This window comes from Balaenoptera ricei, chromosome 13, assembly GCF_028023285.1.
Source record: "Balaenoptera ricei isolate mBalRic1 chromosome 13, mBalRic1.hap2, whole genome shotgun sequence".
Classification (NCBI taxonomy): Eukaryota; Metazoa; Chordata; class Mammalia; order Artiodactyla; family Balaenopteridae; genus Balaenoptera; species Balaenoptera ricei.
Window position 1 is genome coordinate 26,541,606 of NC_082651.1, and position 144,179 is coordinate 26,685,784.

The window sequence follows — 144,179 nt, forward strand, 5'->3', positions numbered from 1 at the left end:
GTGCTATGCGGTTGCTTCCCACTAGCTATCTATTTTACATTTGGTAGTGTATATATGTCCATGACAATCTCTCACCCTGTCACATCTCACCCCATCCCCTCCCCATATCCTCAAGTCCATTCTCTAGTAGGTCTGTGTCTTTATTCCTGTGTTGCCACTAGGTTCTTCATGGCCTTTTCTTTTTTTTTTCCTTAGATTCCGTATATATGTGTTAGCATACTGTATTTGTTTTTCCTTTCTGACTTACTTCACTCTGTATGACAGACTCTAACTCCATCCACCTCATTACAAATACCTCCATTTCATTTCTTTTTATGGCTGAGTAATATTCCATTGTATATATGTGCCACATCTTCTTTATCCATTCATCTGTCGATGGACATTTAGGTTGCTTCCATGTCCTGGCTATTGTAAATAGAGCTGCAATGAACATTTTAGTACATGACTCTTTTTGAACTATGGTTTTCTCAGGGTATATGCCCAGTAGTGGGATTGCTGGGTCGTATGGTAGTTCTATTGGTAGTTTTTTAAGGAACCTCCATACTGTTCTCCATAGTGGCTGTATCAATTTACATTCCCACCAACAGTGCAAGAGTGTTCCCTTTCCTCCACACCCTCTCCAGCATTTATTGTTTCTAGATTTTTTGATGATGGCCATTCTGACCGGTGTGAGATGATATCTCATTGTAGTTTTGATTTGCATTTCTCTAATGATTAATGATGTTGAGCATTCTTTCATGTGTCTGTTGGCAATCTGTATATCTTCTTTGGAGAAATGTCTATTTAGGTCTTCTGCCCATTTTTGGATTGGGTTGTTCGTTTTTTTGTTATTGAGCTGCATGAGCTGCTTGTAAATCTTGGAGATTAATCCTTTGTCAGTTGCTTCATTTGCAAATATTTTCTCCCATTCTGAGGGTTGTCTTTTGGTCTTGTTATGGTTTCCTTTGCTGTGCAAAAGCTTTTAAGTTTCATTAGGTCCCATTTGTTTATTTGTGTTCTTATTTCCATTTCTCTGGGAGCTGGGTCAAAAAGAATCTTGCTGTGATGTATGTCATAGAGTGTTCTACCTATGTTTTCCTCTAAGAGTTTGATAGTGTCTGGACTTACACTTAGGTCTTTAATCCATTTTGAGTTTATTTTTGTGCATGGTGTCAGGGAGTGTTCTAATTTCATACTCTTACATGTATCTGTCCAATTTTCCCAGCACCACTTATTGAAGAGGCTGTCTTTTCTCCACTGTATATGATTGCCTCTTTTATCAAAGATAAGGTGACCATATGTGTGTGGGTTTATCTCTGGGCTTTCTATCCTGTTCCATTGATCTATATTTCTGTTTTTGTGCCAGTACCAAACTCTCTTGATTACTGTAGCTTTGTAATATAGTCTGAAGTCAGGGAGCCTGATTCTTCCAGCTACATTTTTCGTTCTCCAGATTGATTTGACTATTCGGGGTCTTTTGTGTTTCCATACAAATTGTGAAATTTTTTGTTCTAGTTCTGTGAAAAATGCCAGTGGTAGTTTGATAGGGATTGCATTGAATCTGTAGATTGCTTTGGGTAGTAGAGTCATTTTCACAATGTTGATTCTTCCAATCCAGGAACATGGTATATCTCTCCATCTATTTGTATCATCTTTAATTTCTTTCATCAGTGTCTTATAATTTTCTGCATACAGGTCTTTTGTCTCCATAGGTAGGTTTATTCCTAGATATTTTATTCTTTTTGTTGCAATGGTAAACGGGAGTGTTTTCTTAAATTCACTTTCAGAATTTCATCATTAGTGTATAGAAATGCAAGAGATTTCTGTGCATTAATTTTGTATCCTGCTACTTTATCAAATTCATTGATTAGCTCTAGGAGTTTTCTGGTAGCATCTTTAGGATTCTCTATGTATAGTATCATGTCATCTGCAAACAGTGACAGCTTTACTTCTTCTTTTCCGATTTGGATTCCTTTTATTTCTTTGTCTTCTCTGATTGCTGTGGCTAACACTTCCAAAACTATGTTGAATAATAGTGGTGAGAGTGGGCAACCTTGTCTTGTTCCTGATCTTAGTGGAAATGGTTTCAGTTTTTCAGCATTGAGGACAATGTTGGCTGTGGGTTTGTCATATATGGCCTTTATTATGTTGAGGAAAGTTCCCTCTATGCCTACTTTCTGCAGGGCTTTTATCATAAATGGGTGTTGAATTTTGTCAAAAGCTTTCTCTGCATCTATTGAGATGATCATATGGTTTTTCTCCTTCAATTTGTTAATATGGTGTATCACATTGATTGATTTGCATATATTGAAGAATCCTTGCATTCCTGGGATAAACCCCACTTGATCATGGTGTATGATCCTTTTAATGTGCTGTTGGATTCTGTTTGCTAGTATTTTGTTGAGGATTTTTCATCTATGTTCATCAGGGATATTGGCCTGTAGTTTTCTTTCTTTGTGACATCTTTGTCTGGTTTTGGTATCAGGGTGATGGTGGCCTCGTAGAATGAGTTTGGGAGTGTTCCTCCCTCTGCAATATTTTGGAAGAGTTTGAGAAGGATAGGTGTTAGCTCTTCTCTAAATGTTTGATAGAATTCACCTGTGAAGCCATCTGGTCCTGGGCTTTTGTTTGTTGGAAGGTTTTTAATCACAGTTTCAATTTCAGTGCTTGTGATTGGTCTGTTCATATCTTCTATTTCTTCCTGGTTCAGTCTCAGCAGATTGTGCATGTCTAAGAATCTGTCCATTTCTTCCAGGTTGTCCATTTTATTGGCATAGCATTGCTTGTAGTAATCTCTCATGATCTTTTGTATTTCTGCAGTGTCACTGGTTACTTCTCCTTTTTCATTTCTAATTCTATTGATTTGACTCTTCTCCCTTTTTTTCTTGATGAGTCTGGCTAATGGTTTATCAATTTTGTTTATCTTCTCAAAGAACCAGCTTTTAGTTTCATTGATTTTTGCTATTGTTTCCTTCATTTCCTTTTCATTTATTTCTGACCTGATCTTTATGATTTCTTTCCTTCTGCTAGCTTTGGGGTTTTTTTGTTCTTCTTTCTCTAATTGCTTTAGGTGCAAGGTTAGGTTGTTTATTCGAGATGTTTCCTGTTTCTTGAGGTAGGCTTGTATTGTTATAAACTTCCCTCTTAGCACTGCTTTTGCTGCATCCCATAGGTTTTGGGTCGTCGTGTCTCCATTGTAATTTGTTTCTAGGTAGTTTTTGATTTCCCCTTTGATTTCTTCAGTGATCACTTCGTTATTAAGTTGTGTATTGTGTAGCCTCCATATGTTTGTATTTTTTACACATCTTTTCCTGTAATTGATATCTAGTCTCATAGCGTTGTGGTCGGAAAAGATACTTGATACGATCTCAATTTTCTTAAATTTACCAAGGCTTGATTTGTGACCCAAAATATGATCTATCCTGGAGAATGTTCCATGAGCACTTGAGAAAAATGTGTATTCTGTTGTTTTTGGGTGGAATGTCCTATAAATATCAATTAAGTCCATCTTGTTTAATGTATCATTTAAAGCTTGTGTTTCCTTATTTATTTTCATTTTGGATGATCTGTCCATTGGTGAAAGTGGGGTGTTAAAGTCCCCTACTATGATTGTGTTGCTGTCGATTTCCCCTTTTATGGCTGTTAGTATTTGCCTTATGTATTGAGGTGCTCCTATGTTGGGTGCATAAATATTTACAATTGTTATACCTTCCTCTTGGATCGATCCCTTGATCATTATATAGTGTCCTTCTTTGTCTCTTGTAATAGTCTTTATTTGAAAGTCTATTTTGTCTGATATGAGAATTGCTACTCCAGCTTTCTTTTGATTTCCATTTGCATGGAATATCTTTTTCCATCTCCTCACTTTCTGTCTGTATGTGTCTCTAGGTCTGAAGTGGGTCTCTTGTAGACAGCATATATATGGGTCTTGTTTTTGTATCCATTCAGCCAGCCTGTTTCTTTTGGTGGGAGCATTTAATCCATTTACATTCAATGTAATTATCGATATGTATGTTCCTATTCCCATTTTCTTAAATGTTTTGGGTTTGTTATTGTAGGTGTTTTCCTTCTCTTGTGTTTCTTGCCTAGAGAAGTTCCTTTAGCATTTGTTGTAAAGCTGGTTTTGTGGTGCTAAACTCTCTCACCTTTTGCTTGTCTGTAAAGGTTAATTTCTCCATCACATCTGAATGAGATCCTTGCTGGGTAGAGTAACCTTGGTTGTAGGTTTTTCTCCTTTATCACTTTAAGTATATCCTGCCACTCCCTTCTCGCTTGCAGAGTTTCTGCTGAAAGATCAGCTGTTAACCTTATGGGGATTCCCTTGTGTGTTATTTGTTGTTTTTCCCTTGCTGCTTTTAATATGTTTACTTTATATTTAATTTTTGACAGTTTGACTAATATGTGTCTTGGCGTGTTTCTCCTTGGATTTATCCTGTATGGGACTCTCTGTGCTTCCAGGATTTGACTAACTATTTCCTTTCCCATATTAGGGAATTTTTCAACTAGAATCTCTTCAAATATTTTCTCAGTCCCCTTCTTTTTCTCTTCTTCTTTTGGGACCCCTATAAGTCGAATGTTGGTGCGTTTAATGTTGTCCCAGAGGTCTCTGAGACTGTCCTCAGTTCTTTTCATTCTTTTTTCTTTATCTTGCTCTGCAGTAGTTATTTCCACCATTTTATCTTCCAGGTCACTTATCCTTTCTTCTGCCTCAGTTATTCTGCTATTGATCCCATCTAGAGTATTTTTAATTTCATTTATTGTGTTTTTCTTCGTTGCTTGGTTCCTCTTTAGTTCTTCTACGTCCTTGTTAAATGTTTCTTGCATTTTGTCTATTCTATTTCCCAGATTTTGGATCATCCTTACTATCATTATTCTGAATTCTTTTTCAGGTAGACTACCTCTTTCCTCTTCATTTGTTAGGTCTGGTGTGTTTTGACCCTGCTTCTTCATCTGCTGTGTGTCTTTCTGTCATCTCATTTTGCTTATCTTACTGTGTTTGGGGTCTCCTTTTCACAGGCTGCAGGTTCCTAGTTCCCGTTGTTTTTGGTATCTGTCCCCAGTGGCTGAGGTTCGTTCAGTGGGTTGTGTAGGCTTCCTGGTGGAGGGAACTAGTGCCTGAGTTCTGGTGGATGAGGCTGGATCTTGTGTTTCTGGTGGGCACGTCCACGTCTGGTGGTGTATTTTGGGGTGTCTGTGGCCTTATTATGATTTTAGGTAGCCTCTCTGCTAATGGATGGGACTCTGTTCCTGTCTTGCTAGTTGTTTGGCATAGGGTGTCCAGCACTGTAGCTTGCTGGTCGTTGAGTGAAGCTGGGTCTTGATGCTGAGATGGAGATCTCTGAGAGATTTTTGCCATTTGGTATTACATGGAGCAGGGAGGTCTCTTGTGGACCAGTGTCCTGAAGTTGGCTCTCCCACCTCAGAGGCACGGCCCTGATGCCTGGCTGGAGCACCAAGAGCCTTTCATCCACACAGCTCAGAGTAAAAAGGAGAAAAAATAGAAAGAAAGAAAGAAAGAGGCTATAATATAGTGAAGTAAAATAAAGCTATTATAAAGCAAAGCTATACAGACTAAATCTCACCCAGAAGCATGTACATATAGACTCACAAAAAAAAGGAAAAGGGGAAAAATTAATATATCCTCCTCCCAAAGTTTACCTCCTGATTTGGGATGATTTGTTGTCTATTCAAGTATTCAACAGATGCAGGCACATCAAGTTGTTTGTGGAGTTTTAATCCGCTGCTTCTGAGGCTGCTGGGAGAGATTTCCCCTTCTCTTCTCTGTTCGCACAGCTCCTGGGGTTCAGCTTTGGATTTGGACCCGCCTCTGTGTGTAGGTCGCCTGAGGGTGTCTGTTCCCCTCCCAGACAGAACGAGGTTAAAGGAGCAGTTGCTTCAGGGGCTCTGGCTCGCTCAGGCCGGAGGGAGGGAGGGGTAAAGTGGAGGCGGGGCAAGCCTGCAGCAGCAGAGGCCGGCATGACGTTGCAGCAGCCTGAGGCACACCGTGCGTTCTCCCGGGAAAGTTGTCCCCGGATCACGGGACCCTGGCAGTGGCGGGCTGCACAGGCTCCTGGGAGGGGCAGTGTGGAGAGTGACCTGTGCTCGCACACAGGCTTTTTGGTGGCGGCAGCAGCAGCCTTAGTGTCTCACGCCCGTCTCTGGGGCCCGCGCTGATCGCTGCGGCTTGCGCCAGTCTCTGGAGTTCATTTAGGTGGTGCTCTGAATCCCCTCTCCTTGCGCGCCACGAAACAAAGAGGCAAGAAAAAGTCTCTTGCCTCTTCGGCAGCTGCGGACTTTCTCCCGGTCTCCCTCCCAGCCAGCTGTGGTGCGCTAACCCCTTCAGGCTGTGTTCACGCTGCCAGCCCCAGTCCTCTCCCTGTGATCCGATTGAAGCCCGAGCCTCAGCTCCCAGCCCCCGCCCGCCCCGGCGGTTGAGCAGACAAGCCTCTCAGCCTGCTGAGTGCTGCTCAGCGCCGAGCCTCTGTGAGGGAGTCTCTCGGTTTTTTCCTCTGCGCCCCTGTTGCTGTGGGGTCCGCGCTGATAGCTGCGGCTTGTGCCCATCTCTGGAGCTCGTTTAGGCGGTGCTCTGAATCCCCTCTCCTCGCGCACCAGGAAACAAAGAGGGAAGAAAAAGTCTCTTGCCTCTTTGGCAGCTGCAGACTTTTCCCTGACTCCCTCCCAGCTAGCTGTGGTGCACTAACCCCTTCAGGCTGTGTTCACGTTGCCAACCCCAGTCCTCTCCCTGTCATCCGACCGATGCCCGACTGTAAATTACTTCTTTACAATCTTTTCTCACTTTCCTATTGTATTATCTTTTCTCATTGATTTATTGCAGTTCTTTATATATTCTGCATACTCTCCTTTGTCTGTCATATTCATTGCAATTATTTTCTCTGAGTATGTCTCTTTTAACTTTGTTTGTGGCTGTTTTTCTGCTTGCCCCATTACCTCTGTTTTCCATTAGTCAAGTTCTTCTATTCCTTGAGTTTGTCACCTCTTTTTAATGGTGTTAGCTTTCCTCAAATGTTTAATGATTTGTGATTGTGAGCGTTTCTTTGTATTTTTTTCCCTTTTAACTGCTATGCATACATTCTTGTTTGCAAGGCTGTATAGGACAGGTGAGAGGAAGGAGAGAGGGGCATTGAATGCTGCTGTGCTTGTAGTCTAGTGTGCATAAAGTGAGCTTAGGCAGAATCAAATTGCTGCCAGGTATGTTACTCTGATAGACTTTTAGGCAGGAGAGCTCCTCATACTTGCAAGGGGTTGTGAGTTGCCCAAGGCAAGTCTGTTTTTCTGTCCAAGCAGCATGCTCATTGTTCATCTCTAAGTGCAGACAGCTCTGTCATCTGCTGCCTGATCCAAGTAGATCAGTCCAAGTAAGACGAATGGGTGGGAAGACGGGAAGGTGGAAGGAGAGGAAGGATTCCACAAACTTGATGGCTCTTACTGTGAACCTTAGATACTAACCCAGTTAGTGATTCCTGTACCCCTCCTTCTCTACCTACCTCTCCTGGTAGGCTGTACCTTGTCTTTGCTTCACCTTTTGTAGCTGCCTGTGTGCATTTTGGTTGTGGTTTTCTTCTTCAATCCAATCCTATCTGTATCCCAGGTTTTAGTAATTTTTTCCTGATTTCTGGTCCACTGAGCAGGATTGCGGGCCTTGGCAAACAGCTCTTAATTTTTCCTTTCTGTCTCTCTCACTTTCAGGAACCCAGGCTCTCTATGAGAGCCAAGGGACCTGTAAGAATGGGAAAGGATCAGAAAGATTAATCATCTCAGTGAGTTTCAGTCAGTGTGTTATTTGATCCTGGTGTGACAACTACTGCATTTTGCTCTTTACCAATATACACAATACCTTGTGAAAATTTAGTTCTCATGGGCCATTACAATGAAAAGTAGAACTGGCATCTACATTTATGTTAACAGAGAAGGTGGTTGTCCCCAGCTTTCATTAATCTTCCATCAGGAAATTTTCTCCTATGAATGTTTGTATCAGTTTTCTTACATGATAAGAAAAAGTGAGCAAGGCTGAATTTTCTTTAAGACTAAACATTGAGAGATACTTAAATAAGTTGAAACAGAGAATAGAAGTTTGTGTTATTTAATATAGTCAGAGGAGTTTTACTGGACTTTGTTCTTGGATCCAGAATTTTGAAAAAAGAATATTACCCCTAAGAGACCCTATTTATCCATCTTTCAATGGCTGGGAGAATTTTTCATCCTTGGTGAAATGACATGACATTCAAACACATTAACCTTTAAACTGCAAGGGGAAAAAGTCAAGAGGACCTCTCATTTGTTGAAGGAAGTGAAGGTATTTAGATTCAAACTAGATATATTTTCTTTTATCAAACTGCCCTGAGTTCAGTAAGAATATGGATGCATGGAAATTAAAAATATTTGATGGAAATGAATTCACTGTGTTAGTCCCGGATTTTTTTTTTTTATGCATTCTCTCATTTCATCCTCACAGGAGTTTATTTTTTTATTTATTTATTTTTTTAATATTCTGTATTCTTTTTTAAAAATTTCTTTATTTTCTTTCTTTCTTCTTTCTTTCTTTCTTTCTTTTGGCTGCATCTGGTCTTAGTTGGGATCTTTGTTGAGGCATGCAGGATCTTTCATTGCAGATGTGTGCTTCTCTCTAGTTGTGGTGTGTGGGTTTTCTCTCTCTAGTTGTGGTGTGCAGGCTCCAGGGCACGTGGGCTCTGTAGTTTGTGGCACGCGGGCTCTCTCATTGAGGTGAGCAAGCTCAGAATTTGTGGCACGCTGGCTTAGTTGCCCTGTGGCATGTGGGATCTCAGTTCCCCAACCAGGGATCTAACCTGCGTACCCTGTATTGGAAGGCGGATTCTTTACCACTGGACCACCAGGGAAGTCCCAGCCCCAGATTTTTTTAGTGCATACAAGTCATTCTTTAAGTTTCTGTAGCTGTTCTTAGAATGGAGTATCAGGATCTTCAGAAATGATGAAGATTAGCTCTAACATTTTGACTGTTAAAAGTACATTGTATCCACTGGGAAGAAGTCATAATCCTGGAGTTGTGGAGAAAAGGATATGCATACTAGACTAAACTATGAATATATTCCAAAGGCTTGATAACAACTTAGGCTCTTGGTACCAGTTCTATAATTAACAGGGACAAAATTGAACTGAGACCAGTAACAGGCCTATAAATGTTTTATAGAAACAACATTTATCAAAATGTGTTTTGATTTGCTTTGGTATTAAAGCTAAAAAGCCCAAATTTTGGGCTAGCAACAGACAGCAAACAGACAATGAGTGAAATTTATAAACAGTTCACACATATAAGTGGCCCATCATTGGAAAAATGAAATGCCCAGCTGGACGGGGTGCCTTTGGAGGGTTACTGACTTATGACTAGTGTCTGCAACAGTTTCTGGATTCCTAAATACCCAAGGATAGTTGTGCTAGATGGTCACAGGCACTGGTATCATCTGACCAGACTACGTTTTTTCCCATGTAAAAGGGATGATGCTCTCTTTCACCTTTCTGCATGAGATTGTTTTCATCAGCATTCTGTGAGGGACCCTCATGGAGAGGGATTGACTGGCTCATCCAAGCAAAAGCTCTCCACGACACAATGCAATCCCTGTATACTTTGTGTTCAGAGTTTTGTCTGTGGCATTTCAGCTACCTAACTTGGATTTTCTGTGCTCTGTATTTGACGGTTGCATAAAGCATTTTTGATAATGAGACTTAAATCTTTGTTCTGGATAAATGTCATCTGTAAGTATATGCTTTTTAGCTTGGATTATTGTCTTATTTATTTTACGAACATTGTGTACACTAAGATATAATTTTTGGGTTTTTATTTTGTCCAGGGTCTGTGACAGATTCTAACTCCTCTCTCTCTAGCTTTGTTTTCTGTCTTTATATATGGAACACTCATCTCCAGTTGAGTTATCTTTGGCACACATTTCTATCTTGCTGGCCCTCCTGCCTCTAAGCCATTTGTGACTGCTTAGAAGCATGTAGACAATTTTTTTCCAGCTCTAATGGATTAAGCCATAGTTCATGTTCTTAAAAAAATCCTTATAACTTATTTTATGCTGGGCAATTTTCAGACTTTCATTCTCAGTCCTTTAACATTCTATAGTCAGGCAAAGCCTGGAGGAGAGAGAAGAGAATTTGACCTCTAAACTGTTATATATAATGGAACTAGTTCAAATCTTTTTATGAATTTTTTATTACAAAAGTATTATACATCTATTAGACAAAGCTAGAAAATAGAGAAAAAAACACAATATCCAGAGAAAATGTGCAATAGTTTTGAGAGTTCTTTTTTCCTAATTTTTTCTATTCACTTATATTGTGTAGTAGTTAAGGGTACAACTTAGATTTGTATCCACCTTTCAAATTTCATATTACAATATAAACATCTCCTCATGTTAATACAAACTTCATAAACATTTGTAATGGCTTCAAGATATTTAATCATAGAGATGTACCATAATTTAACAACTCCTATATTGTTGAACATTTTGTCTCCAAATGTACATGAGTGCACATAATGATGTAATGAACATCTTTGTGCACATGGATTTTTAAAATTAGTTTCTTAGGCTGGTAGTTTGCTGCCTAGAACTAGACTCAAAATTCCGGAAGTATCTCCAACATAAATTTCAAATGTTTAAAGGAGAAAAACAGGGAAATCTGAATAAATCTCTTACATAACCATGGTACATTTAACAAAACTAAGAAATTGACATAGGTGCCATACATTAACTAAAGTATAGACTTTTTCAGTATTTCCCCATTTTTCACTCATGTCTTTTTTTTCTGTTTTAGGACGCAATCCAGGATACCATATTGTTTTTAGGGTTCAAATTTTAGAAAATGGTGACAGTAGCTTATTCAGAAAGGGAGCTGAATTATGTGTTTTCTGGGTCCTTGCTTAGCCCACAATGTCTTCCTCTTACTGAATCATAAATGACAACCTTGTTGTGGGTGGGATTCTTGAGTCTTAGTTTTCCTCCTTCAAATATTTGAATATATTATCATGTTCCTTACACATTTTTTTTTTTCTTCAGTCTAGTCATTATGAGCCCCTTGAGTTTTCCTTCTATGATCTGGTTCCTCATATGATCTGGTTCCTTATATGATATTTGGCAAGGTTTCATAGCTCTGACTGCTCGTAGTTTGTCAGAACTTCACTGGTCATTTGCTGTCTAGAACTGGATCAACACTCAAGAAGTCTCACCAAGGGCTTCCCTGGTGGCACAATAGTTAAGAATCCGCCTGCCAGTGCAGAGGACATGAGTTCAAGCCCTGGTCTGGGAAGATCCCACATGCGGCGGAGCAACTAAGCCTGTGCACCACAACTACTGAGCCTGTGCTCTAGAGCCTGGGAGCCACAACTACTGAAGCTTGTGCGCCTAGAGCCCATGCTCCGCAACAAGAGAAGCCACCGCAATGAGAAGCCCGCGCAACCGCAATGTAAAAGTAGCCTCCCCCAGCACCCCCTCCCTCCAAGGGGCAAAGAAACAAAGACCCAATGCAGCCAAAAATAAATAATAAATTAATAAATTAAAAAAAAAAGTCTCACCAACACAAAGTACATTCCATCTTCAACACTTGGCTTTTTTTTTTTTTTAATTTTTTTTAAATTTTGTCCTTTAAGTGACTATTTTCTTTTTATTTATTTATTTATTTATGGCTGTGTTGGGTCTTCATTTCTGTGCGAGGGCTTTCTCTAGTTGCGGCAAGTGGGGACAACTCTTCAGCGCGGTGTGCGGGCCTCTCACCATCGCGGCCTCTCTTGTTGCGGAGCACAGGCTCCAGACGCGCAGGCTCAGTAATTGTGGCTCACGGGCCCAGTTGCTCCGTGGCATGTGGGATCTTCCCAGACCAGTGTTCGAACCCGTGTCCCCTGCATTGGCAGGCAGACTCTCAACCACCGCGCCACCAGGGAAGCCCAACACTTGGCTTTTGACATGACCCATGATTCTCATACATCCTTTGGCAACTGTATCTTTCTTGACTTAATGTCTATTCAAATAAATTGTTAATACCAAATAAAAAGTTGGTTTTAATATAAGGAAATGCTTATGACATAAATAATAGAATTTGAATATTCCCTATTCAAATGAAATAAAATGCATGGATTATTTACCTTAGTCTTAAGCCATGCATTCTCAATGGGAGTAAGCAGTGAAAAAAATCTCTATGTTACAATGGTTGTGGTTCTCCAAAGTTGAGCCTTACCTAATAAAATCTTATTCCTTGGTATTTAATTTCTCTCAGGGAGAGATTAAGTCAAAGTAAAATATTCTCCTTAGGAGGGATGATAATAAAAGTCATACAGTTGTTATCTTCAACAAAATACAGATTTCCCAATCTGTCAAGATGATCTCAATTCTTTGGAGGGTTAAACATATAAATGTCTTTATTATGAATTGATACAAAACATCAATAAACAAGGCAGCACTTTGATCATAAACACTCTGGCTACCCTCAAGACTGACCCAAATTTAGGGGCTTGGTATGATTGTTCACAGACAAAAGATTCCTCCTCATAGATAACATGATATTATTTTGAATACAAACATTATGATATAATGAAAGACTCTGCCAAACATTATGATATAATCAAAGACTCTGCTTAAGAAACTGAAGACAGATTAGGGTTAATGGTATTTCCTTGGTTTATCAGCTTAATAACCCAAATTAAATAGTACATGAAATTAGTCTGGAACAACTATTAATAAATATTTCACAGTCCCTAATGATCATTGCATTCTCCCTCAATGCTTAAAAATCACCACCATCACCATCATCATCATAATCATTATCATTATCATCATCACTACTTTTCACTGAGCAAGTGGTATGTGCAGGTTTGATGCTAAATGCCCTACTTTCATTGCCACTTTAGATACTGTTATTTTTTCAATCAATCTGGAATTTATTTTTTTAATGGTGTTAGGTGGATATTCAATGGTATTTTCCAGATTTGGAAATTTCCATATGGAAATCAAGTTGTCTCAGTTCCACTTATTAAATAGCCCATCTTTCCCCCAATGATTTATAATGCCCCCTCTACTTTATACCAAGGACTCATTTATACTTGGGTCTATTTCTGGGCTCTTAATTCTATTCCATTGGTCTATTTGTCCATTTATAGGCTGTTATTATCTTAGTGATTTGTTTGCTGTCTTACTTTTCAGTAATCCTATATAGCTTGTGGAGTAGGTTCTTTGTTTCAGAATTATCTTGGCTACATCTTGACCTCTTTGTGTGCTCTTGGTGAGTGAATTCTGGTCTTTCTTTCTCTTCTTGTAAGGACACTAATCTCATTATGAGGACTCCACCCTCATGGTCTTATCTAAACCTAATTACCTCACAAATGTTCTACCTCCTAATGCCATCACATTGGTGATTAGGGCTTCAACATATAAGTTTTGGGGGACATAAACATTCAGTCCATAACATGTCTAAAGGAGTAGAATTCTAACCCTCTTTGCCAGTTTCTGGATCCATAGATTCATGGCTTCAGCTCCTGTTCATTACTATCTTGTTCACAGAAATGTTTATCTTGTTTGTGAGCATGCTTTATGTTACTTAAAAATTTTTTTTAACTGTTTTTTACTATCTTTGGGGAATATGGGAGAATTTCAAGCCAAAATGCTTGAAACAGAACTATGCATGTTTCGTTGACTGAAAACTTCCCAAAGTCTCAGCTGGATTATCTGTGGTCAGCTCAGCAGTACTACCATCTGCGTCCCTGCATTAAGAAGGAGAAGCTAGAAATGACATTCCCCAGAATTCCCTTTTCTCTATGATTCCAGGGTAGCATCAGTCAATGCGAGGCATTTGCATAAGATTGGAAGGCAGAGGAGTAGGAGGGGCCATACTCTCTGGAAGCAGATGTGAGGCTCTCAGAAACTTCAGGGTATTCTTCTGAATGAACATCTTGGATACTGTAGGCAGTTGAGACAGCCAGCAGTAGCCTCTAGAGAATTTCTCACTGCATAGTTTCTGGCTAAGATGCATGGTAGGAATTTCCCAAAGTTTTCTGATATTTGAAGCAGTGTCCAAGTAAGCTCTTTAGAACCTCTTATGATGGTGATGCAGGCTGAGATTGTCACAAATAGCCTGCTTGACCTTTGCTCCCTAGTCCTGCAAACAGATACGAAACCCTCAAATATCCCATTTTAAAGCTTTAGTACTTGGAGTGGATCAAGGAGTGTGGTAGTCAGCCTCCAAGATGGCCCCCAAAGATTGCTTGTGAACCCCCTTCCCAGACTGAATCAGGAATGGCTCTGTGTAACCCATAGAATTAAGTGGAAGGGATGGTGTGTGACTTCTGAAGCTAGGTCAGAAAAGGTGTTGTGGCTTGCATCTTGGCCTTTGGAAAGTTTGCTCTGGGAGAAGCCAGTTTTCAATTCATAAGGAGACTCAAACAGCCCTGTGGAGAGGCCCACTTGATGAGGAACTGAGGTCTTCTACTAAAAACCAGCACCAACCTGTCAGCCACGCGAGTAAGTTGCTTTGAATGGACCCTCTAGTTCCAAGCAAGTCTTAAGATGACTTAAACCCCAGTCAGTCTCATGAGAGACAGCAAGCTAGTATTTCCCATTTGAGCCACGTACAAATTCCTGGCCCATAGATACAGATAATAATTGATTATTGTTATTATAAGCAACTAAGTTTTTTGGGGGAAGGTGATTATGCAGAAATAGATAACAACTAATACAAGTGGCTTCCATTTTCCTGAACAAAAGCTTATGAAAAAAACTTTTCATTTTAATTCTTCTCAATTTGTCTTATGTACCTATACAGTCCCTGTGCAGTGTGAGTCAGGTCCATTGTCATTTTCTTGTCTGGAATTATTTAAGTCAAGCCATCTTGTGTTTTTCAAACTGGTTGCCAATTCCCAGCTGAAAGAGTTGTTTGCATCTCCCAAGATTATTAGCATGTCCACTGCTTATTCTTCCTGCAGAAAGAAGATGGCAGGTTTGAGAGCTGTCAGAATGTAACTGGTTGAATCCCATCTCTACTATTTTCTGGCTGTATAATCTTGAGCAAATTTCTAAAGATTTCTAAATTTTAGTTTTCTGACTATTAAGTAAGAATAATAGTACCTACCACACAAGTTTATAAACAGGTTAAATTTTAAAAGTATATTAAAAATTTACAACGTATTGTCTGGCACATAGTGATCATTTACTAATGGTTTCTATGATGATGATGGTGATAATCATGAGGATAATGATAAAGTGTGAGCTTTGGTGTTTGTCATTCAATGCATCCCTCAAGTCCCTTCCTGTTTCAAATATCTATTATTGTATAACATACCACTTCCAAAATTTGTATCTAACAAGACCATTTTATTATCTCTTGCAATTCTGTGAGTTGACTGGGATCAATTGAGTAGACCTGTTCCATGTGGTATTGACTGCAGTCATCTGGGAGCATTTTTGGGTTGGAATATGCAAGATGGCTCATTCACTTGGCTGTTCTTAATATTGTCTGTTGGCTGGGAGCTCAGTTGGGGCTTTGATCAAAAAGCCTACAAATGGCTTTTCCATATGACTTGAACTTCTCACAGCATGGTGGCTGGATTCAAAGAGTCAGCGTCTCAAAAGCAAAAGTTCCAAGAAGCAGGAAGTGAAAACTACTTATTCTCTTAAAGGCTAGGCCCAGAATTGGTATGGCATTATTTCTGCTACATTCTGTTTGTTAATCAGTCACAGAACCAGCCCAGACTCAAAATTAGGAGTAGCAAAGTCTCCCTTAGATAGGGATAGAGACAGAATTTGCCCTCATATTTAAGCTACCACATTCCCCAATTTCCATTCCAAATACCTCCCAAAATCACTCAAGAAGATCCTATGAAGTAAGGTAAGTCTATGAGCTTTCCAAAATATGTCTGATTCTTTTTTACCTCTCTGTATAGAGCAAGCCTATCCCTCTTCATAAAGTTTTCCCTCAGATACCTCTACCCTCTGGGGGATCCTAGGACTGACTGTCAGGATTGGCCATTGATCAGTGTCTGCTGTGAAGTTTTATGACCATACAACCATCCATTGGTATCTGCAGGGGACTGGTTCCCCTCACAGTTAGCAAAATCTTTGGAGGCTCAAGTCCTTTATATAAAATGGCATAGTATTTACATATGACCATTACATAGTCTCCTGTGTAATCTCTAGATTACTTATAATACCTAATACAATGTAAATGCTATGTAGATAGTTGCTGGAGTGTGCAGCAAATTCAGGTTTTGCTTTTTGGAACATTGTGGATTTTTTTTTTTTTTTTTTTAGTATTTTCAATCTGCTGTTGGTTGAATCCACAGATATGGAACTTGTGGATGTGGAAGGCTGAGTGTACCTGTTACTTGACACTTTCCAGATCTGAATACTCATTTTGTATGTAGTTTCCCACTGAGTGGGATTTATATGTCTTGGCTTTCAGCGTTGATCAGTGCTTAGTAAGTATTTTCTGATTTGAATGCTATATTGTAGGGAGGAGTGATGGAAGGGAATTGGTATTTATTGAACACTTAGAGCCAAGCACAATGCTAAGTTTACATATATCATTTCATATATTTTTGATGACCATTCTATAAGTATTATTATTCCCATCTGACAAGGAAACCAAGTACTTAATTTGCTTTATTTTACAACCAGTAAGTAGAAAAACCAGAACTTAATGCAGATCTATTTGAGGCCAAGGCCCTTATCTTTCACTGGTATCATCCTGCCTACAACTCCCTTGAAATGAAGCTGTCTGGGAAAAAAGGGGAAAACTATGTTACTAGGGACTGTGGTTTCTAGAGTATTTGAATCATAAACTCCCATGGGGAGGGTATGCTCTAGTCAGCTTATCTGCCTGCAGACATTTACTACTGCCTAGGACTAAAGCTAAACATTAACCCAGTTGAGATCTGCTTTTTCTTTTTGTTTTTCAAACTCCCATGACTCTCAGTGGCCTTGGTCATAGACCCTTTCCATTATTATTCCCTTTTAAACAGCTTCTCGGTATCATGACAGCATGTTTGGAAACACAGTGGCATATTTGTGGTGATTAAACTTCACTAAAATGTCTGGATCCTAGACTTCCATAGACCTCTTGGCTCCAGCATTGCCTGGGACCCCCTATTTATGTCTCCATTTGAGGAATCTCAAGAGAGGGTTTGTGGCTCCTTCTCTCCAGCCTCAGAGGGGAGAAAAATTGCTGGCTCAGCAGTTCCAGAGGGCTTCAAGGGGATCAAAGAGAGAAAAGCAAACACTGAAGAAAAATGTGCTATTTATTCTTAGAACAAAGTTACATTGGCAGCTTTCTCCTCTCCAGTAATACTTGTTTTCCTGAAAGGATTATACACGTGTTTGCTTCCTTCCATAGGATTTAACCACCACTCAGCTTATGACCTGCAACTTCTGTCTCCCATACCCTCTCAACTATGCTTTCAGTTTTCTCACTGGCTGGGCAAAATTTAAAGAGATTAAAATCAACCATGAGAGAAAGTGGGTTAATACAGCTGTTACAAATGCCCATGTCAGCAATCCAAGTCAGCAGCTTAAATTAACTCAGCCATGTGAGTGGCGTCCCTGTGCCATAAATGGGGGGATCCAGAGATTTTAGGCCTCCATCCCCAGGGAAGGAATGAAGAGGCTTAGGCTAAGTGAGGAGGCCTGCTAAGTGGAGGTGTCTTTCTTTGGGAGAGCAATTTCACTCATGTTTTTTTCATGGATATTTCTGCTTTTAATTAATTGAACGAATTCATTGAGTGTTATGTGGCACGATAATTTACTGAGAAGTTTTTTCGTATCTTCTTCTCTTTGTTGTCAGTGCTCTTCTCTCCTCTGCCTCAAGAAGGTAGGAAGACCCTTGTCTTTGGGGGCTTTTTTGTTGCTGGTTGAAAACAGACTTTCTAGCAGAAGAAGTCCTTTTTCTTGGTTTTGTTTTGGTCACCTATGCTGATTGAGGGGAATTGCGCTGGGGCTGGAGTGGGAGCTTCGGGTTTCTGAGGGTACACATCCTGACTGGAGGCTAAGGAAGTCCCTGTAAAGGAAAGAAAGAACAAGATTACAGAGAGTGTTCATCAAGTATGAATGCCTGGACCCTGCTTTCCCACAGCACTCACAACGAGGGCTGCTGAAGGGCAGGAGGGGAGAGGGGTAGAGTAGAAACAACCAAACATTAGAGGCTGTGGCCTTGAGAACCCCTGTGAAAAAAATCTCAAGTCCCAGGCCTCAGAAGTACCTGTCTCCTGGTTCCATGCAGCCTTGGAAAATAAGCCTGGATGTGGTAATCAGTATAGACGGGAGAGGCCCCTCTTTGCATGTTCTGTATGGTACAAGTCACCAGGGACCTACCCCTGACACTGGGAAGTACCTAATAATGACAGATTAAATTTCCCTATGGAAGGAGTAAAAAGCTCAGGGAAAATTAAATTCAATTTAGAAAAATAAGAGTAGTGTGATAGTTCTTGCATCCTAATCATGTAGTTAGCACCTACTAGGTGCTAGGCACTGTGTAAACCCTGGAGACAAAGAGATGAACAAGCACCTGTTGCCCTCACGGGTGAGGAAACTCATTGCAGAGTTCACAATGAAGACATGTCACAGATGCCAGGGACTCAGGAGGGAGCACTGCCTCTATTTGGAGACAAGGAAGTCTTTCCAGAATTGCTCACCTTTATTCTGAGTCTTAAAAGATGAGCTGGAATTCCTCAGTGGAGGATGGTGGTGGAGTTGAGAACATTCTGTACAAAGGTACAGAAGTGTGAAATAGCATGACATGTTTGGGAGACGGTAAAGAGGTTGATACAGCTGAAGCATGATAGATTGTTATAGAATGGGTGGAGGCTGACCCTGAAGGGCTTTGAATCCCATGCTAAGAAGTCTAGACTTTATCCTGTAAGAGGTGGGCAACCCCCAAAAGATGCTAGTAACATGAATATGTGCATTTATTATGAATCAAAACTAGTTAAGGAAGGTCACAAAGGAGGAATGACCACAAAGGTAGGAAGGAATCTCGGAGATGGGAAAGTGCAGAAGTGAAGGGAGAAGAGTTTGTGAAGAAGAAAGTAGCCAACAGTGGACAATACTGCAGAGAGGTACCAACACAAGCTCAGGGACAGCCACTGGATTTTGAAATTCGGAGGCTATTTTTGACTCCAATGAGGGCAATTTCAGTGGTGTGTTGGGGGTCAGAAACCAGACTACAGTGAGTTGACAATTGAATGGAGGTTGAGAAAGTGATAATAAATACACCCATTTGTTTGAGAAATTTGGAAAAGAAATAAAGATACAGAAAATACCTATAAATGGGTAATTTATTTATGTATTTCAAATGATGAGGAGGGCTTAAGCATCTTCAAGATTTAGGGGAAGGAGGCAATGGGAAGATCAGAGATGAGGTAAGAGAAATTAGAGCAAGGAAGGAAGTCTGGCAAGCAGAGGCTTGAAGCACAGAGAAGAACCCCCTGACTGACCAAATCTCCCATGTGCCCAAGGGGTTGAGGTCATACTTCTGTGTGGAAGCTGTTACTCTGCACATCTCAGTACAACTAAACTCTATGTTTCTGAGAAGTATAGTAAACCATTTAAACATAAATCAAATGGGTCATATTTTAAATGCATTAATCAAACTTGCTAATTTAAAGGATTCCTAGTATGGACCTTCTGTTGAAACAAATGAATCAGCTTTTCATTTATTATCTCTTCTTCTGTTAGGACCATAATCTTAGACTCCTTGTTCACATCCAAAGTAGATCCCTCAACTCCATTAGCTGTGTCCAGACACAGGAGGCTGACTGGTTGCTGGATACCAGCATCAGTTTAAGAATGGAAATCACTCCAGTTTGGGCACTGGGGTAATGAACAGAGTGCCATCCATTTGGTTTGATTAGATCTAGCACACCTGTGCATAAGGACACCATGTTCCAGAACTTGCTACTATGAAATTTATGAATCAGAGAAGTGATTAAATGAATGTACTGTAGGGTTTTAAGAAGTTCAGGGTTACCTCAACCATCTGCTCTGGTTAGTGCACAATCTTCAAAGAAATGTATAGTTTGGTATGTTTTGTCATCTGTCCTGTGTTTGCCTATTTATCTTTCAGACCAAATCACTCTACTAATTTCTCAAGCTCACACTTTTCACAGAGTTACAGGAGACAAGTCTTTGAGGAATTTGGAAGAGTTGTAGGCAGTCTTGTAAAGGAGTACTGAAAAAGGCTCAGAATTTAGTTCAGTTATGCTGTTAGATTGAGTTACTGTAACACAAATTTTATACTTTATTTTGAGCTCTACTGTTTCTTATTCCTCTAAAAATGACTTTCAGTAGTTTGCTACATATGAAGTGTATTTTTTAATAGGTGGGACTAAAATTACTTATAGCAGAATGTCTTAATTTTATATTGAGTCAATGGTATTTTCAATATAAAAAAGACATTTATATTATAGACAACTGTTTAGGGTCATATACGTTGTGGATAGAGACATAACTTGCTTTTTCTTAAAGCACAACTATTAGCAACTTTACTAGGCATGTTTCATGATCCCATTGTCTCATTTCTTATAATTAAAATCTCTCAGTTTTACAGTGACTTCCTGTTGGTTAGAAAGAGAGTGCTTTTTATGAACGATTTAGTAAAGTTATATTCATGCTTATTTAACCTTGTTAACCAAGATGAAAAAAGTAAAGGAGGTCTCAGCAAAAGGATGAGAATCTCCCTATGGAAAATAGAGGAAATAAAAGAAGCAAAATTTACACTCAGCTATGTTTATGGTTTAACTGGTGAATATGTTTTGATTCAAAACCTATCATTATTTCTGCCTGGCAAACCGGTTCATCTGTACCATTTTTCTAGACTCCATGTATATGTATTAATATATGATATTTGTTTTTCTCTTTCTGACTTACTTCACTCTAGGATTGACATATATACACTAATATGTATAAAATAGATAACTAATGAGAACCTGCTGGATAGCACAGGGGACTCCACTTTGCTGTACAGTAGAAACCAACAAAACATCACAAAACAACTATACCTCAATTAAAAAAAAAACTATCACTAATCACAGGTAATGTTGTATTGGGCAGCAGAAACTGGTGAGAGAAATATTCTGATTTCTACTCTGTTGCCTCAAGCAAGATAAAGTGGTTGAGCCAAAAGGATTTAGATTTCTACTCTTCTGACTGGGCCCATGAGGAATTAATTCAATGAGAGATAAGCTTCCACTTCACAACAGAATAAAGACATGCTTAGTTGATGCTTGTTCCTCATTATTTCATCCCTTTTGGACACATAACATTTTAAGAAAGGTGGGGGAGGTGATTAGAACACAGGGAGGCCATTTGGAGGGGTGGTGCTCAGCTGTGTGGCTCAAGTTCCCTGTGCTTTCTGGTTTTATTAAAAAATTTTTTGACTAGTGTGTCCAGCACCCCCTTATATTCCTCTGTACAGGCAAAACTTCGCTTTTTGAAAAGGAAGAGAAGGCCTGGGAACATTAATTTCATTATCTACCTCTGGAAACTAAGGAGAGCATAACCGTCAATACTGATTTATTTGGTGATTAAAGGCATCCATTAGACCTTGTAAAAAGTTGGTGAAAGGTCTGGCTTTAAGTATATGGTGCTGCATTCTTCAACCTTTGGTGTCTAGGAGGTGTTAGTAGCTAATACTATCATATGACTAGCGTCATTTCAGCAGGTAGTTGTGAGGTGAATGAATTTAAATGCCACCTGGTTAATGAAAGGAAGGAAGAAACAAAGAAACAGAGAGATAAATTGTCCTGCTTCCCCCAATATTTTAAACAATATTTTCAGGCTCACTTTTGTTAAGATGAATAAATATGAAATGACTGTAAGATAGAACATTAAAAAAAAAAACTCAGCCTCCTGATTTTCCTAAAGTGACATCATTAATGGTGACACATTGATGTCTCTGTCTGCACATCCATTAACCTCTCATCAGGCCATGTGGCAATTTCCTTTGTCTTTCATTATTTGGTTTACATGACTGCCTTGCTCTGATGCTCCTAGAGATCATTTACTACTTCTGGAATTCATAAGTGCTTGATGTTTGAATGCTTCTTGTAAATAGCAGTGCTATAAGAGAAGGGACAAGAATTCTGGCTTCAATCATTTGTACTTTCTTGGGACAGAACCAGATTTCCTACTCTTGACCATGTGATGATGACATTACCCGCTCAAGGCTGAGATAAATCCAGGGATTTTTGTTAGTTTGGTATTATCTTAACATGCTTTGGTCAAGAGAGAGATTTTGATATTTCCCTTTTCCTGATGACTTTTGGCAATCATCCATTACTAAACGGAGCGCCTTACTTACTTTGCAAACTCCTTATCTATTAGGACCTAGGCTTTGTCTCTGCATTTCCTACAGAAGTGGTTCTTAATCCTGACTGTACATTTTAATCACCTGCAGAGGTTAAAAAAATGGGTTCCACACCTAGAGATTCTGATTCAATTGATCTGGTCTAGAGCCCAGCTTGTAATTTCAAAATATTCCCCAGGTTAGGATTGAGTGTAACATGCAGCAAGGTCACCTACAGTGTCTAGGACAATTCCTTGTGAAGGGCAGGTGGTCTCCAGGAAATGGCAGTTAAACTGAACTGCATTGATAAACAGGCTACACAGGGCCAGATGATTTTGGGTGAGGACATATCTGGACATATTCCACTGCAGTCGTTGTGTAGTACCTTAAGTGGCTCATAATTTTAGGGTAAAACCACAGGGACCTGAAGGTCTTACCTTAGTTGAGTTGGTAGATCAGTTTTGTTTTGTTGTCCTCCTTTTGGGTGCTGTGCCTTAGTTTCCTCATCTGTAAAATGGAAATAACCAAAGTTTGAGGTCATATTTTTGTTTGAGGCAAAAACCAGTACCAGTAAAAATTTGCTGCAATGAGCTTCATTTAAAATCATCAAATTGCTGTCATGCAAACACAAATGGGAGTTTAGGAAGTGGAAGCAGCAGAAATGTGTCTGGGGTACTTGTCAAAGTTGATCGATAGGGCTCAGCAATGATGTGGACTTAAGGATTCTCCTACCAAATCCCAGCATCATGACAGTGCTGTTGAAGAAATGCCACTGAGGGTTAAAACTACCACTTCTCTTTTGTGTTAAATGAAGGGGCTCTGGGGACTAGACCTCTTCCATGAGTCAGAGGTCCTGCTGCTGGCCAGGACACCAGTGTGCAGGATGGTGGAGCCCTGCTCTTACCAACAGCACCCTGGGAGCCCTGCACACTCTGCAGGGAGGCCCAAGCCTGCTGACACATCAGCAAGAATGCTTATACTGAGAGCTTAGTTCACAGCCCTGGGCCTGGACCCAGGCATGAAGTAGTTACTTCAGATCCTGGTTTCCTGGGATGAACACTCTTCCACTTCTAATTCCCCACCCCTGCCTATAACTGGAGCTGAGGCTGTTCCTGTGCACACGGACTCCCTCCTGCCTCTGTTCCTGCCTGGCTCATCCTGTGGATCTCAATCCCAGATTGTGTTCCTTTCCACTTCAGCCTTAAGGCCAGCCAGCTATCCCATAACCAGGGGAAACTTCACAAGATAGCCCCTGAGCATCTGCCACGGTCTAGCAGAGGGACTTAATGCTCCCTCCTCACATCTGATCTAAAGTCTGAAATGCTATGTAATACTATGCTTTAGTTATATCCCCCTAGAGATGGAAAATAGAGGATTCCCTCTTTTATGATAGTTGTGCTATTAGTGAAGTACTGGCCCCTCTCATTTTGGGATAAATCTCCCCCATACATTTGGTTTCTCATAACAGTCTATGGTTTATCTCTCGTCATCTCATCTCAGGCTATGGAGGATCAAGCCACACATAGTGTCTTAGTAAAAGGGCAATCAAGGACAACTTATTTTACAGGTGGGAAAATGGGTCACAGAGAGTTTTGATGATGTGTAACTGTAATAAGTGAATGGGACCTGAAATGAGGACTCTCCTTTCTATCAAAGGGCAGGGCGGCAAAATGGTTGTGGTAAATGCCGACAGTGGTGGTAGCAAAGTGTACCACTTGAGAAACTTGGATTGCAGGGACAAACAGATTTTCACTTCTTGACATCTCAGTTTTCTCATTTATAAAATATGAAAACAAGAGTACTTAACATGTCAGGATGCTGTGAGGGTTAAGAGAAATATATGTGAAAAGGACTGGTGCTGGGTTTGGCTCTTATAAGTAAGTAAGGTAGTAAGTGCACACACATGCCACCATGAAGTGGGTAGCTTTGAAGAGTTCCTGTCCAAGGCTTAACCATAGTCCACAGGTCTCCTGAGATAGCTTCTGGGAGCATCGGTTTCTATATGACCCTGGAGCCTTCACTCCAAAGCCCTTCCCTCAGGTTGATCTCTCTGGAGAATGACCCCAAAGACCCCCAAGAGGGCTTTCTGGCCACTTATGCCCAGTTGCAGAACCAGAGGCAGGGGCTGTCCTAGGTGGCAGCTCTCATCCTGTTATACCTATGATTCCTGAAACCAGTTGGACAGCAGAGGTTCAACAGTATCTTCTTCATTATAATGAAATGAGGTTATCCTAAGCAGAGCATTTAGCCCAATGCCTGGTGTGTACTAGGCATTCAACAAATGTTAGTAGTTATTAATAGTAGTAGTTTTAAATCCAAAGCTAGGTTCATGGGTCAGAGTGCTTCCAAATTCCAGAGTCCTTCCTCTAGATTAGGAAGCAAGTGAATATGTTCTGGGTTAGGGCCAATCCATGGAAAGTCTATGCCACTGACTGTTATTTATTCATTCATGTATTTATTTATATACTTAGTACACATTTATGGAGCATCACTTATGTGTGTTGCCCTTGCTCAGCACACAGTTCTCTGATCTCTGGTGTTTATGCATGGTAGTTACACCAGGGTGGTACGAATAGTGTTACACCAGGAAAACCCACTTCTCAATATCACTTTTCCATCTACCTTCTGATAAAGCTAGAGAGTTAGGAGGAGCTCTGATCATGGCACCTTGTGGGTGAAATCTGGAGTTAGTCATGTGTGTATTTTACAGATAAGAAATCTGAGGCCTGAGAGGGGAGTACTTGCCCCAAGTTCAGACAGTACTCTAGTGGCCATCTGAGGCTAGAATCTGGTTCTGATTAGTTTAGGAAAAAAGGGCCCTTTCCAGCAGACCACTTGCCTCTGTATGAGAGGGAGATAACTAGTCTTTACATTTTCACTTACACATAGGTGTCCTTTTTCTTTCTGAAGAGGTGCATTTCAAGGTTAAATGAAATAGCATTTGAATAAGCCTAGAACAGTGGTTCTAAACTCTGATTGCATTAGATCATCTGAACATCATTTTGAGAATACTGATTTTGGAGCCCTACCCCAGACCAATTAAATATGCATTTGTGGGACCAGGGGCCTCATATTGGTTGTCAAAGCTCTCCAGGTGTTTCTAAAGTATGGTCAGGGCACCACAGTCTAATATCCAGTCATTCTAATACACAGTCAGTGGTCTAGAGATCAGTGCTTCCAAAACTCTAATGCACATTTGAATTATCTGGGAATCTTGTTAAAATTCAGATTCTGATTCAGTAGGTCAAGTGGGGCTGGAAAGTTCCCACTTCTAACAAGCTCCCAGTTCATGTTAATACTGTCAGTCCCCAGACCACACTTGGAATAGCATCTCCAGAAGGTGCTCTGGATTCTGGTTATGCACTGGTCACTCACTAGGTACTCCAGCCAGAGGCCTGGAAATTACCTCTTTCCTTCATCCACTCATCTGCACCCTGTCAGCTCTTGGTCACTATTTCTTGTCAACTCCACCCCACTGTTCTCTGCAGCTCCTATCCTTTCTTGGTAGACTGGTCAACATTCTCTTCCATGTTCACCCACCATCACTCCCCATCCTGGCTGTGTTCTCTGCTAGACCACCTCCTGATTGGGCTTTCCCATTCCTCCTTGGCTCTGTGCATGCCGTTTTTACTCTGTGGAAAGCTCTTCCAGTTCTTGACCTATCTCTTAAGAGACCACAGAATCCCTGGACCTCTTCTCTGCCTGCACTAGTTACATATGACGATTGTCTAGGAACAACATGCCCTACTTGTTCTTTTCTAAGTTCCCAGAGCCCAGCTCAGCACCTATCAGGCTCTTAAATAAAGTAGGTGTTCAATTTAAGAAAGAAAACCCCAACTCTGAATGAGCAAGGCCAAATCAGCTGCTCTCCTTTGGATCAAAATGAACGTTCCTTCGAAATTATGTATTAGGTTTTAAACTCTCCAGTTGGAGAAAAAAAAATCGATCAGATTCAACAAAGTAAATATTATTTCCTGTAATTTAATATGTGCTCAGGGACTTCCCGGTGGTCCAGTGGTTAAGACTCCGTCCGAGCTTCCACTGCAGGGGGCACTGGTTTCCATCCCTCCTGGGAGGAACTAAGATACCGCATGCTCTGCAGCACGGCCAAAACAAAACAAAACAAAAACCAAAAAAACAAACAAACAAAAAACCAAACAACAAAAAAAGGGCTCAGAGCAGGTGATGGGACAGGAAGGAGAGGATGGATGCTGGAAGCAGCTTGGAGGTCTGCTTTCAAATCTGGTCTCGTCCCCGCAGGGGGAAAGGGAAGATCCCGGGGACAGCCGATGGAGAAACTTCCACAGAAGTGCGCGGGTCAGGCTGGAGTTCCGGAGCTAGAACTAACTTGACGCGGAGTGGGGCGCCGCTTGCGGCAGCCATTGAAGTTTCGTGTCTTTCCAGAGCCCACATGGGGAGGGGGGAGGGGGGAGGGAGGGCAGGTCCGGAGCGGAGTGGGTGGAGTGGAGGGGAAAGACCGAAGGAAATGAGACCTTTTCCTCCCACTGACTCGCGCTTCTCCAGCGTCTGCGGGGCTCACTACCGCTGCCCGTGAGCGCCCAGGCTGAGACCCAGCGCCCCGCGCCCCCCTCGGCGTGTCTCCCCTGGGATTTTTTCCGAGGCGCCAGTGCCGGCCCAAACCCTGGCCACAGCTTTGTTGCGTCCTCCCCTTAGTGATCGGCTCCTGGTCCCCGAGCAAGGACCCCGGAAGTGCGCGTCGGTGGCTCTGGCGAAGGTAAGCGGCGCCGGTGAGAGCGCTAAGGGCATAGGGGCGCCTGGCATCCCAAGCGGGCCCTGGTCTGCCCGGAATACCCCTTCTTCGGAAGCACCCAGAGCACTTCAGACCTGAAGTCTCTGCTTTGTTCCTGACCCCCTGCCAGGTGTTGTAGCCTGGGTCCCCCAGGGAACTTTGCTTCCCAGCGCTTGTTTTTACTCTTTCTCTTCCTCTTACTTTCCTGTTGCTTCCCCCGCCCCCTCCCCCCGCTTCTTTTTCTGGACCCAACAACTCTCTGCTCCTTGCTTATACAGCCTGGCTTCCGAGAGCGAGTCCTTCCCTAATCTCAGCGCCTCTCTCCTCCTCCGCCCCTGGGACCAGGGGCTGAGCGTGCGGGCCTGCGACAGTGACTGGCTTTGACCCTGGGCCTGCCGGAGGCGGATCTTCCGAAATTTCCAGGGCTCTCATTGATCTCATTTACCTTTGAGGCACTCAGCTGGCCGCGTGCTTTTGGCGACGCCCAGGACCCCGAAATCAAAGCGGATTGGGGAGTGACAAGGTCGTTGGCGCCCCTTAAATCCTCAGGGGGACGCTCTGCTTGTGGAGAGGGGCGCGGTCAGCTTCTTGCAGCTCTGACTGGGCTTCCCAAGGATTGAGGTGTGGGGGTGGGGAGGAGCAATGGATATGGGACTCGGGGCGTGGAGGTAATGAGGCTGGCTTGGAAGGATAGGCGAGGAAACCACTTCGTGCTAGCTTGCCATTTTGCTCTTATTAACTGCCTGAGTGCTCACATCAAGGCTCTGAGTAGGGACTCCTATCCCTATTTTACAAAGGGGCAAAATGAGACGCACAGAGGTTAAATAATGCTACCGGGGCCACATACCTGGGAAGGGGCCCAGCCAGGATTTGTGAATCAACTGGTTTGTACCGCACAACCCACACCCAGCCCTACAGAGAGTTCCTCTATGCAGTCTGAGCAGAATCCCAACACCTACCGCTGGGTCATACCATGAGGAACCAGGCCTTTTCCATTTTGAGCAAATACATCTTGGTTCTACTCAAATCCAAATGATTTATTTAGTACCTACTATCCTCACAATTCAGTGACAAGCACTGAAGTTTCACCTTGGAACCTTACTCTTTCATCCTCTACCCATCATTCAGTCTGTCAACAAATATGTAATTCTTCCCCAGAAGGCTGGCTTGAATCTCTCTCCCCAAAAGGCTATTAGGCTTGTTGGCTAACCCAGACCCTGGAGTGGGACCCCCAGCATTTGAATCCTGGATGAGGCCTTTCTGTAGTTTTCTGTGGCTGGATTTCCTCATCTGTAAAGTAGGGATGGGAGAAGTGGCTCTCAACTGGGGTTTTGATTTTGCCTCCCAAATGACATCTGGCAATGTCTGGAAACATTTTTGACTGTTAACATGTAAGTGTTGCCCCCACCCCTCAACAGAAGGAATGGGAATCTGCACATGTGCACATGTTTTACAAGCACCAGAGGTAGATCCTGTGCATATTAAAGTTTGAGAATCACTGCCTTACAAAATAAAATCTAACCACAGACATTGGCCTACATGCCTGTTCACACTGGCCTCAACTTACCTTCCCAGCCTCACCTTATGACACTTCCTGTATGCACTTTCCATTCCACCCAACTCACTATTCTTCTGGTATTCTAGGTGTTGACTTTTTGGAATGCCCTTCTTCCTCCCTGGCTGACAAATTGCTCATTATTCTTTGAGACTAGAGCTCAAGTCCCCTGCTGGGTGAAGCATTATTCAGTTCCTGCAGATGGTTCGGTTCTGTCCCTCCCTGATACCCTAGCCCCAGCCATCCTCCCCTATTTTTTCTTTCAGTGCATCTCTCTTACAGTGTTTACTGTTCTGTATAGGGATCTCTTGTTCATTCCCTGACTTGTTTCTTTGTACCTGGACCTAGCACAGTGCTGTCCTCATGCTGGTGGTTAAGCTTGCGGACTTTGGAGTCAGGCTGCCTGCATTCAAATCCTAGTTCTGCCACTTAACTCTGTGACCTTGAGCACATTGACTCAGTCTCTCAAAGCCTTATTAACAAAATAGGAAGAAATAGTCTGCCTTCTCTGCAGAGAAGTGTGATTAACTAATAGGATAATGATTGTTCATCTTAGTACTGAGTGGCTACTCTGTGCCAGGACATGGCTCAATTTTAGCATTTTATATTGTAGTCATTTAACTTTTATGAGGACCTTATTAAGTTAGTACTGGTATTACCCTATTTTCCAGGCAAAGAAATGGAGGCACAGAGAGGCTAAGCAGTTTGCCCAAAGTCACACAGCTAATGAGTGGTAAGCCAGTATTCACACAGACATCTGAACTGCAAAACACACACTCTTCACACTATGCAGGTAAAGGGCTTAAACCAGTGCCCCACATATAGTAAGTGCTCCATAAATATGAGCTGGAGTTTGCTGTGTACATTGATAAAAGCCAAAGTCCATTGGGTTTTTCAACTGCACCACACTTGTGATCTAAGACTGTGCCATTATTTTTACAATCCTGTTCCTTCCCTCTCCTTCTTGCCCCTAACCCAGTCTCAGAGGAACAGGACATTGGGATCAGTCTCCTGTCACAGTTCTAGGTCAGCACCAATGAACTTGATGCTAAATGGAGCTTTATGTGTGCCAGGTCAGAGTCAAAATGGCATTAACTCTTTGGGGATGGTCCTATGGAATCAACACACGTGCTTGAGGTTAGAGGTGCAGACGAGGGGTCAGGAGCTACCTGACTCCAGCTTTGTCCTTTCTAAGCATGTGCCCTTTGCAGTGTGCACCTAGCACAGAAATATTGGGTTAAATCAATCAACGAATGTGGGATGGATGGATGAATGGCACCAGGTGGGTCTCTTGCCTTATACTTGATGATACAGAGTATGTTTTCTCTCCAAGTGTTATATATCAGGGGTCCCCAGCCCCTGGGCCATAGAATGGTACTGGTCCATGGCCTGTTAGGAACAGGGCCACATAGCAGGAGGTGGACAGTGGGCGAGCAAGCTAAGCTTCATCTGTATTTACAGCCTCTCCCCATCACTTGTATTACCGCCTGAGCGCCGCCTCATGTCAGATCAGCAGTGGCATTAGATTCTCATATGAGTGCAAACCCTACTGTGAACTGCGCATGTGAGGGATCTAGGTTGCACGCTTCTTATAAGAATCTAATGCCTGATGATCTGAGGTGGAGCTGAGGTGGTGATGCTAGTGCTGGAGAGTGGCTGCAAATACAGATTATCATTAGCAGAGAGGTTTGACTGCACAGAGACCATAATAGATCAATTGCTTGCAGACTCATATCAAAGCCCTATCACTGAGTGGCAAGTGACAAGCTGCATCTGGTGGCAGGCTTTATAGGGGCAAGCGAGGTGATGTCCTTCAATAGTACAACTGCATCTGGTGGCAGGTTTTAAGTCAGAATCCAACACTTATTTTAGTCTGCGTGTGGCTTGCCCATTATTTTATTTACCACTTCCATCCACACCTCTTTCCCACACTGCACACTTGTCTCAGTCACAGTTTTGGTAAGCCCACAAGCTAACCCTAGCCAAACGTGGAGTTCAAGCACCATGCATTAAAAGACAAGCCTTTGGAGTCTTTCAAAAGAAACAAACGTGAACACAAAGAACAGAAGCGATTATTGAAAGCCACCACTTCATCAAATGTGTCGGCACTGAGAGCATCATTCTTAGTGACTAACTGCATTGCTAAAGCTAAGAAGCCCTTTACTATTGGTGAAAAGTTAATACTGCCTGCTGCTAAGGACATTTGTTGTGAACTTTTAGGAGAGGCTGCAGTTCAAAAGGTGGCATGTGTTCCTCTTTCGGCTAGCACCATAACTAGACAAATTGATGAAATAGCAGAGGATATTGAGGCACAACTGTTAGAGAGAATTAATGAGTCACCATGGTATGCAATCCAGGTTGGCGAGTCTACCGATGTTAACAACAAGGCAACAATTGCTTGTTTTTGTGCGATATATTTTTCAGGAGGATGTGCACGAGGATATGTTATGTGCACTTTTGTTGCCAACCAACACCACAGCTGCAGAACTATTCAAGTCTTTGAATGATTACATATCAGGAAAACTGAATTTGTCATTTTGTGTTGTTATATGCATAGACGGAGTGGCTGCCATGTCTGGAGAGCTTTCTTGTTTCACTACTCAGGTCAAAGAGGTTGCCTCTGAATGTGAATCTATGCACTGTGTCATCCATAGAGAAATGCTGGCTAGCCAAAAAATGTCACCTGAATTTAACAACGTTTTGCAGGATGTGATTAAAATGATCAACCACATTAAAGTACATGCCCCTTATGATCATCTCAATAGATGCAGAAAAAGCTTTTGACAAAATTCAACACCATTTATGATAAAAGCTCTCCAGAAAGTGGGCATTGCTGGAACCTACCTCAACATAATAAAGGCCATATATGACAAACCCACAGCAAACATCATTCTCAATGGTGAAAAACTGAAAGCATTTCCTCTAAGATCAGGAACAAGACAAGGATGTCCACTCTCGCCACTGTTATTCAACATAGTTTTGGAAGTCTTAGCCACGGCAATCAGAGAAGAAAAAGAAATAAAGGGAATACAAATTGGAAAAGAAGTAAAACTGTCACTGTTTGCAGATGACATGATACTATACATACAGAATCCTAAAGTTGTCACCAGAAAACTACTAGAGTTAATCAATGAATTTGGTAAAGTTGCAGGATACAAAATTAATGCACAGAATTCTCTTTCATTCCTATACAATAACAACAAAAGATCAGAAAGAGAAATTAAGGAAACAATCCCATTTACCATTGCAACAAAAAGAATAAAATACCTAGGAATAAACCTACATAAGGAGGTAAAAGACCAGAACTCAAAAAACTCTAAGACACTGATGAAAGAAATCAAAGATGTCACAAACAGATGGAGAGATGTACCATGTTCTTGGATTGGAAGAATCAATATTGTGAAAATGACTCTACTACCCAAAGCAATCTACAGATTCAGTGCAATCCCTATTAAATTACCACTGGCATTTTTTACAGAACTAGAACAAAAAATCTTAAAATTTGTATGGAGACACAAAAGACCTCGAATAGCCAAAGCAATCTTGAGGGAAAAAAATGGAGCTGGAAGAATCAGACTCCCTGACTTCAGATTATACTACAAAGCTACAGTAATCAAGACAATATGGTACTGGCACAAAAACAGAAATATAGATCAATGGAACAGGATAGAAAGCCCAGAGATAAACCCACGCACCTATGGCCAACTAATCTATGACAAAGGAGGCAAGGATATATAATGGAGAAATGACAGTTTCTTCAGTAAGTGGTGCTGGGAAAACTGGACAGCTACATGTAAAAGAATGAAATTAGAACACTCCCTGACAGCATACACAAAACTAAACTCAAAATGGATTAGAGACCTAAATGTAAGACCGAACACTGTAAAACTCTTAGAGGAAAACATAGGAAGAACACTCTTTGACATAAATCACAGCAAGATCTTTTTTGATCCACCTTCTAGAGTACTGGAAATAAAAACAAAAATAAACCAATGGGACCTAATGAAACTTCGAATCTTTTGCACAGCAAAGGAAACCATAAACAAGACGAAAAGACAACCCTCAGAATGGGAGAAAATATTTGCAAACGAATCAATGGACAAAGGATTAATCTCCAAAATATATAAACAGCTCATGCAACTCAATACTAAAATAAAAACAACCCAATCCAAAAATGGGCAGAAGACCTAAATAGACATTCCTCCAAAGAAGACATACAGATGGCCAAGAAGCACATGAAAAGCTGCTCAACATCACTAATTATTAGAGAAATGCAAATCAAAACTACAATGAGGTATCACCTCACACCAGTTAGAATGGGCATCATTGGAAAGTGTACAGACAACAAATGCTGTTGTTGAGAGGGTGTGGCAAAAAGGGAACTCTCTTGCACTGTTGGTGGGAATGTAAATTGATACAGCCACTCTGGAGAACAGTGTGGAAGTTCCTTAAAAAATTAAAAATGAATTACCTTATGATCCAGCAATCCCACTACTGGACATATACCCAGAGAAAACCATAATTCAAAAAGACACATGCACCCCAATGTTCATTGCAGCATTGTTTACAATAGCCAGGTCATGGAAGCAACCTAAATGCCCATCGAGAGACAAATGGATAAAGAAGATGTGGTACATACATATGATGCAATATTACTCAGCCATAAAAAGGAACGAAAATGGGTCATTTGTAGAGACGTGGATGGACCTAGAGACTGTCATACAGAGCGAGGTAAGTCAGAAAGAGAAAAACAAATATCGTATATTAATGCATATATGTGGAATCCAGAAAAATGGTACAGATGAACTGGTTTGCAAGGCAGAAACAGTGACACAGATATAGAGAACAAACGCATGGACACCACAGGGGGAAAGTGGGGTGGTGGGGGGTGGGATGAATTGGGAGACTGGGATTGACATATATACACTAATATGTATAAAATAGATAACTAATAAGAACCTGCTGTTTAAAAAAATAAAATAAAAAAATTTTTAAAAACTAAATAAAATAGACCTCATTCTCAAAAAAAATAAACAAATAAGTAAAGTACATGCCCTTAACTCATGTCTGTTCGCACAGCTTTGTGAGGAGATGGACGCAGAGCACACACGTCTTCTCTTATACACAGAAGTCAGATGGCTTTCTAAAGGTAGATCACTAGCCAGAGTTATTGAGTTATAAGAGCTGCTCCAGAGATTTCTTTTAGAAAAAGAGTCACCACTGACAGCACATTTCAGTGACACAGAATGGGTTGCAAAACTTGCTTACCTGTGTGACATATTCAACCTGCTCAGTGAACTCAATCTGTCATTTCAAGGGAGGACGACAACTGTGTTCAAGTCGGCAGATAAACCGGCTGCATTCAAAGCCAAACTGGAATTATGGGGGCAATGATTGAACGTTGGGATTTTTGACATGTTTCAAACATTAGCAGAGATTTTGAAAGAGACTGAGCCAAGACCTTCTTTCTCCCAGCTGGTACATGATCACCTATCTCATCTTTCAAAAGAGTTTGAGCATTACTTCCCAACCACAAAAGACCCCTGACCTGGGAAGGAATGGATCCGTGACCCACTTGTGAATAAACCAGGTGAATCGACTTTGTCCGTGCTAGAAGAGGAGCAACTTCTTGAGATCGCAAATGACGGTGACCTTAAAAGTATGTTTGAGACAACTTCAAATCTCCATACGTTCTGGATTAAAGTCAAGGCAGAATATCCTGAGATTGCCACAAAAGCACTGAAAAACCTGTTTTCATTTCCAACATCCTATCCTTGTGAAGCAGGCTTTTCTGTAGTGACAGAAACCAAAACGAGATTATGGAGTAGACTGGACATAAGCAACACACTTTGGATGTCACTGTCTCCCATCACCCCCAGATGGAACCATCTAGTTGCAGGAAAACAACTTCAGTGCTCCACTGATTCTGCATTATGGTGAGTTGTATAATTATTTCATTATATATTAAAATGTAATAATAATAGAAATAAAGTGCACAATAAATGTAATGTACTTGAATCATCCAGAAACTGGTCATCCCCCCTCCCTGGTCTGTGGAAGAATTGTCTTCCATGAAACCAGTCCCTGGTGCCAAAAATTTGGGGAACGCTGTTATATATTAAAGGTAAAACTTGTTAAGAGAATTTAATGACTCATATGGAGTTTTGGAGAACCAGGTTTGGAACCTGTCACTGACCCCCTATCTGAGTTATGCATGACACTGGATACTAGGTTACAGGTGATCACTTCACTAACTTGGAACCTTTTTCCCTGAATGCAGCCCTGCCTTTGAAAGCTGAACCCCTTCCTTGCTGGTCCATTGGCCACTTGCTGTATAGGCCAGACTACCTTGCACAAATATCTGCACATTTGTGTACTCTGGCTTCTTCCACAGCTGACTCACACAGTTGTAGTCCCCGTGAGTTTGCTTGTTTTGGCAGGTTGTCTCCCAAACTTTAGTGGAATGAGGTTAGCTGGGTGTGCAAGGCCTTGAGGTTTTGTTAGGGGGTCACAGAAATACTCTAGTAAGCCTGCTTTTGAGGATGGAGCAGAGTGAGAACTTCCCTGTCCATCAACACATCAGAGACCACTCAGATCCCCTGTAACACTGCCTTCCCCCTTCAGATACCAGACTCTTACTGCCTCTGGCATTATCCTCTCTCCTGGGTCACCAGATGGTTGATCTGAGAAACAGATTCCCCTGGGGTATTAATGACTGGAGTAAAAGTCTGACTCAAGATTTTTGGGGCATCACTTGCATTTTCACTGAGGTATTTAAAGCCTGATCTAGAAGATAAACTAGCCCAGGAGAGGAATGTCAGACCCGGCACTAAGTTTTCAGGCCTTTGATGTCATGGTTTGGCTGCCTTTTAACTGACCAGCAGGCAGATTCCTAATGAAGCTGGTTCTGCTTGTGTATCTGGTTCTAAGGAGAGACACCTCATCCTGTTCAGGTCTTGGGCTGTGTTCTGTGAAATGTACCTCGATTATTTGACTCTGTGAAATCCTGTTTGGTTCTGTAAGGGTCACTTAGTCTAGACTAGACTAGACTAGACTGGTGATGGTATCTTGAGGAATTAGGGTGAGTTTGGAATACACGTGGGGTAAGTAGCTCTGTGCTGGGTGCCAGAGAGACAAACATGAGGAAGATAATGCCCTGGCTGATGAACTGTACGGATGGCTCCTCCCGAGTCTGGGCTTTTGAACATTACCTTTAGAGCAGCCAAAAGTCTGTATGAATTGGTAAGTAATTGCTAAGTTTCTCTGGACTTAGAGAGGGAGGAAGAAAGCAGGGGCAGAGAGAGAGACAGAGACAGAGCCAGAGACAGTGAGAGTGTACTTGATCAACTGGGTCTGTTTTACATAAAATCCAGCATGTGACCTAGCAGATCAACTGTCATGACTGATACATTTCCTGGGAATCATGTTCACAGTTGCAGTCATTTTCTTTGATCCCAAAGCCTTTTGCCAAAGCTCACCACAGGTGACAGGTACATATGCTTGTTGATTGGACAGTTTATATAGGTGCTTCTATAAGTCATTCCCAGACTTCAGTAATTTATTTACCACTTAGTGACCCCTCCTGGCATGTAGGAAACACTTAGTAAGTGATAAATGAGTGAATGAATGCCCTAGCATGAAAGTCACATCTTGACCCTCAAGATGCTCATGGCCTGAATGGGGAGATAGACAAGAAAACCAGCACAACACAGAGGAGTAGTTCTGTGACAGAGAAGATACAGATGCAGAGGAAGACTCAGTCCAGTCAGGGGTCAGGGAATAGAGGCAGTGAGAAGGGAAGTCTCTTTTGAGGAACATCCTTCCTCCACAGAAAGTGGTCCCATAGGTGGTTCCCAGTGGTCAGTTACAATAGGAGCACCTGGGGTGGGTGCCAGAACCCATGGTAAGGGTTTTGTATGCCTTTATTGCATTGATCCTCACAACCATCCTCTGAGGTCAGTATCAGAGGAGGAATCAGGATCCCACCCTCAGCTAAAAGACAGAACTGGGATCAGATCCAGGCCACCGGACCCTAAGCCCTTCGCCATTGCTTCAGACAGTGTCGGGATGGTCATATTATCATCAGAGACACTTTTAGAGAATCTAGTTTTCAAAAAGGAAAGTACAGGTGTGTGGGTTGCTGTGGTTCAGGTGGGAGTGGCCTTTTCCTCCATGTTTTTCCTCCTTTCCCTCTCCTCTGCCTGATGTCTGAGGTCTTGCCTTGTTAGAACTTAGAAGCAGTTAGAAGCTGTCTGCTCTGAGGGTCAACAACTCTCTCTTCCTCCTCTTGCTCCCTCTTTGATCTCCTAGGCAGCTTGTACTTTGTCCTCCAAGGTGAGAGGAGGCAGAAATGTTGCTCAGCAGAGAAGTAACCATAAGCTTTTGAAGGAAAGAAGTCTTTTTTACAAAAAACCTGCTGTAATTTAAGCCTTTTCTCTTTGCCCTGTGCCCTCCTGCCTGTGTCACTCAGATGGTCAGTAGCGGGAAGGAACTGACTTCAGGGGGTCTTGTTTCTACACAGAGACCCCCTTCAGAAGGGCTGCCCAAACCTGCCTTACCCTAAGGACCTACACAAATATGGCTGACTTGTCCTTTTACTCACTTTTCTTGGCAAGACAGGCCACAGCAGCCCAAGAGAAGGAGCTGGAAGGGCCTCCTTATTGGAAGACACATACAATACTTTACTGAAGTGCCTATCCTGTGTTCCACTTGGCTGAACAACCTCTGACATTAGTTTCCTTCCTTGCTGGATTGAACTTTGAGGACCTCATGAAAATCAGAAAACAATGACTTGGACATATTAGAGTCTGGAAAAGATACACATGAAAGTGAAGATGGTGCTTGTAGATGGCATTGTATGCTCACAGAGATAGCTTGGTGGCCTTTGTTTGTCTCTTTAGCTCAAGCTGTTAGTGTTTACCGACTCCCTTGTGTGCCAGGCATAGTTCTAGGCCCTGGGGACACAGAGATGAACAAGTACTCTTCCTGCCCAAGAATCTCTGAAATCCAGTGTGCAGACAGGGGAATCAAAGATAGTAATGAAGCATTTTACTATCCATCTCTCTCATTAAAGTAAGTTCTCTGAAAGCAAGACATGTCTTATTGATTCCTAAATCACTAGAATCCACCATGAATTCTTGCATATTGTAGATGTTCAATCAATGACTGTTGCATCACTCTAAAATTCAGCACTAGAGGCAAGACAGAGTACCTTGGCTGTCCAGAGGAGGCACAGCTAAACTCAGCTTGGACAGCAGGTGGGTCCAAGAGCATCTAGGAGGCTGAGATGGAGGCATGTAGGCTGATGAGAAGAGACTCACAGGCAGAGGGACTGGAGAGAAATACAGCATGGCCAGGTGAGCAGGCATGGTGTGCTCCAGGAAGGGAAGAGACGTAGGTATGGTTGGAGAGGAGGGAAGCGGATCTCTAAATGGGCAAAGTGGCACACCAGGAAAAGCCTTGCTAAAGGGTTTAAATTTTACTCTGAAGGCACAGGGAAGCTACTACAGGATTTTACACAGAGGAGAGACTAAGTCAGAGTTTCATTGTAAAAATAGACCCCTCTGGCAGTAGATGTTGGAGAGGAATAAGACAGGTGCCAGGAAGACCATGTCAGGACACCACTGCAGTTTAGAGAGTAGAAAAGACCTGGGGTTTGGAGTCAGACCGACCTCAGTCTACATAGCAGCCCCATAACATCTTTGTGTAACTTAGGCTATTTATTAAGTGCCTCTGAGCTTCTGTCTTTCTCAATCTGAAAACAGGGATGGATGATCCCCCTCCCTCATGGAGAGATGACTGTCGAGACTATGGATGATGAAGTATGTGAAGTGTCTACTGCAGTAATTGATCTATAATTGGCATGTGAAAATAGTGGTGAATATTATTTTTAATATTATTGTTACTTATCATCTAGGTGAAAAAAAATGAGGCTTTATCTAAGACACTGGTAATAGGAGTGGAGAATTGGGCACAGACTCAAGAAATATTTTGGCAATAAAGTTGACACAATTTGGTGACTGATTGTTCAGTGGAGTTTGGGGGCAGGGGCAGGAGTCTAGGACTGACTGGGATTTTGGCCTGGGCAACCAAGAGTAAGGATAGTGGAGCTATTCATTAGGAGAGGTTATGGAGGACGAGAAGCATTTGCAGGAAAAGATGATGAGCTCAGTTTCAGACAAACTGCATTTGAAGAATTTTAGGGGCAGCCAGAGAGACATGTCTAGTGGGTAAATGGTTTAGCAGATTTGGCATCCAGGAGAGAAGTCTTAAAGAAGATTCAAAGGCAAACTTTTAACAAGAGGTAATGCATTCATGGTGTTCAAGGAGAGTATAGAGCGTGGGAAGAGGAATTATAATGGCCAGTGCTTATTGAGTGTGTACTATGTGTTTGTTCTAAATATTTTATGTGTATTAATGCTCTGAATAACCATTGCCAGAGAAGACTATTATACTTACTTTACAAATGAATAAACCGAGGCACAGGGGTAGTAAGTAACTTGCCCAAGGTCATACAACTATAGTAATGGACCTAGGATTTTAGGCAAGGCAGTCAGGATTCGGAGCCTGTGCTATTAATGTCTTTGCCAGACTGCCTCTGAGAGTGGCGGGACTAGGGCGCAACAGTGACCTCTGAGGAAGGGGAAGGAGAGGCTCTAGTGAAGGCAACAGGAGTAGGAGCTGGGCAGAAAAGTAGGAGGAAATGGGAGACTGGAATACAGGAGAGTTTTCAGGAAGGAGGGATCAGTAGCATCAAATTATCTGGAAATCCATTAAGAAAAGAAATGAAATATCCATGGATTTGGGAATAAGGAAGTTATTGATGACTTGGTGAGGGGAGTTTGAAAGATGAGGTGGGTTGAGGAACAAATGTGAGGTGAGTACATAGAGATACCAAACATAGGCAATTCTTTCCAGATGCTTGGCTGTGGAAGCAACAAGAGAGGGAAGATGATAACTAAAGGTATTAGGTAGAGGGAACATTTTAGAGATGGAAAAGACCTGTCAATATCTATGGGGAGGGACAGAACCAGAGGAGGCCTCACAGAGTGGCCATAAATGCACTATGCACACTGGGCAAAGTATCTCTATGTTCACTTTTCTTTTTCATACAGATTTTTAATATCTCTCCCCATGTTCTGGACAGCTTCCATGTAGATGGTTAGGACTCACTAAATAAGCCCCTGAAATGTGTTTCAGATCTTCAGCTTTTATTAGGTGGAGTAGAGAAAATTTCTTTCATAGTACCCAATGGTGAATCATTATCGCATGTTGTTAAATCCAGACCATATCAAATTTATGTACAGTACATCATCTACTGAATTTATCTTTGAAATATTCCAAGAGAGCACAATGTGCTAGAGCTCCCTGTCATGCATGTGGAATTGGGGTGTCTGCTCTATAGATACTAGAGTAGTAAGAATGATGGGTGGCAGAAAGCCTTGAGAGGAAGGAAAGTGACTCAGAGCACAGTGGGTGGAAGGGAGGGGACACTGATTTGTGTGTGTGTGTGTGTGAGTTAAGTTTTATTTGGGGCAAAATGAGGACTGCAGCCCGGGAGAGGGGGACACTGATTTTGAACTGGGCATGAGACATATGATCTTGTGAGCAGAGGGAAAGGTGATTGGAGATTAAGAGAAATCTATAGAAGGAAACAGAGATTTGCTTGGATTTTATAGGGAACGGAAGGCATATTTTGTAAGGAGGTGTGCTAGGGCGACAACCCTATGCTTAAAATGAATCTAGATAATTTGGCTGCTGCAATTTAAGTTCTTAATAATGGGAAAGACTGACATTTCCTTATGAATGGTTTGTTACCAGGCTTAAAGGACAAGTCCAACAAGCTCTGAGAAGTGTTTATCTAGATCCAAAGACAATTTTTGTGTTTTAATACATAAGATTCTTTTGTCGTTCAGACCAGAGGTAGATGCCACAGTGGGTTAAAAGTTTGACTTAAACATGAAATTCAGCTTTGTCTTCGTTCATGGAACTGACATCCCTGAGGCTGCAGGCTGGAAATAGGGTTTGGCTGCCAACTTCATAAATTTGCCTTGGTTGGAATGGTTGGAATCTTCTTGGAAACATCTCAGTGAAATGCACACACACCTCCACAGAAGGCCTTTATGGATGGGGCTCTCTCTCAAAGAGACACTGTCCAAAATCAGAAAGACCACACAGGAAATGGCCTTGGGATATTTTTTTCCACATGAAGCAGCAACTCAGCTGAATTATTTGCTTGATCTTGAGCTTCAGGTATTAGGAAAAATGAACAGTACTACTTTCAAGAGTCACATTTTGAGCTTGAAGATTCCCTCTGTATGAGTCAAGGAAGAATCATTCCAGCCCAACTCCCTCCTCAAACTTTCCCATGCAGGTCTTTCATCTGGATGTAGGCATGGTGTGGAGTGCCTTTGGCTGGGTATGGGTGTGATGCACAGACAGGACACTCTCCTTAGGGCCAGAGGGAAGAAATTGTAGTAGTCTTGCCCACCTTTTCCTAGTAGACAAGGAGTAGAGGATGTCCTTCTCCAGGAGGGCATGGTCAGGATACTGTATGCTTCTGTGAAAATGTGGACTTGGACTCAATGATATAAATGTACATGTGGCTTTATTCTAGTTTCATGGGGTCTGAATTTGATCTCATGGAAAGGGCTATGTAAATATTCCACACATATTCCAAGAATGAGTGAATAGGGTTGTATACATGCTCCAAACATCCATATCAAAGCTATTAATGGTGCTTATGCCCAACCTTCTGGACCATGGGAGTACCAAAAGCGTCTGAGGGGCAGTATCTGGTGTGCTCAGAAAGTAACAGCTTTGATTCCTTAGGTTATTTCATTGATATTTGATTCATTAGTAAAATCTCTCTCTCTGTCTTTTTCTTTTCATTCATCCAATCATTCGTTCATTCAACAGACTGAACAACTACTATGTGGCTGGCTCCAGGATATGTAATGGTAATGTGGTGGTGAATCCAACAGTCTTAGTTCCTGTCTTCTTGGAGCTCACTTTATTAGGGGACAGACATTAAAGAAATAATTACACAAAGAAATACATAATTACAAACTATGGTAAGTGCTATGTTGGAAAAGAGCAGGGTGCTCCAGGAGGGAAAGAGAGGAGACAGTTTAGCTTGGGGGTGTCTAGTGAGGAAGACAGATATGTAGACCCATATCTACTGTATATGACATGCCATTTATTGGTGGGATACTGTTTCCAAGGAAGGAGTGCCTGACCCTTGTATAGGTCTGAGGGAGCAGTTCTAGGAAGCTTCATAAAGGAAGGGATATTTAAGAAGAATCTTGAAGAATAGGTGGAAGTTTTTTGGTTTTTGTTTTTTTTAATGTGGAAAGGGAGTAGTGTTGTTCTACGTGAAGAAAACCTGGTGTGTTTATAGGACCCTCATTCAGCAAGGAGTTTGGGCTTCAAGTAGGGGAATAGTGAGAGATGAATCAGGAAAGATTGGTAAGGGCCAACTAACACAGATTAGACTTTATCTTGGAGGCAAGTCAATGGAGGGAGCGATGAGTTACCAAGGGGAGTGTTCTAGAACAAGTTACCAAGGGTGCAGCAAACTTTTTCGGTGAAGGATCAGATAGTAAATATTTTAAGCTTTGCAGGCCATACAGTTTCTGTTGCAACTACTCACCTCTGCCACTATAGTGTGAAAGCAGTTATAGATGATACATAAACAAATGAGCATGGCTCTGTTCCAATAAACTTTTATTGACACAAACAGGCAGTGGGCTTGATTTACCTGTGAGCTTACCAATCCCTGTTCTAGAATGATAATGCTAGGGGCTCACTGGAGATTGGACTGGAGCATGGGGAGAGAATGGAGGCAGGGAGGCCACTTAGGAGCCATTGCTTTAATTCAGGGGAACTAAGAAGGAGGGACCATGAGAGAAATGGCTTGTGACATGCTCCAAGGTAAAAATGACAGGACTACATAACCAATTTGATGGGAACATGTCTAGTTGTTTCTTTATTGCTCAGTGGAGTGATTCTTCCAGTGAAGAAAAAAATTGTAGACATTCTGTATTTGGGACTCAGAATCATGTGCACATCCTGGGAGGTCACCTGTTTGTCACAAGACACTATGCTGGGTGCATTATATGGATTATTAAGCATAATTCTTATGAATTCTTAAGAATATTAAATTTCATTTCCTATTTTTCAAACTGAGGTTTGGAAATGCTAAGTTGTTTGTCCAAAGTCATGTAGCTGGTAAATGGTGGAGCTGAGATTGAACCTGGATCTGGCATCAAAGCCTGTGCCATTCCTAAAATATAGAGTCTTCTCCCCACCTCTCAGGGTATGTCATGAAGCCCCACTCCATAAGCCTATGCAACTCCCTCCTCTCTCTTCTCTCAGTCCATGCTAAGACCCACCCAGCCCTTTAAGTTTCTCAATCAGCTTCTGGCATAGCAAGGACTAGAGCTGTGTTTTAGCGGAAAAAACCTGTTAGGTATGAGATTATTATTCTGTGTTTGACCAAGGGCATGCAGCAAAACTCAGATCCCATCTTGTGGTTCTAACCTGATGATTTTTGCATGTTACAATTTGGAGAAGACAATGTGGTATTAGGTTGTGGATTAGGGAATCCCTGAATTTAAGTGTCTAGATTAGAACATTGTCCTATTCCCTGCCTAATCACCCAGGAGATAACTGTCAAATTCAGGTAATAATATCTGATAAGGGAAAACTTGTTGATTTAAACCCTGGAGGTCAAGATTAGCTTCTGAAAGGGCAAACTTGACAATTATGGTCAAGGAAATCAATTCAGTTACCATTCTCCCTCAGGTTGTCTAGTAACACCACTGATCATTACTTTAGTGCCTTGTCCAGGTTCAGTAAGAGACAGTCTCTGCATCGAATATTTCAAACAGGACAGAGAAATATCCTAGAACAACTGAATTATATCATGGATACAGCAGTCCTTTTAGTGATACCTATTGGACAGCATTGGGTCACGTGGTACACGGAATGGCAAAGAGACCTCTGTGATTGAAGTGAATCAATTGCATGACCCATACCTTGGGCCAGGGAGGACGGACACACAAACATGGTGGGGCTCTTTCAGCAAGGGGTAAGGAGGAATGCATGTTGGAGTTAAACACCAGTGCCTGCCACAGTAGTTGATCTGTTTTGACCACCAGCCTGTATTAGTTTCATAGGGCTGCCATAACAAAGTATTACAAACTGGCTGTCTTATAACAACAGAAATTTATTGTCTCACAGTTGGGGTGGCTAGAAAAGATAGCAGGGTCATGCTCCCTCTGAAGGTACTAGGGAAGTGTCTGTGCCAGGTTTCTCCCCTGGCATCTGGTAGCCTTAGGCATTTTTGTTTTCTCCCTGTGTCTCTTCACATTGTCCTCCCTCTGTGTATGTCTGCATTTAAATTTCCCCTTTTTATAAGGACACTAGTCATCTGGAAGGGCCCACCGTAATGACCTCATTTTAACTTGGTTACATATGTAAAGATCCTACTTCCAAATAAGGTCACATTCTGAGACTTCACCATATCTTTTTTGAGGGACACAATTCAACCTTTAACACAGCCCTTTCTCAGGGAGAGTTCAGGACTCCTTCCTCTTTCCAAGGTGATTGAGTGCATCTACTCTAAGTTATCTTCATCTGTGGTCATTTTGCTGTTCACTTCCTCTATATGCTGCTTAGGACATAGGGATTCTGTTTCTGTTTATTCCTAGTTTATTATATTTCAGATGGTTTCTCAGCCTTTGCACTTGTCAGTGTTCTTTAGGCCACACTCACTGCATTTGTCCTTCCAGCCTCTCCTTTCCTTACTTTGAACTTTGTTCATTTAGCAGTAAGTGTTCATATAACAGTAAGTGTCAAGTTCCTGTTGCATTCCAGGTACTATGCTAAGCTCCAAGGATGTAAGGATGAAAAAGATGAAAAAGACAGTTTCTGCTCTCGGAGTTCTCATGGGAAGCTACACAAGCAAATAGTGTGAAACAGTTGAAGAGGGAAGTGTGTGTGCAGATTCTGAATACTGTGCTATCCCCAGCATAGCGTCTGCCTTGTCTCCTTAGTGCTGACAAGAGCACCCCAGGTCACTTCAACAGCTTCATCTGCTTGCCATTCCTTTCCTTTCACTTTGTCCTTCACCCATTTTGATCCACATGCTTTTCTCCAACTATATAATTTTCCATCTCAAATCTTGTCTTTCTACGTGAATGCTGTCTCTGTTTAATGTGTTCCCCTCCCCCATCCTCAGCCATTATTCAGTTGATTAACTCATGTTTCTTCTTTGAGACTCATCTCTGGGGCTTTCTCTTCCAGGGAGCCGACTATGCCCCCCTACCATCCTCTCTTCACTCCCTGTGCTTACCTTCGGAAACAGTACTCCTTTCCCCCAAAGAGACACTGATCAAGGTTTGTTTGTCTTCATATCCCCCAGTACTAGTATCATGCCTCTGTTAATAGGTGCTTTACTGATAAACAAGTGAATGAATGAATGATTCCTAGACTGGACTTTGCTTCTGCTTTCTAGGCTGTACTTTTCCTTTGGCAGCCTTCCCTCAAAATCACGTCTAGTCACCACTTTTTTTCTACCACATGTCCAGAGCAGTAGCTCATGGCATTCTTTCCAATATGCTGACACCTCAGCTATGCTGGCCTTTATGGTCAGTGGATACATTTGGCTACCCACTGACCACAATCTCTTTGGTCTGTCCTGCTTCACACAAAGAAAGTCCTACTTACTTGCCTGCAGGAAGATGGTTCTCATAGGAAAAGCAAAACTTCTTCCATGGTCTTCTCTGTTTCTTCATTTCCAAAGTTTCCCCCTCTCTCAATTCTAGAAGCAAGGGACATAGCATTTCTGCTACAATGATTATTTCAACAAGTATTTTTTTGAGCCCCAAGTTTATACCTGAGTTATGCTTGAAGCACATTAACTCTTATCTAGTTTCTGCCTTTCTGATAAAAAAGACCTGCTTCTTTTACTCCTTCCTGCTTAGTATATTGGGTTTCTCCTATGTATTGAATAACACAGTGATTTTCAATTTTGTTTTTAGCATTAATACTCTTCAAATGAAATCTTATATGGAATATCAGTGAGTAAAAGGAGAAGCCAAAATTTTATTGTATATATGTAATTATTTTATTTGATAATTCTAGTTTATAACATATAGTTATACATATTTTGTATTGGCTGTACAGCCTTGAGAAAATTATGGCAACCAGACATTCAAAGTGATAGCACTTTTAAACAGGATACCTTGCAGATTCGGGTTATTCTGATTAAAATGATCCAGAAACTGGAAAGAAGAATATAGGAAAATTTGGTTTTAATGTTGACTCATTAATACTATGTAACAGCTGTTGGCATTCTTTAATTATAAGGAATCTAATTGAAAGGAATAGATGAACAAGTTCTTCAACGAATTTTTGTCTTCCTTTGATAGAAAATTCTTCCGTGAAACATATAGTGTCATTATGAGATGTTAATTATGTTATTAAAACTATTGTGAGAAACTCCAGTGCCTGTTTCTCTTTAGTAATCACTTAAAGCCTTTAACACAGCAAAAAATATTTAATTTGGCATGTTGAGTCCAAACTTCAATTGTCATTTTCATCACTGACACTCTGGTCCTGCATTGCTGAGTTGGCCTTATTTGGATTTATGAAAACGTTCCAAGCACTCTAAGAATAAAACAAACAGTAATAATACCAATAATACCACAGAGCAACAGGTAATGTGGTCACTTATTATGGTACAGTTTACTATTATATCTTTATGTGAGCATGCACTCAATGGATATCCCTGAGTCTTGCCTGACATTTAATTGAACACGGCACGCTTGAGCCAGAGTTTTATAGCATAAGACTTGCATGGATCTGAATCATTTAATGACATCTTCAGAACTACAGCTTTCCTAATTAATGACATATCTAATGTGTTCAAACATATTCATGGTTTTGGCAAGAGAACCTTTATTCTATGATTGTTCATGTTTGGCATATCACACACTGAATATATCTGTTTATGGTTTAAAAAAATATTTTAAAAAACGTAATTTGAATCAAACATTTGTAGAACCCTTGAAACAAATAGATTGAACTCCAGTGTATTGGAGTATGGTGTAAGACAATGGTGGTTTCAAGGAAGCTACAGAACTGACTTGAGAGGGCCTCCCTGTTAGCATCAGATAAATGTCTGCCCAGCTCATGGCTTTTCATCTCCCAGGTGCTCAGCAGTTTATCTGCTTTGCATTGAATTGAATTGGCACAAAGCAGGTCCTGTGTGGCTATGGACTAGCTCCCCCTGGTGAGGAACCATCAGGAAGGTCTCAGGTGGAAGCTATCCACCTTCTTAAGAATCTACACAGCTCCTGCCAAGGAAGGCTGGCACACCCCTACCGAGAATTTCCATTTTCTCTGGCTCCCTGAGGGACATCCCTGGGTTTCCAGACTGCCTTGTTTTTGATCTACTCTTCTGATTTCCTCAGTGTCCCTGTGCTTATGCTCTGGTTTTAATAATTATAATGGACTTAGAAGTCAGCTTGGGACTGGGAGGCCAAAATGGAAAAGAATCAGATGACCAGGAATGCTTCTTGTTCCCATTTGCGTGTTCCTCGGTAGGGCATTATTTTTGTGAGTTCTCCACATTTGCAGATGCCTCAGATATACTGGTCATGGGAGGCCCCACTAGTGGCAGACTGAAGCATTTGCTTGAGGAATACTGGTTAAGAATAAAATGGCAAGTGGGTCACCTTTTTTAATGTCTTGGATTAAGGATCCACAAATTTGCCATCATGTCCTGCCCTACTTGCAATTCTAGAGAGAAAATCACACAGGATTTGTTCAGAATTATTCAAGCACATGTTGGTTGTTGACCATTAGGGCTGAAATTCTTTTCATGCCCAGTGTGGTATGAATGCTGTGATTCTGTTTGACTACTTCCTGCCAGTCTCCATGACAGTTTCTTCTTTCCCCGTCTGACACTGGCAGGTTAGGGTTCAGCCATGAGCTTTTTCCTCTACCTTCGGTATTCTTTGTCAGGGTTACCTCATCTATTTTCATACTTCAGCTGATGACTCTCAAATGCCTCTAATTATCACTCCAGGATCACAATATGACTCCAGACTTCCTTTAGAATGTTATTCCCCCAAACCTCTTTACATTTCTTACAAGCTGGCCAAATTCAATGTTCTTGGGTCTCCCTATACTTCCTTCATGAAGGAGAATCTGATGTAAAGCCCCTAATTTTGAAGAAATCATAGTGTAATGCAAAAATATAGAAAACACATACTTTTACCATATGCAAAAGATTGGCACACAGGGTTACAGGGCTGCAAAAGAGGGAGCAATTATATATGGAGGGGAGAATCATAGAACGTTCTTACAGGAGGTGATGTGACATGGATCTTGAAGGGTGGGTAAGACTCAGAAATGCATTAATATAGAGAAGTGCATTCAGCAGAGCAAAACACAGAGGTAGAACTGGGTGGGAAGTATATGAAGAAGAACATGATTCTATTTGCTTGGACTTTGGCTGTGTTGGAAAGGTAAGTTGGGAAGAACATATGAAGGGCCTTTATTTACAGGCTCACACTTGAATTTTAGTCTGTAGGTGATGATTTTAGAACAGAGGAGTGGCATTATTAGAACATTGTTTCTGAATGCTCAGTCTGGCACCAATATATGATCTTGGGGTAGGGGAAGAAGAAAAGGGAAGAACTCTTAAGTTAGGTGAGTGACAATGGGGACAAAATAGTTAGAAGGGATATGAGGTAGAATCTTCAGGGCAAGGGAGAGGAAGGGCCTAAGATGACTCCCAAGTTTAACTGTGAGTGATTGGGAGGCTTAGGATATTGTGAACACTGTAGAGAAAATTAGAAGTAGTTAGGTGGGGTAATGAACTTAGGACACATTGGGCTGGAGAGATCTCTGGGAAAACCAAGTGGAGACTCCCATCCCACCTCATCCATCCTCAGTACTCTAGACTCCTTTTCAGGTTAAAATGGTTTGGCTTCCTGCCCCACTCCTCCCAGCTAGGATCAGCCCTGCCTTGGTATGCCCAGACCTATCTGACTTGAGGCAGTAAATACTTAAGAGGGTCCTCTGACCCCCTGGGCATATATATTGGGGCATCAATCCTAATAGGCCAACCTAGGGCTGATCATGAGAACTTTGCAGCCCATCTTCAACCCATGTGCTCTGCTTCACAGGACCAGTTTTTGTTTGTCTCCTTTTCAAATTCTTGTCCCCTTTCTTATGTTCTCACTCATGCAGGCCCTCCTGGGACAGAAACTCCTGCTCCCAGGCTATTGCCAGAGTTCTGATATCCAGGGACAGAACCCAGAGGCTGAAAGCTAGTTTTTAAAGGTAACTTCCTGGATTTTGACCATTTTTAAGGCCCATAGGGTTGACTCAATTCTTCTGTCGGCAAGGTCAAATCTTCAGTGCCTGTATCATCCTTAGGGATGGGCCCTGGTTCTCTCCCCACTCTCACGTGCTACTTCGAATCCAGCACCACATCTCACCAGTGACTTCTAGGAAATGTGAGGTGTCCAACATGTGCATGGCACAGTCTGCATCTTGTACCTATCTGGGACATTTTATGCAAGCATCTTGCATCCTGCCTCCCAAGTTTTGAACATTCCTTTAGATTATCACTCCTCTCTCTCTTCTACCCTGGTTGTCCTCCCACACAACTGGACACCTGACCTTCATGGTACACTGGGTCTTTGGATTGCTGGTGCTGATATTTCCTATATTGATTGTTTTTGCTACTGGTTGCCCCTTGGTTCTGACAGTGTCATCATCCAATTCCATGAGCACTTCCTTTGTGTTTATGGTTTGGGGACTTCAGAAATGAACTGAAACTGGGGAGGGATATGGGAGTATCCAGAGCCTCTGTGACTGACTTAGTCAAACATCTTCAGTTACTTTCTTCTTATTCTGAAGACTTCACATAAGTAAAACCATTCCCGGCTAACACCAAATAAATTTTGCACATGCTGCTTGAATTACTATGTATTTACCCCAGTGTGACTTTCTCACAAATTAATATTTCACTGAAACTATTCCTCTGGATAGGCTGACACCAGCAGCTGTGGAAATTCAACATTTGCTTTGTACAGTGAAACTTTAGGACAGGATTTTTTTTTCACATTTCTCAGATATGTAGCTCATTTGGAAAAAAATAAGCATTCTTGGCAGAATCCATGTGGCATGAGCCAAATATCCCAGCTTGTGTTTCTGTATACTCAGATATAAAGCGATGAGAAAATGCAGTTCTAAATGCCCATTGTATAGCATTGGCATATAAAAGTTAGGATTACCATTTACTGAGTACCTACTATGTGCCAGACATCTTACTATGCTCTGCATCCTCAAAAACACCCAGTGAGTGTGCCAAACCCGGGCCTGTTGGTCTTCTGATCCATACTCTGCCCTGGGTAGGAGGGACTAAACTGGAGGCTGCCTTTCTCAGGCTTAAGGGTGCTCTGGCTTCCTGCTAGATTTGGCCAAATAGAGTCACCAGTGAGAGGTTGGAGGGTGAGGAAAGGAGGAAGGTGGATTATTTCCTTCCTCTCTCTTATCCTCAAGCATCTCCTCCAGTAGTGGCTGCATCTCCATGGTTCCAGATTCCACTATTTGAGTCCTCCATGGTTCCAGATTCTTTCTGGTGACCCTGGCTCCTCCCTTTGCCCCTTCAGTTGCCTTCTGCTTGTTGTTGCTAATCTCTGGTTTACCTCATGGTCCCATCTCATACAATCTTACTCCAACTAATTTCCTCTTTTTAAAGTTCATACCAATTTGAAAAGATCTTTAAATTCTTGACTTTGTCATCTATTGTAGCAGTCTTCAAATCTCAGCTTCTCTATCACTTTCAACCTGTATTTCTATCTTTATCACATGCAACCAGTTCCCTGCATTAAATTTCTTTAGTTGTAAATACTTGAAGCAGTTTCTATTTCTCTGGTTAGAAGCTGGTTGATGGATTGAGGCTGGAATCATTAGCCTCATTTTAAGGATGAGGAAACAGAGGATCAGAGAGGTAAACTAACTTGCTCAGTCTTAAAGACAGGAAATAGTAGAGCTTTGGTTTAAACTCAGGCCTGATCAGTCCTGAAGCTTGTGTCCTTCCCCCTACATACTCCTGTGTTCTGTTTCCTGCTGCCACATGAATGGAGTCTAATTTCTCCTGTATAATCCCTTCATATTCTGGAAAAAGAAAACTCTCATAACCACCTTCTCCAAGATTTTCCCAGATGAAATGTTCTATGTTTCTTCAACTGTTCCTCATGAAAAAGAATTTTGAATTTCCCTAACATTTTGGTTGAGTCCTCTGTATTAGTGCTTTTTAAACTTTAATGTGAAGATTATTATTCAGGACAACTCTGGAGATCATGCATTAAAATTTTTTTAAATTAGACTTCTTTTGGATATAATTTTATATTTAGATGCATTTGCAAGAAATAATGCAGCAATCGCATGTTCCATTTACCCAGTTTCTCCAATGATAAATTCTTGCAAAACTATAGTACAATATCACCACCAGGACGTTGACATGATACACTCAAAATACAGAACATTTCCATCATCAGAAGAATGCCACTGTTGCCCTTTTATTGCTATACTCACTTCCTTTCTGACTCTAATCCCTCCTTAATCCCTGAAACCATTTATTTAATTTATTCACCATTTCTATAATTTTGGCATTTTAAGAATGTTACATAAATAAAGTCATAAAATATGCAACATTTTTGGATTAAGTTTTTCACTCAGTATAATTTTCTGGAGATTTATACCGGTTGTTGTGTACATTAAAAGTCTGTTCTTTTTTTCTTTCTGAGTAGTGTTCTATGGCATGAAAATACCACAGTTGTTTGAACCTTCACCCCTTGAAGGAAATTTGGGTTGTTAACAGTTTTTAGATATTACAAATAAAACTGCTTTAAATATTTGTGTGAGTTTTTGTGTGAATATAAGTCTTCACTTATTTGGAAATAAGTGCGCAGGATTAGTGCAGTTGCTGGGTTTTGTGATAGTTGCAACATCCAGTTTTTTTGAGAAACTACCAAACTGTTTTCCAGAGTAGCTGCTTCATTTTACATTCCCATTAGCAGTTTATGAGTGATCCAGTTTCTCCATATCTTTGTCAACAATTGGTGTTGTCTCTATTTTTCAGTTTACCCATTCTGGTAGATGAGTAGTGGTATCTCATTGTTTTAAATTTGCATTTTCCTAGTGACTAATGATGTTGAATATCTTTTCATGTGCTTATTTGCTATTTCAGTATCTTCTTTGGTGAAATGTCTCTTCATGACTTTATCCCTGTTCTAAATGGATTCTTTGCTCTTTTTTACTGTTGAGTTTTGAGGATTCTTTATATATTCTAGATACTAGTCCCTTTGGCAGATATATGATTTGCACATTTTTTCCCCACTCTCTAGCTTGTCTTTTCATCCTCTTAACCCAGAAAAAATGTTTTTAATTTTGATGAAGTCCAGGTTATCAATTTTCCTTGTTATGCATTGTGATTTTGGTGTCAAGTCTAAGAATTCTTTGCCTAGTGCTAGATCCCAAAGATTTTCTTTTTTTTTTCTAAAAGTTTTGTAGTTTTATGTTTTACATTTGGTCTCTGATCTACTCTGAGTAAATTTTTATGTAAGATGTAAGGCTTAGGTCAAGGTTCACTTTCTTTCCTATGGCTGTCCAGTTTCTCCAGCACCATTTGTTGAAAAGGCATTTTCCTCCAATGAATTGCAAAGCACCTTTGTCAAAAATCAGTTGGGCATATTTGCATGGGTCTATTTCTGGGTTATCTATTCTGCTCCATAGATCTATGTTTCTATCTTTCAGAAGTAACATACAGTCTTGATTGATGTAGCTGTATACTAGTAAGTTTTGAAATTGGGAGGACTTATTCTTCCCACTTTATTCTTTTTTTTTTCTTTTCACACACACACACTGTATTTTATTTTTACAAGAGATAAATAGACTGACACCAAGCATTGTACATGGATGACCACAACAAAAGCAACAATGATTGCAATTACCTAACATGAAACACACTCATACTATATCATAATATTGACATTCAGTCCAGTAATCCTCCACTGTAACAGCTCCTTTACTTTGCAGTGAAAATTGATTTGTATATTCTTTGCCTCTGAGTCCTTGTGGGATTTTTTTTTTAATTCAAACAGAAAGTCACAAAAATTATACTCATCCTCATCAGTTCACTCAGTCCCATGTAATTAATTTTTTTTATCTTGATCTTTTGTTAGCACTTTTATGAGTTCATCAGTTTCTCATTAGAGTTCTGAAAATGCTTATTCATTCATTTCAGCAGTACAGTCAGTTACCAGAAACCTGTACTTGTCAGAGTCTTTTCCATTAATTTCTTGAAGATGAAACCCTTTTATAGGAACATATTTGCAAAAGCATCAGAGTACACCCAGAACTGTCTGTAAATGACAAAAGACTTAAAAATGATCACGGTTAAAGATTTGATGAAAGTTCATAATAATGCAGTTGACAAGAAAATTAGTTATTTCTGAGATATACATTTTAAAGTAATAACTAGGATTATGACTTATAACATTATACCAGAACATATAAGATTTTTAGAAATTTCATGTAATGTCTGAAACATTTATATTAACATATTTCCATACAAATAACCCAATGAAAGTTTAGTATTAGTTGTTTTGTTTGTTTGTGTTTTTATACTGCAGGTTCTTATTAGGCATCAATTTTATACACATCAGTGTATACATGTCAATCCCAATCGCCCAATTCAGCACACCACCATCCCCACCCCACCGCAGTTTTCCCCCCTTGGTGTCCATATGTCCATTCTCTACATCTGTGTCTCAACTTCTGCCCTGCAAACCGGCTCATCTGTACCATTTTTCTAGGTTCCACATATATGCGTCAATATACGATATTTGTTTTTCTCTTTCTGACTTACTTCACTCTGTATGACAGTCTCTAGATCCATCCACATCTCAACAAATGACTCAATTTCTTTCCTTTTTATGGCTGAGTAATATTCCATTGTATATATGTACCACAACTTCTTTATCCATTCATCTGTCGATGAACATTTAGGTATTTAGGTTGCTTCCATGACCTGGCTATTGTGAATAGTGCTGCAATGAACATTCGGGTGCATGTGTCTTTTTTTTTTTTTTTTCTTTTTAAACTTTGGGTTTATTTATTTATTTATGGCTGTGTTGGGTCTTCGTTTCTTTCCGTGTGAGCACTTTCTCTATTTGCGGCAAGTGGGGGCCACTCTTCATCGCGGTGCGTGGGCCTCTCATTATCGCGGATTCTTCTGTTGCGGAGCACAGGCTCAAGATGCACAGGCTCAGTAATTGTGGCTCATGGGCCTAGTTGCTCCGCAGCATGTGGGATCTTCCCAGACCAGGGCTCGAACCCATGTCCCCTGCATTGGCAGGCAGATTCTCAACCACTGTGCACCAGGGAAGCCCTGCATGTGTGTTTTTGAATTATGGTTTTCTCTGGGTATATGTCCAGAAGTGGGATTGCTGGGTCATATGGTAATTCTATTTTTAGTTTTTTAAGGAACCTCCGTATTGTTCTCCATAGTGGCTGTATCAATTTACATTCCCACCAACAGTGCAAGAGGGTTCCCTTTTCTCCACACCCTCTTCAGCATTTGTTTTTTGTAGATTTTCTGATGATGCCCATTGTAACTGGTGTGAGGTGATACCTCATTGTAGGTTTGATTTGCATTTCTCTAATAATTAGTGATGTTGAGCATCTTTTCATGTGCTTCGTGGCCGTCTGTATGTCTTCTTTGGAGAAATGTCTATTTAGATCTTCTCCCCATTTTTTAATTGGGTTGTTTGTTTTTGATATGGAGCTGTATTACCTGTTTGTATATTTTGGAGATTAATCCCATGTTGGTTGCTTCATTTGAAAATATTGTCTCCCATTCTGAGGGTTGTCTTCATTTTGCTTATGGATTCCTTTGCAGTGCAAAAGCTTTTAAGTTTAATTAGGTCCATTGGTTTATTTTTGTTTTTATTTTCATTACTCCAGGAGGTGGATCAAAAAGAATCTTGATGCAACTTATATCAGAGAGTGTTCTGCCTATGTTTTCCTCTAAGAGTTTCATAGTATCTGGCCTTACATTTAGGTCTTTAATCCATTTTGAGCTTATTTTTGTGTATGGTATTAGGGAATATTCTAATTTCATTCTTTTCCATGTAGCTGTCCTGTTTTCCCACCACCACTTATTGAAGAGACTGTCTTTTCTCCATTGTATATTCTTGCCTCCTTTGTCATAGATTAGGTAACCATAGGTGCGTGGGTTTATCTCTGGACTTTCTATCCTGTTCCGTTGATCTGTATTTCTGTTTTGTGCCAGACCATACAGTTTTGATGACTGTAGCTTTGTGGTATAGTCTGAAGTCAGGGAGTCTGATTCCTCCAGCTCCTTTTTTTCCCCTCAAGGCTGCTTTGGCTATTTGGGGTCTTTTGTGTCTCCATACAAATTTTAAGATGATTTGTTCTAGCTCCATAAAAAATGCCATTGGTAATTTGATAGGGATTGCATTGAATCTGTAGATTGCTTTGGGTAGTATAGTCATTTTCACAATGTTGATTCTTCCAATCCAAGAACATGGTATATCTCTCCATCTATTGGTATCATCTTTATTTTCTTTCATCAGTGTCTTATAGTTTTCTGCATACAGGTCTTTTGTCTCCCCAGGTAGGTTCATTCCTAGGTATTTTATTCTTTTTGTTGCAATGGTAAATGGGAGTGTTTCCATAATTTCTCTTTCAGATTTTTCATCATTAGTGTATAGGAATGCAAGAGATTTCTGTGCATTAATTCTGTATCCTGCAACTTTACCATATTCATTTATTAGCTCTAGCAGTTTTCTGGTGGCAATTTTAGGATTCTCTATGTATAGTATCATGTCATCTGCAAACAGTGACAGCTTTACTTCTTCTTTTCCAATTTGGATTCCTTTTATTTCTTTTTCTTCTCTGATTGCCGTGGCTAGGACTTCCAGAACTATGTTGAATAATAGTGGTGAGAGTGGACATCCTTGTCTTGTTCCTGATCTTAGAGGAAATGCTTTCAGTTTTTCACCATTGAGAATGATGTTTGCTGTGGGTTTGTCATATATGGCCTTTATTATGTTGAGGTAGGTTCCCTCTATGCCCACTTTTTGGAGAGCTTTTATCATAAATTGGTGTTGAATTTTGTCAAAAGCTTTTTCTGCATCTATTGAGATGATCATATGGTTTTTATTCTTCAATTTGTTAATATAGTGTATCACATTGATTGATTTGCATATATTGAAGAATCCTTGCATCCCTGGGATAAATCCCACTTGATCATGGTGTATGATCCTTTTAATGTGTTGTTGGATTCTGTTTGCTAGTATTTTGTTGAGGATTTTTGCATCTATATTCATCAGTGATATTGGTCTTTAATTTTCTTTTTTTGTAGTGTCTTTGTCTGGTTTTGGTATCAGGGTGATGGTGGCCTCATAGAATGAGTTTGGTAGTGTTCCTTCCTCTGCAATTTTTTGGAAGAGTTTGAGAAGGATAGGTGTTAGCTCTTCTCTAAATGTTTGATAGAATTCACCTGTGAAGCCATCTGGTCCTGGACTTTTGTTTGTTGGAAGATTTTTAATCACAGTTTCAATTTCATTACTTGTGATTGGTCTGTTCATATTTTCTGTTTCTTCCTGGTTCAGTCTTGGAAGGTTATACCTTTCTAAGAATGTGTCCATTTCTTCCCTGTTGTCCATTTTATTGGCATAGAGTTGCTTGTAGTAGTCTCTTAGGATGCTTTGTATTTCTGTGGTGTCTGTTGTAACTTCTCCTTTTTCATTTCTGATTTTATTGATTTGAGTCCTCTCCCTCTTTTTTTGATGAGTCTGGCTAATGGCTTATCAATTTTGTTTATCTTCTCAAAGAACCAGCTTTCAGTTTTATTGATCTTTGCTATTGTTTTCTTTGTTTCTATTTCATTTATTTCCACTCTGATCTTTATGATTTCTTTCCTTCTGCTAACTTTGGGTTTTGTTTGCTCTTCTTTCTCTAGTTCCTTTAGGTGTAAGGTTAGATTGTTTACTTGAGATTTTTCTTGTTTCTTGAGGTAGGCTTGTATAGCTATAAAATTCCCTCTTAGAACTACTTTTGCTGCATCCCATAGGTTTTGGGTCATCGTGTGTTCATTGTCATATGTCTCTAGGTATTTTTTGATTTCCTCTTTGATTTCTTTAGTGATCTCTTGGTTATTTAGTAAAGTATTGTTTAGCCTCCATGTGTTTGTGCTTTTTACGTTTTTATCCCTGTAATTCATTTCTAATCTCATAGTGTTGTGGTCAGAAAAGATGCTTGATATGATTTCAATTTTCTTAAATTTACTGAGGCTTGATTTGTGACCCAAGATGTGATCTATCCTGGAGAATGTTCCATGCGCACTTGAGAAGAAAGTGTAATCTGCTGTTTTTGGATGGAATGTCCGATAAATATCAATTAAATCTATCTGGTCTATTGTGTCATTTAAAGCTTCTGTTTTCTTATTCATTTTCATTTTGGATGATCTGTCCATTGGTGTAAGTGAGGTGTTAAAGGCCCCCACTATTATTGTGTTACTGTCAATTTCCTCTTTTATAGCTGTTAGCAGTTGCCTTATGTATTGAGGTGCTCCTATATTGGGTGCATATATATTTATAATTATTTATAATTATATATATAATATATATATATATAATTATATATAATTATATAATTATATAATTTATATTATATTATTATAAATTTATAATTTATATTATATTATATTATTATAATTATAATTTATAATCTTCTTCTTGGATTGATCCCTTGATCATTATGTAGTGTCCTTCCTTGTCTCTTGTAACATTCTTTATTTTAAAGTCTATTTTATCTGATATGAGTATAGCTACTCCAGCTTTATTTTGATTTCCATTTGCATGGAATATCTTTTTCCATCCCCTCACTTTCAGTCTGAATGTGTCCCTAGGTCTAAAGTGGGTCTCTTGTAGACAGCATATATATGGGTCTTGTTTTTGTATCCATTCAGCAAGCCTGTGTCTTTTGGTTGGAGCATTTAATCCGTTCACGTTTAAGGTAATTATCAAAATGTATGTTCCTATGACCATTTTCTTAATTGTTTTGGGTTTGCTTTTGTGGGTCCTTTTCTTCTCTTGTGTTTCCCACTTAGGGAAGTTCCTTTAGCATTTGTTGTAGAGCTGGTTTGGTGGTGCTGAATTCTCTTAGCTTTTGCTTGTCTGTAAAGCTTTTGATTTCTCCATCAAATCTAAATGAGATCCTTGCTGGGTGGAGTAATCTTAGTTGTAGGTTCTTCCCTTTCATCACTTTAAGTATCTCATGCCACTCCCTTCTGGCTTGTAGACTTTCTGCTGAGAAATCAGCTGTTAACCTTATGGGAGTTCCCTTGTATGTTATTTGTCGTTTTTCCCTTGCTGATTTCAATAATTTTTCTTTGTCTTTAATTTTTGCCACTTTGATTACTATGTGTCTCGGCATGTTTATCCTTGGGTTTATCCTGTATGGGACTCTCTGCACTTCCTGGACTTGGGTGGCTATTTCCTTTCCCATGTTAGGGAAGTTTTTGACTATAATCTCTTCAAATATTTTCCTGGGTCCTTTCTCTCTCTCTTCTCCTTCTGGGACCCCTATAATGCGAATGTTGTTGCATTTAATGTTGTCCCAGAGGTCTCTTAGGCTGTCTTCATTTCTTTTCATTCTTTTTTCTTTAGTCTGTTCCACAGCAGTGAATTCCACCATTCTGTCTTCCAGGTCACTTATCCGTTCTTCTGCCTCAGTTATTCTGCTATTGATTCCTTCTAGTGTAGTTTTCATTTCAGTTATTGTATTGATCATCTCTCTTTGTTTGTTCTTTAATTCTTCTAGGTCTTTGTTAATCATTTCTTGCATCTTCTCAATCTTTGCCTCCATTCTTATTCTGAGGTCCTGGATCATCTTCACTATCATTATTCTGAATTCTTTTTCTGGAAGGTTGCCTATCTCCACTTCATTTAGTTGTTTTTCTGGGGTTTTTTCTTGTTCCTTCATCTGGTATATAGCCCTCTGCCTTTTCATCTTGTCTATCTTTCTGTAAATGTGGTTTTTGTTCCAGAGGCTGCAGGATTGTAGTTTTTCTTGCTTCTGCTCTCTGCCCTCTGGTGGTTGAGGCTATCTAAGAGGCTTGATGGGAGGCTCTGGTGGTGGGTAGAGCTGACTGTTGCTGTGGTGGTCAGAGCTCTGTAAAACTTTAATCCACTTGACTGTTGATGGGTGGGGCTGGGTTCCCTCCCTGTTGGTTGTTTTGCCTGAGGCAACCCAACACTGGAGACTACCTGGGCTCTTTGGTGGGGCTAATGGCAGACTCTGGGAGGGCTCAGGCCAAGGAGTACTTCCCAGAACCTCTGCTGCCAGTGTCCTTGTCCCCACAGTGAAACAGAGCCAGCCCCCGCCTCTGCAGGAGACCCTCCAACACTAGCAGGTAGGTCTGGTTCAGTCTCCCCCAGGGTCACTGCTCCTTCCCCCGGGTCCCGATGCACACACTATTCCACGTGTGCCCTCCAAGAGTGGGGCCTCTGTTTCCCCCAGTCCTGTCGAAGTCCTGCAATCAGTTCCCACTAGGCTTCAAAGTCTGATTCTCTATGAATTCCTCCTCCCGTTGCCGGACCCCCAGGTTGGGAAGCCTGACGTGGGGCTCAGAACCTTCACTCCAGTGGGTGGACTTCTGTGGTATAAGTGTTCGCCAGTCTGTGAGTCACCCACCCAGCAGTTATGGGATTTGATTTTACTCTGTTTGCGCCCCTCCTACCGTCTCACTGTGGCTTCTCCTCTGTCCTTGGACGTGGGGTATCCTCCTTGGTGAAGTCCAGTGTCTTCCTCTCGATGGTTGTCTAGCAGCCAGTTGTGATTCTGGTGCTCTCGCAAGAGGGAGTGAGAGCACATCCTTCTGCTCCGCCATCTTGGTTAGTCCCTCCCACTTTATTCTTTTTAAACTTATTTTATCCATTCTAGTTCCATTGCATTTTTATATCAATTTTAGCATAATCTTATTTATATCTACAAGAAATCTTGCCGGTTTTTTCATTTTGTTTTGTTGGTTTTGGTTTTGTTTTGGCTGGGATTTCAATAAGAATTGCATTATACTTTATATCACTTTGGGGAAAATTAGTATCTTCACTATGTTGAGTCTTTCAATCCACAGCCATTGTCCCCTTTCATTTATTTAGATCTTTGATTTATCTCAATAGCATTATGTAGTTTTCAGCATTCAAGTTCTAATTATGTTATGTTACATTTATATCTAAGTGTTTCATTTTTTGAGCAATTGTAAATGGTATTGTATTTTTAATTTCAGTGTCCACATGTTCATTACTAACATATAGAAATAAACTTGATTTTTGTATATTTTCTCTGTTTATCTTGCCTGTGACCTTGCTGAACTCACTTATTAGTTTTAGGGGTTTGTTTCTGTTGTTTGCTTTTTTGTTTTTGTTTTGGGTTTTTAGATTCCTTGGTATGGTCTATGTAGACCATCATGTCATCTGCAAATAGGGACAGTTCTGTTTCTTCTTTCTGATCTGTATCTGATCTATACCTAAGGATCTATAGCTATAGCTCAGTCTGCTTTCAAGATTTCTTTCTTTGTTTTCAATTTTCAGAAGTTTAATTAAAATGCGTTTTGGCATGACTTTCTCTTTTTTTTTGATAACAGCTATTTTTATTTATTTGTTTATTGATGTCTAAATTTTTTTTAGAGTATAGTTGATTTACAATGTTGTGTTAGTTTCAGTTGTACAGCAATGTGAATCAGTTATATATATACATATATCCACTCTTTTTTAGATTCTTTTCCCATATAGACCATTCCACAGTATTGAGTAGAGTTCCCTGTAATATACAGTAGGTCCTTATTAGTTATCTGTTTTATATATAGTCGTGTGTATATGTCAATCCCAATCTCTCAATTTTCCCCTCCCATCCCTTTCCCCCTGGTAAGTTTGTTTTCTACATCTGTGACTCTATTTCTGTTTTGTAAATAAGGTCATTTGTACCTTTTTTTTTTTTTTAGATTCCACATATATGTGATATCAAATGATATCTGTCTTTCTCTGTCTGACTAACTTCACTCAGTATGACAATCTCTATGCCCATCCGTGTTGCTGCAAGTGACATTAGTTTGTTCTTTTTATGGCTGAGTAATATTCCATGCTATATATGTACACATCTTCCTTATCCATTCCTCTGTTGAAGGATATTTAGGTTGCTTCCATGTCCTGGCTATTGTAAATAGTGCCGCAGTGAGCATTGGGGTGCATGTATCTTTTTGAATTATGGTTTTCTCTGGATATATGCTCAGGAGTGGGATTGCTGGATCATATGGTAGCTCTGTTTTTCATTTTCTGAGGAACCTCCATACTGTTCTCCATAGTGACTGTACCAATTTACATTGCCACCAACAGTGTAGGAGGGTTCTCTTTTCTCCACACCCTCTCCAGCATTTATTGGTTGTAGATTTTTTGATGATAGGCATTCTGACCAGTGTGAGGTGTAGTTTTGATTTGCATTTCTCTAATAATTAGTGATGTTGAGCATCTTTTCACGTGCTTTTTGGCCATCTGTATGTCTTCTTCTGAGAAATGTCTATTTAGATCTTCTCCCCATTTTTTAATTGGGTTGTTTGTTTTTGATATGGAGCTGTATTACCTGTTTGTATATTTTGGAGATTAATCCCATGTTGGTTGCTTCATTTGAAAATATTGTCTCCCATTCTGAGGGTTGTCTTCATTTTGCTTATGGATTCCTTTGCAGTGCAAAAGCTTTTAAGTTTAATTAGGTCCATTGGTTTATTTTTGTTTTTATTTTCATTACTCCAGGAGGTGGATCAAAAAGAATCTTGATGCAACTTATATCAGAGAGTGTTCTGCCTATGTTTTCCTCTAAGAGTTTCATAGTATCTGGCCTTACATTTAGGTCTTTAATCCATTTTGAGCTTATTTTTGTGTATGGTATTAGGGAATATTCTAATTTCATTCTTTTCCATGTAGCTGTCCTGTTTTCCCACCACCACTTATTGAAGAGACTGTCTTTTCTCCATTGTATATTCTTGCCTCCTTTGTCATAGATTAGGTAACCATAGGTGCGTGGGTTTATCTCTGGACTTTCTATCCTGTTCCGTTGATCTGTATTTCTGTTTTGTGCCAGACCATACAGTTTTGATGACTGTAGCTTTGTGGTATAGTCTGAAGTCAGGGAGCCTGATTCCTCAGCTCCGTTTTTCTTTCTTAAGATTGCTTTGGCTACTTGGGATCTTTTGTGTTTCCATACAAATTGTAAAAATTTTTGTTCTAATTCTGCGAAAAATACCATTGGCAATTTGATAGGGATTGCATTGAATCTGTAGATTGCCTTGGGTAGGATAGTCATTTTGACAATGTTGATTCTTCCAATCTAAGAACATGGTATATCTCTCCATCTGTTTGCATTATCTTTGATTACTTTCATCAGTATCTTATTGTTTTCTAAGTATAGGTATTTTGCCTCCTCAGGTAGGTTTATTCCTAGGTATTTTATTCTTTTTGATGCAATGGTAAATGGGATTGTTTCCTTAATTTCTCTTTCTGATCTTTTGTCGTGGTGTATAGGAATGCAAGAGATTTCTGTGTATTAATTTTTTATCCTGCGACTTTACCGAATTCACTGACAAGCTCTGGTAGTTTTCTGGTAGCATCTTTAGGATTTTATGTATATAGTATCATGTCATCTGCAAACAGTGACAGTTTTACTTCTTCTTTTCCAATTTGTATTCCTTTTATTTCTTTTTCTTCGCTGATTGCCATGGATTGGACTTCCAAAACTATGTTGAAAAGAAGTGGCGAGAGTGGACATCCTTGTCTTATTCCTGATCTTAGAGGAAATGCTTTCAGTTTTTCACCATTGAGAATTATGTTGCTGTGGGTTTGTCATATATGCCCTTTATTATTTTGAGGTAAGTTCCCTCTATGTCCACTTTCTGGAGAGTTTTTTTTTATCATAAATGGATGTTGAATTTTGTCAAAAGCTTTTTCTGCATCTATTGAGATGATCATATGGTTTTTATTCTTCGGTTTGTTCATGTGAGGTATCACATTGATTGATTTGCATATATTGAAGAATCCTTGCATCCCTGGGATAAATCCCACTTGATCATGGTGTATTATCATTTTAATGTGTGGTTAGATTTGGTTTGCTAGTATTTTGTTAAGCATTTTTACATTTACGTTCATCAGTGATATTGGCATGTAATTTTCTTCTTTTGTGATATCTCTGTCTGGTTTTGGTAACAGGGTGATGGTGGCCTCATAAATTAGCTTGGGAGTGTTCCTTCCTCTGCAATTCTTTTGGAAGAGTTTCAGAAGGATGGGTGTTAGCTCTTCTCTAAATGTTTGATAGAATTCACCTGCGAAGCCATCTGGTCCTGGATTTTTGTTTGTTGGAAGTTGTTTTAATAACAGTTTCAGTTTCAGTACTTGTGATTGATCTGTTCATATCTTCTATCTCTTCCTGGTTCGGTGTTGGAAGGTTGTACTTTTCTAAGAATTTGTCCATTTCTTCTAGGTTGTCCATTTTATTGGCATATAGTTGCCTGTATATAGTAGTCTCTTATGGTCCTTTGTATTTCTGTGGTGTCAGTTGTAACTTTTCCTTTTTCATTTATAATTTTATTGATTTGAGTCCTCTTTTTTTCTTGATAAGTCTGGCTAAAGGTTAACAATTTTGTTTATCTTCTCAAAGAACCACCTTTTATTTTCATTGATCTTTTGTCTTGTTTTCTTTGTCTCTGTTTCATTTATTTCTGCTCTGATTTTTATGATTTAATTCCTTCTACCAACCTTGGGTTTTGTTCTTTTTCTCTGCTTTAGGTGCAAGGTTAGGTTGTTTATTTGAGATTTTTCTTGTTTCTTGAGGTAAAATTGTATTGCTGTAAACTTCCCTCTTAGAACTGCTTTTGCCATGGTGTCCCATAGGGTCTGTTTATTTTTAAAAATGAATTATTTAATTCATTTTTGGCTGTGTTGGGTCTTTGTTGCAGGCTTTCTCTGGTTGCAGTGAGCAGGGGCTATTCTTCATTGCAGTGTGTGAGCTTCTCATTGTGGTGGCTTCTCTTGTTGTGGAGCATGGGCTCTAGGCAAATGGGCTTCAGTAGTTGCAGCACGTGGGCTCAGTAGTTGTGGCTTGCAGACTCTAGTGTGCAGGCTCAGTAGTTGTGGCACATGGGTTTAGTTGCTCCATGGTATGTGGGATCTTCCCAGACCAGGGATCGAGCCCATGTCCCCTGCATTGGCAAGCAGATTCTTAACCACTGTGCCACCAGGGAAGTCCCATGTCCCATAGGTTTTTAATTATTGTTTTCATTGTCATTTTTCTCTAGGTAATTTTGGATTTTCTCTTTGATTTCTTCAGTGATTCATTGGTTGTTTAGTAACATACTGTTTAGGCTCCATGTGTTTCTGTCTTTTACAGTTTTTTCCTGTAATTGATTTCTAATCTCATAGCATTGTGGTCGGAAAAGATGCTTGATATGATTTCAATTTTCTTAAATTTACCAAGGCTTGATTTGTGACCCAAGATGTGATCTGTCCTGGAGAATGTTTCATGTGCACTTGAGAAAAAAGTGTATTCTGCTGCTTTTGGATGGAATGTCTTATAAATATCAATTAAGTCCATCTGGTCTAATGTGTCATTTAAGGGTTGTATTTCCTTCTTCATTTTCTGTCTGGATGATCTGTCCTTTGGTGTAAGAGGGGAGTTAAAGTCCCCCACTGTTACTGTGTTACTGTTGACTTACCCTTTTATGGCTGTTAGCAATTGTCTTATATATTCAGGTGATCCTATGTTGGGTGCATATATATTAGAATTGCTATGTCTTTTTCTTGCATTGAACCCTTGATCATTATGTCATGTCCTTCCTTGTCTCTTGTAACAGTCTTTATTTTAAAGTCTATTTTGTCTGAAATGAGTATTGGTACTCCAGCTTTCTTTTGATTTCCATTTGCATGGAATATCTTTTTCCATCCCCTCACTTTCAGTCTGTATGTGTCCCTAGGTCTGAAGTGGGTCTCTTGTAGACAGCATATATATGGTTCTTATTGTTGTATCCATTCAGCAAGTCTGTGTCTTTTGGTTGGAGAATTTAATCCATTTACATTTAAGATAATTATTGATATGCATATTACTATCACTATTTTCTTAATTGTTTTGGGTTTGTTTTTGCAGGTCTTTTTTCTTTCCTTCCTCTTTTGTTCTTTGCTCTCTTCTCTTTTGGTTTGATGACCATCTTTAGTGCTGTGTTTGGGTTGCTTTTTCTTTTTTGTGTGTGTATCTATTGTAGTTTTTTGGTTTGCATTTCCCAAGAGTTTTTTTTTTAATTAATTAATTAATTTATTTTTGGCTGTGTTGGGTCTTTGTTGCTGTGCACCGGCTTTCTCTAGTTGCGGTGAGCAGGGGCTACTCTTCATTGCAGTACATGAGCTTCTTATTGTGGTGGCTTCTCTTATTGCAGAGCATGGGCTCTAGGCACACAGGCTTCAGTAGTTGTGGCATGCAGGTTAAGTAGTTGTGGTTCATGGGCTGTAGAGCACAGGCTCAGTAGTTGTGGCACATAGGCTTAGTTGCTCTGTGGCATGTGGTATCTTCCTAGACCAGGACTCAAACCCATGTCTCCTCCATTGGCAGGCGGATTCTTAACCACTGTGCCACAAAGGAAGTCCCTTGCATGAGGTTTTAATATAACAGTCTTTATTTATACAAGGTTGTTTTAAGTTGCTGGTCTCTTAATTTCAAATGCAATTCCCATTTCCTGCATTTGTACTCTTGTCTTCTTACTGTTGCTGGTTTTGATATCATATTTGTGTATCGATGATTTCCTGCTGTTACTGTGTGTTTGCTTTTACCAGTAAGCTTTCCCATTTGTGATTTTCTTGTTTCTACTTGTGGCCTCTTTTTTTTTCTCTGCCTAGAGAAGTTACTGTTTCATTCGTCATAAAGCTGGTTTGGTGATCCTGAAGTCTCTTAGCTTTTACTTGTCTGTAAAGCTTTTGATTTCTCTGTTGAATCTGAATGAGAGCCTTGCTGGGTAGAGTATTCTTGGTTATATTTTTTCCCTTTCATCACTTTAAATAAATTATGGCACTCCCTTCTGGCCTGCAGAGTTTCTGCTGAAAAGTCAGCTGATAACCTTATGGGGATTCCCTTATATGTTATTTGTTGCTTTTCCCTTGTTGCTTTTAATGTTTTGTCTTTGTATTTAATTTTTGTTAGTTTGATTACTATGTGTCTCAGCATGTTTATCCTTGGGTTTATCCTGTATGGGACTCCCTACACTTCCTGGACTTGGGTGATTATTTCCTTTCCCATGTTAGGGAATTTTTTGGCTATAATCTCTTCAAATATTTTCTCAGGCCCTTCTTTTTCTCTTCTTCCTTGGGACCCCTATAATTCGAATGTTGATGTATTTAATGTTGTCCCAGAGGTCTCTGAGACAGCCTTCATTTCATTCTTTTTTCTTCATTCTGTTCTGTGGCAGTGATTTCCACCATTGTATCTTCCTGCTCACTTATCCATTCTTCTGCCTCAGTTATTCTGCTATTGATTCCTTCTAGTGTATTTTTCATTTTAGTTATTATATTGTTCCTCTCTGTTTGTTCTTTAGTTATTCTAGGTCTTTGTTAAACATTTCTTGTATCTTCTTGATCCATGCCTCCATTCTTTTTCTGAGATATTGGATCATCTTTACTATCATTACTCTGAATTCTTTTTCAGATAGATTGCCTATCTTCTCTTCATTTAGTTGTTCTTGTAGGTTTTTACCTAGCTCCTTCGTCTGCAACATATTCCTCTGTCATCTCATTTTCTCTAACTTATTGTGTTGTGTTCTCCTTTCCACAGGTGGTAGGATCATATTTCCTCTTGCTTCTGGTGTCTGCCTCCTGGTGGGTGAGTTTGGTCCAGGGACTTGTGCAGGCTTTCTGGTGGGAGGGCCAGGTTCCTGCCTCTGTTGGGTGGAGCTGGGTCTTGTCCCTCTGGTGGGCTGGGCCATGTCAAGCAGTGTGTGTTGGTGTGTCTGTGAGCTTATTATGACTTTAGGCAGCCTGTCTGCTGATGGGTGATGCTGTGTTCCTGTCTTGTTGGTTGTTTGCCCTGAGTTGTTCCAGCACTGGAGCCTGCAGGCTGTTGGGTGGAGCCAGGTGTTGGTGCCAAAATGGGGATTTCCAGGAGAGCACATGCCAATTAATATTCCCTGGGGCCTCTGCTACCAGTCCCCTTGCCATGCAGTGAGCTACTGCCAATGCCTGATTCCCCAGGAGGCCCTCCAAGACCCCTAGGTAGGTGTAACCCAGGTTCCTATGGAGGTACTGCTTTGTGTTGACACCTTGTGTGTGCCCTCCAAGAGTGGAATCTCTGTTTCCCCCAGCCCTGTGGAGCTCCTGCACTCAAGCCCTGCTGGCCTTCAAGGTTAAATGCTCTGGGGGTTCTCCCTCCTGATGCCAGACCCTCAAACTGTCTTGGAGAGCTATTTTTATATGGGAAGGTCCTTATGTAGCCTTCGTTGGTTTTATATATATATATATATATATATATATATAAATTTTTTTTGGTCCAAGGTCTGGTTTTAGTATGGATGACTGCCATCTCTTTCCTCAGTGTATGCTGGCTGTTATCCCCCTGAATAAGAGGTTTGACTGGTGTTGTCATGGCCAGATCCTGCCCTGGATATGGAGTGCAGCCTCCCTTTTGCTCTGTGATTGTCACTGCCCTGTCAGGGGTGTGGTCTGCTCCTTACTTTTTGGAGTAGAGGACCCCAGATCTGTTTCTTAGCTGTGATTCTGATCTTCGGTGTGAGGTAGGTGGGATTGGAGCACTCCCACTGGGAGAGAATCCACTGAATATTCCTCCTCTGTAGCTGTTTACCTGTGAGTGTGCTCTGTTGTGTCCCCTTTCATTCGTTGTGTAGGCACACAAGGTACATTGTTGTTGGCACTGCTCTCGGTCCTACCTTAACTGTGGGTATGCCGTCAATAGGCCCTGGTGATTCTCATGTGTTGTTTTCACCAGGCCACCATCACAGATCCACTGAGGTCAGGTCTCAGGACTGCAGTAACTGTGTACCTGGACCTGCTATGGAGGCAGCTCAGACTCTGGCCTTGCTCATCCCCTGTATGTGCCCATAAAGCCCACAGGTCCTAAAGCCAGACCCGTCTCAGCTGCAGGAGCACTTGTCCATTTGGATGTTCTGCAGACACTGAATTTAGGAAGCTGTCTGTGGAGGTCTAACTCCGCAATTTGCACAGCCACAAGGAGAGATTTCAGCTCTTCTTCCTTAGTCACAGAACCCCTGGGGCTCAGCTGCTGTTTCAGCCCCACCTCTGAGTGTGGGCCACCCACCAGCCTCTGCTCCCGAGGCTGCCAGAGCACACGATCCTGTCAGGTGGGAGGGACCCGAGGAAGCACTCCAGGTGAGTGGGCCACCCAGGCGATTGGGGTAAGCAAATTACCCAGGCGGGGTGGGGGCAGAGGAGGCAATGGCCGGAGATGTATGAGCCTGATCCGGCGTGAGCCCTCCCTAGTGCCTGTGGAGGCAAGGCCAGCACATGAGGAGAGAGGCTGCAATGGCGACCCTGCCCTTTGCACGTCACTCAACAATGGTGCTTTTCTTCTATCGTGGTCCAGGCTTCCTCCAGGAGCATTCCAGATTGCAGAGCTCCTCACTCCCATCCCCTCAGGCTGTCTCCTCACAGCCAACAGCAGTGCCCTCCCCGGGTCTGCTCCCCAAACCCCACGTTTTAGCACCCAGCCCCCATCCACACTGATGGACACATGTCTCAGGCTGGGGCATGCAGGGCTGTGGCATGGACCGTCTGGGTAGGTCTCAGTCTGTCCTTCCTGCCACAGACCGGTTGCTGTGCTCTCCTCCAAGCCCCCGAAGCTCCCCTTCTGTCCCAGGTGATCTCCTCACTGGTGAGGGGGCTTCCCCAGATGCAATAAGCTCTCCTCATCTTCAGCTCCCTGCTAGGGGTGCAGGTCCCATCCTGCTTCCTCTCCTCTTCCTTTTCCCTTCTTCTTTCTTTCATCTTACCTGGTTACACAGGGATTCTTTTTGCACTTTTTGGTGTCTGAGGCGGTCTGCTAGTGTTCAGCAGGTGTTCTGTGAGAACTGTTTCATTTGTAGATGTTTTCTTAATGCATTTGTGGGAGAGATGAACTCCACGTCCTTCTACTCCTCCGCCATCTTGATCCTTCGGATTGACATGGATTTCTTTGAGTCTATCCTTTTGAGATTTGGTCAGCTTCTCATATCTGTAGATTTTTATCTCTTCCTAAATAGGGGAATTTTACAGATATTATTTCTTAATTTTTTAAAACACTTTTTCATTTCTGCCTTTTTCCTCTCCTTCTTTGATTCTAATGACACGAATGTTAGATCTTTTGTTATAGTCTCACAGGTCCCTAAGGCTCTGTTCAATTTTTTTAAAATCTATTTTCTCCCTATTGCCCAACTGAGTAGGTTCTATTGTACTTCCTTCCAGTTCACTGATTCTTTCCTTTGTCCTTTCCACTCTACTGTTGATCTCATTTACTTAGTTTTTAATTTTGGTTATATTTTTCAATCCTAAAATTTTCATTTTTTTCTTTATATCTTCCATTTCTTTGCTAAGGCTTTCTATTTCTTTGCTGAGGCATTCCATTTTTTAAAATTCATTTCAAGCATATTCATTATTGCTGTTAGAAGTGTTTTTTATCATGACTGCTTTAGAATCCTTGTCAGATAGTTCTAACATCTCTGTCATCTTGGTGTTGGCATCTATTGACTGGCTTCTTATTACTGTTGGGTGAGAATGAGAGTTCCAGATCCCATGTGGTCTCCACTGACATGATGTTGGTGATGGTGGGGCTTCTAACCACTGAGGTTGGTGAAAGTCCTGACTCTTCACTAGGCCTCCTATTACACTACTCCAGCAGGGAGGGAGAAGAGCTGGGTGGGGTTGAAGTCCAGGCGTCCTGTGTGTTCTCCACTGATATTGCCAGGAAGAGTGGCTCATTACCAGCTGTCTGGGATGAAAGTTCCCGTCCCTACTTGGTCTTCTCTAATGCCACTCTGATGGGGACGTTGGGGTGTCTTCTTTTAGTCTCTTGAGGATGGAAGTCTAGGCTCCCCACTCAGCCTTTGCTGTTATGGGTGTAAGCTGGGGCCACAGTTTTTCCTATGGTGTTTGGCTGGGGTAGAGTAGTTATTGTCTAAGAGTTTTCTGTCTCACTAGACCGTCCCTTAACTGGTCTTTTGACTAGAGAACATGCATTTGGTGGTTTTTTCTTTGTTTTCTTTTGTTTTGGTCTACAACTGTTAGGTTTGGTTTCTGGGTTACTGACTTCTTCAGCAGCTTCATCCCCATTTTATTTCAGCCATCTTGGTTTCAGGTACTTTCATCCTTTACCTGGACTATTGAGTTAACCCCTAGTGAGTCTTTCAGACTGTAATCTATAATCTCTGACTTCTCCAACATAGCCTCCACTTCTGCCAGTGTTTTCTTCCTAGGGAGCAGAACTGACCATGTCACCCTTCTGTTAATTACATTGTTCATAAAATAAAATTCCATTTCCTTTGTAAGGCACTGCAGATCCTCCAAGGTCCAATTCCAACTTTGCCTTTCTATCTTTAATTTCTAGTAAATCCTTCTGCCTACTCTTTTGCTCTAGACATGCCATATACCTTACCTCACATTATTTCTTTTGTCTCTAGCACATTTCTTTACTCTGGGAAGTATGGTTTAGAAGTTAAAAGCACTAGAGATGGGCTGCCTGAGTTTAAATTCCATCTCCAATATTTTCTAGCTGAGTGATCTTGTATAGTACTACCTCTCTGTGCCTCAATTTTCCCATCTGAAAAATGAGAATAATAATGACACAGGATTGTTATAAATTAATATTCTTAAATTAAATATTCTTAAATATTCTACATAAAGCATTGCTTGGTTACAGAGGAGGGTCTCCATAAATATGAGTTATTAGTATAATTTGTATTAAATTAATACTCAGTAGTTCAATTTAAATCTTACCTCTCTATGAAGTTTTTATGAGTTCTGCCCACTGCTCTCCTATTATTGGAATTAATTACTCTTTCCCATCTGCACCCACGCCACTTAACTTACATTGCTTTTATACTTCATTCTGTTTGCTTAGCTAGGTTGCAGATCTCTCTCACTAACCATGTTTGTTCATTTTTAGATTCATTCAGTCAATGGAAGCATTCACTATGAGTCAAACATTAGATCACAGAGGTGTCTAAAACATTGACTCATATCCATGACAGAATTTATTTTAAAGAACTTATGTGCTCAGGCACTGTGCTAGGCAGCATAAATGGAGAAGGATGGGACATGAGATCCCTAAGGATTGAATGGTGGTAAAAAAAAAATGGAGAGAGGAAGTATAAGTTTAGCAGGGAGGCTGAATAAAGGGAAGGTAATTTAAGGGTGAGAGCAGGACTTCCCTGGTGGTGCAGTGGTTAAGAATCCACCTGCCACTGCAGGGGACACGGGTTTGATCCCTGGTCTAGGAAGATCCCACAACTAAGCCTGTGTGCCACAACTACTGAGCCTGTGCTCTAGAGCCCATGAGCCACAACTACTGAGCCCGCATGCTGCAACTACTGAAGCCTGCGTGCCTAGAGCCCATGCTCCACAACAAGAAAAGCCACTGCAATGAGAAGCCTGTGCACTGCAACAAAGAGTAGCCCCCACTCGCCACAACCAGAGAAAGCTTGCGCACAGCAACGAAGACACAACACAGCCAAAAAAAAAAATTTTTTTTAAAAGGGCGAGGGCAATTAAGCAAGTTTATTGTGGATAAGACCAGCAAATTGAAAGAGAGAGATTTTGACAGTGATTAGGAAAGAATGAGAAAATGTTTGAAAGAGAAAGACGTGTGTGTATACATACATGTATGTGCACATATATGCATGTTTTTGCATAAACACATCTCGTGTGTATATATGTAAATATATGACATATATACATACCTCACACACACACGGAGGTGGGAGAGAGAAGGGAAGGAGAAAGAGAGAAACTGCAAGTTTGAGAGAGAGAATTATACACATATATAATCTCTCTTTCTCTCCTTCTCTCTCTGTCTTTCTGTGTGAATAGTATATAGTAAAGTATATCTTTCTATCTGCCTACCTCTGTATAGATAGAGATGGAGATCAGTCAAACAAGAAAGGTAAAAGAAAGATGAATCACTGATGACAAGAAATCTTATAGGAAGAAGGAGGAAAAGATTTGATCAAAAGCACAGGTAAAAACTCCCTTAGAGAAATGTAGGAGGAAAGTCAGGATCAGATGGAAGAGAAGGGAGTTACAGTTCATGTAAGTTGGCTGCTGTTTCCTCTGGGAAGATGGGAAGCACAAGAAGGGTGAGGATGGAGAAGGGGGCTAAAAGAAAGGGGTAGTGGTTTGGTACATTTTTTCTTGGAAATGAGAAAGGACAATGCAAGGGACTTAGAAGTTTTCCTAGCAACATAAGGGCCTCACTGAGGGTGTAAACCAAACATTTACAATGGTGCTAATACGAATGATTTTTTTTTTTTTTCAGAAACACTTAGCCTTTGGACAAGAAAGCTGGCAGGTGAGGGTTCGAGCGGTCTTGGGGCTACGCCTGGGGATGGTGGGAGGGCGGCAGAAAGGTCCTGGTAAGAGCCAAGTGTAGTGTAGTTATAGTAGCCAGGCTGTGTAGAGAAAAGTGAATGGAGGATGAGACTTAACTGGGTGAGCTGGAGAGTATAAGAAGCTTGAGGAACCAGAGAGGTTGGAGAGCACATTTACTTTGATTCTAGGGGTGAGAGTAGTAGGAAGACAGAAAGATCTGGTTGAAGAGTGGGATTTCTGAGTGTGAGTCATTCATCCAACAGTCACTGAACATCGGCTTTCTCCATTTACTGTGGGAAGCTCTAGGAACAAAGAGAAGAATGGAGACCAGGTGGTCCCTGCCCTTAAGGAGCTCACAGCCCAGACTTCAGAGGTGGTGCCTTTCTAAGCGAAAACAAAGTCCAGGATATGTCCTTGGAAATGGTTTACTGCAGTGGGTTGGAGGGGAGGGTTGGTGGAGCAAAGGAAGCTACACAGCTGGTAGGCTAGCATGTTGGATGTGTCATCCATAGGTGTTTATCAGTCCTGTAGAGAAAGCCAGGGTTTCGCTCTGCTCAGTCATTTCTCCAGGGCCATGTGTATCCTCTTACCATCCTGTGAGGTGGGAGCTATTTTTCTTTTCTTTTTTTGGCCATGCTGCGTGGCTTGTGGGATCTTAGTTCCCTGACCAGGGATCGAACCCGTGCCCCCACAGTGGAAGCACGAAGTCCTAACCACTGGGGAAAGGAAGTCCCCAGGGAAGTCCCTGGGAGTTATTTTTCCATTCAAGCTTTTGCATCTCAGACTCCATGTGACCACACTGAGGTCAGTCCTTGCATGGTTTTCTTTAGTGTAGAGTGGAGAGAGAGTGGGACTGAAAGAACTGATTCCGTGCTTTGTTGCATGAGTCTCTAAAGAACTACTGATCTTGTGCTTTTTTGCCCTTACCAGTAAAATGGAGATAGGAGGATGCCACAAATACTTTGTGAGGCAGAGGCAGCTGGGATAAGTAAAGATGTAAATAAATAAGCAAAAGTCGGATGCTGCAGGAGCTGTCAGGAAGCAGTGATGACGAATGAGTGTGTATGCATGGAGCAAGGGGACTGCTTAGGGCTCTGGGACCTCTGTGACTGATTTCATTTTTTTCTACACAATTCTAAATGAAACTGGCAACCTAAAGGAGCTGTGTGTAATCTAGGTCTTTCAGAGACCCCTGGTGGCTTCTCTAGCTGGGTTGAACAGAGGCCTTGAGATTTCTTGATGGAAGATACAGGCTGTGGGAATCCACTTGGCAGCATGTCCAGGCTTTTTGTGCCCACAGAGCTGCATGAGACTTCATTTCATGGCCCATCTGGGCATTACTATCTGGAAACTAAAATTCCTCGCTTCCTGTTCCAGAGAGGCTGGCTTGCAAACTTCACTGATGAGGAGCCACACAGGAACCACTGTAGCTATTTTGTGGGTTTTGGCTGACAGGAGGGAAGAGGAAGCATACATCTTTTGATTTTTTACCCTTAGCTTCCCTTTTTGCTCTGACCTTGGGAGGTTGGTTTCTCTGGCTGTCTGGTTCAAATTCCAGATTAAACTCTGGCAGTGGACTTTATCTTTTCAGGGAATGCTATTTCATATCTTCAGGGGTCCAGGCAAAGACCACCAAGGTTTCTCTGCTAAGCAGTTCATAACAACACCAGGTCTAAGGCATGATGTGATCTCTCAGCCATGTGATGGCTCTCTGATATTTTTTAGGCCATTTTTCTTTTCTTTCAGAGCTTGAGAAGCCAACTGAGGCCAACCAAGTTTCAGAGCTTCTACTGTCTGATACTAGCATCTCCAAGGATGAACCATTCTAACCAGATACTCCTCTACTCTTAACAGTACACCTCTCCCCAGGTAGCTAAGGGGATAATAAGATTTTTTTTGTTTTGTTTTTCGTTTATGTTTTTTTGGATGTGCTGCCTGGTACGTGGGATCTTAGTTCCCCGACCATTGATTGAACCGGCGCCCCTTGCATTGGAAGCGCAGAGTATTAACCAATGGACTACCAGGGAAGTCCTGATAATAAGACTTTTTTACGAACCTTTGCACACCGTGTGATGAGATAGTCATCTGCATGATGGCTTATATACCAGGGATGCGCACTGCTGCTACTGAAATATAAGATGAAATGTACTATCACCAGGCATACTTCATTTTGTATATCCAGTGGTTACACTCAGTATAGGTGGGTAGACTCAAGGTTCCAGAGAACATGAATTTGCAGCACTGGGAAATAAGTTATCTGTAATATGGAAACCAGTGAAAATGGCATACAATGCATGCAATTAGTCATTCAGTTTAAGAGATGGTGCTTATAAGCCAGCTTGTCATCTTCATCAGGAGGCCAGCATGTGTACAGGAAGACAAAATTCTGAGAGGTAGGTGATGGAAAGAAGCTGTCTCTTCAATTGTGCCACAGGTTTTCAGTAATTAGGTGAAGGAGCTTTGGATCATAGATGAAAGAAAGCTGTCAAAGAGTGAGAAATATAAGAATTAGTAGGTGCTGTCCAAAGAAAGTGTGCTGCAATGCTGGTTTACTGGCCCTAGAGTGTTCTCTAGACATAATTTTCCCCTAGAATGGTGTGGGATTAATCTAATGGATAATCACAGGGAGAAAACCCTGGTTTTGAAAATATATGGCTGCTTAGTTGTAATTCTGCCCTAGCCAAGGTAATCCCCAGGGTCAACTTGTCTAGAAGAGAATCTGATCTAGATCTTATGCCAGGTGGCTCTCCAGTTATGAATTAATAAACTGGTATTGGTTGATGTTGTATCTTCTTTTTTCTTTCTTTTTTTAAAAATAAATTTATTTATTTTATTTTTGCATTGGGTCTTCATTGCTGCACTTGGGGTTTATCTAGTTGCAGCAAGAGGGGGCTACTCTTCATTGCAGTGCATGGGCTTCTCATTGCAGTGTCTTCTCTTGTTGCAGTGGCTTCTCTGTTGCAGTGGCTTCTCTGTTGCAGAGCACGGGCTCTTGACACGCGGACTTCAGTAGTTGTGGTGCATGGGCTTAGTTGCTCTGCGGCATGTGGGATCTTCCTGGACCAGGGCTTGAACCCATGTGCCCTGCATTGGCAGGCAGATTCTTAACCACTGCGCCACCAGGGAAGTCCCCTGATGTATTTTCTTGAGGGCTTGGTTGATGTGATTTGTTCTCCCCAAGTCTATTTACTTCTGGTCATGGAACATTGAATTGGTGGCCCAGAGCTTGGACCTGTGGTGTCCTGAGCAAGGCCGCTAGGAGCTGCCAAGCAGACCTCTCTCTGACACCTTTCTCGCTGTAATGGTGATGTGCATGAGGTTCACAAACACTGAGAGTTTCTTAAGTTGATCAATGAGGTAATGATGTTTGTTCTAGAACAGGGTTTCTCAACCTTGATGCATTAACATTTGGGGCCAGATAGTTCTTTGTTGTGGGGGTGCTGTTCTATACATTGTAGGATTTTAGCAGTATCCTTGCCTCCTACTAGATGCCAATATCAACCTCCACTGCAGTTGTGACAACCAACTGTACCCTGGGGAGCACACTGCCCAAGGTTGAGGATCACTATTTTAGGAACTAACCAGTGATAAGGAATTTCCTTGAGGACTAGAGCACAAAATTTCACTTGTAGGTGGATGAGTTCTTCATGCTCCTTACCTTTATATTGGTTAAGTGTATTAGGGTTCTCCAGAGAAACAGAAACAGAAACAAATATATATATATATACTTTTACATAAATATATAACAATAGATTATTATTATTATGAAGAATCGGCTCACATAATCATAGAGGTTGAGAAGTCCCATGATTTGCCATACACAACCTTGCAACATGGAGACACAGGAAAGCCAGTGGTGTAGTTCAGTCCAAGTCCAAAAGCCTGAGAACCAGGGGAACGAATTGTGTAAATCTCAGTCTGAGGCCAGAGAAGACAAGATGAGATGTGATGCTCCAATTCAGCAGTGAGGAAGGAAAAAAGAGGCAAGTTCCTCCTTCCTCTGCCTTTTGTTCTATTCAGGTTCTCAATGGATTGGATAATGCCCATTCATACTGGGGAGGGCAATCTACTTTAGTTAGTCCACCTATTGCTAATCTTATCTGGAAACACCTTCATAGACACACCCAGACATAATGTTTAATCTGGACATCCCGTGGCCAGTCAAGTTGACTCAAAATTAACCATCACAGTAGGAGATGCAGAAATGTTTTAATTACAGGGCAAATCACCAGTGGAAAGTGTCTAGAACTACCTGGAGTTGTTTCATCACTATTAAGGGAGGGCTCAGGGAGAGGGTTTGGTAATAGAGTTTGGCTCTGGGAGTCATCACTTATCTTACTTCTGCAGACCTTATCTCATTGGCAGCTGCCCTGAACAGAATCTCATATGCTGAGTCCTGCCCTCTGTCTCAGTGTCCTCATGAAGGACTTGCCTTCCTACCCTAGATCAGATTTATAAACGATGCATTAAGTGAAACTCCTCCTAAGCCTATGCTGTTATAATATCTGAGTGCTCAGGCTGAAGGGGATCACAGAGGTCAGGCAGAGCATTTTGCAAACTCTATTGGGCATCTTACAAAATGAGAGTTTGATTCCAAAGGTCTGGGTGCCCAAGATTATGCAGATCTAACAAGCTCCTAAGTGATGTCAATCCTGCTGGTCCTTGTACCACAATTTGAGTAGTAAGAATCTAGGCCAGAGGGCTGCAGACTATGTATGGTCCATGGACCAATCTGGGTCCACCACCTACTTTTGAAAATAAGGTTTTGTTGTAACACAGCCACACTCATTCGTTTATGGTTGTTTGTGGTGGTTTTGACACCATGATGACAAAAGTTGAGTAGTTGAGGCAGAGAGTATATAGCCCTCAGAGCCCTTTTATAGTAAAGTTATAAAGGTGTACTGACCCCGGCTCTACGTTGACTTGTGCTACATGGACCATAGGGGGTTTTCCTGGTCACTCTATAGGATGGCTCACCAGCAGTTGTCTTTCCTGACCCTCAGCCTGCCTTCTTTGTCCCCCTTTCTTTTACCTCTGGCTCCTGCAACCCTCTCCATTAGTGCCTGGGGCATGGAGAGACTTGCAGGAAGAATTTCTGTGCCATGGTTAAGCTTCTGTCTTGCATGTGGTCCTCTCATAGTCCTGAGGAAGTACCCTGCTTGGCACCCCACTCAGAACCAGTCAGCCCTGGTGTCCTTTTAGTCTTCAAAGTGGTTCACTCTAAGACCTGTTCAGAAATACTCTCTGGAACTTACTCATGCATACAAAGCTCATGCCTAATTGCTCTTTCTGTTTTTCAGCCAGCCAGAATTTACTGAGAACCTCCTTTCATCAGGCACCATGCTAGGTACCAGGGTAATAAGGACTTGTAAGAAGTCTCTTCAGTAAACCAATAATTCCAATTGCAATATCATAGGTGCAATATTAGAAAAATATTCTAATACTTTGATAGACAAGAAAAGAGTCTGGAGGATTTGGAGCTTTACTGCATTAGACCTTTCTTTTTAAATAAAACATGAATTTTTATTAATTTTTACACAAACACATTTTTGCATCCATTGACATGGTATGTTTTTCCTCTTAATCTATAAATGTGATAGATTACAATTATTTACATTCAATGTTTTTATAAGTGAGATAATAACATCTTTTACTTAAAATTAAGCATATCCATAATTTGATATAAATTAGAATTTTATTGACTTCAATTTTTTAAATCAAAGTGTAGTTGATGTAAAATATTCTATAAACTACAGGTGTAAAATACAGTGATTCACAGTCTGTTTGTTTTTTTAATGGAGGGCCAAGAGGTGTTAGTCTTTTCTTTTATTTCTTTCTTTCTTTTTTTTTTTTGACTTGATTTCTCTAGGTGCACGGGCTTCAGTAGATGTGGCTTGCGGGCTCTAGAGTGTAGGCTCAGTAGTTGTGGCTCATGGGCTTAGTTGCTCCATGGCATGTGGGATCTTCCTGGACCAGGGATTGAACCTGTGTCCTCTGAATTGGCAGGTGGATTCTTAACCACACTGCCACCAGGGAAGTCCCCACAGTTTTTAAAGGTTATACTCCATTTTTAATTATTATAAAATATCGGCTATATTCCCTGTGTTGTACAATATGTCCTTGTAGCTTATTTTATACATAATAGTTTGTACTTCTGAATCCCCTACTCTATATTGCCCCTCCCCCCTTCCTCTCCCCACTGATGCACTAGTTTGTTCTCTATATCTGGGAGTCCTCTTCTTTTTTGTTATATTCACTAGTTTGCTGTATTTTTTAGATTCCACATATAAGTGATATCATATAGTATTTTGACTTTAATTTTAATATCTTCATAATTCTGCTACCATTCCCATTAACTGAAAATCAATATTTGATTGCTGGATTCTCTAAAGAATCTTTAAAATTTAACCTTTAAAATTCATTGTTGGGGGGAGGAGAGAAGATGGCAGAAGTGTAAGACGCGGAGATCACCTTCCTTACCACAGATACAGTAGAAATACATCTACACGTGGAACTGCTCCTACAGAACACCCACTGAACGCTGGCAGAAAACGTCAGACCTCCCAAAAGGCAAGAAACTCCCCCTGTACTTGGGTAGGGCAAAAGAGAAAAAAGAAATAACAGAGACAAAAGAATAGGGACGGGACCTGCACCAGTGGGAGGTAGCCATGAAGGAGGAAAGATTTCCACGCACTAGGAAGCCCCTTCGCGGGCAGAGACTGTGGGTGGCAGAGGGGGGAAGCTTCAGAGCCACGGAGGAGAGCACAGCTACAGGGGTGCGGAGGGCAAAGCGGAGAGATTCCCGCACAGAGGCTCGGTGCTGAGCAGCACTCACCAGCCCTGGTGGGCGGGGCTGGGAGCTGATGCTCAGGCTTCGGTCGGATCCCAGAGAGAGGACTGGGGTTGGCGGCATGAACACAGCCTGAAAGGGTTAGTGCACCACAGCTAGCCGGGAGGGAGTCCGGGAAAAAGTCTGCAGCTGCCGAAGAGGCAAGAGACTTTTTCTTCCCTCTTTGTTTCCTGGTGCGCGAGGAGAGGGGATTCAGAGCACCGCCTAAAGGAACTCCAAAGATGGGTGTGAGCCGCGGCTATCAGCACGGACCCCACAGCAACAGGGGCACAGAGTAAAAAATGGAGAGATTCCCGCACAGAGGCTCAGCGCCGAGCAGCACTTAGCAGCCCGAGAGGCTTGTCTACTCACCCGCCGGGGCGGGCGGGGCTGGGAGCTGATGCTCAGGCTTCGGTCGGATCGCAGGGAGAGGACTGGGGTTGGCGGCATGAACACAGCCTGAAGGGGTTAGCGCACCACAGCTGGCTGGGAGGGAGACCGGGAGAAAGTCTGCAGCTGCCGAAGAGGCAAGAGACTTTTTCTTGCCTCTTTGTTTCGTGGCGCGCAAGGAGAGGGGATTCAGAGCACCGCCTAAACGAACTCCAGAGACTGGCGTGAGCCGCGGCAATCAGCACGGGCCCCAGAGACGGGCATGAGACGCTGGGGCTGCTGCTGCCGCCTCCAAAAAGCCTGTGTGCGAGCATAGGTCACTCTCCACACTGCCCCTCCCGGTAGCCTGTGCAGCCCGCCACTGCCAGGGTCCCGTGATCCGGGGACAACTTCCCCTGGAGAATGCACAGCGCGCCTCAGGCTGCTGCAACGTCACACCGGCCTCTGCTGCCACGGGCTCGCCCCGCCTCCTCTGTACCCCTCCCTCCCCGCGGCCTGGGTGAGCCAGAGCCCCCGAAGCAGCTGCTCCTTTAACCCCATCCTGTCTGGGCGGGGAACAGATGCCCTCAGGTGACCTACACGCAGAGGCAGGTCTAAATCCAAAGCTGAACCCCAGGAGCTGTGCGAACAGAGAAGAGAAGGGGAAATCTCTCCCAGCAGCCTCAGAAGCAGCGGATTAAAACTCCACAAACAACTTGATGTGCCTGCATCTGTTGAATACCTGAATAGACAACGAATCATCCCAAATTCAGGAGGTGGACTTTGGGAGCAGGATATATTAATTTTTCCCCTTTTCCTTTTTTTGTGAGTGTATATGTATATGCTTCTGGGTGAGATTTAGTCTGTATAGCTTTGCTTTATAATAGCTTTATTTTATTTCACTATGTTATAGCCTCTTTCTTTCTTTCTTTCTTTCTATTTTTTCTCCCTTTACTCTGAGCCGTGTGGATGAAAGGCTCTTGGTGCTCCAGCCAGGCATCAGGGCCGTGCCTCTGAGGTGGGAGAGCCAACTTCAGGACACTGGTCCACAAGAGACCTCCCAGCTCCACGTAATACCAAACAGCAAAAATCTCTCAGAGATCTCCATCTCAACATCAAGACCCAGCTTCACTCAACGACCAGCAAGCTACAGTGCTGGACACCCTATGCCAAACAACTAGCAAGACAGGAACACATCCCCATCCATTAGCAGAGAGGCTGCCTAAAATCATAATAAGGCCACAGACACCCCAAAATACACCACCAGACGTGGACGTGCCCACCAGAAAGACAAGATCCAACCTCATCCACCAGAACACAGGCACTAGTCCCCTCCACCAGGAAGCCTACACAACCCACTGAACCAACCTTAGCCACTGGGGACAGATACCAAAAACAACGGGAACTAGGAACCTGCAGCCTGTGAAAAGGAGACCCCAAACACAGTAAGATAAGCAAAATGAGAAGACAGAAAAACACACAGCAGATGAAGGAGCAGGGTCAAAACACACCAGACTTAACAAATGAAGAGGAAAGAGGTAGTCTACCTGAAAAAGAATTCAGAATAATGATAGTAAGGATGATCCAAAATCTGGGAAATAGAATAGACAAAATGCAAGAAACATTTAACAAGGACGTAGAAGAACTAAAGAGGAACCAAGCAATGATGAAAAACACAATAAATGAAATTAAAAATACTCTAGATGGGATCAATAGCAGAATAACTGAGGCAGAAGAAAGGATAAGTGACCTGGAAGATAAAATGGTGGAAATAACTACTGCAGAGCAGGATAAAGAAAAAAGAATGAAAAGAACTGAGGACAGTCTTAGAGACTTCTGGGACAACATTAAACGCACCAACATTCGAATTATAGGGGCCCCAGAAGAAGAAGAGAAAAAGAAAGGGACTGATAAAATATTTGAAGAGATTATAGTTGAAAACTTCCCTAATATGGGAAAGGAAATAGTTAGTCAAATCCTGGAAGCACAGAGTCCCATACAGGATAAATCCAAGGAGAAACATGCCAAGACACATATTAATCAAACTGTCAAAAATTAAATATAAAGGAAACATATTAAAAGCAGCAAGGGAAAAACAACAAATAACACACAGGGGAATCCCCATAAGGTTAACAGCTGATCTTTCAGCAGAAACTCTGCAAGCCAGAATGGAGTGGCAGGATATACTTAAAGTGATGAAGGAGAAAAACCTACAACCAAGATTACCCTACCCAGCAAGGATCTCATTCAGATGTGATGGAGAAATTAAAACCTTTACAGACAAGCAAAAGCTGAGAGTTCAGCACCACCAAACCAGCTTTACAACAAATGCTAAAGGAACTTCTCTAGGCAAGAAACACAAGAGAAGGAAAACACCTACAATAAGAAACCCAAAACAGTTAAGAAAATGGGAATAGGAACATATATATTGATAATTACCTTGAATGTAAATGGATTAAATGCTCCCACCAAAAGACACAGGCTGGCTGAATGGATACAAAAACAAGACCCTTATATATGCTGTCTACAAGAGACCCACTTCAGACCTAGAGACACATACAGACTGAAAGTGAGGGGATGGAAAAAGATAGTCCATGCAAATGGAAATCAAAAGAAAGCTGGAGTAGCAGTTCTCATATCAGACAAAATAGACTTTCAAATAAAGACTATTACAAGAGACAAAGAAGGACACTATATAATGATCAAGGGATCGATCCAAGAGGAAGGTATAACAATTGTAAATATTTATGCACCCAATATAGGAGCACATCAATACATAAGGCAAGTACTAACAGCCATAAAAGGGGAAATCGACAGCAACACAATCATAGTAGGGGACTTTAACACCCCACTTTCACCAATGGACAGATCATCCAAAATGAAAATAAATAAGGAAACACAAGCTTTAAATGATACATTAAAGATGGACTTAATTGATATTTATAGGACATTCCGCCCAAAAACAACAGAATACACATTTTTCTCAAGTGCTCATGGAACATTCTCCAGGATAGATCATATCTTGGGTCACAAATCAAGCCTTGGTAAATTTAAGAAAATTGAAATCATATCAAGTATCTTTTCCGACCACAGCGCTATGAGACTAGATATCAATTACAGGAAAAGATCTGTAAAAAATACAAACACATGGAGGCTACACAATACACTACTTAATAACGAAGTGATCACTGAAGAAATCAAAGGGGAAATCAAAAAATACCTAGAAACAAATGACAATGGAGATACAACGACCCAAAACCTATGGGACGCAGCAAAAGCAGTGCTAAGAGGGAAGTTTATAGCAATACAAGCCTACCTCAAAAACAGGAAACATCTCGAATAAACAACCTAACCTTGCACCTAAAGCAATTAGAGAAAGAAGAACAAAAAAACCCCAAAGCCAGCAGAAGGAAAGAAATCATAAAGATCAGGTCAGAAATAAATGAAAAAGAAATGAAGGAAACAATAGCAAAAATCAATGAAACTAAAAGCTGCTTCTTTGAGAAGATAAACAAAATTGATAAACCATTAGCCAGACTCATCAAGAGAAAAAGGGAGAAGACTCAAATCAATAGAATTAGAAATGAAAAAGGAGAAGTAACCAGTGACACTGCAGAAATACAAAAGATCATGAGAGATTACTACAAGCAACTCTATGCCAATAAAATGGACAATCTGGAAGAAATGGACATATTCTTAGAAATGCACACACTGCCGAGACTGAACCAGGAAGAAATAAAAAATATGAACAGACTAATCACAAGCACTGAAATTGAAACTGTGATTAAAAATCTTCCAACAAACAAAAGCCCAGGACCAGATGGCTTCACAGGTGAATTCTATCAAACATTTAGAGAAGAGCTAACACCTATCCTTCTCAAACTCTTCCAAAATATTGCAGAGGGAGGAACACTCCCAAACTCATTCTACGAGGCCACCATCACCCTGATACCAAAACCAGACAAAGATGTCACAAAGAAAGAAAACTACAGGCCAATATTCCTGATGAACATAGATGCAAAAATCCTCAACAAAATACTAGCAAACAGAATCCAACAGCACATTAAAAGGATCATACACCATGATCAAGTGGGGTTTATCCCAGGAATGCAAGGATACTTCAATATACGCAAATCAATCAATGTGATACACCATATTAACAAATTGAAGGAGAAAAACCATATGATCATCTCAATAGATGCAGAGAAAGCTTTCGACAAAATTCAACACCCATTTATGATAAAAGCCCTGCAGAAAGTAGGCATAGAGGGAACTTTCCTCAACATAATAAAGGCCATATATGACAAACCCACAGCCAACATTGTCCTCAATGGTGAAAAACTGAAACCATTTCCACTAAGATCAGGAACAAGACAAGGTTGCCCACTCTCACCACTATTATTCAACATAGTTTTGGAAGTGTTAGCCACAGCAATCAGAGAAGAAAAAGAAATAAAAGGAATCCAAATCGGAAAAGAAGAAGTAAAGCTGTCACTATTTGCAGATGACATGATACTATACATAGAGAATCCTAAAGATGCTACCAGAAAACTCCTAGAGCTAATCAATGAATTTGATAAAGTAGCAGGATACAAAATTAATGCACAGAAATCTCTTGCATTCTATACACTAATGATGAAAAATCTGAAAGTGAAATTAAGAAAACACTCCCGTTTACCATTGTAAAAAAAGAATAAAATATCTAGGAATAAACCTACCTAAGGAGATAAAAGACCTGTACGCAGAAAATTATAAGACACTGATGAAAGAAATTAAAGATGATACAAATAGATAGAGAGATATACCATGTTCCTGGATTGGAAGAATCAACATTGTGAAAATGACTCTACTACCCAAAGCAATCTACAGATTCAGTGCAATCCCTATCAAACTACCACTGGCATTTTTCACAGAACTAGAACAAAAAATTTCACAATTTGTATGGAAACACAAAAGACCCCGAATAGCCAAAGCAATCTTGAGAACGAAAAATGGAGCTGGGGGAATCAGGCTCCCTGACTTCAGACTATATTACAAAGCTACAGTAATCAAGACAGTTTGGTACTGGCACAAAAACAGAAATATAGATCAGTGGAACAGGATAGAAAGCCCAGAGATAAACCCACACACATATGGTCACCTTATCTTTGATAAAGGAGGCAAGCATATACAGTGGAGAAAAGACAGCCTCTTCAATAAGTGGTGCTGGGAAAATTGGACAGATACATTTAAGAGTATGAAATTAGAACACTCCCTCACAGCATGCACAAAAATAAACTCAAAATGGATTAAAGACCTAAGTGTAAGGCCAGACACTATCAAACTCTTAGAGGAAAACATAGGCAGAACACTCTATGACATAAATCACAGCAAGATTCTTTTTGACCCAGCTCCCAGAGAAATGGAAATAAGAACACAAATAAACAAATGGGACCTAATGAAACTTAAAAGCTTTTGCACAGCAAAGGAAACCATAAACAAGACCAAAAGACAACCCTCAGAATGGGAGAAAATATTTGCAAATGAAGCAACTGACAAAGGATTAATCTCCAAGATTTACAAGCAGCTCATGCAGCTCAATAACAAAAAAATGAACAACCCAATCCAAAAATGGGCAGAAGACCTAAATAGACATTTCTCCAAAGAAGATATACAGATTGCCAACAGACACATGAAAGAATGCTCAACATCATTAATCATTAGAGAAATGCAAATCAAAACTACAATGAGATATCATCTCACACCGGTCAGAATGGCCATCATCAAAAAATCTAGAAACAATAAATGCTGGAGAGGGTGTGGAGGAAAGGGAACACTCTTGCACTGTTGGTGGGAATGTAAATTGATACAGCCACTATGGAGAACAGTATGGAGGTTCCTTAAAAAACTACAAATAGAACTACCATACGACCCAGCAATCCCACTACTGGGCATATACCCTGAGAAAACCATAGTTCAAAAAGAGTCATGTACCAAAATGTTCATTGCAGCTCTATTTACAATAGCCAGGACATGGAAGCAACCTAAATGTCCATCATTGGATGAATGGATAAAGAAGATGTGGCACATATATACAATGGAATATTACTCAGCCATAAAAGGAAATGAAATGGAGGTATTTGTAATGAGGTGGATGGAGTTAGAGTCTGTCATACAGAGTGAAGTAAGTCAGAAAGAGAAAAACAAACACAGTATGCTAACACATATATACGGAATCTAAGGGGAAAAAAAAAACTGTCATGAAAAACCTAGTGGCAAGACGGGAATAAAGACACAGACCTACTAGAGAATTGACTTGAGGATATGGGGAGTGGGTGGGGTGAGATGTGACAGGGTGAGAGAGTGTCACGGACATATATACACTACCAAATGTAAAATAGATAGCTAGTGGGAAGCAGCCATATAGCACAGGGAGATCAGCTCGGTGCTTTGTGACCACCTAGAGGGGTGGGATGTGGGGAGGGTGGGAGGGAGGGAGATGCAAGAGGGAAGAGATATGGGAACATATTGTATATGTATAACTGATTCACTTTGTTATAAAGCAGAAGCTAACACACCATTGTAAGGCAATTATACTTCAATAAAGATGTTTTAAAAAAAATTCATTGTTGTATCTCATCAACATCTTATATTTATTATTATTATTATTAATTTTAAAAATTGTAAAATACGTATAACATAAAATTTGCTATTTTAACCATTTTTAAGTGTACAGCTCAGTGGCATCAAGTACATATACTTTGTTGTGCAACCATTATCATTATCCATATCCAGAACACTTTTCATCTTGCAAAACTGAAACTTTGTACTCTGTACCCATTAAACATAATTTCCTATTTCTCCCTTCTCCCAACCCCTGACAACCACCATTCTGCCTTCTGTCTATGAATTTGACTACTCTAGGTGCTTCATATAAGTGGAATCATACCATATTTGTTCTTTTGTGACTGGCTTACTTCACTTAGCATAATGTCCTCAAGGTTCATCCATGTTGTGCATGTGTCAGAATTTCATTCTTTTTTAAGACTGTGAGTAATATTCCATTGTATGCATATACCACATTTTGTTTATCCATTTGTCTGTGAAGACACTTTGATTGATTTATCTTTAGGCTGTCATAATAATGCTTCATCATAATTTGTGTACAAATATCTGTTCAAGTCCCTGCTTTCAATTCTTTTAGGTGTAGATCCAGAGTGGAATTGCTGAATCATATGGTAATTCTATTTTTAATTTTTTGAGAAACTGCCACACTGTTTTCCATAGTGCTTTCACAATTTTACTTTCCCATCAACAGTACAAGGGTTCCTCTCCAATCCTTTCCAACACTTACTATTTTGTTTTTTTTTTTTTTGATAGTAACCATCCTAATTGATATGGGATGGTATCTCATTGTGTTTTTGATTTGTGTTTCCCTAATGATTAGTGACGTTGAGCATCTTTTCATGTGCTTATTGGTCATTCATGAATCTTCCTTGAAGAAAGGTCTATTCAAATCCTTTGTCCATTTTTTAATCAGGTTGTTTGTTTTTTGCTGTTGTTGTGTTGTAGGAGTTCTCTATAATCTAGATATTAATCCCTCATCAGATATATGATTTGCAAATATTTTCTCCCATTCCATGGGTTGCTTTTCACTCTGTTGATTGTATCCTTTGATGCACAGAAGTTTTAAGTTTTGATGTAGTCCAACTTATCTATTTTTATTTTGTTGCCTGTGCTTTTGGTGTCAAGTCCAAGAAATCATTTCCAAATCCAGTGTCATGAAGCTCTTCCTCCATGTTTTCTTCTAAGAGCTTTATAGTTTTAGCTCTTCCACTTAGGTCTTTTATCCATTTTTAGTTAATTTTTTTTTTAATATGGTGTAAGGTAAGGGTTGAACTTCATTTTCTTGCATGTGGATATCCAGTTTTCTCAACAAGACTATTCTTTCCAAAATGAATGGTCTCTTGTTGAAAATAATTTAACCATATATGTAAGGTTTTATTTCTGGGCTCTCTATTTTATTCCATTTATCCATATGCCTGTCTTTATGCAAGTACTGCACTGTTTTGATTACTGTAGCTTTGTAATACGTTTTGAAATGAGGAAGTGTGAGACTTCCAGCTTTGTTTTTTTTATTAGGATTGTTTTAGTAATTTGGATTGCTTGATATTCCATATGAATTTTAGTATGGATTTTTCTATTTCTGAAAAAAGGAAGTCTTTAGGATTTTGAGACTACAGTAGAACTTTTGAATTCTCTCTTACAGGAAACATTAGCCAAGGAGGAGGGACATTTAGGCAAAAGGAAGGGCATAACTAAAAGCATGAAAAGATAAAAGAGCTTAGTGTATTTGGGGAACTGAAAGTAATCTGGTATTGTTGAAGCATTAGGCATACTTGTATCTCTGTGTATATGTGTAAGAGTGTAGACTTGGGTAGGAGATGAATTAAGAGCTAAAATAGAGGTCAGATATTGTGAAAGTGGATGTGTTTTGTGTTAAGAAGATTAATGGGGATTAAACTTCTTAACATTAGTGAAGGGTTGGACTATGGAGTGAAGTGATCAGATTTGTATTTTATAAAGATAACCCTGTTGGTAAGAGTGGGTGCTAGATTGAATAGGAAGAGGTATTTGCAGAAGCATCAGATAGGAGATTGTTGGAAAACTCACAGAAATAAAATGATAAGACTTGCACTATAGTAGGATTAGTGGGGATAGAAAGGAAGTAATGGACCTGAAACAGCTTTGTCCTACTATATACTCAGAAATATTCCAGTGGCTTCACTCTCTTCCTAGGTCCTGAAGTCCTCAGACCTGCAGAACAGTTTCTGAACTCAGGGTGGTGGTTCCAAGTCTTCACCTGTATCATCAGCTGTCACCTTTTAGGAACTCAAATGACTGCTGAAGACTCAGAGGTACAGGGGTCCCTCAGCAATAGCTAGCCCTTTCTCAGAGCCCCCAGGCTCCCACTCCTCATCTGCCACTCTCTGGGCCTCTGGCTGCTCCAAGGACCTTGTGTTCATTTCTGTCCTACCTATGGGTTGGTCTGTCTTTTCTTGCTTTGGTCTTCCCTGAGCCCACTGGAATTCACCAAAGTGAGAGTTGTCTTATCTGTTGTGACCCATTCCATCCACCTATGGAATTGCAGCTCTCCAGGCCCTCTAAATGTGATCCATGTTACCAATGTCTGTGACCCACCTAAGAACTTGTTTCTTCTGCAAGGACTGGAACCTTCTGCTTCCCTAGCTTTCCCTAACGTAACATCCTTCCATACCCTGTGACTCAGTTCCCTGTCTTCAGATAGAGTGGTATTGAATAGGAGTCATTAAGATCTCTGCCACTTGAAATCCTCAGCTCTCTGCCAGGGCTTCCCTGAATGTACTGGGTAATGATAATGCTGGTTCTGAGCAGCAGCAGCAGCTGGGGAAAGAATGAGCTCCCCCAGCCAGAGGCTGAGCCACTGAATACTGAGATCCCAAGTTCCTGTTCTGAACCCTGGTGATCAGTTCCTTTGATGGGCCATTTGTGGCAGTGCATGTGTGTTTGGTTGGCCCATCACAGTCACAGGTGGAGTCATGGAGCTAGGGGCAGGTAGCAGGCTCGAGCTCCCAAGTTCTTGGGGGCATTTTAGAACCACTTTGGGAGTTCTGAAATTGTCAGCTCTGACCCATTGCCAAGAATGCACATTTGGTGATACGTGGGATGAAGCAAACTGATCAAAGTACACAAGTGCCATCAGTACAGGGGAAAGCAGAGCCAGGTGAAAAGCAGGCTGTGGCTTGGGGTTAAAATGCAGTGATTAAAGTGATGATGGACTGCACCTCATAGGCAAACCAGGAAGAATGCAATAAAAAGGATCAAGGAAAGGTGAGGGAGAAGTGTTAAAATGGGAAATTGGGAGGAGATGGGGAAGAGAAAGGAGAAAGGCCAGGAAAAACAGATTTAAGGAGTTGCTGCTTCTTTGAAAGCCAAGAAGCTGTTAGAGCAGAGTACAAGATCTCAGATCTTTGCAGCCCCCTGCCTGGGAAGGTTGGACTGGTTTTTGTTCTTGAGCCCAGGCTACCTGGCACACAGCCTCAGGAAATCAGAATGTGTTCTCATCACTCACTTTGTGTTCCCAAACAGAAGAGAAGAGAGGGAGGGTGGCCACCTTGATCCAGCTGAAGCATCTCCAGGAGGCCTTTTCTGGATGTCACATCGAGGCTGCCCTTCTGCTACAACACGGAGCTGGTGATCCCCGAGTTCGTGGACATGGCTTTGCTCAGCAATATCCTAGAGGCCTATTCCTTTGTCTCAGGTAGTTGTTCAGTCTCAGCTGGGCCAGGTCTGAGGCCTGGGGCTGGGTAGAGCCATCTCCTGGGTGGCCATCTCTGGTCTTATGCTCAGGAGAGAAATGCCCCTCCTAACAGAGGGGCTCTGTGGTACTGAGTTTTGAGATGAAAAGTTTTCTGGTTTGAAACTTAAGCTTTCTCTAATTTGGCAAATGGGGGGTTCTAAGAGCTTTATCTTGCTGAAAAATGTTTGGTTTCCTTTTGGGCTCGAGTGAATGAAGTAGCCTGGGGCTACTGTTGGCTTCTGTCATTAAGTATTTAACTCTGATATGTAAGGCCAGAATGGAGTATCCTCAGCCTGATTATTTCTATGCAGTGGTTCTCAGCTCCACCCAGGGTGTGTGTGTGTGTGTGTGTGTGTGTGTGTGGTCTGTGTTTGGGGGGTTGTGTGAGAAGTTTGATAACCTTCTGGGAGACATGGAGACAGAAAGTATGTGAGTCTGGGAGAGTCTGATATTTGCTCCCTCCTTGGTTCAAAGTTGTTTTCTTTTAGAAAGATGGCTGACTTTCTCCTCAAGATCATTTCTTGAGAACAGGTGCTGTTCATATAAAAGGAGTCATTTAAAAATACATGAAAATATACCTCAATAAAGCTGAAATTTAAAAAAAATACATGAAAATGCTGAATAGTTTGAATGACCAAATTGATTTTCTGCTGCTTGAGTGAGCTTTTAAGGTTTTGGTAGTTTGCTTTTCTTTATTTTATTTGGCCTTATGTCTCTGTTTGTTGTATAAAAGGAAGGGACTGAGGTTCTGATTAGATTTCCTCTGGGGGACTGGTTTTACTTTCTAGTTCTCTGGTCAGGGTTGATATGTGGTGACCTCAGAGTTCAGGTACAAAACCTGACATGTCTATTTACAATGGCAAATCTGAGCTAAGGTTGAGGATAAAGGAAGTTCATGGCTTTTTGTTGAAAGAACATCTTGGATGACGTGCAACCTGATTTTAGAAAGGAGGACTTCTCAGGAACCTGGCTGGCTCCTTTGTGGTTGGCAAGATGCAGCATGTAGTCTTCACATGCCTCAACTCCAGGGTTCTCCCTTTTCAGATCAGCGAAGGCTCAGGTCATCAGTCAGCTCCTCACCTCCCAAAGGAAGTTCAGTGCCTGGGGCCTCCTTGCCTGGGCACCCACACATCAGAGGAATCTCAGTTCTGCTTTTTCTTCTAGGCTATTCTGGAGAGAAAGGACACTGGAGCTGGAAAAGAGATGTTTAAAACTCTGGTATCATGTTTTCATAAGCAATTAAATTGATGATCTCCTCAACTCTATAGTGAAGACACCCCAAAATGAAGTGGGGTGTGGCAGGGAGGGTCTGGAGTTTCCAGGCCTCAGATGACACTTGCAAATAAGCTGTTGTAAGAAAATATCTTGGGTGAGAGCAAACAGGCTTCTGGACTTTGGAACTCTACTCAGCACAAGAAGTACCTGGCGGCTTTTCATTTTGGCCAGGATGACCCTGAGTTGTGATCATTGAATGCCCTGGTGTTTACCATGTGTCTTATGATCTTGTTAAGGTGAAAGGGTACATGGCCCTGTTTTTCTCTCCCCTTCAACCTTTTTCCTTCCCACTCCATATTCTGGAATTAAATATTGCTTAGGATGCAGGAAGATAATGCTTCTTTTAAGTGAATACGGGCTGAGATAAAAAGAAAAGGAAAGGAAATGGAAAGTGGAGTGGCTAAAATAAAATGCATTAGATCAAGTAAACAGACTTGGTGGCTAAAAATTCATTCTGAGTGTGATTCAGAATACTGCCTGACTATAAAGGAAATGAATTAAAAAATTTAAAATATGAAGGTGAATATAACAGCCCCTAACCGCTCCTATTTTCTCCCAGCTCATCAGTTGCCTCATCCACGTGGTCCATCATTTCAGGAACACACTTGCTAATACACATAACTCCCTTATTCCTTTGTCTAGTTTCTGATTAAACCAACAGGCAAAAATCCCAACTCTTAAGTAAACTCTTCTTTCTCCCCTTTTTCCCTCTGCACTCAAGTAACCAAACACTGTTACAACTTTGCAGATTGAAACCATTAAGAAATTCATGGAATTTGGCCTTAGCTGAGGCTTTGTAATACTGTGTCATTCTTTCTATTTGCTTTTGGATACATCTTGTTCCCATTCTTCACAATACCCATTTCAAACCTTGACCAAGGTATAATTTAAAATATCTGTTTATCAAAATGTACCCGTAGTTGGCAAATGCAAACTAAGAAAAAAAGTAGCATTAATGAAGAAGGATTAAAGTTAATATATAAAGAGCTCTTACAAATCAACAAAGGATAAGTGTCCCAAAAGAAAAGTGGACAAAGGATAAGAATCAGCAGTTTGCCGAAGAAAAAATACAGATTACTGGTAAAACATAAGCAGCTCAATGTCTGGCAATTAAACAAATGCAAAATGAAACCAACAGTGAGGTTAACATTTTAATTTTATAAAATTCTCAAATATTTGAGTGATTATGTTTATAATTTCAGTTTTGGAGAAAGTGTAGGGAGATGAGTACTTGCACATATTGCTGATGGGATTATAAATTGCTACAGCCTCTCTAGAAAATGATTTGGGAACAAATGTCAAAAGCCTTAAAACCACATATAGCATTTAGCCAGCAATTCCACAACTAGGAATTTATCCTAATGAAATAATTAGGGATACGGGTCAAAATTTTACTGTGAAGACAGTTTATCTCAGAACTGTTTATAATAGTAAAAAAAAAATGTTGGTGAATATTAATTTAAGTAGAAAGATATTTATGATGCGCTGTTAAGTAAACAAAGCCTGTTACCACACAGCATATACAGTATAATCCCATTATGTGTGTATATTCATATGTATATATAACCACATTTTACTACAAACTATATCTGGATGCTGGGATTGTATGAGTATGTGTCTGTGTATTTTTAATTCTCTTTTGCTTAGATGTATTTATGTGTTCTATATGTCATTGATATTAGTTTTGTAATAAGTAATGTTATTTTATTGAAATTTAAAAATTTGAAATATATATATATGTGTATATAAATAAATAAATGAATGAATATATATATATATATATATATATATATATATATATATATATATATATATATAATTACCACTGCCTTACTCTTTTCTGACTTCTCTAGCTGAGTATCTAAATGACCTGAACGTTACCACTTAGATGTGCCATAAGTGTTTCAAATTGAACCTGGCCTGGAATGGAATATTGTCCCCTTTAAATATGTTTCCTTTTTAAAAATTGAACTATAGTTAATTTACAATGTTGTGTTAGTTTCAAGTATACATCAAAGTGATTCAGATATATATAGATATTATATGTATAATATATGTAATATATGAAAAATATATATTTAAATATATATATTCTTTTACATGTAAAAGAATGTATATATTTTATATATATAAAAAGAATATATATATATATTCTTTTTCAGATTCATTTCCATTATAGGTTATCACAAGATATTGAGTATAGTTCCCTGTGCTATACAGTAGGACCTTGTTGTTTACCTATTTTATATATAGTAGTGTGTATATGTTCATCCCAAACTCCTCATTTATCCCTCCCCACCTGTCCCCTTTGGTAATAAGTTTGTTTTCTATGTCTGTGAGTCTATTCCTGTTTTGTAAATAAGTTCATTTGTATCATTTTTTTAGATTCCACATATAAGTGATATCATATGATATTGTCTTTCTCTTTCTGATTTGCTTCACTAGTATGATGATTTCTAGGTCCACCCATGTTGCTGCAAATAGCATCATTTCATTCATTCTTTATGTGAAGTAATATCCCATTGTGTATATATATACACATATATATGTATATATATGTGTATATATATATATACCACATCTTTATCCATTCATCTGTCAGTGGACATTTAGGTTGCTTCCATGTCTTGGCTATTGTAAATAGTGCTGCTATGAACATTGGGGTGCATCTATCTTTTTGATTAGAGTTTTCTCCAGATATATGCCCAAGAGTGAGATTGCAGGATCACATGGTAACTATTTTTACTTTTTTAAGGAACCTCCATAATGTTCTCCATAGTGGCTGTACCAACTAACATTCCCATCAACAGTGTAGGAGGGTTCTTTTTTCTCCACACTCTCTCCAGCATTTATTATTTATAGACTTTTTAATGATGGCCATTCTGACTGGTGTGAGGTAATACCTCATTAGAGTTTTGATTTGCGCTTCCCTAATAATTAGTGATGTGGAGTATCTTTTCATGTGTTTGTTGGCCATCTGTATGTCTTCTTTGGAGAAATGTCTATTTAGGTCTTCTGCCCATTTTTTGATTGGGTTTTTGTTTTTTTGATATTAAGCTGTATGAGCTGTTTGTATATTTTGGAAATTAATCCCTTATCAGTAGCATTGTTTGCAAATTAAATATACTCCTTATTTTGTGTACCATCTAGGGCATCACCTATACTAGAAATATGATTTTTAGCCTTTGATGCATCTTCTTCACTGCCCATATCCAATCACTTACAGTTGGTCCATTTCACCTTTCAATGTCCCTGAAATGCCTCCCTTCTACTTTATTCCCACTATAACTGAGTTGGTTTAAGCTCATTCATGTTTTTGCCTGCTTTGCCATAATGGCATTTTCTATGGTCTACCAACCTCCAATCTGTGTTTTGTAGTGAAATGATGTTTCTAAAATGTAAGCGTGATGATGCAATCCTTTTTACTTTTTAGAATCTCTTTGTGGATCCTCATTATATCAAGGATAGAACCCAAACACTTTTTTATGGTTTAACAGTTAGAGTTGTTTTCAGCTGCAAATAGTAGAAACCTTCAATTTGGTGTTCTAAACACATAGGAATTATCTTACCCACATAACAAGAAGTCTGGAGGTAGGTGGTTGCTAGCATTAGCTCAAAAATGTAGGGGCCAGATTCTCTGTGATTCTCATGACCTTTCTTTTATGCTTGTCATCTCATGGCTGCAAAATGGCTGCTGTTCCTCTTGCCTTTTGATTCAAGATTGAAAGACAGATGAAAAAGGAAGGAGGTTCCAGTCGACCTCGTCCCATGTTTCATTGGCTAGACCTGTGTCACATGGCCATTTCTAGCTGTAAGAGAGGCTGGAAAAATGAGAATTCTAGCCTTTTCAACTTCCAGACCAATGGTTCATAATCAGGGGTGATTTTGCACAGTAGGGGGATTTCTGCCAATGTCTGGACACATTTTTGGCTATAACAACAGGTGAGGGTTGCTGCTAGTATCATCTAGTGGGTGGAGAAACATACTACAATGCATAGGACAACCCCTATGACAAAGAATTAACTTTTCAAGATGTAGGTCGTGCCAAGGTTTAGAAAACATGCTAGAATAGAGACAAGCAAGAGGGAAGGAACTTAGGGATGGTTTGAGATACTCCAATCTGCAGTTTTTTATGTGGCTTACCAGGGCTTTTCTTGTCTAACCTTGACTTCTCCATGCTCTTATTTAATTATAGTCCTCCCTGACCAAGGCCTCACTTCAATTATTCTAAACCACCTGCCTAGCCTTTTCTCATCTCTTTTGCAGTTATTTCCTTATCCAGGAATTCTTCCATTCAGTCTTGGACTGGCTAACTCCTTCCCAGTCTTTAGAACTCTCTCAGTCATCTTCTCCTCTTATTCCCTACTCAGGCTTAGGTGCCCATCCACCTAAGAATCATCCATGTGTTCTCCCTACACGTGTTTGGTTTCCTCTATCTCAGCACTTGGATTGGAGCAGTAAACACTTCTTGTTCTAACTACTTGAAAGCAACCCCTTGGGATCATAATATAACAACTTAAAATGAGGATAATAATCTCATTAATAATAATAACCTCATTAATAACTTCTAGGATGATTGTTAGAAAGATTAAGCTGAATGATTGCTCTTTTAATTTAATGTTTTGAATTGATAATACATTCTCCAGCCTCACTCTTCCATTCTTTTTAGATTTTTCTTTAAAAATCACCTTCTCAGTGAGATTCCTTTTGGTCACTTTTTCTACCTCCTTCCCTCCCACACACATTTAACATATCATATCTTCCTTCCTATTTTTTCTGTTTTCTCCTTATCACCACCTAACATACCACCTATTTTATTTATTTATCTTGTTTATTATCCATCTCCTTACTAGCTTACTAGAATGTAAACTCCTAAGAGCACAGAGATTTGTGTTTTGTTTATTTACTGTTATATCCTCAGCATCTAGAATAGTGCCTGGCACCTATTAGATGCTCAACAAGTTAGTGAATGAATATTGCTCAGTCATCAAACAATACAAAATGACATGTAGTAAGAAGTCTTACTCCAGTGCTGTCTCCTACTTCTAGTCCCCAAATTTGATCCATACCAGGCTTCTCTGCATCTTTCCAGAGTTCTTTGTGCAGATATAAGAAAATATGAGCATACAGTCTCACCTGCCCCACTGTTATACACAGGTAGCATATCCTATATACTGTTTTGTACTTCACTTTTTTCACTGAAGAATGTATTTTGAAAATATTGTATTTAATAGCAGTGTATAGAGAGCTTCCTCATTCTTTTAGACAACTACACACTGTTCCATTGTACAGAGGAATCATAGTTTAACCAGTCATGGCCAGTGGGAATGGTTCAAATCTTTTCAAACAGGACAACAAACCTGCAATAAATAACCGTGGCATACATACGTTTTCAAGTGCATTTGTAGAATAAATTCTCAAAAGTAGAATTGCTGGATCAAGTGTATAATAATTATTATTTATGATAAGTATTACCAAATTGGCATTTAAAGAGTTTCACAAATTTACTGCTTATAAGATGTATGAGAAAACCCTGTTATAGTATTTTCAAACTGTTGGATTTTTGACAGTCTGATAGATAAAAAATAATATCTAGATGTCATTTAATTTTTGTTTCTCTAGGTCATAGGTCAGGAAACTTTTTCTTTAAAGAGCTAGATTGTAAATATTTTCAGCTTTGTAGGCCATACAGTTTCTATTCTTACTCTCAACTCTGTGTTGTAGCATGCAAGCAGACATAGACAAAACATAAATGAATGGGCATGGCTATGTGCCAATAACAAAACAGACAGCTGGTCAGATTTGGCTTGTGAGCCATAGTGTGCCAATCCCTGCTTTCAGCGAGCATCTTTTCATATGTTTAAGAGCCATTACTTTTCTGTGAGCTATTAATATTGGGTTGGCAAAAAAGTTCGTTCAGGTTTTTCTGTAAAATGCAATGGAAAAACACGAGCGAACTTTTTGGCCAGCCCGATTTTTGTTTTTTTTTTTTTTGTCCATTTACTTTATTGGTGTCTTTTTTCTTAATGCTCTTTCTAGGTCCTCTTTATATATTAGGTCTCTGTTACATATTTCAAATATTTTTCCCAATTTGTCATTTAACTTTGCTTACAGTAATTTTTTTCATTGAATAAGTTTTGGGGGATGATTTATTTTTTTATTTAACCAATATTCTTTGGATGTTTAACTGCCACTATAGCTGTGCAGGCCATGCAGTATTTAACCAGAATTTGAATCACTTTTCCTATGAGATTGGCATGAGGGAGGTGGTCTCAGCAATGAGGGAGAGTAGACCAACATTACTCAATTAATAGTCACAAATTTGGAGATTTAAGAAAGTATTGTAATTTCTGCTTTATATTATTTTTATTCTATTATTTATATGGGAATCTGGTGAGGTCTGAGAACCTTTATGTCTCTAGGCCAAAGGCACTGTAGACTCACATTAAATTTTTGTGGAATAAAGTAATCATTTATTGACTTATAAAATAAAATAAAAATCCAACAGTTGTAATATCCCCTTTCGGAGAGTTTGGTGAAAGTGGTACTTTTATACACAGCTGTTGGCAAGATAAAGTAATGTACCATTTTTTTGTTGTTGTTGTTGTTGCAATATAGTTATAATTTTATTTAACATGAAGTTAGTATTTATAATGTTTAATCATTACAGTTTTAGATGACATTTTTTCAGTTAAAGCTATGTTCTCTTTCACATAGAGAAATATGTTTTTTTGTGTGTGTATGCATTACTCTTTTGAGGTTGGGCTGTAGTAGACACAGAGCTGCTTCTATTGAAATGGTCACATTTAAAATAAATAATACACGAGTTTCTGTTTTCCTTAGTTCTTAAAGTACCTCGTTGGATAAGGGATGGTTAGTGGGCTTATGGTGTGAACTTTCATTTAGCAATTTGTATCAAGAGGTATAAAAATATATACCCTTTTGACATGAAGATTTCTATTCTGAGAATTCATTATAAAAGCAGTAAGTGAAACAAACAAGGAAAAAAGGAAGTAGTGTTAAGCACAAAAATGTTCCTTCCATCATTTTTAATAAAAAAGAAATTTGCAACAACCTAAGTATCCAAAGGTAGGAAACTGTTTTTGTAGCTTATGGTGCATTCACTGGGTAGAATACTATGTAGCCATTGTTAAGTATGATTGACTGGAAGACTGTGGCGCAATACAGAAAGACATTTACATTATATGAAACGTGTATCCTTGGGGCAAAGAATGAATAGGTGGAGCACAGAGGATTTTTAGGGCAGTGAGAATACTGTGTATGATGGACACATATCATTATACATTTTTTGAAACTGATAGAAGGTACACCACCAAGAGTGAACCCGAATATAAACTCTGGGCTTTGGGTTATTATATGTCTATAAGGTTCATGTGTCAAATATAATAATTGTACCAAATTATACCAAATGTAACAAATGTACCACTCTGCTGGGAGATGTTGATAATGGCGGAAGCTATTGCATGTGTGGGGTTGGGAGGTATATGGGAAATCTCTGTACCTTCCACTTAATTTTGCTGTGAACCTAAAACTGCTCTAAAAATATCATCTTAAAAACAAACAAAAAGTATAGCCAGAGAAAAAAATATAAGTTGTATATAAACTGATTATAACCAAGTAAATATAAATTTATATAAGAGAAAGAAAGAACAGAAGAAAATTCGCTTCACTGCACTTCATAGTGTGTAGTTACATTCAGGTTGTAAGATTATGGTGATTTGATAGACTTTTTTCTATTCCTTACTCTTTTAATATTGTACTATTATATATAAATCATTTGTCACATATATATGCATATATCCATACTGGCATATATCTATTTATCCACATATAATAATTGAACTTTTAGAAATTGTGTATTCATGATTTAATTCAATAAATATTTAAGAGATAGGCACCGTGAGCAAAGCACTGGCTGGATGCTGTGGAAATCCAAAGTGAATCATATGGATTCTCTTCTCAAATTTCTTGCTGTTGTATGGGGAATATAGTGGTTACATAACTGATTATAATACAACTATATAAAGTGTGCTTAGATTGGAGGAGCTAATTACACTCCTCCCTTCCATACTCAAGGAGCCAGAAAAGCATCAGAATACAGTATCAACTTGCCCAATAAATAAGCCAGGTCAGATAATGTGTCAAGGCCTTCTACCTAGCTGCCCTTGAGTCCTGGGCTATAGGACTGCAGGTCTTTCCCACTGCAGGTAAAGAAAAGTGAGTAGGGTGGATTAGGATGAGGTGGAATAATGAAAGGCCTCTTCTGGGGTGTTTGTTGCCTGGGGGCAGGAGAGGGGGAGTAGGAGAAGAGAGGGGAAGCTGAAAGAAGTGAAAGCAAAGAAGAACCAGCACCAGAAGGAAGGAGCACCAGAGCCAGCCTAGTGGGCACAGTGATTCTCCAATACTCCTTGCTGGGGAAGAAAAAATCAGAGCTGGAAAGAGAAGGAAGGAAGCTTTCTCCAGCATTTCAGAGAAGGCAGAAGTGTTAATGGGAGTCTTTGTTTTTCTATAGGGAGGGGAAGAATCCCATAAAGAGACATCCTCACAGTGCCTTAAGAATTCAGAGAAGAGTTTGTGCTGAATACTCCCTGATTCTACACAAGCCACACAGTTCTCTTTAAAGCCTCTTTTTAAAACCTTTTCTTTTCCACTCAAGGGATTGCAAGCTGTAGGGCCAAGAAGAAAGTCCACGCAGGGAAAAGATTACATTTGCACAGACCTCAGCTGAACTGGCCTGGACTGGTGTTACTGTTCTCTCCTACTGAGTCTGTTGGGCATGATCTGACTTCCAAGGGTGCAAATGAAATTAGCCCCAGGACCTCCCCATAGGGTCTCTTCCTGCCAATGAAAACAATGACCCTGCAGGAAGCAAGATATAGCAATACATTTATTTTTATTTATTGAGGGAAAACTACCATCAATAGCCCTCTCTATTCTGCTTCTTGGTTCAATTAACAGCTATCTGGATCTCCTCAAGACGAGGGTAGATCATTGCTTAAGAGGAAGTGACCTGGAACAGAGAGAGAAAAAGCAACCACAATAGAACTACAGTTTGATTTTTGTAGAATGATGAAGAGAAACAACACAAATTATATCAGCTGTGAAAATCAGTCCTGAGTCACCTGGTCAGGATCCAGTGAGACTCAGTAAAAACTCCTTGCCCTCTCTGGTTGCTTTTACTGGGTTTCTCTGGAAATCTGTGTCTGAGACAATTGTAGGCAAAAAAAAGATGTTTTCTGACCTGGGAAGTAAGACAGGACGGGATGGACTAGTTACACTAGAGGGAGAATAGTGGTTTCCAACATTCAGTTCAGTAACCATCCTCAAGTTAACCTATGTTATAGGTGGGGTGAGGGCCGGTTGTGAAAGAGAGACATTAACTCACAGGGAAGGGAGGATGGGATGAGAAAGGAAGGGAATAAGGGAGAGAAGGAAAGAGGGAGGAAAACAGATAGATGGGTAGAGGAATGAGAGAGAGGGAGGGAGGGAAGGGAAGAGGGAGAGAGAGAGAGAAAGGAGGGAAGGAAGGAAGGAAGGAAGAGAGGGAGGGAGGAAGGAAGGAAGGGGAAAGAGGGGAAGAAAATAAATAGAGTGAGAGTAAGTTGTCAGTTATTGCAAGGATCTGGGGTAATCCCTTTATGCTTTTCATCTGTAATATCTTTACCACAATTCAGCAGAGTTGGTAGTGTTATCGTTGTTTAAAAGAAGTGTCTGAGATAAGGCTTCAAATACAGGTCTGCCTGATGGTTTTCCACCCTGATAAAAGCATGAATTTGTACATCTTTTCTAGAAAGCCTTTTCAGATTCCCATATTTGAACTTAGCTTTTCCACTCACCTTTGCATTTCCAGAAATCCTTCTTCATGTTTCTATAGTTGCACTTCCCTTTGGTACTGCAACGGATAAGGCCATCTTCCCTGCTCGGCTGTTAAGCTCCTCAAGGCAAAGAGTTCACTCAATCCTCTCAGTGTTTGCTGAATATCAGTTTGCTTGATATTGGCTGGACAGAGTTCAGTTTCAACCTCCTTCTCTCTCCCTTTCTTTCTTTTCTTCCCTCCCTCCTTTCTTTCTTTCTTTCTTTTTCTCTTTCTCTCTTTCTTTCTTTTTTTCTTTTCTTTCTTTCTTTCTTTCTTTCTTCCTTCCTTCCTTCTTCCTTCTTCCTTCCTTCCTTCTTTCTTTCTCTTTCTTTCCTTCCTTCCTTCTTTCTTCCTTTTTCTTTCTTCCTTCCTCCCTTTCTTTCTTTCTTTCTTTCCTTCTTTCTTTCTTTCTTTCTTTCATTCTTTCTTTCCTTCTTTCCTTCCTTCCCTTCCTTCCTTCCTTTCTTTTTCTTTCTCTTTCTTTCATTCTTTCTTTTTCTTTCTTTCTCCCTTCCCTTCTCTTCCTCCCTCCCTTCTCTCTCTCTCCCTCCTTCCCTTCCTTTCTTTCTTTAAATAAGATATAATTTGACATAGAACATGGTATAGATTTAAGGTGAGAATGCATTGCTTTGATACATTTCTGTATTGCTGTATGATCACCATTGTAGCGTTAGCTAACACCTCTTTCACGTCATATAATTACTATCTTCTTTTTTTGTGGTGAGAACAATTAAGATCTAGTGTCTTAGCAACTTTGAAGTCTATAATACAATATTGTTGTCTATAATGACTATGCTGTGCATTAGGTCTCCAGGACTTATTTATCTACTAGTTGCTAACGTGTACCTTTAAACAACATATTCCCAGTTCCCCCACCCCACAGCCCCTGGTAACCAGTGTTCTACTCTGTTTTTATGAGTTCAACTTTTTTAGATTCCTCATGTTACTGATATCATATATTATTTGTCTTTGTCTGACTTATTTCATTTTAGCATAATGCCCTTGAGGTCCATCCATGTTATAAATGGCAGGATCTCCTTCTTTTTTATGGCTGAATAATACTGTAATATATATCACATTTTCTTTATCCGTTCACCTGTTGATAGATACTTAGGTTGTTTCCATAATTTGGTTATTGTGAATAATGCTGCCATAAACATGGGAATGCAACTATCTCTTTAAGATGGTGATGTCATCTCCTGTTTCCTTGATCATCCCAATAGATGCAGAAAAAGCATTTGACAAAATACAACTTTCTTTAATGATAAACCCTCAACAAATTGGGTATAAAAGGAATATATCACAGTATAATAAAGGCAATATATTACAAGCCCACAGCTAACAGCATACTAATTGGTGAAAGATGAAAGTTTTTGATCAACAAAGCCTCCACCATTTTACTGACCCCTTTACATTTTTGATGTCACAATTTACCTCTTTTTATATTGTGTATTCTTTAACAGACTATAGTGGTTTTAGTTATTTTTAGTACCCTTTTCCTTTAACCTTTATACTGCAGTTAAGTGGTTAACACAGCATCATAGTACAGAATTAGAGTTTTCTAAATCTGAAACTGTATATTTACTGTATATTTACCTTTACCAGTGTGTTGTATACTTTAATATGTTTTCATGTCACTAATTAGCATATTTTCTCCCTCATATCTGAAGGATAATTTTGCCAGGTAAAGTATTCTTGGCTGGCAATTTTTTTTCCAACAATTTGAATAGGTAATTCCACTCTCTCCTGGCCTGTAGCGTTTCTGCTGATAAATCCTCTAATAGCCTAATGAGGGTTCCTTTGTAAGTTTATTATCTTTCTTCCTCTGGCGTATTAAGGATTCTCTCCTTTTCCTTGATTTTTGACAATTTCATTATAATGTTCTTGGTAGTCGTTTGCATTGAGATAGTAGGATGATATATTAGTTTCATAAACTTGGATGTCTAAGACTCTCCCTAGGTTTGTGAAGTTCTCAGCTAGCATTTCCTCAAATAAGCTTTCTGCCCCTCTCTTCTCCTTCTGGAACCCCAGTTATGCTATATATTTGTAAGTTTGATTGAATCCCATTGATCATGTACCCTTTCTTCCTTCTTTTTCATTCTTTTTTCTCTGTTCACTTCTGATTGGGTTATTTCAAAATTACTGTCTTCTTGGTTGCTTATTTTGTCTTCCATTTGATCTACCCTGCTGCAGATTCTCTCTGTTTCATTTTTCATTTTAATCATCAAATTCTTCAGCTCCAAAACTTCTGTTTGGTTCTTTTTTATGGTTTTTAACTTTTTGCTAAATTTCTCACTTTGTACATGTATTATTTTCCTGATTTTATTGAATTGTCTTCTGTGTTTCTTGTAGCTCACTGTTTCCTCAAAACAGCTATTTTGAATTCTTTATCAGCTAGATTATAAGATTTTTTGCTTTTGAGTTCAGTTATTGAAAGATTATTATCTTTTGGTGATGATGTGTTTTCTTGATTCTTCCTCTTTCTTGTAGTTCAGACACCTCCTCAAATCTTTACTAGTTGCTTTCAGATAGGGTATACTGTTTGTTGATCCTCTTCTATCTGGGGTTCTCTCTGACCTTGTATTTATACACCTGCTCTGTACTTCTTGCTCCCTCTTGTGGCAGAATTCTTAAGCTTTTATGTCTTCTGTGGTTCTTACAACTCACCTGGCTGGCTGCTAGATGTCTCTCTTGTTTTCCAGAAGGTAGCACTACAGCTCAAGTTTGTGTTTTCTCTCTTGCCCACAGATCCTGCTCTGTTTTTCTAATAGCACTCCATTCACCCTGCTCACTCCTGCTGCCAATCTCTGAGTGCAAACAAGGAGCCACCACAGAGTGAGGGGAGGTGTGGGTTTAGTACTTGGGGCATTGGGGGTAACCACCAGCTGGTGGGGATATCCTTGGCTAAGGTTCTCCCAGGGGCTCTTGAGTGGACTTCCTGCTGAAGCCCTGAGCACAGACAGCAGGAACCATGCCCCTTTAATGCCTTTTGATGTTCTTATTAGGCTTTTCTGATCTTCTCCCTTCCCCCAGTCATGGAGGTCCTGCTTCCAGTACTCCTAATGTTGCTGGAGAAAAATGGGTTTCTCTCACAGCATCCAGCATAGCTGGGGTAGCCGGGCACTCACACTGTACTCTCCTTTTCACCTGTGGAGAGGTCACCACAGGATAGTTCAGTCTGTTATTGTGTCAACTTGTGGGGAGTGGCAAAGCTGAAAACGTTCCTCTTTCCCTCTCCGCTGCATTCAAGCTAGTGTGTGTGTGTGTGTGTGTGTGTACGTGTGTGTTTTTCCCTCCAGTTGTGTGCTCTAATCACCTCCAGGGGGCTGGAATTTTACAAATTCTCTCTCATCTGTGGGTATTTGCCCAAGTCAGCACTCTCCAGGTTTTCCCCAATCATGGCTGGTAGTTGTTGAGGCAGGTTTGCTCGCTCTGCTGATTCTGCAGCCCAAACCAAGGTTTGTCTGTCTATTACCAGATGAACAGGTAAGCAAGAGTTCTCCCTGGTCCCTTGGCATATGATATTAGATCACACAATTCCCACAGAGGCACTGTGGTTTATGGATAGATACCTCATTAGTTGTACAAAAAGTAAGGATGTCTTACACTACCATGATGTTAATGTCAGTCCCTTTTTACTATGTTTCATTGTTTGTTGACTACTCTTATGTTGATTATTCATGTTTTCTTTTTTCTTCTTTAAACAGTTTTTATTTCACATCGTCCCTTTTTGTATTCAGTCATATGCATACATTTCTTCCCTTGCAGTAAACATTGGACTATTCGTGTTTTCTATTTTCTTCTCTATTCTTTTCTTTGTACCTATACTTTTTATCTATTTTACTCACATCACTGTCATTTCAGTGGAGGTTTCAGAGAAAAGGAGGGATAATAAACACATGTGTTCAGTATGCTGTGTTCAGACTGATAAAACCTTTTTTGGGTACAATTTGAAATGTATAAAACCTGAAAATGCCTAAGCCCTTTGATACAGCTGTTCTGTTTCTAGATTAACTAACCTGTAGAAATAATTCTGCAATGCATAATATACAAGGACAAAAAGATACTAACTTTAGCATTGATTGTAATAGTGAAAAATAGGAAACAATTTATATGCTATCAACAAGGAAAAGGTTAAACTTTGATGTCTATACTACAGAAAAATACACAGCAGTCAAAAAGAATACTATTGACATATGTTGAAATCTCTCTAAGGAATATTCTTGAATTTAAGAAGCAAATATAAATCATATATGATTCCACTTATATTCTTTTAAAACCACAAAACAATATATACATTTTGATTCATACTTACAAGTGAATATAGATTATGGATCTAATTTGCTGATGTCAATCTTGGGTCTGGTCAGATTGACCATGCCCTTTGACTCAAGGCAAGGCATGTCCCAGTGCTCTCACATGTAGAAAGTGAGAGCTCTTCACTCAGAGGCTCTCATTCTGTTGAACACATCGTACAGGGATCATCACTGGGCCCACTAAGTATATTACTCATCAGCAGAATGATTATTTTCTTCTCTCACCAAGAAAGAGTTTAAATTACTCCCCCACAAATTAACCTGATGAGGGCATGCAAAAATGCCCACGCTGGCTTTCAATCTGTGAGTGTATAAGTTATCTATTGCTGCACAGCAAATTACAGATCTTCCTCAACTTACCCATTGTAAATTGAAAATATCATAAGTCAAAAATGCATTTAAAAAAAATTTTTATCTTGTATTGGACTATAGTTGATTTACAATGTTGTATTAGATTCAGGTGTACAGCAAAGTGATTCAGTTATATGTATACATATATCTATCCTTTTTCAAATTCTTTTCCCATTTAGGTTATTGTGGAATATTAACTAGAGTTCCCTGTGCTCTACAGGAGGTCCTAGTTTAAATATAGTAGTTTGTATATGTCATTCCCACACTTCCAATTTATCCCTCCCCTCCACCTTTCCCCTTTAGTAACCATAAGTTTTTTTCTAAGTCTGTGAGTCTGTTTCTGTTTGGTAAATAAGCTCATTTGTATCGTATTTTTTTGCTTCTACATATAAGTGATATCATATGATATTTGCCTTTTCTCTGTCTGACTTACTTTACTTAGTATGATAATCTCCAGGTCCATCCATATTGCTGCAAATGGCATTATTTCATTCTCTGTATTGATTGAGTAATATTCCATTGTGTGTGTGTGTGTGTGTGTGTGTGTATCTCCATTCATCTGTCAATGGACATGTAGGTTGCTTCCAAGTCTTGGCTATTATAAACAGCAATGCAATGAACATTGGGGCACATGTATCATTTCGAACCATGGTTTTCTCCAGATACATGCCCAAGAGTGGGATTGCTGGTTCATTGGTAGCTCTATTTTTAGTTTTTTAAGGAACTTCCATACTGTTCTCCATAGTAGCTGTACCAATTTACATTCCCACCAACAGTGTAGGAGGGTTCCCTTTTCTCCACACCCTTTCCAGCATTTATTGTTTGCAGACATTTTGATGATGGCCATTCTGACTGGTGTGAGGTGATATCTCAATGTAATTATATCTCTAATAATTAGTGATGTTGAGCATCTTTTCATGTGCCTCTTGGCCATCTGAAGGTCTTCTTTGGAGAAATGTCTCATTTAGGTCTTCTACCCATTGTTTGATTGGGTTTTTTTTTTTTTTTTTTTTTTATTGACAAAAATGCATTTAATACACCTAACCTGTGGAACATCATAGCTTAGCCTAACCTACCTCAAATGTGTTCAGGACACTTACATTAATCTGTAGTTGGGCAAAATCATCTAACACAAAGCCTATTTTATAATAAAGTGTTTAATATCTCATGTAATTTATTGACTACTGTATTGAAAGTGATAAACTGAATGGTTGTCCACATTCAGAATGGCTGTAAGTGATCATGTGGCTGACTGGGAGTACAGCTCACTGCTGCTGCCCAGCATCAGGAGACAGTATTGTACTGCATATTGATAGCGCAGGGAAAGATCAAAATTTTAAATTAGAAGTACAATTTCTACTTGAGTGCATATTGCTTTCACTCCACTGTAAAGTTAAAAAAATCATAAGTCTAGCCATTGCAATTCAGGCACCATCTGTACCTCAAAACAACACATATTAATTATCTCTCTGTTTCTATAAGTCAGGAATCTGGGATTGGCATAGCTGTGTTCTCTGGTTCAAGGTGTCTCACAAGGCTGCTGCATGGCCAGGGTTGTGGCCACCTCAATGCTCCACCAGGGGATGATTCACTTCAAAATTTTAAATTCCAGTAAAATAACATTATTTACTACAAAATTAATGCCAATGAGAATAGAATACTTAAAAATACAGCTAAGCAAAATAAACTTTAAACTACACAAATCATATTCATACACTTCCAAGCTTTGAAGGCTGTTAGAGGCCACACTTAGTTCCTCGCTATACAGGCCTCTCTGTAGCACAGATCATAGCATGGGAACTGACTGCATCAGAGCAAGCAAGTGAGTAAGTTAAAGAGAGAGCATGAATAAGTTGGAAGTCAGTCTTAGGTTACCTGATCTTGAGTCATCCATCACTTTTGTTAGAAGTAAGTCACTAGGTCCAGCCCACAATGTCCAGCCCTTGGAGGGAAGGGCTTGCATAAGAGTATGAATACCAAGAGGTGGGGGGGATCATCTCAGAAGTTACCTACAACTATGATTAAAAGGTAATTCAAGGGGTTGCAGGAGCAAATTCAGAAACAGATTTTTCTGGTATAAGCAAATGGCACAGTTACTTGCTTCTAGTAAATGCTAAATAATATTTTTTCTTTTTTTTTTTTAACTTTTCATTTTGAAATAATTTTGAAGTTAAGTTACAGGAATAGTAAGAGAATTCCATACACTCTTTACCCACATTCACCATTTGTTGAAAATTATATTTTGAAAACATTATGCAATTTGTCACATGGAAAGGCAATATTTGTAACCATCAAAGCTTTGAGGTCTGGTGAGAGGCGTGCATCCTGTGCTGGAGTCATATTTGCTCTCTGCATATATAGTTGTCATCTCTCAAATGTTCTCTTCTTCCTCCTCCTCCAGAAAATACTGAGCGAGCAGCTCTGTACTTTGTCTCTGGTGTGTGCATCGGGCTGGTCCTCACCGTAGCTGCCTTGGTGATGAGGATCTCTTGCCACACAGACTGCCGGCAGCATCCCCAGAAGAAGTTCCTGCAGGACCAAGAAAGCAGCAGCAACAGCAGCGACAGCGAGGATGGCAGCTCCTACGCGGCATCCGACATCTCAGTCAGGAGACATCGTCGCTTCGAGAGGACTTTGAACCAGAACGTTTTCACCTCAGCGGAGGAGCTGGAGCGCGCCCAGCGGCTAGAGGAGCGGGAACGCATCATCAGGGAGATTTGGATGAATGGCCAGCCCGAGGTTCCTGGCACCAGGAGCCTGAACCGCTACTACTAGGGGCAGGAGCAGGAATCCACACCCCGCTGTTAGCCACCTGGTAGAAAAAGGGTCCTGCAAGGAGGGCTGGCACAAAGAGTTGAACGCAGCTCTGCTAATGTTATGGTGGCAGAGATAAGCAGGACATTCCCATTTTCTAGCCAGGAGGACTGATTTCTCCCTTTTGACTAAATTTATGGAGAAGTAGAAAAACCAAGTTGGTTCATCAACTTTTCCAGGTCTTGGAATGGTGCTGAAAACCCTCTCCAGCAATGTGGATGGAGATTAGAGAAATGGAACTTGTGGTTTCTCTTGATTTCTGAGGATCTCAGAAGTTTCTGCAGACTTCATTGCTATGTGTTATTTCTTTACAAAAGGAAATATTATTACAGGCTGAGGGCTAGGAAGAGCAGGGTTAACTTAACCCAGTAAATGCAACTTTCTAAATGACTCCATGCTATGGAGGTGATTTTGATCCAGATAGCATGATCAATGCTTATTGTTTAAGGTCTATTCTTTCAATCTTGTGTTGCAATGGCAACCTCAGGGATTAAAATCCTATTTTTTATTACAGTTCCCACTTCACTCATGAAAATGAATAATGTATTATAGGAGATGTGTCAGTGAACTAGAAAAATGTCAATAACCTCAAAGGATGAAGCGTTTTATTTTAAATAGCTTATAAAGAATATATTAACATGCAATTAATGCTACATGCATTTGAAAATGCAGCACAAGAATAAAAGCTGTGTTTTCCCCCCTTTTGGAGAGAAGAAAATTTTGTTATGACTCTAGATAATCATGATTTTAAACAATTTGTTTTTTTAAAAAAACCATTTGGATTTCTAATAAAAGAATAGGAATAAAGCCAAAATTAAGTTGGGATAAAAAATAAATGTTACATGAGATCTTTTTTTGTTTTATGTTTATTTCTGTGGTTACACTTACCCTAAACAGCAGCCCTTTTATATAGGTGGGTATGGTCTTTTGCCAGACCCTTCAAATAGCTGGAGAATTGTGAGAAACTGGAGAATGGAGAAATGGCCCCTAGGGGCTTTTCATTTCTGTATGTTTCTGTTATGATTACAGTATAGTTGAGTGATTGTTAAGCTGATAGGGGAATAGAAGACTTACCTAAGGCTAGAAATAATATGGTGGCCTCATACTGAGAGGGGAAGTTGGTAAGGAAGGAAGAGGGGCAAGGCTGAACCACATTTAGAAATGGGTTACAGAGGAGGAAGCAGCATCCTCCAGCCTGATAGACGGCAATAATGCATTCTATCAGTCTGTTGGATCCCTTCTCTGGCCATGCAGTGGGTTGCTTAGTCAGTCTGTCTGGATGCTCCAGAGCCTTCCTACTGTATTTCCCCTGTTCATTGGCTTTGTCATCATACCTGAGAAGATGGTTGGGAGACTTCCTCAGCTGGACACTCTATTACTTTGGGAACTCACTCTCTGTGATAGGGGCTTGGAAGTCTGTCTTAAGAACTGAATGGTTACAGATATCTGTTTCCCAAGGGGACAATAGTTTGCTTGAAACCCTCAATGGCTGGCTTGATTATACCTTTTAGAGTGATCTCATTGGCTAGTAACAACTGCCAAAAATCTTGTTAAATCTGCCTCTCTGAATCTGGGTTCTTACCCTTGTGGTTTCAGTCCCTTGGCAACAAGTGCAGGAATCATCCCATTCCCCTGGGCTTTATATTAACACCATCTATATTGGCTTGTGCCACTTTTTAAATTTTTTATTTTTTAAAATTAATTTTTATTGGAGTATAGTTTCTTTACACTGTTGTGTTAGTTTCTTGCTGTACAACCAAGAGAATAAGTTATACGTATAAATATATCCACTCTTTTTTTAATTTCCTTCCCATTTAGGTCACCACAGAGCACTGAGTAGAGTTCCCTGTGCTATATAGTAGGTTCTCATTAGTTATCTAATTTATACATAGTAGTGTATATATGTCAGTCCCAATCTCCCAATTCATCCACCCTCCTCCCCTGCTTGGTAACCATAAGTTTGTTCTCTACATCTGTGACTCTATTTCTGCTTTGCAAATAAATTCATCTCTACCATTTTTCTAGATTCCACATATAAATGATATTATACAATACTTGTTTTTCTCTTTCTGACTTACTTCACTCTGTATGACAGTCTATCATCTGGTCCATCCAGTTCTCTGCAAATGGCACTATTTTGTTCCTTTCTATGGCTGAGTAATATTCCATTGTATATATGTACTACATCTTTATCCATTCCTCTCTTGATGAACATTTAGGTTGCTTCCATGTCCTGGCTATAGTAAATAGTGCTGCAATGAACAACAGGATGCATGTATCCTTTAGAATTATGGTTTTCTGCAGATATATGCCCAGGAGAGGGATTGCTGGATCATATAGTAGCTCTATTTTTAGTTTTTTAAGGAACCTCCATACTGTTCTTCATAGTGGCAGTATCAGTTTACATTCCCACCAACAGTGAGGAGGGTTCCCTTTTCTCCACACCCTCTCAGCATTTATTGTTTCTAGATTTTTTGATGATGGCCTTTCTGACCAGTGTGAGGTGATACCTCATTGCAGTTTTGATTTGCATTTTTCTAATACTTAGTGATGTTGAGCATCTTTTCATGTGTCTGTTGGCCACTGTATGTCTTCTTTGGAGAAATATCTATTTAGGTCTTCCTCCCATTTTGTGACTGGGTTGTTTGTTTTCTTGATATTGGGATGCATGTGCTGTTTATATATTTTGGAGATTAATCCCTTGTCAGTTGCTTCACTTGCAAATGTATTCTCCCATTCTGAGGGTTGTCTTTTTGTTTTGTTTATGGTTTCCTTTGCTGTGCAAAAGCTTTTAGGTTTCATTAGGTCCCATTTATTTATTTTTGTTTTTATTTCCATTACTCTAGGTGGTGGATTGAAAAAGAACTTGCTGTGATTTATGTCAGAGAGTGTTCTGCCTACATTTCCTCTACGAGTTTTATAGTATCTGGCCATACATTTAGGTCTTTAATCCATTTTGAGTTTATTTTTGTGTGTGGTGCTAGGGAGTGTTCTAATTTCTCTTTTTTACATGTAGTTGTCCTGTTTTCCCAGCACAACTTACTGAAGAGCCTGTCTTTTGTCCTTTGTATATTCTTACCTCCTTTGTCATAGATTAGGTGACCATAGGTGTATGGGTTTATCTCTGGACTTTCTATCCTGTTCCATTGATCTATAATTCTGTGTTTTTTCCAGTACCATACTGTTTTGATGACTGTAGTTTTGTAGTATAGTCTGAAATCAGGGAGCCTGATTCCTCCAGCTGCATTCTTCTTTCTCAAGATTGTTTTTGCTATTCGGAGTCTTTGTGTTTCCATACAAAGTGTAAAATTTTTCTGTTCTAATTCTGTGGAAAATGCCATTGGTAATTTGATAGGGATTGCACTGAATCTGTAGAATGCTTTGAGTAGTATAGTAATTTTCACAATATTGATTCTTCCAAACCAAGAACATGGTACATCTCTCTATCTGTTTGTGACATCTTTGATTACTTTCATCAGTGTTTTCTGAGGACAGGTCTTTTGCCTCTTTAGGTAGGTTTATTCCTAGGTATTTTATTTTTTTGATGCAATGGTAAATGGGATTGTTTCCTTAATCTCTCTTTCTGATCTTTCACTGTTAGTGTATAGGAATGCAAGAGACTTCTGTGTACAAATTTTGTATCCTGCAACTTTACCAAATTCATTGCTGAACTCCAGTAGATTTCTGGTAGCATCTTTAGGATATTCTATGTATAGTATCATGTTATCTGCAAACAGTGACAGTTTTACTTCTTCTTTTCCAACTTAGATTCCTTTTATTTCCTTTTCTTTTCTGATTGCCATGGCTAGGACTTCCAAAACTATGTTGAATAAAAGCAGTGAGAGTGGACATCCTTGTCTTGTTCCTGATCTTAGAGGAAATGCTTTCAGTTTTTCACCATTGAGAATGATGTTTCCTGTGGGTTTGTCATATGTGGCCTTTTTATGTTGAGATAGGTTCTTCTATACCCACTTTCTGGAGAGTTTTTTATCAAAAATGGTGTTGAATTTTGTCAAAAGCTTTTTCTGCATATGGTTTTTATTCTTCAATTTGTTGATGTGGTGTATCACATGATTGATTTGCATATATTGAAGAATCCTTGCATCCCTGGGATACATCCCACTTGATCATGGTGTATGATCCTTTTAATGTGTTGTTGGATTGGGTTTATTAGAATTTTGTTGAGGATTTTTGTGTCTATGTTAATCAGTGATATTGGCCTATAATTTTCTTTTTTGTGATAGCTTTTTCTGGTTTTGGTATCAGGGTTATGGTGGCCACGTAGAATGAGCTTGGGAGTCTTCCTCCCTCAGCAATTTTTTGGAAGAGTTTGAGAAGGACAGGTATTAGCTCTTCTCTAAATGTTTGATAGAACTCTCCTGTGAAGCCATCTGGCTCTGGGCTTTTGTTTGCTGTAAGGTTTTTTTAAAAATTTTGTCTGTGCTGGGTCTTTGTTGTGGCACACGGGCTTCTCTCTAGTTCTGGCACATGGGCTTCTCTAGTTGTGGTATGCAGGCTCTAGAGTGCACAAGGTCAGTAGCTGCAGTGTGTGGGCTTTTCTAGTTGTGGCAGAAAAACATGTGATCTCAGTAGTTGTGGCGTGTGGGCTTAGTTGCCCCACGGCATGTGGGATCTTAGTTCCCTGACCAGGGATTGAACCCACGTCCCCTGCATTGGAAGGCAGATTCTTAACCACTGGACCACCAGGGTAGTCCCTTTTGGAAGATTTTTAATCACAGTTTCAATTTCAGTACTTGTGATTAGTCTGTTCATATTTTCTATTTCTTCCTGGTTCAGTCTTGGAAGGTTGTATCTTTCTAAGAATTTGTCCATCTCTTCTAGGTTGTCCATTTTATTGGCATATTATTGCTTGTAGTAATATCTTATGATCCTTTGTATTTCTGTTGTGTCCATTGTAACTTCTTTTTCATTTCCAATTTCATTAATTTGAATCCTCTCCCTTTTTTTCTGATGAGTCTGGCTAAAGGTTTATCAATTTTGTTTATCTTCTCAAAGAATCAGCTTTTAGTTTCATTGATCTTTGCTATTGTTTTCTTTGTCTCCCTTTCATTTATTTCTGGTCTGATCTTTATGACTTCTTTCCTTCTACTAACTTTGGATTTTGTTTGTTCTTCTTTCTCTAGTTGCTTTAGGTGTAAGGATAGTTGTTTATTTGAAATGTTTCTTGTTTGTTTGTTTTTGGCTGTGTTGGGTCTTTGTTGCTGCATGCGGGCTTTCTCTAGTTGTGGCGAGTGGGAGTTACTCCTTGTTGCGGTGTGTGGGCTTCTCATTGCAGTTGCTTCTCTTGTTGCAGAGCACAAGCTTCAGTAGTTGCAGCACCTGGGCTCAGCAGTTGCAGCAAGCGGGCCCTAGTGTACATGGGTTTCAATAGTTTCAGCACATGGGCTCAGTAGTTGTGGCACATGGGCTCTAGGGTATGCAGGCTTCAGTCATTGTGGTGTACAGGCTCAGTATTTGTGGCTTGTGGGCTCTAGAATTCAGGCTCAGTAGTTGTGGTGCCCAGGCTTACTTGCTCCACAGCATGTGGGATCTTCCTGGACCGGGGATCAAACCCATGTCCCCTACATTGTCAGGCAGATTCTTAACCAGTGTGCCACCAGGGAAGTCTTTTTCCTTGTTTCTTGAGGTAGAATTGTATTGCTATAACTTCCCTCTTAGAACTGCTTTTGCTGCATGCCATAGGTTTTTGATTGTCGTGTTTTCATTGTCATTTGTCTCTAGGTAGTTTCTGGATTTTCTTTTTGATTTCTTCAGTGATCCATTGATTATTTAGTAACATGTTTACAATTGTTATGTCTTCTTCTTGGATTGATCCCTTGATCATTATGTAGCGTCCTCCTTGTCTCTTCTAACAGTCTTTATTTTAAAGTCTATTTTGTCTGATATTGCTATTCCGGCTTTCTTCTGATTTCAATTTGCATGGAGTAACGTTTTCCCATCCCCTAACTTTCAGTCTGCATGTGTCCCTAGGTCTGAAGTGGGTTTCTTGTAGATAACATATATACAGGTCTTGTTTTTGTATCCATTCAGCCAGTCTGTGTCTTTTGGTTGGAACACTTAATCCACTTACATTTAAGATAATTATTGATATGAATGCTCCTATTGCCATTTTCTTAATTGTTTTCGGTTTGCTTTTGTAGGTCTTCTTCTTCTTTTGTCTTTTCAACCTAGAGAAGTTCCTTTAGCATTTGTTGTAAAGCTGGTTTAGTGGTGCTGTATTCTCTTAACTTTTGCTTGTCTGTAAAGCTTTTGATTTCTCCTTTGAATGAGGTCTTTGTTGGGTAGAGTAGTCTTGGTTGTAAATTTTCCCCTTTCATCGCTTTAAATATATCTTGCCATTCCCTTCTGGCCTGCAATGTTTCTGCTGAAAAATCAGCTGATAATGTTATGGAGATTCCCTTCTATGTTTTTTGTTTGTTTTCCCTTGCTTCTTTTAAAATTTTTTCTTTGTATTTAACTTTCTTTAGTTTGATTAATATGTGTCTCTGCATGTTTCTTCTTGGGTTTATCGTGTATTGGATTCTCTGCACTTCCTGGATGTGGGTGGTTGTTTCCTTTCCCATGTTAGGAGAGTTTTCAACTATAATTGCTTCAAATATTTTCTCAGACCCTTTCTCTTTCTATTCTTCTAGGATCCCTATAATTCAAATGTTGGTGCATTTAATGTTGTCCCAGAGGTCTCTGAGACTGTCCTCATTTCTTTTTTAAAAAATATTTATTTATTTATTCATTTATTTACTTGGCTGCATTAGGTCTTAGTTGTGACATGTGGGATCTTTCATTGTGGCACACAGGCTCTTCATTGTGGTGTGCGGGCTTCTCTAGTTGTGGCGCATGGGCTCCAGCATGTGCAGGCTGAGTAGTTGTGGCATGCGGGGTCTCTAGTTGTGCTTCATGGACTCCAGAGCACGTGGGCTCAGTAGTTGTGGCACACTGGCTCTTGAGTTGTGGCATGCAGGCTCAGTAGTTGTGGCACGTGGGCTTAGTTGCCCCATGGCATATGGGATCTAGTCCCCGACCAGAGGTCAAACCTGCATCCCCTGCATTGGAAGGCAGACTCTTAACCACTGGATGGGGAAATCCCCGTCTTCATTTCTTTTCATTGATTTTTTCTTTATTCTGCTCCTTGGCAATTATTTCCACCATCCTGTCTTCCAGGTCACTTATCAATTCTTCTGCCTCAGTTATTCTGCTATTGATTCCTTCTAGTGCATTTTTCATTTAGTTATTGTGTTGTTCATCACTGTTTGTATGTTTTTTAGTTCTTCTATGTCTGTGTTAAACATTTCTTGTAGCATCTCAATCCATACCTCCATTGTATTTCCGAGATCTTGGATCATCTTTATTATCATTACTCTGAATTCTTTTTCAGGTAGATTGTCTACTTCCTCTTCATTTATTTGTTTTTTTTTTGTGTTTTCACCTTGCTCCTTCGTTTGCAATATATTTCACTGTCATCTCATTTTGTCTAACTTACTGTGTTTGTGGTCTCCTTTCCACAGGCTGGAGGGTCATAGTTCCTCTTGCTTCTGGTGTCTGCTTCCTGGTGGTTGAGGTTGGTTCAGGGACTTGTGTAATACCCCCTGGTGGGGGGAACTGGTGCCTGTGCTCTGGTGGGTGGAGCTGAGTCGTGTCCCTCTGATGGGCAGGGCCACGACAGGGGGTGTGTTTTGGGGTGTCTGTGAGTTTAGTATGAATTTAGGCAGCCTGTCTCCTGATGGGTGGGGCTGTATCCTGTCTTACTGGTTGTTTGGCCTGAGGTGTCCATCACTGGAGCCTGCAGGCAGTTCAGTGGATCCAGATCTTGGTGCTGAGATGGGGACCTTTGGGAGAGACCACACTGACTAATATTCCCTGGGGCTGGGATTTGGCGCTCCCACCCTGGGGGCTCAGGCACAACCTGGGAACCAGGATGCTGTAAGTCAAGTGGCATGGCCAAAAAAAAAAAAATAAAGGAAAATAAAACAAAGAGATGAACAAAACCCAAGACAAATAACAAAAACAAACAAGAAAAACCAAACTAAACCAAAACAAAGAAACCAAACAAACAAAACCCAAGACAAATAATAAAAACAAAACCAAACAAAAACAAAAATACAAACGCAGAAACAACAAAAAACAAATGAAAAAAATCAAAGAAAACAAAAAACAAGAAAACAACCAAACAAAAGAAGTCAAAAACCAAACCAATAAAAATAAAACAAAAACAGAAAGCAACTAAAAAGAAAAGCAAAGAAAACAAAAAACACACAAAAATGACAAAAAATGATAAAAACCAAAAAGAAAAAGTGAAATAAAACCAGAAGAAAAATAATCAAAAAAAAAAAAAAAAAAACAATAGCAGAAAGAAGAAAGCAAGCAAAAATCCCAAACAAGACAACAAAAATAAAATAAAATAAAATAAAAAATAGAAAAATAAAAATTAAGAAAAAAAATTTTAATAAAATAAAAAATAAATAAAAACAATTTTCCTGGGGTCTCTGCTATCAGTGTCCTTGCCCCTACAGTGAGCCACAGCCAACCCTTGTCTCCCCAGGAGACCTTACAAGACCTTTAGGTAGGTCTCTGGACCCACTTTGGGGGCAGCTCAGACTCTGTCCTGGCCCAACTCTCACAAGTACTTGTCCCCAAAGTCCACAGCTGCTAAAGCTAGACAGGTCGCAGTTGTGGGAGCACTCTTTGTACATTCAGATGCTCCACAGATGCTGGGTTTCTCAAGTCAACTGTGAGGGTTTAGTCTGTAGCTTGTGCAGCTGCATGGAGAAATTTCAGTTCCTCTTCCTTAGTCACACAGTCCCTGGGGCTCAGCTTTAGTTTTGACCCCACCTCTGCATGTGGGTCACCCTCATGTATCTGTTTGCCTCCCAGGTGATAGGGGTGAAGGCAGGACTGACTGGGGCATGCTTGTTCACTTAGGTGGGAGGGGCAAGAAGCAGTTACAGACTGGGGGGCATGTGCTCACTCAGGCAGGGGAGGGACAAGGCAGCCACGACTGGGGTGCATGCACTCACTCTGCTGGGATCCCCCTCTAGTGCCCATGGCAGCAGAGGACAGCAGACTGGGGTGTACTCGCTCTGATGGGAGTCCTTCCCAGTGCCCACAGAGGCAGGGGCTGGTGTGTGGGGAGAGAGTCTGTGATGACAGCCCTGCCCCTTGCACGCCACTCAACAATGGTGCCTCTCTTCCAAGGCAGACCACGCTTCCTCCAGGAGCATTCCCAGCCCTGGAGGTCCTCACTTCTGTCTCCTCAGGCTGTCCCCGTGCAGCCAATCTCATCATTCCCATCCCTTCAGGCTGTCTCCATGCAGCCAACAGCTGTCCTCTCCCCAGGACCACTCTCTTAACTCCACACTTTAGCACCCAGCCCCTGCCAGCACTGGCAGACACCCATCTCAAGCTGGGGCGCCTAGGCTGACTTCCCAGGAGGCCCTGGCAGGGGTGGCATGCAGGCATGCTGGGGTCTGCACAGCAAAAGCAGGCCTTGGCTTGTGTGGGGGGGCGAGCTTGTTCAGATATGTACCCCTCCCAGTTCCTGCGGAGGCAGGGGCCAACAGATGGGGAAGAGGGTTGCAATTCTGCCTCTTTTTTAAAACTGAAGTATACTTGGTTTACATTATTACATTAGTTTCAGGTGTACAACATAGTGATTCAGTATTTTTACTGATTATACTCCATTAAAAGTTATTGCAAGTTAGTGGCTGCAATTCCCTTTACTATACAGTATATACTTGTTGCTTACCTACTTTACAAATAGTAGTTTGTATCTCTTAATCCCATACCTCTAATTTGCCACTCTTCCCTTTTCTCTCCCCTCTAGTAACCACTGGTTTGTTTTCTATATCTGTGAGTCTGTTTTTGTTTTGCATATGTAATTCCAACATATACATATGTATATATATACACATTTATGTATTATTTTTAGATTTCACATATAAGTTCTATCTCACATGTATTTGTCTTTGTCTGACTTATTTCACTAAACATAATATTCTCTAGGTCCATCTGCATTGCTGCAAGTGGCAGAATTTTATTGTCCTTTATGGCTGAATAATACTCCATTTTATATATATGTATATATATATATACACATATATATGTAAAAAAAATGCAGTATTATTCTTTTCTTTATCCATTCATCTGTTGAGGGGCTCTTGGGTTGCTTCCATATCTTGGCTATTTTAATAGTGCTCCTGTGAACATTGTGGGGCATGTATCTTTTTGAATTAGTGTTCTCATTTTTTTCTGGATATATACCCAGGAATGGAGTTGCTGGATCATATGGTAGTCATATTTTTAGTTTATTTAGGAACCACCATCCTGTTTCCCATAGTGGCTGCACCAATTTACAGTCCACCAACAGTGTACAAGTGTTCCCTTTTCTCCCCATTCTCTCCAAAATTTATTTGTAGACTTTTTGATGATAGCCATTCTGATAGGTGTTAGGTGATATCTCATTTTTTGATTTGCATTTCTCAAATAATTAGTGATGTCAAGCATCTTTTCACATGCCTTTTAGCTATCTGTGTGTCTTCTTTGGAAAAATATCTATTCAGATTTTCTGCCCATTTTTTGATTGGGTTGTTTGGGTTTTTTTGATATTGAGTTGTATGAACTGTTTGTATATTTTGGATATTAACTGCTTGTCAGTCATATCATTTGCAAATATTTTCTCCCATTGCATAGGTTGTCTTTTCATTTTTTTTTGATGGTTTCCTTTGCTGTGCCAAAGCTTTTAAATTTAATTAGGTCCTATTTGTTTATTTTTGCTTTTATTTATTTTGCCTTAGGAGACAGATCCAAAAAATATTACTATGATTTATGTCAAAGAGTGTTCTGCCTATGTTCTCTTCTGGGAGTTTTATGGTTTCTGGTCTTTCATTTAAGTATTTAATCTATTTTGAGTTTATTTTTGTATGTGGTGTGTGAAAGTGTTCTAATTTTATTCTTTTATATGTAGCTGTCCAGTTTTCCCTGCACAATTTATTGAAGACCACTGTCTTTTTTCCATTGTATATTCTTGCCCCCTTTGTCATAGATTAATTTACCATAGGTGTGTTGGTTTATTCTTGGGCCTTCTATTCTGTTCCATTTATCTATATGTCTGTTTTTGTGCCAGTACCATGCAGTATAGTCTGAAGTCTGTGAGCATAATACCTCCAACTCTGTTCTTTTTCTCAAGATTGCTTTGGTAATTTGGGGTCTTTATGGTTCCACATGAATTTTAGGATTATTTGTTCTAATACTGTGGAAAATGTCATGGATATTTTGATAGGAATCACATTGTAGCTGTGGATTGCTTTGGGTAGTATGGCAATTTTGACATTATTAATTCTTCCAATCTAAGAACATGGGATATCTTTCATTTCCTTGTAACATATTCAATTTCCTTCATCAGTGTTTTATAGTTTTCAGAGTATAGGCCTTTAAACTCCTTGTTTGAGTTTATTCCTAGGTATTTTATTCTCTTGGATGCAATTTTAAACAGGATTTTTTTTTACTTTCTCTTTCTGATAGTTCATTATTAGTGCATAGAAAAGCAACAGATTTTTGTATATTAATCTTGTATCCTGCGACATTGCTGAATTCATTTATTAGTTCTAATAGTTTTGGGGTGGAGACTTTAGGGTGCTCTATATAAAGTGTTATGTCATTTGCAAATAGTGACAGTTTTACTTCTTCCCTTCCAATTTGGATGCCTTTTATTTCTTTTTCTTGTCTGATTATTATGGCTAGGACTGCCAATACTATGTTAAACAGAAGTGGCAAGACTGGGCATCTTGTTCATGAATTTAGAAGAAAGGCTTTCAGCATTTTACCACTGAGTATGATATTAGCTGTGAGTTTGTCATAAATGGACTTTATTATGTTGAGGTGTGTTCCTGCTATACCAACTTTGATGAGAGTTTTTATCATGAGTTGATGTTGAATTTTGTCAAATGCTTTCTCTGCATCTATTGAGATGATCCTGTGATTTTATCTTTCCTTTTGTTACTGTGGTGTATTACATTGATTGATTGTGAATATTCCATCCCTGGAATAAATCCCACTTGATCATCGTATATGATCCTTTTTATATATTATTGGATTTGCTTTGCTAATATTTTATTGAGGGTTTTTGCATCTATATTCATCAAAGATATTGGCTTGTAATTTTTTTTTCTTTTTTGTTTGTAGTGTCTTTGTCTGGTTTGGTGTCAGGGTATTGGTGGCCTCTTCAATTTTTCAGACTAGTTTGAGAAGGTTAGGTACTAGTTCTTCCTTATATGTTTGGTAGAATTGCTCTATGAAGCCATATGGTTCTGGACTTTTGTTTCCTGGGAGGCTTTTTTTAAATTACTACAAATTCAATTTCACTAGTAGCAATTGGTCTGTTCCAATTGTCTGTTTCTTCTTGATTCAGTCTTGGCTGGTTGTATATTTCTAGAAATTTGTACAGTTCTTCTAGGTTGTCCAATTTGTTGGCCTATAACTGTTCTTAGTATTCTCTTATGATTTTTTTATATCTCTGTGGTATTAGTCATTATTTCTTTTCTTTCATTTCTTATTGTTTTGAGTCTTCTCTTTTCTTCTTGGTGAAACTGGCTAGCTAGAGGTTTATCAACTTTGTTTATCTTTTCAAAAAACCAGCTCTTGGTTTCATTGGTCTTTTCTTTTTTGATCTCTATTTCCTTTCTGATATTTATTATTTCTTTCCTTCTGCTGACTTTGCCCTTTGGCTTTTTTGTTTTCCTTTTTCTAATTCCTTTAAGTGATAGGTTAGGTTGTTTACTTGAGATGTTTCTTGTTTCTAGAGGAAAGCCTGAATTGCCATACACTTCCCTCTTAGAACTGATTTTGTGGCATCCCATAGATTTTGCCATAAACTTCCTTCTTAGGGCTTCTTTTGCTGCATCTCATAGGTTTGGGTAGTCGTGTTTCCATTTTCATTTGTCTCAAGGTATTTTCTGATTTCCTCTTTGATTTTTTCATTGACCCATTGGTTTTTTAGTAGCATGTTTAGTCTCCACATGTTTGTTTTTACCCATTTCTCTTTCTGTAATTGATTTCCAGTTTTATACCATTTTGGTTCAAAAAAATGTTTGATATAATTTCTATCCTTTTAAATTTGTTGAAAATTTTTTTGTGGCCTAGCATGTGATCTACCCTGGAGAAGGTGTGCATTTGAAAAGAATATGTATTATGCTGTTTTTCGATTGAATATCTTGTACATATCTATTAAATCCAGTTGGTCTATTGTGTCATTTAAGATCACTGTTTCCTTATTGATTTTCTTTCTTTTTTTTTAACATCTTTATTGGAGTATAATTGCTTTACAATGGTGTGTTAGTTTCTGCTTTATAACAAAGTGAATCAGTTATACATATACATATGTTCCCAAATCTCTTCCCTCTTGCGTCTCCCTCCCTCCCACTCTCCCTATCCCACCCCTCTAGGTGGTCACAAACCACCTAGCTGATCTCCCTGTGCTATGCGGCTGCTTTCCACTAGCTATCTATTTTATGTTTGGTAGTGTATATATGTCCATGCCACTCTCTCACTTTGTCACAGCTTATCCTTCCCCCTCCCCATATCCTCAAGTCCATTCTCTAGTAGAACTGTGTCTTTATTCCCGTCTTGCCACTAGGTTCTTCATGACCTCTTTTTTCTCCTTAGATTCCATATATACGTGTTAGCATACTCTATTTGTTTTTCTCTTTCTGACTTACTTCACTCTGTATGACACACTCTAACTCCATCCACCTCACTACAAATAACTCCATTTTGTTTCTTTTTATGGCTGAGTAATATTCCATTGTATATATGTGCCACATCTTCTTTATCCATTCATCTGTTGATGGACACTTAGGTTGCTTCCATGTCCTGGGTATTGGAAATAGAGCTGCAATGAATATTTTAGTACATGACTGTTTTTGAATTATGGTTTTCTCAGGGTGTATGGCCAGTACTGGGACTGCTGGGTCGTATGTTAGTTCTATTTTTAGTTCTTTAAGGAACCTCCATACTGTTCTCCACAGGGGCTGTATCAATTTACATTCCCACCAACAGTGCAAGAGTGTTCCTTTTTCTCCACACCCTCTCCAGCATTTATTGTTTCTAGATTTTTTGATGATGGCCATTCTGACCAGTGTGAGATGATATCACATTGTAGGTTTGATTTGCATTCCTCTAATGATGAATGATGTTGAGCATTCTTTCATGTGTTTGATGGCAATCTGTATATCTTTGGAGAAATGTCTATTTAGGTCTTCTGCCCATTTTTGGAATGGGTTGTTTGTTTTTTTGTTATTGAGCTGCGTGACCTGCTTGTAAATTTTGGAGATTAATCCTTTGTCAGCTGCTTCATTTGCAAATATTTTCTCCCATTCTGAGGGTTGTCTTTCGGTCTTGTTTATGGTTACTTTGCTGTGCAAAAGCTTTTAAGTTTCATTAGGTCCCATTTGTTTATTTTTGATTTTATTTCCATTTCTCTAGGAGCTGGGTCAAAAAGGATCTTGCTGTGATTTATGTCATAGAGTGTTCTGCCTATGTTTTCCTCTAAGAGTTTGATAGTGTCTGGCCTTACACTTAGGTCTTTAATCCATTTTGAGTTTATTTTTGGGTATGGTGTTAGGGAGTGTACTAATTCCATACTTTTACATGTACCTGTCCAATTTTCCCAGCACCACTTATTGAAGAGGCTGTCTTTTCTCCACTGTATATGCTTGCCTCCTTTATCAAAGATAAGGTGACCATATGTGCGTGGGTTTATCTCTGGGCTTTCTATCCTGTTCCACTGATCTATATTTCTGTTTTTGTGCCAGTACCAAAGTGTCTTGATTACTGTAGCTTTGTAATATAGTCTGAAGTCAGGGAGCCTGATTCCCCCAGCTCCATTTTTCGTTCTCAAGATTGCTTTGGCTATTCGGGGTCTTTTGTGTTTCCATACAACTTGTGAAATTTTTTGTTCTAGTTCTGTGAAAAATGTCAGTGGTAGTTACATAGGCATTGCATTGAATCTGTAGATTGCTTTGGGTAGTAGAGTCAATTCACAATGTTGATTCTTCCAATCCAAGAACATGGTATATCTCTCCATCTATTTGTATCATCTTTAATTTCTTTCATCAGTGTCTTATAATTTTCTGCATACAGGTCTTTTGTCTCCTTAGGTAGGTTTATTCCTAGATGTTTTATTCTTTTTGTTGAAGTGGTAAATGGGAGTGTTTTCTTAATTTCACTTTCGGATTTTTCATCATTTATTTGTAAGAATGCCAGAGATTTCTGTGTATTAAATTTGTATCCTGCTACTTTACCAAATTCATTGATTAGCTCTAGTAGTTTTCTGGTAGCATTTTTAGGATTCTCTATGTATACTATCATGTCATCCGCAAACAGTGATAGCTTTACTTCTTTTCTGATTTGGATTCCTTTTATTTCTTTGTCTTCTCTGATTGCTGTGGCTAAAACTTCCAAAACAATGTTGAATAATAGTGGTGAGAGTGGGCAACCTTGTCTTGTTCCTGATCTTAGTGGAAATGGTTTCAGTTTTTCACCATTGAGGACAATGTTGTCTGTGGGTTTGTCATATATGGCCTTTATTATGTTGAGGAAAGTTCTCTCTATGCCTACTTTCTGCAGGGCTTTTATCATAAACGGGTGTTGAATTTTGTCAAAAGCTTTCTCAGCATCTATTGAGATGATCATATGGTTTTTCTCCTTCAATTTGTTAATATGGTGTATCACGTTGATTGATTTGCGTATATTGAAGAATCCTTGCATTCCTGGAGTAAACCCCACTTGATCATGGTGTATGATCCTTTTAATGTGCTGTTGGATTCTGTTTGCTACTATTTTGTTGAGGATTTTTGCATCTATGTTCATCAGGGATATTGGCCTGTAGTTTTCTTTCTTAGTGACATCTTTGTCTGGTTTTGGTATCAGGGTGATGGTGGCCTCGTAGAATGAGTTTGGGAGTGTTCCTCCCTCTGCTATATTTTGGGAGAGTTTGAGAAGGATAGGTGTTAGCTCTTCTCTAAATGTTTGATAGAATTCGCCTGTAAAGCCATCTGGTCCTGGGCTTTTGTTTGTTGGAAGATTTTTAATCACAGTTTCAATTTCAGTGCTTGTGATTGGTCTGTTCAAATTTTCTATTTCTCCCTGGTTCAGTCTCAGCAGGTTGTGCATTTCTCAGAATTTGTCCATTTCTTCCAGGTTGTCCATTTTATTGGCATAGAGTTGCTTGTAGTAATCTCTCATGATCCTTTGTATTTCTACAGTGTCTGTTGTTACTTCTCCTTTTTCATTTCTAATTCTATTGATTTGACTCTTCTCCCTTTTTTTCTTGATGAGTCTGGCTAATGGTTTATCAATTTTGTTTATCTTCTCAAAGAACCAGCTTTTAGTTTTATTGATCTTTGCTATCGTTCCTTCATTTCTTTTTCATTTATTTCTAATCTGATCTTTATGATTTCTTTCCTTCTGCTAACTTTGGGGTTTTCTTGTTCTTCTTTCTCTAATTGCTTTAGGTGCAAGGTTATGTTGTTTATTCGAGATGTTTCCTGTTTCTTGAGGTAGGCTTGTATTGCTATAAACTTCCCTCTTAGCACTGCTTTTGCTGCGTCCAATAGGTTTTGGGTCGTCGTCTCTCCATTGTCATTTGTTTCTAGCTATTTTTTGATTTTCTCAGTGATCACTTGGTTATTAAGTAGTGTATTGTTTAGCCTCCATGTGTTAGTATTTTTTACCGATCTTTTCCTGTAATTGATATCTAGTCTCATAGCATTGTGGTCGGAAAAGATACTTGATATGATTTCAATTTTCTTAAATTTACCAAGGCTAGATTTGTCACCCAAGATATGAACTATGCTGGAGAATGTTCCATGAGCACTTGAGAAAAATGTGTATTTTGTTGTTTTTGGATGGAATGTCCTATAAATATCAATTAAGTCCATCTTGTTTAATGTATCATTTAAAGCTTGTGATTCCTTATTTATTTTCATTTTGGATGATCTGTCCATTGGTGAAAGTGGGATATTAAAGTCCCCTACTATGATTGAGTTACTGTCGATTTCCCCTTTTATGGCTGTTAGTATTTGCCTTATGTATTGAGGTGCTCCTATGTTGGGTGCATAAATATTTACAATTGTTATATCTTCTTCCTGGATCGATCCCTTGATCATTATGTAGTGTCCTTCTTTGTCTCTTGTAATAGTTTTTATTTTAAAGTCTATTTTTTCTGATATGAGAATTGCTACTCCAGCTTTCTTCTGATTTCCATTTGCATGGAATATCTTTTTCCATCCCCTCACTTTCAGTCTGTATGTGTCCCTAGGTCTGAAGTGGGTCTCTTGTAAACAGCATATATAAGGGTCTTGTTTTTGTATCCATTCAGTCAGTCTGCATCTTTTGGTGGAAGCATTTATTCCATTTACATTTAAGGTAATTATCGATATGTATGTTCCTATTCCCATTTTCTTAATTGTTTTGGGTTTGTTATTGTAAGTCTTTTTCTTCTCTTGTGTTTCCTCCCTAGAGAAGTTCCTTTAGCATTTGTTGTAAAGCTGGTTTGGTGGTGCTGAACTCTCTCAGCTTTTGCTTGTCTGTAAAGGTTTTAATGTCTCCATCACATCTGAATGAGATCCTTGCTGGGTAGAGTAATCTTGGTTGTAGGTTTTTCTCCTTCATCACTTTAAATATGTCCTGCCACTCCCTTCTGGCTTGAAGAGTTTCTGCTGAAAGATCAGCTGTTAAACTTATGGGGATTCCCTTGTGTGTTATTTGTTGTTTTCCCTTGCTGCTTGTAATATGTTTTCTTTGTATTTATTTTTTGATAGTTTGGATTAATATGTTTCTTGGCGAGTTTCTCCTTGGATTTATCGTGTATGGGACTCTCTGTGCTTCCTGGACTTGAATAATTATTTCCTTTCCCATATTAACGAAGTTTTCAACTATAATCTCTTCAAATATTTTCTCAGTCCCTTTCTTTTTCTCTTCTTCTTCTGGGACCCCTATAATTCGATTGTTGGTGCGTTTAATGTTGTCTCAGAGTTTTCTGAGACTGTCCTCAGTTCTTTTCATTCTTTTTTCTTTATTCTGCTCTGCAGTAATTATTTCCACTATTTTATCTTCCAGGTCACTTATTCGTTCTTCTGCCTCAGTTATTCTGCTATTGATCCCATCTAGAGTATTTTTAATTTCATTTATTGTGTTGTTCATCATTGCTTGTTTCCTCTTTAGTTCTTCTAGGTTCTTGTTAAATGTTTCTTGCATTTTCTCTATTCTATTTCCAAGATTTTGGATCATCTTTACTATCATTATTCTGAATTCTTTTTCAGGTAGACTGCCTATTTCCTCTTCATTTGTTAGGTCTGGTGGGTTTTTACCTTGCTCCTTCATCTGCTGTGTGTTTTTCTGTCTTTTCATTTTGCTTATCTTACTGTGTTTAGGGTCTCCTATTCGCAGGCTGCAGGTTCGTAGTTCCCATTGTTTTTGGTGTCTGTCCCCAGTGGCTAAGGTTGGTTCAGTGTGTTGTGTAGGTTTCCTGGTGGAGTGGACTAGTGCCTGTGTTCTGGTGGATGAGGCTGCATCTTGTCCTTCTGGTGGGCAGGTCCACGTCTGGTGGTGTGTTTTGTGGTGTCTGTGGCCTTATTATGATTTTAGGCAGCCTCTCTGCTAATGGATGGGGCTGTGTTCCTGTCTTGCTAGTTGTTTGGCATAGGGTGTCCAGCACTGTAGCTTGATGGTCATTGAGTGAAGCTGGGTCTTGGTGTTGAGATGGAGATCTCTGGGAGATTTTTGCCGTTTGATATTACGTGGAGCTGGGAGGTCTCTTGTGGACCAGTGTCCTGGAGTTGGCTCTCCCACCTCAGTGGCACAGCCCTGCCACCTGGCTGGAGCACCAGGAGCCTCTCCTCCACACGGCTCAGAATAAAAGGGAGAAAAAATGTAAATTAAGAAAGAAAGAGGATAAAATAAAATAAAGTAAGATAAAATAAAATAAAGTTATTAAAATAAAAATTATTAAGAAAAAAAATTTTTAAGTAAAAAAATAAAGAAAAAAAATAAAAGAAAAAAACCCCAGATGGACAGAACCCTAGGACAAATGGTGAAAGCAAAGCTATACAGACAAAATCTCACACAGAAGCATACACATACACACTCACAAAAAGAGTAAAAGGGGAAAAAATAATATATCTTGCTCCCAAAATCCACCTCCTCAATATGGGATGATTTGTTGTCTATTCAGTTATTCCACAGAGGCAGGGTACATCAAGTTGATTGTGGAGCTTTAATCCGCTGCTTCTGAGGCTGCTGGGAGAAATTTCCCTTTCTCTTCTTTGTTCGCACAGCTCCCGGGGTTCAGCTTTGGTTTTGGCCCTGCCTCTGGGTGTAGGTCGCCTGAGGGCGTCTGTTCTTCCTCAGACAGGACGGGGTTAAAGGATCAGCTTACTCGGGGGCTCTGGCTCACTCAGGCGCGGGGAGGGAGGGGTACGGATGTGGGGTGAGCCTGCGGTGGCAGAGGTCTGCATGACGTTGCAACAGCCTGAGGCGCACCATGCGTTCTCCCGGGGAAGTTGTCCCTGGGTCACGGGACCCTGGCAGTGGCTGGCTACACAGGCTCCCGGAGGGGAGGTGTGGAGAGTGACCTGTGCTTGCACACAGGATTCTTGGTGGCGGCAGCAGCAGCCTTAGCGTTTCATGCCGGTCTCTGGGGTCCGCGCTAATAGCCGCAGCTCACGCCTGTCTCTGGAGCTCCTTTAAGCAGCACTCTTAATCCCCTCTCCTGGCGCACCAGGAAACAAAGAGGCAAGAAAAAATCTCTTGCCTCTTCGGCAGCTCCAGACTTTTTTCTGGACTCCCTCCCGGCTAGCTGTGATGCACTAACCCCTTCAGGCTGTGTTCACGACGCCAACCCCAGTCCTCTCCCTGGGATCCGACCTCCGAAGCCCGAGCCTCAGCTCCCAGCACCTGCCCACCTGGCGGGTGAGCAGACAAGCCTCTCGGGCTGGTGAGTGCTGGTCAGCACTGGTCCTCTGTGCGGGAATCTGTCTGCTTTGCCCTCCGCACCCCTGTTGCTGCGCTCTGCTCCGTGGCTCTGAAGCTTCCCTCCTCCGCCACCCACAGTCTCCGCCTGTGAAGGGGCTTCCTAGTGTGTGGAAACTTTTCCTCCTTCACAGCTCCCTCCCACTGGTGCAGGTCCCGTCCCTATTCTTTTGTTTCTGTTTTTTCTTTTTTCTTTTGCCCTACCCAGGTACGTGGGGAGTTTCTTGCCTTTTGGGAGGTCTGAGGTCTTCTGCTAGCATTCAGTGGGTGTTCTATAGGAGCAGTTCCACGTGTGGATGTATTTCTGATGTATCTCTGGAGAGGAAGGTGATCTCCACGTCTTACTCTTCCGCCATCTTCGGTACCTCCTTATTGATTTTCTGTCCAGATTTCTGGATAGTCTGTCCACTGATGTCAGTGAGGTGTTAAAGTCCCCTACTATTATTGTATTATTGTCAATTTCTCCCTTTATGTCTGTTAGTATTTGCTTTATGTAATCAGGTGTTCCTATATTCGGTGCATATATGTTAAAGACTGTTATATCCTCTTCTTGTATTTATCCTTTTATCATTATATAATGCCCTTCTTTGCCTTTTATTATAGAGTTTGTTTTAAAATCTATCTTTTCTGGTGTGAATACTGCTTCTCTTGCTTTCTTGTTGTTTCTGTTTGCATGAAATATCTTTTTCCATCCCCTCACTTTCAGTCTGTCTCTGTCTTTTGTCCTAAAATGTCTGTTATAGGCCACATATGGAAGGGTCTTTTTTTTTTTTTAATCCAGTCATCCAGTATATGTCTTTTGATCAGAGCATTTAGTTCATTGACCTTTAAAGTAATATTGATAGGTAGGTACATATTGTCATTTTATTACTTGCTCTCTGGTTGTTTTGTAGTTCTTTTTTTTTTCTTCTTCTTTGAGGTTTGATAATTTTCTTTGGTAGTATGCTTGTGCTCCTTTCTTTTTAGTTTTTGTTTATCTATTATAGGTTTTCAATTTGTGGTTACCATGGGGTTCATATATGTTCACCTATAATTATATCTGCTTGCTTTAAACTGGTAGTCACTTAAGTTCAAACAAACTCTAAAAAAGGTACATTTTTAACCCCTTTCCCCACATTTTGTGTTTTTGATGCCATGTTTTATATCTTCATGCTTAATCCTTAACTGTTTATTATAGTTATGATTGCTTTTACAATTTTTTTGTCTTTTAATCTACAAACTGGCTTATTTCAGTGGTTGATCCTCAGTCCTTACTATATATTTCCCTTTTCTAGTGGGATTTTCCCTTTCCTATAGATTCTTACTTCTTTTCCACTTAAGGAAGACTCTTCAACACTTCTTTTAGGGTAGGTTTAGTATTGATGAGCTCTTTTAGTTTCTGCTTGTGTCAAAAGTTCTTTATCTCTCCTTCTATTCTAAATGATAAACTTGCTGGGTAGAGTATCCTAAGTTGCAAGGTTTTCCCTTTCAGACTTTGAATATATCATTTCACTTCCTTCTGACTTGTACAGAAACCAGCTGATAGCCTTATGAGGATTCCCTTGTATATGATTCTTTGTTTTTCTCTTGCTGCCTTTAGAATCTTTATCTTGAACTCTTGCCATTTAATTATGATGTGTCTTGGTATGGATCTGTTTGTGTTCGTCTTGTTTGGGACCCTCTGTGCTTCCTGTGCCTGAATATCTTTTCTTCTTTAGGTTTGGGATGTTTTCAGCCTTAATTTCATTAAATACTTTTTTGATTCCCTTACTCTCTCTCTTCTGGGAATCCTATAATGTCAATATTAGTATGCTTAATATTATCCCAGAGATCTCTTAAGTTGCTTTCCATTTTAAAAAATTTTGGTTTTCTTTCTGCTGTTCTGATTGAGTGATTTCCATTATTCTATCTTCCAGATCACTTCTGTGTTTTTCTGTATCACTTAGTCTGCCATTCATTTCTTCTAGAGTGTTTTTTATTTCAGCTACTGAAGTATTCATTTCTGATTGGATCTTTATCATATTTTCTAGTTCCTTGTTAAAATGTTCACTGTTTACATCAATTCTTTTCCTTAATTCAGTTAACATTTTTATTACCAATGTTTTGAATTGTTTATTTGGTAAATTGTTTATTTCTGTTTCATTATTTGTTTTTTCAGGGTTTTTCTCTTGCTCTTTCAATTGAGAGGAGTTCCTCTGCCTTTTCATTTTTCTTAACTTTCTTGCCTCTAAGAGTTTAGGTAAAACAGTTAACTATGCAGTCTTGAAGTGGTGTCTTATGTGAGAGTGTCCCTATACAGACTGTGTGCTTCTAATGCCATTGGTGGGAGGGCTGGATTTGATGTGAAATAAGTCACCTTTTTCTCAGGGTGTGCTGGCAGCTATCACCTTGGTAGGGGGTGGGGCTGGAGATAGAGGATCTAAAGCAAGTGCTGGGTATGATGTGGGACTTTTTCTGCTAAGTGACCATCACTGCCCTGTCAGGGTTGGAGTCTGATCCCAAGTTGCTGGCAGAAACACTGAGGGTCGGGCCTAAACTAATCCTGTTCCCTTTAAATGTTTGTTTTTCCCCTCCCCACACTGAGAACTCTGTCCCAGAATAAGGAAGTGCTGAAGCAAGTGGGTCCCATGTACAGACAGAGGTCAGATGTGTTGTTTGTGTAGGAACCTGTGGCTCTGCTCAGATGCAGCCTCGGGTGCCAGTCCCCTCTGTCCCTCACAGCCAATCACTGCCTTCTACTTCCAATGTCCCTGGCTTATTGTGAAACCACTCCACAGGGCTGGCAGGGGCCCACGTGGACTCATGGCATGTATTAGGAGGTGAGCTGTGTTGGAGTGGCCACCATCAGAGATCTGGCCTTCTTTTGAGGTGCTGCTTGAGTAAACACCAACAATGGCTGCTGCTGCCCCATCCAGGTTTTATCCTGGGACCAAGTCACCTCTGTGTCCTGTAGTTGAGTCTTTTCCCTCATAGTGGGTGCCCCAGATCCAGTGTTGCACTGTGGCATGGAGTGAGCAAGGCTGAAGGGTTCCTTTGGCTTGGGCGAGGTGCATGGCAAGATGGTCATATGAAACTGGCAACCACTAGAGCAGATCTCTCTCTTCCGTGCCTCAGGGGCTAGCCAGTGCATGCATACTCCTCACTAGCAAAATCCTGCCTTCCCCCAGCCCTTTTATTTGTCCCAGCGGTCCTTCAACCAGGGAACGGGGCTTATCTCCTTTGCCTAGGACTCCAGGATTGGGATGCCTAATATGTGGCTTGAAACGCTCACTCCCCAGGGCAGATGTCCACCTGTGTAATCTCCCTTTTCCTCTGAGTCCCCTCCTAGGGACAGAAGTTCCAACTCAAGTGTTTTTCTTCCTTTCTTACTGATTATGTGTGTATCTTCCTTACAGCCTAGGTTGTACAGGAGTACATTTGTGAGCTTCCAGTTAGTTTTCAGTGAGAATTATTCCACATGTAGATGTATTTTTGATGTATTTGTGGGGGGAGGTGAGCTCCATGTCTTCTTACTCCACCATCTTGATCCTTCCTCCAACTACATCTCTTAGAAAAAGTATAAAAATGGGGAGCTTCCTTTACCCCCAAGATGTGTAAGCTGGTAATGAAGAGGGATAGGAACCAACATGTTAGGCAGAGGCTACAGGGGTTGCAGTGGTGGAAGTGTGTGGAAAGGCTTTGGGGCATCAGGCTTTCCCAGTTCACACTCCAATATTCTGACACCTTTCTACCAAGTTCGTGAAGTTCCTATTTTTAGTCAAATATAGGGAAAACTTTCCTATCTTGACTTAAGCAGTTCTACACATTAGGTCTGTCACTCACAGTTTGGTTCCAGTTTCTGTGTTAAGACACCTTCATTTGCAACAGAAATATATCTAACTTAAGAACATTTGTTGATTCATATAACTGAGAAGGGCAGGCTTGGATCTCGCTTCAGAGATAGCTGGCTCCAGAGGCTCAAATGCTATCAGAAGGTTTGTCTCTCTCAGCTCTCATCTCTGCTTCTCTCTGTTGCTGTTCTCATTTTCTTCTACCAGATGAAACTGTAACACACATGTACCATTATAGTGTACTGAATTGTGCACCACTGATCAAAGTCCTATACAGCTCACAGGCTGGGTGTGTGTGTGTGTGTGTGTCAGTTTCATAGCCTACCTAGCTCAGAAGACAGCAAGGAAAGGATACTTTTGGTGCAGTTTCCCTGGTCTTCCATGGTTCCACAGACAAGCAGTAGCTAACAGTTAAACATCTGAGAAGACATTAGGAAGTGTAGGTGCCTTTGGAAGCTCCCAAAAACTTCCCTTAAGAGCCTCTTCCTTGCACCCACATAGGGGCACATCAACATAAAGCAAATATTAACAGACATAAAGGGATATATTTACAGTAATACAATGATGGTAGGGGTTTTTAACATCCCACTTACATCAAAGGATATATCATCCAGAGAGAAAATCAGTAAGGAAACACTAGCCTTAAATGACACACTTGGTCAGATGAACTAAATAGATATCTACAGAACATTCTACCCCAAAATGGCAGAATACAAATTTTCTTTCAAGTGCACATGGTATATTCTATAGAATAGATCACATGTTAGATCACAAAACAAGTCTCAGTAAATTTAGGAAGACTGAAATCTTATTGAACATCTTTTCCAGCCTCAACACTGTGAGACTAGAAATCAATTAGAAGAAAAAAAAACTGCAAAAAACAAATGCATGGAGGCTAAACTACATGCTACTAAACAACAAATGGGCCACTGAAGAGATAAAAAAGGAAATTAAAAAATCCCTGGAGACAAATAAAAAATGGAAATACAATGTTCCAAACTCTATAGGACACAGCAAAAGCAGTTCTATGAGGGAATTTTATATAGGCCTATAGCAATATAGGCCTACCTCAGGAAACAAGAAAAACGTCAAATAAATAATTTAACCTTACACCTAAAGGAACTAGAAGAAAATAACAGACAAATCCCAAAGTTAATAGAAGGAAGGAAATAATAAACATCAGAGTAGAAATAAATGAAATAGAGACTAAAATAAACAATAAAAAAGATAAATGAAACTAAGAACTGGTTCTTAGAAAATGTAATCAAAATTGATAAATTTTTATCCAGACTCATAAAGAAAAAAGAGAGAGGGTCCAAATAAATAAAATCAGATATAGGATAAGTTATAACTGACACCACTGAAATACAAAGGATCACAAGAGATTACTACAAAGAAATCTACACCAATATTGGACAACTTAGAAGAAATAGATAAATTCCTGGAAATGTACAATCTTCCAAAACTGAATCACTAAGAAATAGAAAAAAATCTGTACAGACCTATCACTAGTGATAAAATTGAATCATTCATCAAAAAACTCTCAACCAACCAAAGTCCAGGACCAGAGATGACTTCACAGGTAAATTTTATAAAATTTTAAATTATTTAATACTTATCCTTCTCAAACTATTACTAAATATTGAAGAGGAAAAAAGCTTCCAAACTTATTCTATGAGGCCAACATTACCATGATAACCAAAACCAGATAAACACACTACAAAAAAAATAAAATAAAATTACAGGCCAATATCCCTAAAGAACATAGATACAAAAATCTTCAATAAAATATTACCAAAAGGAATTCAACAATACATTAAAAGGATCATACACCATGATCAAGTGGGATCTATCCCAAGGATGCAGGCTGGCTCAGAATCTGCAAATCAGTCAACATGACTCCACATTAACAAAACAAAAGATAAAAACACGATCATTTCAATAGATGCAGAAAAAGCATTTGACAAAATACAACATTCATTTATGATAAAACTATCAAGAAAGTGGGTGTAAGAGGGAACATACCTCAACATAATGAAGGTCATATATGAGAAACCCACAACTAACATGATACTCAATGGTGGAAAGCTGAAAGTATTTCTTCTAAGACCATGAATAAGACAAGGATGCCCACTGATGTCACTTTTATTCAACATATTATTCAAAGTCCTAGCCACAGTAATTAGAAAAGAAAAAGAGATAAATTGGAAAGGAAAATTAAAACAGTCACTACTTGCAGAGGACAAGATACTTTATAGAGAAAACCCTAAGGACTCCACACACACACACAAAAACTATTAGAACTAATAAATGAATTCAGTATAAATTTGCAGGATACTAAAGCAATATATATATATATATATATATATATATATATATATATATATATATATATATATATATATATATTGTGTTTATATACACTAATAATGAACTATCAAAAAGAGAAATTAAGAAAATCCCATTTATGAATTGCATCAAAAAGAATTCTATACCTAGTAATAAATTAAACCAAGTACTTGAATCACCTGTACTCTGAAAACTATAAGACGTTTATGAAAGAATTTGAAGATGACATAAATAGAAAGATATATTGTGCTCATGGAGTGGAAGAATACTATTGTTAAAATGTTCATAATACCCAAAGCAATCTACTGATTCAATGCAAACTGTACTAAAATATCAATGTCATTTTTCACAGAACCAGATCAAAAAAATCCTAAAATATGTATCAAACTGCAAAAGGCCCCAAATAGCCAACATGATCCTAAGAAAAAAAAGATTCAACATTACTTCATTCTTATTAGTGGTTGAGTAATATTCCATTGTATATATGTATATCCATTCATCTGTCAATGGACATTTAGGTTGTTTCCAAGTCTTGGCTACTGTAAACAGCACTGCAATGAACATCAGGGTGCATGAATCCTTTTGAACCTTGGTTTTCTCCAGATATATGCCCAGGAGTGGGAGCTGGTTCGTATGGTAGCTCTACTTTTAGTTTTTCAAGGAACCTCCATACTGTTCTCCACAGTGGCTGTACCAATTTACATTCCCACCAACAGTGTAGGAGGGTTCTCTTTTCTTCATATCCTTTCCAGCATTTATTGTTTGTAGACTTTTTTATGATGGCCATTCTGACTGATGTGAGGTGATATTGTAGTTCTGATTTGCACTTCTCTAATAATGAGTGATGTTGAACATATTTTCATGTGCCTCTTGGCCATCTGCATGTCTTCTTTGGAGAAATATCTTTTTAGGTCTTCTGCCCATTTTTTTGCTTGGGTTGTTTGTTTTTATGGTATTGAGTCACATGAGCTGCTTGTAAAATTTGGAGACTAATCCTTTCTTGGTCGCATCACTTGCAAATATTTTCTCCCATTCAGTTGGTTGCCTTTTCATTTTGATTATGGCTTCCTTTGCTGTGCAAAAGCTTTTGAGTTTAATTAGGTCCCACTCCTTGCTTTTTGTTTTTATTTCTACTACTCTGGGAGATGGGTCAAAAAATATATTGCTGCAATTTATGTCAGAGAGTGTTCTGCCTATGTTTTCCTCCATGAGTTTTACAGTATTCAGTCTTACATTTAGGTCTTTAATCCATGTTGAGTTCATTTTTGTGTGTAGTGATAAGAGTGTTCCAATTTCATTTTTTTACAAGCGGCTGTCCAGTTTTCCATTTATTGAAGAGACTGTCTTTCCTCTATTTTATGGTCTTGCCTCTGTTGTCATATATTAATTGATCATAGGTGCATGGGTTCATTTCTGGGCTTTCTATGTTGTTCCACTGATCTATATTTCTGTTTTTGTGCTAGTACCATACTGTTTTGATGACTGTAGCTTTGTAGTATAGTCTGAAGTCTGGGAGCCTGATTCCTCAAGCTCTGTTTTTCTTTCTCAAGATCACTTTGGCTATTCGGTGTCTGTTGTGTTTCCAAACAAACCGTAAAATGTTTTGTTCTAATTCTGTGAAAAATGCCTTTGGTAATTTGATAGGGATTGCATTGAATCTGTAGATTGCTTTGGGTAGTATAGTCATTTTAACAATATTGATTCTTGCAATCCAAGTACATGGTATATCTCTCCACCTGGTTGTGTCATCTTTTATTTTTTTCATCAGTATCTTATAGTTTTCTGAGTACAGGTTTTTGCCTCCTTATGTAGGTTTATTCCTAGGTGTTTTATTCTTTTTGTTGCAATGGTAAATGAGTTTGTTTCCTTGATTTCTCTTTCTGAACTTTTGTTTTTAGCATATAGGAATGCGAGAGCTTTCTGTGTATTAATTTTGTATCCTGAAACTTTACCAGAATCTTTGCTGAACTCCAGCAGTTTTCTGGAGTTCAGAAAATCCTAAGAAAATCTTTAGGATTTTCTATGTATAGTATCATGTCATCTGGAAACAGTGACAGTTTTGCTTCTTGTTTTCCAGTTTGGATTCCTTTTATTTCTTTTTCTTCTCTGATTACCATGGCTAGGACTTCCAAAACTATGTTGAATAAAAGTGGTGAGAGTTGACATCCTTGTCTTATTCCTGATCTTAGGAGAAATGCTTTCAGTTTTTCACCATTGATAATGATTTTGCTGTGGGTTAGTCATATGTGGCCTTTGTATGTTGAGATAGGCTCCCTCTGTGCCCATTTTCTGGAGAGTTTTTATTATCAATGGGTGTTGAATTTTGTCAAAAGATTTTTCTGCATCTATTGAGCTTATCCTATGATTTTTATTCTTCAATTTGTTGATGTGGCATATCATGTTGATTGATTTATGTATATTAAAGAATCCTTGCCTCCCTGGGATAAATCCCACTTGATCATGGTGTATGATCCTGTTAGTGTGTTGTTGGATTCAGTGTGCTAATATTTTGTTGAGGATTTTTACATCTATGTTCATCAGTGATATTGGCCTGTAATTTTCTTTTTTGTGATATCTTTGTCTGGTTTTGGTATCAGGGTGATGGTGACCTCGCAGAATGAGCTTGGGAGTCTTCCTTCCTTTGCAATTTTTTGGAAGAGTTTGAGAAGGACAAGTGTTAGCTCTTCTCTAAATTTTTGATAGAATTCACCTGTGAAGCCATCTGGTTCTGGATTTTTGTTTGTTGGAAATTTTTTTAATAACAGTTTCGATTTCAGTACTTGTGATTGTTCTGTTCATATCTTCTATTTCTTCCTGGTTCAGTGTTGGAAGGTTGTACTTTTCTAAGAATTTGTCCATTTATTCTAGGTTGTCCATTTTATTGGCATATAGTTGCTTGTAATAGTATCTTATGATCCTTTGTATTTCTGTGGTGTCAGTTGTAACTTTTCCTTTTTCATTTCTAATTTTATTGATTTGAGTCCTTTCCCTGTTTTTCTTCATGAGTCTGGCTAAAGGTTTATCAATTTTCTTTATCTTTTCAAAGAACAGCTTTTACTTTCATTGATCTTTGTTATTGTTTTCTTCATCTCTATTTCATTTATTTCTGCTCTGATCTTTATGACTTCTTTCCTTCAACTAACTTTGGGTTTTGTTTGTTCTTCTTTCTCTGCTTTAGATGTAAGGTTAGGTTGTTTATTTGAGATTTTTCTTGTTTCTTAGGTAAGATTGTATTGCCATAAACTTCCCTCTTATAACTGCTTTTGCTGCATCCCATAGGTTTTGGATCATCATTTTTTTCTTTGTCATTTTTCTCTAGGTATTTTTTTTTCCTCGTTGATTTCTTCAGTGATCCATTGGTTATTTAGTAGCATATTGTTTAGCTTTGATGTGTTTGTGTTTTTTACAGGGTTTTTTTTTTTTCCTGTAATTGATTTCTAATCTCATAACATTGTGGTCAGAAAAGATGCTTGACATGATTTCAATTTTCTTAAATTTACTGAGGTTTGATTTGTGGCCCATGATGTGATCTATCCTGGAGACTGTTCTTTGTGCACTTGAGAAGAAAGTGTATTCTGCTGCTTTCAGATGGAATGTTCTATAAATATCAATTAAGTCTACCTGGTCTATGTATCATTTAAGTGTTGTGTTTCCTTATTCATTTTCTGTCTGGATGATCTGTCCTTTGGTGTATGTGGCATGTTAAAGTCCCCCACTATTATTGTGTTACTGTCAATTTCCCCTTTCATGGCTGTTAGCATTTGCCTTATATATTGAGGTGCTCCTATGTTGTGTGCATATATATTTACAATTGCTGTATCTTCTTCTTGCATTGAACACTTGATCATTATGTCGTGTTTTTCCTTGTCTCTTGTAACAGTCTTTATTTTAAAGTCTATTTTGTCTGATATGAGTATTGTTCCTCCAGATTCCTTTTGATTTCCATTTGTGTGGAATATCTTTTTCCATCCTCTCACTTTCAGTCTGTATGTGTCCCTAAGTCTGAAGTGGGTCTCTTGCAGACAGCATATATATGGGTCATTTTTTTTTTTTTATCCATTCAGCCAGTTTGTGTCTTTTGGTTGGAGCATTTAATCCATTTACATTTAAGGTAATTATTGATATGTATGTTCCTATTTCCATTTTCTTAATTATTTTGGGTTTCCTTTTGTATGTCTTTCTTCTTCCCTACCTCTTTTTTTTCTCTTCTCTTGTGTTTCCTGCCTAGAGAAGTTTCTGTAGCAGTCGTTGTAAAGCTGGTTTGGTGGTGCTGAATTCTCATAGCTTTTGCTTGTCTGTAAAGTTTTTGATTTCTCCATCAAATCTGAATCAGAGCCTTGCTTGTTAGAGTATTCTTCAGTGTAGTTTTTTCCCTTTCATTACTTTAAATATATTGTGCCACTCCCTCTTGGCCTGCAGAGTTTCTGCTGAAAAAATCAGCTGATAGCCTTATGGAGATTCACTTATATGTTATTTGTTGCTTTTCCCTTGTTGCTTTTAATATTTTTTCTTTGCATTTAATGTTTGTTAGTTTGATTAACATGTGTCTCCATGTGTTCCTCCTTGGGTTTATCCTGTGTGGGGCTCTCTGCACTTCCTGGACTTGGGTGACTGCTTCCTTTCCCATGTTAGGGAAGTTTTAGACATATATTTGCATATTTTCTCAAACCCTTTCTCTTTTTCTTCCTCTTCTGGGACTCATATAATTCGAATGTTGTTGCCTATAATGGTGTCCCAGTGGTTCTGAAATTGTCCTCATTTCTCTTCATTCTTTTTTTTTTTTAATTCTGTTTTGCACAGAGATTTCCACAATTCTGTCTTCCAGGTCACTTATCTGTACTTCTGCCTCAGTTATTCTGCTATTTATTCTTTTTAGTGTATTTTTCATTTCAGTTATTGTCTTGTTCATCTCTGTTTGTTTGTTCTTTAATTCTTCTAAGTCTTTGTAGGAATTTTCTTGTATCTTCTTGATCCATGCCTCCATTCTATTTCTGAGATCTTGGATCATCTTTATTATCATTACTCTGAATTCTTTTTTAGGTAGATTGCCTATCTCCTCTTCCTTTAGTTGTTCATGTAGGTTTTTATCTTGCTCCTTTGTGTTCAACATATTTCTTTGTCATCTCATTTTGTGAAACTTACTGTGTTTGTGGTCTCCTTTCCACGGGCTGCAGGATAGTAATTCCTTTTGTTTCAGATGTCTGCCCCTTGGTGGATGAGGTTGGTCCAGAGGCTTGTGCCTTTATCTCCTTGATAGGGGGTTTGATTGGTTTTGTGGTGACCAGAGCCAGCCCTAGATATTGAGTGGGGCCTCCCTTTGCTCTGTTGTTGTCACTGCCCTGTTAGGGGCAGGGTGGGATCCCTAGTTGTTGGAGTAGAGACCCGCAGATCTGTTTCATAGCTGTGATTCTCATCTGTAGGTGGGATTGGAGCACTCCTTCTGGGAGAGAAGCCACTGAGTATTCCTCCTCTTGAGCTATTCACCTGTGAATGAGCTCTGTTGTGTCCCCTTTCGTCCATTTTGCAGGTTCACAAGGTACACTGTTTTTGGCACTGCCCTTGGTCCCACCTTAACTGTGGGTATACCAGCAAATGGCCCTGGTGATTCTCAAGGGCTCACTGGCAGAATTCCTAGTGGCTGGAGCTGTCTGCACCTTCCTGGGTCAGCAGAGGCGGGTCCTGTGGCCCACTGGTGGAATTCCTAGTCACAGGAGCTGTCCACGACCTTCCACAGAGCCAGTGGGGGGTGCGGGCTGGTGTCTGCACATCAGTCTGGAAGATGCGGACAGTGCCTCCCTCTGGAGCCCAAGATGGCAGCAGTGACTCGTGCCCACCCCGGAGCTCCTGTAATTTGTGTCCTGTTGCCTGGGAGCACTCACAGGGAAAGAAGCTCTTATGGTGGTCCTACTCCTCTCCTTGTGTTGTGCCTTGCCTCTCTGGTGGGCCCAGGTTTCTTCCTAGTACACCCTCAATTGCCACAGCCTGAACTCTTCAGGCTCTTTCCACACTTAACCCTGGTCCTCTCCCTGGGACCAAGCTCTGGAGTTTGAGCTTCAGCACCTGACCCCCATCTCCACCAACAGAGGAGTGTCTCAGGTTGGGGAGCACAGGGTGGTCCTCCTGACCCTCTGTGCAAGTTACTCTCCATTTTGCTTTCCACAAACCAGTTGCTGCTCTCTCCTCTTAGGCTCCAAAGCTCCCCCTCTCTGCAGGCTAATCTCCCTGCTAGAGAGGAGACTTCCCAAGGTGTGGGAACCTGTCCTCCTTCACAGCTCCCTCCCTGGGGTGCAGGTCCTGTCTTGATTCCTTCTTATTCTTTTTCCTTTGGTCCTGTGTTTTCTTGTCTTTTCAGATGTCTGAAGTCTTTTGTTGGCACTCAGTAGCTGTTCTGTGTGAATCGTTCCACCTGTAGATGTATTTTCAATGTTTCTATGGAAGGAGATGAACTCTGCTTCCTACTCCTCTGCCATCTTGATCTTTCTTTGGCATTTCTTGATTTACATCACTCAAATATAAGGACACAAAAGGAAAGAAACATCTCGCTTCAAGGTTCAAAATTAAAATCACAGGGAAAGACTGCTTGGCCTGACTGTGACTGGTCCATCCACAGATCAGTCATTGTGGTCAATGGGGTGGGTCTGGCTAAGAAGTGAGTGAAAGTAATGCTGGACAGAGATTAGCAATAACCACTGTGCACCACTCTTTCCTGTCTTTCTTGGTTTTCCTATTATCTCTTATGCTTTTTCTTTTTTAGCTTTCTCTCTTTTCCTTATCCCCTTCAACATGGATCTGTGTTTCTAACCTTGACCCACTGATCTTCTCATTCCACATCCTCAAGGAATCTCAGATTGCAATGTCTCTAATTACCTCCTACATGCTGATGATGTGCAATGTGTCTCTCCAGTACTGGATAATTTTCAGACTCATGTAGCCCACTGGTCCCCAACCACAGGAGGCAGTTTTCTTACAAGAGATATTGGAAATATCAGGAAGACATTTTAGTTTTCACAAATAGTTGGGTGGGATGAAATTGGTATCTGGTAGGCAGAAGGCATAGTAGCTGTATCAATTTACATTCCTACTAACAGTGCATAAAGGCTCCTTTTTCTTCATATCCTCCTCAATATTTTGTATATCTTATCTTTATGATGTTAGCCATCCTAACATGTGTGAGGTGATATCTCATTGTGGTTTTGATTTACATTGTCCTGATGACTAGTGATGTTGAGCATTTTTTCATGTTGGACATTTGTATATCTTCTTTGGAAAAAAATGTCCATTTAGTTTAGGTTTTTTTTTAGCTATTTGAAATCAGTTTTTTTGGTTTGTTTGTTTGTTTGTTTTTTGCTTTTTTTTTTTTTTGCTGTTGAATTGTATGAGTTCCTTAGATGTCTTGGAAATTAGCCCATTAACAGATATATGGTATATACATATTTTCTTCCATTCCATAGGCTGCCTTTTTATTTTGTAGATTTTTTTTTTCTGTGAAGTAGCCTTTTAGTTTGATGTAGTCTACTTGTTTACATTTGTTTTTGTTTTTTGTGCTTTATGTTTCACATAAAAAATAATCATTTCCAAGACAAATGTCAAGGAGCTTTTCCCCTGAGTTTTCTTCTAGGAGTTTTACCATTTAAGGTCTTATATTTAAGACTTTAGTCATCCATTTTGAGTTAATTTTTGTGTGTGATGTAAGATTGGGGTCCAGTTTCATTCTTCTGCATGTGACTAATTTTCCCAACACTATTTATTCAAGAGAGTATCCTTTCCCTATTGAGTATTCTTGTCTCCTGTGTCAATTATTGTTGTATGTGCATGTATTTATTTCTGGGCTCTTGATTCTGTTCCATTGGTCCATGTGCCTGTTTCTGTGCCAGTATTATACAGTTTTGATTAGTATAGCTTTGTAATCTAGTTTGAAACCAGGAGGTGTGATGCCTCCAGTTTTTTTCTTCTTGCTCAAGTTTGCTTTAGCTATTTGGGGTCTTTTGTGGTTTCATATGAATTTTAGGAGTATTTTTTCTATTTCTGTGAAAAATGCTAACAGAATTTTGATAGGGATTGCATTGAGTCTTTAGATGGCTTTAGGTAGTATGAACATTTTAAAAATATTAATTCTTCCAATCCATGAACATGAGCTATCACTCCATTTATTTGTGTCTTCTTCAGTTTCTTTCATTAAAGTCTTATAGTTTTCCATGTACAGATCTCTCATCTCCTTGATTAAAGTTATTCTTAAATATTTTCTCCCCTTTGATGTAAATAGGATAATTTTATTTCTTTCTTCTTCAGATAGTTTGTTATTAATGTATAGAAATGCAACTGATTTTTGATCTTGCAAATTTACTGAATTTGTTTATTAGTTTTAAAAATTTTTGGTAGACTCTTTTTTAAAATAAGCTCATGAGATCTGCAAACAGACAATTTTACTTCTTTCTTCCTTTCATATTTGGATGTCTTTTATTTCTACTTCTTATCTAATTTCTCTGGCTAGGACTTTTATTGTTTTTTCCATTTTGCTTTTATTTCTGATATGCAGAAGCCATTTGATAAATTCCCTTCTGGGGACAGGCCAATCTTGGAAGGATGTACATTAAAAAGTTATGAAGAGTACATAATTTATTAAACCCAACTCATTACTAGAAATTTTCAGCATGCAATTCATTTAATAGGAATCATTGGTGGAGAAAATGACTGTTGTTTTGATCTGATCCCATAAGCCATGGAATAATTTTCCTTGTCTGTGGAGATTTACCTAATCTTGAATGACATGAATACTAACTTAAACTCTGTTTGCTACTGGAAAACAGACACAAATGTTCTGTTATTTATTAGTGGTAATGACTTTACATTGTTGCTATGTTCTGTAAGAAATAGACTCTCCAAATTTTCAGCAAAATGCTTGAATAATTGAATGGAGTAACTGTACCCCTCAGTGGACAATGGGACAGGAATAGGAAACGGTTTTACTGACAAATATCAAAGCCTCAGTCCTGTGACCTATTAACAAGTTTCATTCAGGGAAACAACCTATCAATCAAAAAAGATTTTCTGTCTGCCTACTATGCACAAAAAGTAAGCCTTAATATTGTGAAGAGAAAATATAAAACATTAAGGGACTAAGGAGGCAAGATATATACATTAAAACAGCTAGCTAGAGATATAAAGCAGCATGTCATCAAATCCTAGATGAGACAGACAAATACTAGAAGAGGTTAGGAGAGGTGAAAATTCAGTGACCTGGGATGGCGAGGGATAATCTTTACCTTTTAGTCTCATCTATGACGCTACAGATTCTTTCTTCATGTAATTGTGAACATTATTTTGTGAACCAAAATTTACAGAACTAAGTCTTTTAATGGCAGGATAATTTCAAGTGATACATTAAAGTGTATTTAGCCATTCCCCTATTTGGCTAGGACTTCTAGTATTATGTTAAATAGAAGTGAAAGTGGGAACCCTTATCTTGTTCCTGATCTTAGAGGAAAAGTTTTCAACCATTTGCTC

The 144,179-nt window shown here is 39.8% G+C and overlaps 1 protein-coding gene and 1 long non-coding RNA gene across 14 annotated transcripts; one reads left to right on the plus strand and one right to left on the minus strand.

Annotated features, from left to right (window-relative positions):
- Positions 1 to 17,236: 17,236 nt before the first annotated feature.
- LOC132376631 (uncharacterized) lies at positions 17,237 to 27,643 on the minus strand. Its single transcript, XR_009506395.1, has 3 exons — positions 27,489 to 27,643; positions 22,731 to 22,800; positions 17,237 to 18,009 (listed from the first exon to the last, which is right to left on the minus strand). It is a non-coding gene; the product is annotated as an uncharacterized LOC132376631 (long non-coding RNA).
- EVA1A (eva-1 homolog A, regulator of programmed cell death) lies at positions 26,592 to 109,325 on the plus strand. 13 transcript variants are annotated; one of them, XM_059942386.1, is made up of 9 exons: positions 26,592 to 26,680; positions 26,968 to 27,028; positions 29,270 to 29,331; positions 33,916 to 34,534; positions 72,276 to 72,308; positions 74,075 to 74,197; positions 88,305 to 88,423; positions 89,634 to 89,805; positions 108,065 to 109,325. In XM_059942386.1, the coding sequence occupies exons 8-9, from the start codon at positions 89,760 to 89,762 to the stop codon at positions 108,436 to 108,438; spliced, it is 420 nt and encodes a 139-aa protein (XP_059798369.1). In that variant the 5' UTR covers positions 26,592 to 26,680; positions 26,968 to 27,028; positions 29,270 to 29,331; positions 33,916 to 34,534; positions 72,276 to 72,308; positions 74,075 to 74,197; positions 88,305 to 88,423; positions 89,634 to 89,759; the 3' UTR covers positions 108,439 to 109,325. The 13 variants fall into 13 exon arrangements, with proteins under 13 accessions (XP_059798369.1, XP_059798378.1, XP_059798367.1 ...); XM_059942384.1 differs by lacking the exon at positions 26,592 to 26,680 and having other exon boundaries at positions 26,768 to 27,028; XM_059942383.1 differs by lacking the exons at positions 26,592 to 26,680; positions 29,270 to 29,331 and having other exon boundaries at positions 26,768 to 27,028.
- Positions 109,326 to 144,179: the final 34,854 nt, after the last annotated feature.

Excerpts from the sequence above, each read along its gene's own strand:
- EVA1A (XM_059942386.1), top strand. The coding sequence starts at position 89,760 with ATGGCTTTGCTCAGCAATATCCTAGAGGCCTATTCCTTTGTCTCAG. Across the intron at positions 89,806-108,064 it reads GGCCTATTCCTTTGTCTCAG|AAAATACTGAGCGAGCAGCT; the intron begins GTAGTTGTTCAG and ends CTCCTCCTCCAG.